This window comes from Topomyia yanbarensis, chromosome 3, assembly GCF_030247195.1.
Source record: "Topomyia yanbarensis strain Yona2022 chromosome 3, ASM3024719v1, whole genome shotgun sequence".
NCBI classification, from domain to species: domain Eukaryota; kingdom Metazoa; phylum Arthropoda; class Insecta; order Diptera; family Culicidae; genus Topomyia; species Topomyia yanbarensis.
The window spans coordinates 82,350,265-82,494,443 of NC_080672.1; the positions used below are offsets into that span (position 1 = coordinate 82,350,265).

General features: G+C 38.7%; 5 protein-coding genes and 2 long non-coding RNA genes across 12 annotated transcripts; 3 read left to right on the top strand and 4 right to left on the bottom strand.

Moving 5' to 3' along the window:
- The first annotated feature begins 18,898 nt into the window (after nucleotides 1-18,898).
- LOC131691811 (ATP synthase membrane subunit K, mitochondrial) lies at nucleotides 18,899-19,391 on the top strand. 2 transcript variants are annotated; one of them, XM_058978475.1, is made up of 3 exons: nucleotides 18,899-19,005; nucleotides 19,050-19,150; nucleotides 19,212-19,391. In XM_058978475.1, exons 2-3 carry the CDS (start codon nucleotides 19,064-19,066, stop codon nucleotides 19,281-19,283), a joined length of 159 nt encoding a protein of 52 aa, XP_058834458.1. In that variant the 5' UTR covers nucleotides 18,899-19,005; nucleotides 19,050-19,063; the 3' UTR covers nucleotides 19,284-19,391. The 2 variants fall into 2 exon arrangements, with proteins under 2 accessions (XP_058834458.1, XP_058834457.1); XM_058978474.1 differs by having other exon boundaries at nucleotides 19,063-19,150.
- An 815-nt stretch (nucleotides 19,392-20,206) lies between these two features.
- On the bottom strand, nucleotides 20,207-21,704 carry LOC131691808 (high mobility group protein 20A). Its single transcript, XM_058978470.1, has 3 exons — nucleotides 21,684-21,704; nucleotides 21,260-21,584; nucleotides 20,207-21,050 (listed from the first exon to the last, which is right to left on the bottom strand). Exons 2-3 carry the CDS (start codon nucleotides 21,444-21,446, stop codon nucleotides 20,329-20,331), a joined length of 909 nt encoding a protein of 302 aa, XP_058834453.1. The 5' UTR covers nucleotides 21,447-21,584; nucleotides 21,684-21,704; the 3' UTR covers nucleotides 20,207-20,328.
- A 10,707-nt stretch (nucleotides 21,705-32,411) lies between these two features.
- Nucleotides 32,412-36,162, top strand: LOC131691807 (stAR-related lipid transfer protein 7, mitochondrial). Of its 2 annotated transcripts, XM_058978468.1 has the most exons (7): nucleotides 32,412-32,892; nucleotides 33,029-33,368; nucleotides 33,437-33,603; nucleotides 33,663-34,010; nucleotides 34,071-34,197; nucleotides 34,445-34,529; nucleotides 35,167-35,304. In XM_058978468.1, the coding sequence occupies exons 1-6, from the start codon at nucleotides 32,674-32,676 to the stop codon at nucleotides 34,495-34,497; spliced, it is 1,254 nt and encodes a 417-aa protein (XP_058834451.1). In that variant the 5' UTR covers nucleotides 32,412-32,673; the 3' UTR covers nucleotides 34,498-34,529; nucleotides 35,167-35,304. The 2 variants fall into 2 exon arrangements, with proteins under 2 accessions (XP_058834451.1, XP_058834450.1); XM_058978467.1 differs by lacking the exon at nucleotides 34,445-34,529 and having other exon boundaries at nucleotides 35,167-36,162.
- Nucleotides 36,163-38,941: 2,779 nt separating this feature from the next.
- On the bottom strand, nucleotides 38,942-40,264 carry LOC131691813 (uncharacterized). Its single transcript, XR_009305858.1, has 3 exons — nucleotides 39,899-40,264; nucleotides 39,411-39,846; nucleotides 38,942-39,269 (listed from the first exon to the last, which is right to left on the bottom strand). It is a non-coding gene; the product is annotated as an uncharacterized LOC131691813 (long non-coding RNA).
- A 13,848-nt stretch (nucleotides 40,265-54,112) lies between these two features.
- LOC131691812 (uncharacterized) lies at nucleotides 54,113-54,830 on the bottom strand. The gene is made up of 3 exons (XR_009305857.1): nucleotides 54,777-54,830; nucleotides 54,654-54,719; nucleotides 54,113-54,598 (listed from the first exon to the last, which is right to left on the bottom strand). It is a non-coding gene; the product is annotated as an uncharacterized LOC131691812 (long non-coding RNA).
- Nucleotides 54,831-66,751: 11,921 nt separating this feature from the next.
- Nucleotides 66,752-103,307, top strand: LOC131691805 (ornithine aminotransferase, mitochondrial). 4 transcript variants are annotated; one of them, XM_058978463.1, is made up of 4 exons: nucleotides 66,752-66,888; nucleotides 67,038-67,697; nucleotides 93,808-94,105; nucleotides 102,225-103,307. In XM_058978463.1, the coding sequence occupies exons 2-4, from the start codon at nucleotides 67,514-67,516 to the stop codon at nucleotides 103,210-103,212; spliced, it is 1,470 nt and encodes a 489-aa protein (XP_058834446.1). In that variant the 5' UTR covers nucleotides 66,752-66,888; nucleotides 67,038-67,513; the 3' UTR covers nucleotides 103,213-103,307. The 4 variants fall into 4 exon arrangements, with proteins under 4 accessions (XP_058834446.1, XP_058834447.1, XP_058834448.1 ...); XM_058978464.1 differs by lacking the exon at nucleotides 66,752-66,888 and having other exon boundaries at nucleotides 67,034-67,697; XM_058978465.1 differs by lacking the exons at nucleotides 66,752-66,888; nucleotides 67,038-67,697 and adding an exon at nucleotides 91,485-91,585.
- Nucleotides 103,229-106,774, bottom strand: LOC131687027 (phospholipase A1-like). Its single transcript, XM_058971061.1, has 3 exons — nucleotides 106,771-106,774; nucleotides 106,312-106,515; nucleotides 103,229-104,658 (listed from the first exon to the last, which is right to left on the bottom strand). Exons 1-3 carry the CDS (start codon nucleotides 106,772-106,774, stop codon nucleotides 103,580-103,582), a joined length of 1,287 nt encoding a protein of 428 aa, XP_058827044.1. The 3' UTR covers nucleotides 103,229-103,579.
- Nucleotides 106,775-144,179: the final 37,405 nt, after the last annotated feature.

A 144,179-nucleotide genomic window follows, 5' to 3' on the forward strand; every position in this document is an offset into this window, starting at 1 on the left:
TTGGGGGCCCGCATTTTTAACTGAATTTAATTTATTTTAATTTAATTGTTGAAGTTTATTGTTTCTGTTGGCACTGCAAATATACCATAATCAACTACGTTCCAATCGTTCCAGTGGTTTTTTGAAGTACGTGAACGTAACCCTATTAGATTCATTTAACAGTGCAATTGAACCATTCTTGTTTCATTTATCGCAAGTGTTTTTAAAAGTGTTCGTAAAAAAAGGTTGAATACGCACAGTACAGTATGAAGTTGTATACAATTTAACATATTCGTAGCTAACTGTTACTGATTAAAGTTGGGTATTTTCGGAATGGGATTGACGAGTAGATGACGAAAATCAATGTATGAAGCCATTTTGAAAACTAAGATGGCGAATTCCAGTTAAGATAGGGTAACCAACCAATTTTGGACCCCTTGAGAAATTGAAATCACGTGAACGTCAAAAAATATTTGCTTGCCTATGTTTTTAAATGCAATACATGCACGAGTCTGCTCCAAAATTACTTCTTGAAAGAAAACTGTCAATGGATGTTTTATACATTGACATAAACTCGAAAATGACATTTCTTCACAGCATGAATTTTTCACATTTCGGACCCTTCCACACTAATTTGGACAGTGTTCCAAGCATACTTTGGACACACTGAATGTGACTGAATATATTTTGGAAACAGTGAAGTTTTTTCTACTAAACTGACCTACTGACTCGTTCTCTTTGCAGTATATTTAATGCATGAAAGAAGAACATAAGCAAATCTGTGACTGCCAATCAAAAATGGTACATTAATCTTTATATGGAAGGCTGACTGCATGAAGTATTTTTTTAGTTCTATCATTTTGAGAAATAGAAAAACTTTCGGTACAATTAGGTTACTGCAAACTTAACAAAGCAGCAATAAATGTTATACAATAGAGTTAACAATAATATATTTCGTGTAACAATTCATCTGTAGCAGTATTATGGAGTAATATCCTCAAGTGAATGATAAATCAAGGTTCAAAGTTCGTCTGGAATCTTCTTGTACAATATATTATTATTTTTAATTCGTTTGTTTACGAGGTGGTTTCTTGTTATTCTTTCTAAGCTCAGTTTTTCTTTATTTCTCTTCCTTTACTTTCCCTTTTTCTTCAGTTTTCGCCTTGTGGTATTCAACTGTTCGGCGCAATGTTAAAACAGCAGGACTACGTCGCTTGAATCGTGATGTTCCTGTTCGTGTGAGTGTTTCAGGCGATTCTAGGAATTTAGCAAGCACACTCTTATTATCATTATTTAGCTGTGATATGTCTCTTAGATTTGTCAACCTATAGCTCGTCGAATTCAACAAATTCGAACTACAAATTTTCTTCAACATGGATTTCAGAAGTCCCCTCTTTGGTCATATTATAGTCTTCAATGAAATGTTCCTCAATCGTTTGATTTTCGACATCCTTTGGTTTGAACATTTCCAAATAATTTGACCAAAAAGAGCAGGCGACCTACCGTTACGAAATTTTTCACTTTGATTATTCTAACTCGATAAACAAATAGCTATCAAGAAAGAAAATCGAGAAGCGTCCAAAATAAGTTGATATAATTTTTTTAAGACATATTGTGGACACCATTTATTTAAGATGTTTTAGATAAAACATTGCGAAAAAACCTTTTCAAACACGTAACATGAATAATACCAAATCAGACAAACTAATTAAATCGATAAAAAATATTATAATTGTACATTTAAATCCAATTTGAAAATGAATCATTTCCACCGGTTCCTCTTGGTTATCGTTGAAACATGAAACGTTTTCGGTGATACTTTTGAAAACTGTGGATTCTGTTTAATTTTAAACAATTAGAGATGAACTAATGATATTGAAACTTAATAGACAACCCAAGGAATGTAATTGCTGCATCAAACCAAACAAATGCAGAGAAACTTGGCAGTGTAGGAGGCAAATACATTAACAGGGTCCAAAATATGTAGGGGTACAAATTAGGTTGGTTACCCTATCTGTATAACCTAAAATATTGACATTTTCGAAATAAAATAATCATAGCATAGACATAGATATAGTGATTTGGGATGCGGATGATATGATTATAGAAAACTTTTCTCAACCAGAAGGAACTATCTTGGCCTCCAAAAGGGCATCGCTCATTTATTCGTCAAACCCGCTTGAAAATACCTCATAGTTTATACAGAAATTGTTCGGAATAGCTCCAAGCTACCATTTCTATCATCTACTCGTCAAGCCCGTTTCAAAAATTCCCAAATTATTAGGGTTATCGAGATTATTGTTCAATCGGAAGTCTCCATCCTGGATTTCAAAAATGTACTAAATATCTATTTTCATCATATACTTGTCAAGCCCGTTTCGGAAATACCAATATTGTTGGGGCTATCGATAATGTCGCTCAACCAATGAATTTTAGTAAGAATGTAAAGCGAACTTTTTTTTGCGATCTAAATCCCAAAAAAACGAACACTTCCTTACGAACTAATTCAATTTACGAACCCTTGGCTTGGTTCGTAAATGGAGGTTCCAGTGTACACATTTGATGAAGAAAAATATGGGAATTTAACTAGATACTTATTCTACCCATTAGTATTCACCAAAAGTTGAAACTCTTTCTCTCACAACTCTCTGTCTCAGTCTTTTTAACAGCAGACTTCGCTGTTGGATCCCAGTCATCGCCTTCGTAATGTTTTTTCTCTGAATGTTAGCGCAAGTGTAACAACTGATTCCAAAACCGATTTTACCATGTTCAGAAACCGATAAAGAACATTCGTTCAGGTCATAGTGACAACTGCAATAGCTGAATCCAGTATCTCAAAATCAACAGTATGTACCAACAACAAGAAACAAGGCAGCATCAGTGGTGCGAAATTTCACATTTAGTTGCTTATTTCTGATAAATTTGCCGAAACAATATTCAGTTTTAACGCTTCCCTCATTCATTCACTTCCAAACCAACTGAAATTTTATGAAGAATCGAATGGTTGAGTGCAGAGGAAATATAAATTCATTCACCAACCAAAGCATTTATTTTTTATTATATGGACAGTTTGAAGGCAGAAGTTTTTTTACATTTTCGAGCATAACTGAACTGCGAGCTAGCATAAAAACAAGATTCAGTTTGCTCCTGAAACCGAACATATGCAAACATGAATGCGTTGTACCGAAAAATCGAAGGACAAGGGAAACAAACCAAACATTCGATTCATTGCGGCGGGCATGAATTGAATTTTGTTTCTCTTTCAAGCTCACGCAGGGATGTCAATTTCTCTAAGCTCTGATTCTGGGCAGCATTAACGATGGTGGCATTAACGTGCGTCAAGGGAGCATGAACGATGGCGATATGGACTGTATGGCAACGCCGCAAAAAAGGATTCCAATTGCAATGGCAAGTTGGACGTAAGCCATTCTGATGGCCAGCCACAAATATTACTTTATTAATTTTTATTTTTTCCATTTATTACATGTTTATAATGCTGACGACTCTGTTAAGCCAACGTATTGAATCGTGTCAAATAAACAATTTTCATAATAAAAAAGTTTAATTGAAACGGTTGCATCCGTATAATTTCTTTAATCGATATTGAAATAAGAAGTCATATATGGTAGGGCCCGTCAGTACTTCAAACCCTGGGGCCCGGCGCGGCTGTCGACGGCCCTGAGTGTACGGTTGCCGTTAGTGTTTCGTCAGGTTTCGTGCTGTCAGTGGAAATGTGATTCGTGACAATACCAGTTTAAATACTGGCTGTTTTACTACGTAAGTAACAATTAGTATTATATAATTGTTTTAAATCCTTTATTCAATTAATTTAATTTTGAAAAGCAAAATATTTCTTATTTTGCTGATTGTTGCGACGATACTTCCTGTTGAGACGACGCGGCGAGAATCTAGTGCCCCGTTTGCGAGACCTTCACTGTCATGGCTGAGCGAAAGACCCGAAACGTCAAATGGTGATGATACAGCAAAATTGAACGTTTGCTCGGACAGTTACGTTGCTAGTTCACAGTGCTTAATCTCAACAATTCTAATATTATCGGTGCAAGTGCCTTACCTTATCATATAAATATCCCCTTTCTATAATTTAAATATTCCCTAATAATTATAAATAAGTGCTTTCTTGAGAGTGAGTAATTTAAAAACTAAATTAATATTACCTACATACGAAACTTAATCTATACGTATTGCTATCTAGATCTACCTAATTCTATACTTAAACTTAAATGCCAATTCTTAAGAATTTGTAACGTAAATTATTGGTAAAATACTGGATTCTACTCTACTGTTAGTATAGCTTATAATACACCATAAACTAAGAATATGTTTGAACTTAACCTAACCGCCAACTTTGTACTAATAGGGATTGAACTTCACCGCAAATTTGGTTGTCTGAAACGACCCAACCTATCGTTCCGGGTTTTCACCAGATTTGTAAGTAAACAATTTCTTTAGCCATAAACCAAAATGTTATCCAAATATATTTGTAGCTTGAAGCATCACAACATAAAATCGCGTGTTTTGCTATTGAGAGTTGGAGAAACCAACAATCACACTGATTGTTATTGTTTATTTTAGGAGTTTTTCAAAACAATGACTCGTAAGAGAAATTTGCGCACAGTGACTGCTGTAACAGTAACGTTGCGTATTACCAATGTATTACTGATCAGAAATATTTTTTTCATTTCAATTTCCACCCCATTTCGTGGAACCTGATTTTTAAAGTTTCACTCTTCCAAATAATTGCACTTTTACAAGAATATCGAAATTCCATTTTATACCGTTTCTAGACCATTCTTTCAACTTTTAGAATCATTTGATTTTTTTTCAAATCGATTGAAAATTCGCAAAGTTATAGTAATTTTTTAAACTTGTGTTTCTTAATGTTAAGGTTAGTAGGTTTAGTATTAATATATATATATATATATATATATATATATATATATATATATATATATATATATATATATATATATATATATATATATATATATATATATATATATATATATATATATATATATATATATATATATATATATATATATATATATATATATATATATATATATATATATATATATATATATATATATATATATATATATATATATATATATATATATATATTTTTATTTTAATACTAAACCTACTAACCTTAACATTAAGAAACACAAGTTTAAAAAAATACAAAAATGCACATAAAAATCATCCGAACTTGTAACGACGATTACAAACTTTTTAAAAAATCACGAAATTAGCTCACTTTTCTGCCACAAGTTTGTATATAACCCCTTCAAGAATTATATTTTCAGCTTTGAACAGTCTTCATCGTAGGATGCTACTAGAACTGTCTTTTCCCGAAATCCGAACAAAAAACTCGAAGCAAAACTGCCGTAGCCCTTAGGGCATGTTCAGGAGCGTTTTATTTTGTATAGAAGTTTCAAAGTAGAATTGAAACTGAAACATTCACATCCTCACAGAGCGTTTTGTTTTATAATTTCGAACAGCTTTGTTTTAAAATTTAAAACTTATACGACGCCGTTCTATTTGTTGCTGATTTTGAAACACGTTTAGAACTGTGTATAAATACATGGAAAGTATTCAGCACAGACACTTAGATCCGATAGACCGGGGAAAAATAAATTTGAATGCAGTAACGCTGAAGGCATGGCGAGACATGAATTTTAAACTGAATAGAACACCCGCTAAAACTGCTGCTGGATACAGCAAGTTCCAGTTTTAGAAATTTTCAGTTTTATATTATAGAACTATCAAAATTATGAATCTAAAACTGAAACACTCCTGAACATGCTCTTAGAGGTTTAGATAATTTGAACCTTGCCATAATATCAAAAAACGAGAGAGGCGTTCAAATGAACCGGTTGTTGCCAAAACACCGGTTCATTTGAACTCCTCTGTTGTTGTTGGGCTGGTCGGTTTTTGGGAAAATTGGTGAGAGTCAAACCATGAATCAATCCCCTCGAATCTGTGAATATTCGAAACACCGCGCCCTTCACGATCTCGTTCGAGAATTTCTAGAAACAGAAACTTTAGGAGTTGGGAATATACCACCACCAGAGCCCGGAAAACAACGATACAGACAACTGACGGCCGTTTCGAATCTGGACCGCTTTGGAAACAGGACATAGTGGAGTTTCCCAACAGTTTTCCTATGGCCGAAAGGAGTCGTCAGTAAACAGATCCTTGAATATCAGGACAAGGGGTGTGCACAAGAAGCTATCGAGAATGAAATACAAACATCGGATTCAAAAAAGGTGTGGTATTTGCCTCTGGGTTTTGTGCTGATTCCCAAAAAGCCCGAAAAGGTGCGTGTCATTTGGGACGCGGCAGCAAAAGTTAATGGAATCTCATTCAACTCGATGATGCTCAAGGGTCCAGACTTATTAACACCACCTACCAAAGTACTCAGTCGGTTCTGGCACCGCCAATTTGCAGTAACAGGGGATAGCAAAGAGATGTCCCATCAAGTCTACACGCAACCATAAAATAACCTACAGAATAAGTTCTTTTAACTTAAATTTAGGTACTTTTGAGCTGTGCGTCGCTTTCGCACTTATTAGTGTTGTCAAAAACAAAACGAGAGATTCGACTCAGTCGAGGTCTTCCGTGCAGTAAGGTACTTTTAAGTTGTTTGGGGTATACTCAAAATTAGGTAAATTCAACTTAAATTTAAGTAAATTAAACTCAAGGTTGAGTTATTATTTTTGCCGTAGTTAAATGGAAACTACCTTCAACACGGTTGACCTAATTTTACCGATACCACGAGATTGAGTCAAAAGTACTGAATTTTAGGTAGTTTTTCGGTGGCGTGTATGTCCGCTCAGCGGATCGACAGTCACAAGGCTGTGAGGCTATTCGATCCGCTTGGGTTTATAGCTGCATTTGTGATTTTGTGGCAAGATTATTATCAAAGAGATTTGGAAGACTGGGATCGGCAGGGTGATCAAATTAACCCTAGAACGTTGCACTTGCGTTTTCCACCCTAGTACGTTGCACTGGGGTACAAATGTGCCCCACGCGTTTGATCGCAATTTTCGCAGGTAAAAATACAAGCAAAAGAAATGTATAATACATCATTTTTTTCGTTTTTTAATTGAGCAAAAAGCTGTTGCTATTGAATCAATGATATAAAAATTGGCGTGCACAAAAAAATTGAAAAATCTCTGTTTTTACTTTTTTTACAAAAATTACTATAACTTTGCGAATTTTCAATCGATTTGAAAAAAAAAATCAAATGATTCTAAAAGTTGAAAGAATGGTCTAGAAACGGTATAAAATTGAATTTCGATATTCTTGAAAAAGTGCAATTATTTGGAAGAGTGAAACTTTAAAAATCAGGTTCCACGAAATGGGGTGGAAATTGAAATGAAAAAAATATTTCTGATCAGTAATACATTGGTAATACGCAACGTTACTGTTACAGCAGTCACTGTGCGCAAATTTCTCTTACGAGTCATTGTTTTGAAAAACTCCTAAAATAAACAATAACAATCAGTGTGATTGTGGGTTTCTCCAACTCTCAATAGCAAAACACGCGATTTTATGTTGTGATGCTTCAAGCTACAAATATATTTGGATAACATTTTGGTTTATGGCTAAAGAAATTGTTTACTTACAAATCTGGTGAAAACCCGGAACGATAGGTTGGGTCGTTTCAGACAACCAAATTTGCGGTGAAGTTCAATCCCTATTAGTACAAAGTTGGCGGTTAGGTTAAGTTCAAACATATTCTTAGTTTATGGTGTATTATAAGCTATGCTAACAGTAGAGTAGAATCCAGTATTTTACCAATGATTTACGTTACAAATTCTTAAGAATTGGCATTTAAGTTTAAGTATAGAATTAGGTAGATCTAGATAGCAATAAGTATAGATTAAGTTTCGTATGTAGGTAATATTAATTTAGTTTTTAAATTACTCACTCTCAAGAAAGCACTTATTTATAATTATTAGGGAATATTTAAATTATAGAAAGGGGATATTTATATGATAAGGTAAGGCACTTGCACCGATAATATTAGAATTGTTGAGATTAAGCACTGTGAACTAGCAACGTAACTGTCCGAGCAAACGTTCAATTTTGCTGTATCATCACCATTTGACGTTTCGGGTCTTTCGCTCAGCCATGACAGTGAAGGTCTCGCAAACGGGGCACTCGATTCTCGCCGCTTTGCTTTTCAAAATTAAATTAATTGAATAAAGGATTAAAAACAATTATATAATACTAATTGTTACTTACGTAGTAAAACAACCAGTATTTAAACTGGTATTGTCACGAATCACATTTCCACTGACAGCACGAAACCTGACGAAACACTAACGGCAACCGTACACTGGGGTACAAATGTACCCCACGCCAACTTTGACATCTGCTTCCGCGAAGCTTATAAGAAACTGACTATACCACCTTATCCTACTTTTACTAGAAACTCTAAATTGAATTATGGTTAGGGTCCCAGGTCACTAAATACCGAATTCTCGTCATCACACGGCTCCAAAGAAGGCGCGGGGTACATTTGTACCCCAGTGCATCGTTCTAGGGTTAAAGAACGCAGATAAATGGTGCCAGTGGATAAGTTTCTTCAGACAAATCCATTTGGTTAAGATTCCTAGGTGCTATTTTCCAAACTACACCCCTGAAAGCTATAAGACGTTGCAACTACACGTTTACGTAGACGCAAGAGAGCCAGCCTAATGTTGTGTCGCATACTTCCGAATCGTGGATGCCAGACATCCTAGGCTGGCATTAGTGGCATCAAAGGCAAAAGTTGCTCCTCTGAAACCACTCACAGTTTCACGAATAGAATTACAAGCGGCTGTGCTGGGAACTCGCTTGGCAAAAACGACTGGTGAGAATCATAATCTACCAGGAGGGTGTCACTCCTGTCATCTGCTATGGAGATATACAGACTTTGACAGTAGTCAACATATGATGGGCCTAGCCTCTTCTAGGCCCTCGTCGACCGTGCAATAGCATTGGGTTGTTTTGATTTTAACAAAGGCAGATGTTGGCTAGTACAAAATGGCTGCCTAGCAGGAGGCTGTAATCTACATATTTCAAGACGTTTCTTCTGGACGGATTCCACAACAGTGTTGGATTGGTTGAGAACGGACCCACGAAGATATCGGCAATATGTTACGTTTAGGACCGGAGAGATTCTTTGTATTTGTGAGTATTTAAAATTTGTGTTCATTTTATCGACAATCTCGAAATATCGACCACGGAAACAAATCAAATAATGTTTAATATCTGTGTATGCTTTATTTTTTTATTATGTAAACGTTTATTGAAGCATCTGGATTAAAGAATTGCCAAAAATGAATTAAAACCGAAGCTTATCTCTCTGACTTTCACTTCGTGAATATATATATATATATATATATATATATATATATATATATATATATATATATATATATATATATATATATATATATATATATATATATATATATATATATATATATATATATATATATATATATATATATATATATATATATATATATATATATATATATATATATATATATATATATATATATAGGTAAGGTGGGGCAAATCCGACCTAGTAAATGGTTTTGGCTGTAAAATGCTCATTTTACATCGGATCAAGTCGTATAATATACCAAATTAAAGGTTATACTCCTGCAACTTTCTGTGTATAGCATTTTATTTAAATCTTCGGAATATCTTGAGATACAAGCGTTTTACAAAAATGTTCATTTTTGCTGTTTTCAAAAATGGTGGGGTAAACCCTTATGTTTTTGGTCGATTTAGTGCAGGTATTACTCAAATTTTATGGTTTTCAATGATAAATCAATGAATGTTGTGTTATTGAATTGTAACATGAAGAAAATGGAGTTCAATATCAATCTTGGAATGCTAAAATTACGAGCAGTAGCACGTAATGATATTCCCATTTCCATCGGAGCAATTGCTCGACGAATACTATAATCATCACGTTTTTGTGTCTTTCGTTTGTAATTATGAATCATTTTGCATAAAAATAATAAATAATAACAATAAAAAGATATTTCAATGTGATAAATAAAAAAATTCTTAGCAAAAAAGCGGTCGGATTTACCCCAATATTTTGAGATCGGATTTGCCCCACCGCGTCATTTTTCATTACGATGCAATTAAAAAATATATGAAAAAGGTTGAACTAAATTCATCTATGCAATTTGTAGGACTTAAATCAAAGAATTTAAATCCACTTACATTTATTATGTAATCACTTTAAGAATCAGAAATATCCTGTAGTCAATGATGCACAAAAGTCAAATCAAAAATTGTAATAACACACTTTTTGTCGTATGAGCATCTTAATGTAGACTAATAAAATGCTGTCATACCACCATTATGATTATTTTCGATGCTCTACACGACAACATTGATATTAGTTCGCGTAGTGCTTCTGATTTTCGGTAACAGAGGGGGGTCGGGTTTACCCAACGGTCGGATTTGCCCCACCTTACCCTATATATATAAATATATATATATATATATATATATATATATATATATATATATATATATATATATATATATATATATATATATATATATATATATATATATATATATATATATATATATATATATATATATATATATATATATATATATATATATATATATATATATATATATATATATATATATATATATATATATATATATATATAATGTAAATAGTAGGGACAAATACACATCACACATAATTGTAAATAAAATCATTGGGCTGGAATGGGTCAAAACTGTAATACAAAGAAATACACCCCCTGAAAGGGGTGGTGATAGGTTACACCTGGAATGCAAAATAGCAATGGTGGGAGGCGGTAGTTTGGGAAGAGAAAATTGAAAGTACACGGTCATTAGTACAACGGTGTTCGTGTGCATCAGAAGTGAGTGGAAAGTATTTCTAAATTGTGAGACTGGACTTAACCGACATCTTGGAGATCCAGAATTATTCTGTTCATTCAGGACCTTTTTTATACCCGATTAATACCCTCATTGCACACGGTTCGGCCTAGGCAGAGGAATCTGCCCACGTCTAACCATCAAGGAGTTGCGAACTCCCGGAGACACACCGCATACGCATCGGCCTAGATGATTTGACGGTCACCTACGTCTAACCGTAAAGAACCAGCTTTTATTTTTTTTTTTTTTTTTTTTTTATTTTGATTATAGAGGTTTTAACCTTAAGGTCATTCGCCTCTTCGGGTTAGAAAAATCTCTTATGAAAAATTTCTAACCCTATGTGCGGGGTCGGGACTCAACCCAGGTGCGCTGCGTACAAGGCAATCGATTTACCAATACGCTACGCCCACCCCTAACCAGCTTTTAGTTCTCTGATCATCAACGAAAACCAGGGACGAAGACTCTCGGGCAAAGGCCCTAATTACCAAGGAGAGCCACCCTTCTCGGTCTGGCAAAAGTCGGTCTCGTCCGTCGCCAACGATGAAAGCGCCTGTTGGACACCTTTCCCAGAACGCCTTTCTGGGACCGCCATTTTACCCACCATCCCAGCATCGAACCATACACCCAAGGAACCAGCCATCGCCATCTTGCACGAGGTCATCCTCGCAACAATTCCGGATCCAAAGACGATCATCGAGCGCTCGCCGGTTCATCTAGCTGCCAACAAACCATAGAGTACGGTATGTACCAGTGAACCCACCAGTGAAACCCATAGCATTACACGAACATCACACAATAAAAGACAGACGTTAAGAAGGTTGAGTGTTTTCATAGCAAAAGATCCGCGAAATCCGTCCAGTTTGCCCAGTAGCGGGCCGACCCTGCGACTAAGTCCGAGTTACGTGCTGCTGAAGCTTGTCGGGTAAACCTTAAGAGTAAAGCCATGTCAAGTGATCCTCGAATTTTTCGCAAAATCACCGATTTTCATGAGATATATTTTATTGTATAGGGATTATGGTAAATAGCTTTTGGTATAAATATTTCGTTAAAACTCCTTTTTTCCTTTGAGATATTAACCCTTAAACTTTATTGCATGATAAAATTGTAAATTTCATATCTCAAAAACTACTGAAGATAATTGAATGAATTTTTGTACACTTGTGGAATGAAATTTATACTATCTCATAAAAATATTTTTTATGTATTATTGTGTGAATAACGGTACTTTACATCTACTTAAAAATTTCAATTGTATTTTTTCGTGTGTTCTTCACGCTAAAAACTTTCAAAAAGTATGTCAAATTACGCGTCAATCTTTCATCTTCAATAATCTGTATTGATAATTTTTCATTTTTGTTTCTATCGAGAGTTATGGATGATTTTGTAACGGTGCGTTCCTTCAACGCACTGCCCATTTTGATGCAGCCTGCGAGAACTTACATATTGGCAACGCCGCATGTCGCAACGTCCTACTGCGCATCGCTTTGGAAGAGCGTATCTTATGTCCAAAATTGCTATCCCTGATATTAGAGCAAAAAGATAAGCTTTTCTGTACGGATTATTAAAGGTGAACGTATTCCGAGTAGGTTGCATGGTTTTTAGCGTTATATTTTTCAGGAGTTATTTAATTTTCTGTCATTCAATCTCTCAAACCGGCGCGCTCGGATGATGACAGTTGCTGTGCAAACTTGAGCAGTGGACATGTTTGAATCTGCATGTATATGACTTTTTTGCAAATTGACATATTTTACCACTATTTATCGTCAGTTGGTTCTGTCTAGATGTTAGCACGGTATTTTGCTCGAAAAAACATTCGTTTGTTTTTTGTTATAAGTATGGTTCGACCAAACGGATACTGTATTGCGCTAAAACAGTAACGATGAGTTTTGAATTAAAAATCGTTGATGATTCACTGAAATTTGATGAAGTAAACAATATCTTACTAGAACTTGGAAAACCACTAATTAACAGAATTAACAGAAGCAATATCGATAAAGAAAACACGCCAATGCAATTGAAAAACGGATTCAAAATAAACTTTTTTCGCAAGACTCTTCGTTGTTTATAAGTAAAATCACTCAGTGGACATAAACATGCGAAGTAAAATGCTGTTTTCATAAAATGTTCCATTTTCCTGTTTAATGTATGCTAATGATGAATGTTTCATACCATTGACTAATAACGTTTTCGTTTGTACCTGACACTACACCAGTTTAGTGCAAAAAATGAGACAGACTGATTTCACCCAAGTTTGAATGAGTATAGCCCCGACTACACTGGTGTAGTGCACTGTCAAAAACGAAAATACCACAACAAAAGTGTCTTTGAAGATGGCAATAACATAAGTGTATTATATAAGTTATGTTTCGGTTCGTTGATATACAGTTTAATTTCTAGTAAGGTTAAATTATAATAAAAAAGTATTCATTAAACAACTATTGTTTTTGTTGTGTCAAAAAAAATTCGGCCTTCGGTCAAAAAAAAATCTAAAAGTATCTCAAAATATCCGGAAAACATTAACCTTTGATAATCCGTATAGAAAAGCTTATTCTTTTTCACCAATCTAGAGATGTGGTTTCATTTAGTCATGCGATGCACACTTCCTACGCGATGCGCATTCTGACGTTGAGACGTGCGGCGTTGCCAATATGTAAGTTCTCGCAGGCTGCATCAAAGTGAGCCGAGCGTTGAAAGAGCACACCGTTACAAAATCATCCATAACTCTCGATAGAAACAAAAATGAAAAATTATCAACACAGATTATTAAAGGTGAAAGATTGACGCGTAATTTGACATACTTTTTGAAAGTTTTTAGCGTGAAGAACAAAAGAAAAAATACAATTGAAATTTTTAAGTAGATGCAAAGTACCGTTATTCACACAATAATAGAGAAGAAATATTTTTATAAGATAGTATAAATACCATTCCACAAGTGTACAAAAATTCATTCAATTATCTTCAGTAGTTTTTGAGATATGAAATTTACAATTTTATCATGCAATAAAGTTTAAGGGTTAATATCTCAAAGAAAAAAAGGAGTTTTAACGAAATATTTATACCAAAAGCTATTTATCATAATCCCTATACAATAAAATATATTTCATGAAAATCGGTGATTTTGCGAAAAATATGAGGATCACTTGACATGGCTTTACTCTTAAGTTACAGCCCTAAGTAAAAAGGAGGGCCCTTCTCGGTGAAGCCGATACGGTATCGTCCAGGGTTGTTAATGCGATACATTTTTCACGATAATTTATCGGCGTTACTCGTTAACGATAATGTATCGTCGCCTTCATCGTCATCGTAGATAATTGTATCGTCGCTTTCATCGTCATCGTCGGTTCATCGGTTATCGCGATACATTTTGCGTTACTTTCCCGTTTATTGCAGTTGAAGTTGATGCGGTTAACTTTCAATTGTTTAGAAATAAATACCTATTGACGGACATGTTGTTGGCAGTTGAAAATCAATAGTTTTGGACATTTTCTATGCACAGCGGGGTCTGACGATGCGTCAAAATGAAATTATTTCAACTTTTCGGGAAAATGTATTATGATGAAGGGAAAGTTGTTGGCAATTGAAAATCAATAATGTTGGACATTTCAATACGCAGAAGGGTCCGACGATGTGTCAAAATTGAATTTTTTCAACTTTTCTAGTAAGTTGGTGCACAGAAGAGTCCCAGGTGCACAGTGTTTCCAAGCGGCAAAAAGGTGACCAAAATTGTTTTGACCATGAAGAAAACAAATTTTGAGCTATTGTGCAATTAGTAATTTTTAGCACGCAAAAACATATATTGAAAAAACTAATAAACCACTATTATTAGGCCATTCACAAATTACACTAATTTAAGTCGTGTGGTGATTAACAGATTTTATTATAATTTTAATTTAAACCAGAAGATTTCGGATTTTAAAAAGGAGAATATACATACATATTTCCAACGTTTGATTTCCTTTTCTAGTTAGGAAGCATTTAGCCCCCTCCTCCGTTTCTTCTCTCCACTATGTAACAAGATGCTTCATGCTTCCTTCTTTTACCCTTAAATATGTAGTGTAATTTATGTACGGCGTCATAATAGAGTTTTATTCGTTTTTTGAATACAGTGAAGACCCGTTTTTATCAGCCCCTTGGCGAATTATAGGCTGATAAAACGATGACATTGACAAAATCGGCACATATTTTTTCTGGTTCTGAAGAGACGAAGTCGAAATGCAAACACCTGGACTAACATTTTTTTCTTTCTTTTTAATAAACCGGAGCGGTTAAAATATTTTTCTTTAGTTCCTCAACAAAGCCTCATAACCCGTTCTGATCATTTAGTAAAAAATTCCCTTAAGGAGGTCTTACAGTACAGTATTATTATTTTTGTATATTTTGCATCTCTAAGATAAGAAAAATATGCTAAAGAAGGAATTTACTCGAATTTGACTTGAACGTAAACTAGAGCCCACCAAACGATTTTGATAGTGTTTGTTTTACAGATTCGTATTGGTATTCGTCTGCGGAAATTTGCGGCTTCCGCACCAAAATATTGCTTTTTGGGCATTAAAAATTAAAAATTTGGGCATTAAAAAATTCTGTATTTTCTTATGCTGAACAACATCTTGGCACATTTTGAAATTCTACAAAATTACCAGGAAAAGTATTCTGAAAAAAGCAATTTTCAGGGGTATATCAAAGAAATCTCCACAAATGTAAATTACAATCGATAGATAGACACATAGTCTCTTCAGCGAAGTTAATACTTAAGATATTCTCAACAACTTTACCAAAGAATTTTTTTTTAATTTTCATAAACATAAGCAAAAAACTTTTTTCTCAGCTTTAGAGGGATTAATCACCCAACTAATACTTTTTAAATGCAAAAAAATATAAATAAACTTTGCTGAAGACACTATAACTAAAAATGTTTTTCGTGGTTCAAAGAATTTCTTTCACCTTTTTGCCAATTTGGATCCTCGAGTGAATTGAAAATGTACAAAACTATCGATTTTCAACTGCCAACAACCTGCCCTTCAATATAAAAAGTTCGCGAAAAGTTGAAAAAAATTCTATTTTGATGCACCGACGGTACATTGAAAATACCCAAAACTATTGATTTTCACTTACCAATAACTTCTTCAATATAACAAACTTTCCTCAAAAGTTGAAAAAATTCATTTTGACACATCGTCGAACCCCCTGTGTATTGAAAATGTCCAAAACTATTGATTGTCAACTGCCAATAACTTGCCCTTCAATATAAAACTCTCCCGAAAAGTTGACAAAAAATTCCATTTTGACACATCGTCGGACACCCCCCCCCCCCCCCCTGTGCATAGAAAATGTCCAAAACTATTGATTTTCAACTGCCAACAACATGTCCTTCAATAGTTATTTATTTCTAAACAATTGAAAGTTAACCGCATCAACTTCAACCCCAATAAACGGGAAAGTAACGCAAAATGTATCGCGATAACCGATGAACCGACGATGACGATGAAAACGACGATACAATTATCGACGATGATGATGAAGGCGCCGATAAATTATCGTTAACGGAGTTTCCGATGACGTTGACGGGTGGTTAACGTTATCGACGATGACGATTATTTATCGATTAACAACCCTGCGTCCGTGGCCCATCGATCGAGCCAAAGAAGGAAGACGCCGTACAGTTCCTTTTCCGCCACGCCACCCATCCGCGCTTACAATCGGCTGGCGTCATCACGAGCCACGGGTATTGAAACGCCATAGCAGTACCACCAGCCCCAACAGCGAACCCAACGAACAGCGAGCATCGTCCGGAATCTTCAGCGAGCGCTCGCCAGCATCGAACACCACGTGCAACGTAGCAGCACTGGTACGTACCGCAGCATAAAGTGAACTCGAGACCCACAATAGCCTAATAAAACACACCCACACCTAGTTTGCTCATTTTTATTTAAATAAATTTCGTTTTTTTACTGTAAATTAGTTTTTCCACTTCCAACCATGAAACATCCCAGAAATACAATAGTTTTGTGCACCACCTTGTTCCGCGAAGCCCCTCCGATTACCCAGTAGCAAGCCGACCCGGAGATCACAGTCAGTATCCACGGTCTCTTGCTCTGTGAGCTTGTTCGGGAGAATCTGTCGCAGAAGAAATATTAAGTTTTACGCAATTTTTTTTTTTTTTTTTGGAAAACCTAAAGACAGCTCATTGGAAGTGCTATCGAAGTTTGCAAAAAACAAGTTGAATTAAAAAAATATTGAAGATTGGAGAAGTTGTGGCACATCCCTCGAAGCGTGCTAAAGAAGAAAAGCGTATTGTGGCGTACTTGAGCGGATCGGTTTCCCAATAAAAAAAATCCTGCAAAAAACATGTTAACCAAAAAATTGAGTTTTGTGGTGTCAACGTAGGGAACGTGCCATTTGGGCCAGTAACTACTGATTCGTGATTCCTGAATGTCAACGGAGCAAATGCGATTTCAATAGTTAAAACAAATTTTCTGATGCCGTGAATTGACTTGACTATTCGCGTTTCTCAAACATGGCAGTTCATGTTTGTTTATTTGTTTATTTATTTATTTATTTATTTATTTATTTATTTATTTATTTATTTATTTATTTATTTATTTATTTATTTATTTATTCATTTATTTATTTATTTATTTATTTATTTATTTATTTATTTGATATTCGGTAGATACCGTACAGATTAAGTGTCAATGACTTTTTGTTATAGTGTTAAAAGTTTATAACCGCTAACTAGATTTAGTAGTATGCTAATCTGTCTATCGGATTGTTCTGGCCGTATACTGTACGGTGCCTAGGGATGCACAGAAGCGGACGGTTCCTTATAGCACGAGGATGAACAAATTAATCCTTAACCTTCCGGAAGTCGCGCTAGTGCACTGAGTGCACGCTGCTCAAAATCTAGCAAAATCGTCTTAGCGCACCAGCGCTCTATCTATCTATCTAGAAATCTAGCAGAGTGGTCTCTGCCAGAAAATTTGGTGACTGGGATTCCACTCAACGAGCACCACTTCCCAATATTTTCTTGGTGTACGGTTGAATCGATTCCCGAAGCAATTGAACGAAAGATTTTCAGATCATCAGCGTAGTTTGCCAGATTTGATGCGAGTGCAGAGATCGTTCATGAATAAGATAAAGGGAAGTGACCCTAGGTGACTTCCTTGAGGGACACCGGTTGGCATTTCAAATACGCTTGAGCATGTGGTGCCAATTTTCAACAAAAGTGAATCGTTCAGAGAGCTAAATTTATAGACATCTGGTTTCCCATAGAGAAAATTCTGGTCGCTGCATTTTTTATTTATTTATTTCACATCGTCTTCGAGCAAGCTTGTACAGACTGGTGGTAACTTATACTAATATTTATATTCTGGTTGCAGTTAAAAATCGAAATATTGAAATATTGAAGCCTTTTTTCTTTTTTCCCTATTTACAGAGTGGGCACCTAATGCGCATCTTGTGCACATGTTAGAGAATCTAGTTGCGCATGATCTACACCAGTTGCACTTTAGTTGCGTACACTGAAAATAGGAGAAAAATCGAAAGGCGCAAGTTCACTATTTTTATTTTCAACTGCAACCAGAATATAACAAATTTACCAAATTTATCAACTTTGCGCTCCCTCGCATTAACGTCTGTCCAACCAGCCAGAATTCCGGCTGAACCTAACTGGGGTTGTTTCCCATTTGGAAAGCCCAATAAATTGTTTCAAAATCATTCAACAATGGGCCAACGATGGACGTCTTTTGAACTGTTACTTCGACGACGCCCAACATTGATCCAAGGAACATCCTTGATTGGACGATTTTGAATCCAACCATTCGTAGGAGGTCGTTGCAATCACTGAAGAGTTTGCTGGATTTATCAATTAAGAGTGAACTTCGAAAAGTGGATTCAAGCTCACCGCTAGATGACGACAGCGTCAGATGCGAGTAGAAATTTTATCCCCAGCTGTCAGTGTTACATAACATAACCTCACATATTGTCACTCTGACTGTATCTCCGTGAAAAACGATCGATCCCTTCTGTTATTCCTCCGGACTCGAGTCAAAACTAATTCTAAACGTAAGTTTTCCAAAGTGCAATCGAATTAGTCTAATTTACTATAGTTCCTTCCCTCAGAATGGCCGGTGGTGACCACGCTGAAGATGCCAAACTGAAGGGATTGTCCCGTATCTTCAACAGCGAAACCGCAAAAGGACGGGCAAATGTGAGCATCGCAAAAAATGGTGAATATGGGAAAGAATAATCAATAAAATATGTTATTTCAGGTCGCAAAGGCCACCTACGCCGGACTCGGTCTGTTGATCCTGTACTTTTCACTGAAACCATCGAAGAAGTGATGTGTTGGATAAACATGTTAGGATAAGAAAAAGTTCTACAAATCTTATCACTCTAGTTTTACGATTGGAAAGTGAAAAATATATTATGCAACAGTGCTACAATTGAAACGGCGATATAAAGTTTTATTGCCATATCAAGCCCTTATTCAATTACAATAACGTCGTATTGAACAAGGCACTAGAACTATCGTCTAGAAATTCGAATTGCCTGTTTAATTAGTGAACCAAACATAATTGTTCGATGTTTCAAAATGAATTTGTCCCTTAAACGTAATTTTATATTAAATTAAGATGCAATAGTCATAGCCGAAACAAATCTTCAATTTGGAACTAACACAACACAAAAAATGTATGTCGAACAAAAAAATTGTTTCCGATGTGCGATGCCAATCATCCTTATTCTTGTGCCCATTTCATTTTGCTGTTGTAAACGGGAATACAAACCACTTTCGAACGAATCTCGCATTCGTGGAAAACAATAATAAGGATGAGTTACAGGATCATGGGAATTTTCGAGTATGCAACCTGTCTTTTTCCCAAAAAATGCAAAATTCCCAAGAGGGAAAAATTTTGGACAAGACCAATTTCTTTGTGCATGAGGGCACATACCTTACATAAAGTATGGTTTTTTTTGTTTGTGTTTCGGATTCTCCTCGTCAGTAACTAGCACCATCTGGGTGTCCAGTTAGACTATGTATCTGAACTAGTACCCTGTATCAAAAGTACGATGTATCAAAACTAACACCACATTGGCGTCAATTAGACACTCAATCCAAACAGTTCGCACATGTATGGACGCCTAAAGCAACTGGATGGTATCGAGTTATGTCTCGGTTAGCAAACCCTTTCGCTGACGAGTAGAAACAAACATGACATGTTTTAGAATAAATGGAAAATTTCGAAGCAATTACAACAATTTTTTATCATAAAATACTTGCGTTTAATGGATTGAACACACAATCATTATAAACAGAAAAAAATAATTAGGTGTGACGATTAAGTATAGATTAAAACTCACATGCACCGCGATCTGCCCAGAACGCATTTACGCGGCCAAACTCTGCAGATCCAGTTTGCGTATGATGTCCTTTGCCTTGTTCAACGTATGACCGTGGGTGCTTGATTTTGCCATCTGATGTAGATCCGACATGTACTTATCGATGTTATCTACGGTGGCACCCTTTTTCTCGTTCCCAATTGGTAACCCAGCCAGAGCAATCGCCAGCACCGATCTTAGCTTCTCCAGATGGGTCTGCAGTATCACATTTCGGTTTTTCAGACCATTCGTCTCATTTTCCAGCTTCTGTATCCCGTTGTCCATGTTTTCTACATGCTTCTCCAGCACCGAATTCTGCTGCTCATAGTCGATGTTGGACTTCCGAAGCATCCTAAGCTCCGAGTCGATCACCTTATTGTGCTCCAGGAAATCGTCGGTAAAAATAGGTATTTCATAATCTCCCACGCGGATTTCCCGCTTATCGTCCTTTCCGTTCAAGTAGGTCCCAGTCGTATCCGAATCGTCACCATTGGTTTTTAGTTTCTTGCTGTTTGCTGTGGCCGGTTCATTGTTGCTCTGCTGCTTGTACTCGGATACCTCCCGGTGATACCGTTCGCGGTCGGCTTCAGCCGCTTCCAGATATGGCCGTTTAACTTCATCCGTTAGCGTTCCCCATTCTTCCGCGAGCAGCTTTGTGATGTCAACGGAGGTCAGCGTTGGATGTTTGGCTCGAAACGAATCGCGCTTTTCGTTCATGTAGCGAACATAGCCTGTTGATTAAAAAATCAAATAATTTACTTGCATTTTTGTAATTTTATTAGTGTTAACGAGAACCTGGTAGTGAAAACTGTTTTTCAGGTCAATGAAAAATAGCATTAAATTTTTACCAAATAGGACACGTTAATAAGTTCTGGTTTTTGATAGCCTTTTCAAATCTCGTTTAGTGATTTTTTGAATATCCTGATATTAAAGCACTCACCTGTTAGCGGATGTTTGGGGGCGTTTGCATCCTTTGCACGCTTCTTTCGCTTACGCTTCGCTACCGGTTTTTGCGGGGGTTGTTGAAGCGCCTGATCGGAGGCTTTGGGTCGTTCCTTACTAGGGCCGTTTTTTGGTTGCTTTCCGGTCGCACTTGGGCTGTTTTCACTTTCGGTAGATTTATCCATATTGGCGGCACAATTTTCAATACTGGGAGGACTTATTTTGATGGATTTTGCGGCAATTTCATGCGTTAGAAGTTTCTCACAAACCAGTGCGATTTTTTTCACCAAAACCCCGGTAGCGCCACCAGACTACTGCGTTCGCTGATAAACAGAAATTTGGAGAGATTTTTGTGTAGAATTTTTGTGCCTTCAGATCACCGGCGTTTCGTGCAGGGATACCAGATATACTTTTATACTTACAAAATGACCACATTTAATGAAAGAAATCACAGATTATATAGAGAACAGTGAAATAAGAAAAGTCTACCTATTCAGGACAATTGGAATCCGTCTTTAATACCTCTGTAGCAAAGCTGGATTCTAATTTTGCTCGATAGGTAGACTTTTTTGGCTTCACTCTCTGCACACTCTTTGCGTACCTACCAAAGGCGTTATTATATACGAATACAAATATGTTAATAGCGGCCCTTAAGCTGACCCAACACGAGCCAAGAATATTATCAATAAAAATATTGACAAAACAACTTCAATATGTCAATCCCATTTGAATTCTACAGAATCAATATTTCCAAAATGTCCTTACACGATCAATATATTGATCAATAATTGATTTATTGTCAATATTTCCGCTAGTGTAGGGTCCGCTTTACGCGTTCAATATTTTTTTCAATACGAGTATTGATATTGCTTCAATACTTCAATCCTATTTGAAATGTACATCGTCAACACAACTTTTTTCCATTACACGTAGAATACTTTAGTCAGTACTGTCTAGTATTCACAAAAATATTGAACGTATAAGGCCTGCTTTACATATTCAATATTGTTATTGAAGCAATATCATCAATACTGTTTATTGACAGAACTATTGAACGTGTATAATAATGCTCTGACGATTTTTCGAGGACACATTTTTGATTTGTACTTGATATGAAGAGCTCGATAAAGAGTGAAGCCGAAAAAGTTCAGCTTCGCTACAGAGGTATCAAAGACGGATTCCAATTGTGCTTGGTAGGTAGACTTTTTGCCTTTCTCATATAAAGAAAGGCTATGCAATCACTGTAAAAATCGACTTTTTAACGGAGGCCCGGAGGGCCGAGTGTCATACACCATTCGATTCAGTTTGTCGAGATCGGCAAATGTCTCTGTGTGTGTATGTATGTGTGTGTGTGTGTGTATGTGTGTGTGTCATTTAAACTCACACAATTTTCTCAGAGATGGCTGAACCGATTTTCGCAAACTTAGTTTCATATGAAAGGTATAACGCTCCCATAAGCTGCTATTGAATTTTTAGTTGATCCGACTTCCGGTTCCGGAGTTACGGGTTGAAGAGTGCGGTCACACAGCAAATTCCCATATAAACTGGTACCACCATGATGTTCAAATGATGTAAAACATATTGAAATTGATGTAACATTACTCTAGTTTGCGGGTCTGGATCACTAATGATCAATTAAAGCAGCTTTGACCACATTGGCCACCTATGACAGTTCATGACGCCCCCGGGGAACCCGCCAAGTTCCTAAGCTAATATCACATCCATTCCCCAACGAATTCTCTACCGATTTTTACAAACTTGATTTCAAATGAAAGATACAGTAATGCCATTGACTGCTGCTGAATTTCATTCGGTTCTGACTCTTGCTTCCGGAGTTACAGGGGTATTAGTAAGGATACACTGGAATTTCCCATATAAATCGGTACAATCGTAATACCTCAGAGGCTAAAAACTATTGAAATGGTCACCAAATTACTTCTAATCGAAGATCTAGATCACTGATTGCCAATCAAACATTCTTTGAATATATTGTCCACTATCGACGATTCCGGAAATCCGGAATTCCGGGCATATTACACAAATAAAGTCCCATCGGTTCTTCGGTGATGACTGAACCGATTTTCTCAAACCAAGTCTCAAATGGAAGGCAAAATATGCAGCTGAGTATTGCATCAGAGCCCCTCCCCCCCCCCCCCCCCCCGCCTTGCCCTTACACCATCCTCCTTCATCACTCCCCTCCCCTTGGACCACCCTCACGCCCGCATTTCCTTCATCCACCCCGTATACCAAAATAAGATGAAGGATTTCTGACGCATCCTCCACTCCCACTCTACTAACCCCCCATTCCCTCCACTTTTAAACCCATTCCACCAACATTTCAAAATATAATCACATGAAGATAACATTGAACTCATGCTGATTAAGCTGATTAAATACTATTTTTTTGCCTTCCTCATATAGAAAGGTTACGCAATTGCTCCAAAAACCGACTTTCTAACCGAGGCCCGGAGGGCCGAGTCTCATATAACATTCGACTCAGTTCGCCGAGATCGCAAAATATCTGTGTGTATGTATGTGTGTATGTGTGTATGTATGTATGTATGTATGTATGTATGTATGTATGTATGTATGTATGTGTGTATGTGCGGATTTGTTAACAAAATGTCTACATCGGTTTTTTGGAGATGGCTAAACCGATTTTTACAAACTAAGATTCAAATGAAAGGTATACTATTCTCATAGGTTGCTATTGAATTTGACATCTTGTCCCAGATTACGAGTTGAAGAGTATGGTTACAAAACAAAATTTGTTGATTTGTCCACATCGGTTTCTGGGAATTTTCTGAACCGATTTTGACAAACTTGATTTTAAATGGAAGGTCCATCAGCTGCTGTTGAATTTTGTGTGGATCCGAGTTCTGGTTCCTGAATTACAGGGTGATACGTACGATCACGCAGCAAATCTCGATTCTAACGAATTCTGCGATGAATGTAAAAAGGTGAAATTTTTGCCTTTCTCAATAGAAAGGTATTGCAATTGCTCTGAAAACCGACTTTTCAACGGAGGCCCAGAGGGCCGAGTGACATATACCATTCAATTCAGTTCGTCGAGTTCGGCAAATGTCTGTGTGTATGTATGTGTGTATGTATGTATGTGTGTGTGTATGTTACCAAAAATGTCACTCATTTTTCTCAGAGATGGCTGAACCGATTTTGACAAACTTAGTCTCAAATGAAAGGCGCAACGTTCCCATAGGCTGCTATCGAATTTTTAATGGATTTCAAAATTTACGAACTCACATCAGTTTCCCGGAAATGCTAGGGCCGATTTTCACAAACTTAGTCCCAAATGATAGCTATAATATCCCCACAGATGTCAATAAAATTTCGTACGGATCGCTTATATGGGACCGGAAATATAGACTAAATCGTCCGGTCACATATGAAATTCCCATATAAGTCGGAACTCAATTTTTTTTTCAAAGGGGGGACCCCATGAAATTTCAGAAATCGAATTCGTATTTTTGATGCCAAACATCTTTAAAATGCATGAAACGTCGAGATTTTATGTTATCTCGAAAAAAATTTTTTTTGTAAAGATTGACTTTTTGGGACTTTGCCGATTTCGCACCTTTTTCAGTTCAATATTACCGTGGCTGTTTTTTCTTCTTCAAAATTTTAGAACTCGAATAATGATTTATGTTCCTGTATATAGTTGTCATGTGATGTACAATAATAAAATGTAATATATGCATTTAAAAGCTTTTAATGAATATAAACAACGCACACATTCTCGTGATTCAGAAAGGCACAATTGCACCGCTAGGTGGATTAAAATAGGTTTTTAACTTCTCTCTTTGCCTAACTGTCTCTACTCTATGAACTGTGCTTTATTCTAACGCCTTTAGAAAAAATGTCATCAATGTAACGAAGCAGGAGTCGGAACCAACAAATCGACGTCAACATTTCATAAGGCATTATATACAATATGCTCATGTTGAGAAAATGGCGTCTGAAAAATTACCTCGTACTTTATACAGTCGTGATTCGCTGGTTGGGCCACAGCCTTGTCCAACTAACGAATTTGATTCGCTAGTTGGACCGACTGACAAATGTCAAAAACTCTCCAAAGAAGATGTTGGCAGTGTAAATGCATCTGTTCTTATCTCTAAATATTGTCAGATTGATTGTCAAAGTAAATATGGCACGAGATTTTGACGTTCAGATGCTTTTTAGTTGGACAATGGTCCAACTAGCGGAGGTCCAACTAAAAAGCGGTCCAGTTAAAAAGTGTCCAACCAGCGAATCACGACTGTATTCCCATTTATGAACAGGAGCTTGATTTAAGTACCAAACAACTCAATGCCGTGTTAAATTAACCATTTTTTCCGAATAATATAACAGATTTATTAAAACAATTGTATTTTGAACGTTTTTTGTAGATAAATGTTTTGATCCCTTTTGAAACATCGCACTGGTTTTGTGCCCTCTCCCATAATCCCTTTTCGGCGAGACGTTAGCTTATAGTGCGTGCGGGTGAGCCCTTTTGTTTACAGCAAATGATTATGTGACGTTTATTTTGATCCCTTTCTTGGTGTTGCGATGTTTTTGTTCCCTTTTCAAGTATAGTCTTTTTCATTAAGAAAAGGGCCCATAAACAAATTTTTCCGTTTTGTTGTTTGGTGTTTATGAGTCGTTAATTTTTGAGGGGAAGTGAAAGGGAACATAAGCAAAACAAGTTATTTTGCTTATGTGCCTTTTCGATAATCCATTATTTCCCCAACAGCCAGGTTTCGGAATCGGCTTATTTAAGGTATGTATAAAGCTTTGTTAGTGTCCATTTGAAGTAAGTATTAACCGGAATTGTTTACGTTTTGTTTATCGGCCCATTTGAAATGTTCTCGTCGAAATATCCGAAAAAAGTTCAGAAAGAATACCTTAAAAATGAAAAAAAAATTCCACAACACATCAAATATCATCATATCTGGCATCCCTGGATCATGTTCAGATTTATATACACGGTTAGCTGAAGTATCCGATAAGTAAAGTAAAATAAGTAAAAAAAGGCTCACTTATACGGAAAAATAACACAACTCAAATAATAAGTTCTTTTAACTTAAATTTCGGTACTTTTGAGTTTTGCGTCGCTTTCGCACTTATTACACACTTATCCTTAGCTACTCATTGCAACTAAAACGCTTTTACTCATAAATGAGTAAAATTTGTTTGATAGTTCAATATGATGTCCGATCGAAGTAGGTCATCTCCATCCGACATCAGTACTACATCATTCCGACTACAGTCGTGATTCGCTGGTTGGGCCACAGCCTTGTCCAACTAACGAATTTGATTCGCTAGTTGGACCGACTGACAAATGTCAAAAACTCTCCAAAGAAGATGTTGGCTGTGTAAATGCATCTGTTCTTATCTCTAAATATTGTCAGATTGATTGTCAAAGTAAATATGGCACGAGATTTTGACGTTCAGATGCTTTTTAGTTGGACAATGGTCCAACTAGCGGAGGTCCAACTAAAAAGCGGTCCAGTTAAAAAGTGTCCAACCAGCGAATCACGACTGTACTTTTACTCATTTTTGATAAGGTACGGTTTTTGTCAGAAACGCGTCAAATTTACTCATTTGTAAAAAATCGTACCTTGTCAAAAATGAGTAAAAGTAGGTGAGGCTATTCGGAATGATGTAGTACCGATTTCGGATGGAGATGACCTACTTCGATCAGACATCATATTGAACTTTCAAACAAATTTTACTCATTTTTGAGAAAAAGCGTTTTAGTTGAAATGAGTAGCTGAGGATAAGCGTGTAGACTATTCTATATGGGCTGTTCTATTTTACATCACCGACTAAAACAGATCGATCGCAATGCTGCTATGCAGTTCTAAAACAGCTTTACTATTCTGTTTTAAATTTTCCAAAATTTAACACACAAATAGAACACTGTTCTATTTTTTTTTCTTTTCATTAGAATGTGTGACGACTGACAGCAGAAAAAAACAATATGGGTCAGGAAAGTGATAAAAAATGACAAAATGAAATAAACAATATTTAGAACAGGTGGCTAATTCATCGCGTTGGGAATACCATGTTCTAGATGTATTTTAACAGATCCAAATTATCCGACGGCTTTTCATTTTGAAACAAATTTACATCACAGCATTGCGAACAGCCAAGGCTGTTTTTTCAACGCTGATGTATTTTGTTACAGATGCCAGATTTACAGACAAATTTTTAGTATTTTACAGAATTTTGATGGTCTCCTACAGACGTAGCCAGACATCTACAGATTTTAAATAGAATAATAGTGTTTTGCGAAATTGCATTATGTCTGTATTCGAATACGAGTGATTCCTTCACAACAGTATTCTAATTTCATTCTACTTTTAAAGTAATATTCTAGCACTGAGAGCTGACACACAAGTAAAGTTTTCAACTTATATAAGAATTAAAACTGTCGCTTTGAAATGACAACAGCAAGTAGCAACTTGCCACTTGGCGGCGCTTCGATCGGCCAGCAATCGCTATACGGAACATGTGTGCGAACTTGGATACAATGGTGACTCATGCATGCGAACCCGTATGCGATGGCGATTTTCAATGTATTTTCATTTAAATGATTACACAGGTTTTTCGGAAAAGTTTGTTCCAGCTTATATGTTTGTTCTCTGTGATTCTAGCGAAACTAGGATTTACACATCCATCTACAGATATTAATTATTCTTCTACAGACATTTAAAAAAAACATGTGGCATCGCTGATTCTGCATGAGATGTTCTATTTTACATCACTGACTAAAACAGATCGATCGTAAGGCTGTTCTATTTTACATCACAGACTAAAACAGATCGATCACAATGCTGAGATGCAGTTCTATTTTTCGAGCACTTCTACAGACATTTAAAAAAAACATGTGGCATCGCTGATTCTGCATGAGATGTTCTATTTTACATCACTGACTAAAACAGATCGATCGTAAGGCTGTTCTATTTTACATCACAGACTAAAACAGATCGATCACAATGCTGAGATGCAGTTCTATTTTTCGAGCACTTTTTTAGATCAGATTTAAAACAGCTCGACTATTCTGTTTTAAATTTTCCACAATTTAAAACACGAATAGAACACTGTTCTAAACATTTTCATTGGTATGTGTTAAAAAACAATATGTATCACATAAGACACAAACAATAACAAAATCAAATAAACAACATTTAGAACAGGTGCCTAAATCATCGCATTGGGAACACCTTGTTCTAGATGTATTTTGACAGATCCAAATTATCCGACGGCTTGTCAGTTTGAAACAAATAGACTTTTCTACGGCTCATGTACGTACACGCCACATGACACAAATACTACATTACAAGCTGGTGGAAAATAATAAACAAAGACGGCAAAAGTAAATGGGATTGTTTTCAACCAGGAAACATCATTAGTGTTCGTGAAACCGGTCGCAAAGAACTCAATTTACATCAGAGCGTTGCAAACAGCCTAAGAGCATGTTCAGGAGAGTTTCAGTTTTAGATTTATAATTTTGACAGTTCTATAATATAAAACTGGAAATTTTAAAACTGGAACTTTCTGTCCCCAGCAGCAGTTTTAGCGGGTGTTCTATTCAGTTTAAAATTCATGTCTCGTCATGCCTTCAGCGTTACTGCATTCAAATTTATTTTTCCCCGGTCTATCTGTTCTAAGTGTCCCTGCTGAAAACTTTACATGTATTTAAAACACAGTTCTGTGATTTTGCTCTTATTCACTATATATGTCGCGACTTCGAAATGTTACGCGAGTTGAGAGACTATAGCCTGCTAATAAAAGAAATTTGGTCTCAACTCAATAACAATTTTCCTGTTTGATATAATGATAAACAAGATTCAGGTTTGATTCAATCAATACTGTTGTTTTAAATTACCAACAAATTCATTTGTTGGCTTTTCAATAGTTTCAACAAATATTTCGTTTGAAACAACAAAATCATGATAAGTTCAAACGAACAAACAAGTTTGAAGCAACAACAAAAATCTTTAGTACAGTCGTGATTCGCTGGTTGGGCCACACCTCTGTCCAAACTAACGAATTTGATTCGTTACTTGGACCGACTGACAGATGTCAACAACTCTCCAAAGGAGACGTTGGTAGTCTATTCATCTATTCACATCTCTAATAATTGTCAAAGTCAATTTGACATAAGATTTTGACATTCAGATGCTTTTTAGTTGGACAATGGTCCAACTAAAAAGCGGTCCAGTTAAAAAATGTTCAACCAGCGAATCACGAGTCACGACTGTATTAACGAAAGATGAGAACAACTCAAATTTAGTTGAAATCAAACAAAGATTCTGTTGGTTTTTAACAAAGGGATCTGTTCGATCAAACAAATTTTATTTTGTTTCAACAATGTTTCTATTTTAAATGCAAACAAAAGTATATGTTGAACTAAACCAAATACATGCTTTCGAAAAACGCTCCTCGAATAGAAATGCACAACAGTATTACACAGAGGTGGGAAAAAACCGGTTTAGTACCGGTGCGGTAAACCAAATTTTCACACGATTTTGTGGTTCCTTTACATCGTGTGCGGTCTTACCGCTGGTTGTGTTTCAACGAGACACGAAAACCAAACCGAGTTTCGTTTACACAGCACCGTGGTTTGGTTTTGATTTTCGTTTACCGGTGCACGAGTATGGAACGAAACACGAGAATACCGAAACCAAACTTCGGCTGTGTTGCGGTTGTGTATTCGGGTTGATGTTTATCGGCTATGCTAGTGCTGCCAGCATTTTTATTAGAAATTCAGTGCATATTTATTTTAGATATAATGTCAGGTATTTTTTCGGTAATTGAAAAATTGTTCTGAGACATCTTCCATGTACAACAAAAATGTTCCTCGTCGTTTTGGAAGAAAATAAATGACTTACCTTAACTCAATATTACGGCATTTTCATGATGATTTATCATCAGGAACTTTGCAATATGGGTATGTTTGGTATGGGGAACTGCCCAAAAATCGAAAGTAAAAGGAAGTTTATTAGCCTTCGCTATTTATATATGAGAGACTGAGAGCAAGAGTGGATTAAAATTTTGTTCAGAGCAAAAGTGGGTTAAAATATTCCCTTAGATCCGAAATGGTATATTTATCAAAACTTCAGGCAAAGCGGGTCAAATATCATTTAGCGCAAAAATTGTTCGACAAAATTTTCAGAGCAAGAATGGTATAGAATATTAACCCATTTTTGTGGTACGAAAATAATACATAGGTTCATAACAGGTGTTCAGAATATTTCTTATTCGGACTTGTGAACAGAAATCGTAAGATTTTGGATCCGTATAGGTCAGCAGACACCGAAAATTGACCATTGGCGCCATTTGGAATCCAAGATGGTGACTTCCGGTTACCACAAAATAGTGAGAACCACCATCAATATGGGTGTCATTTGAAAGGATATGGTCAGCAGACACCGAAAATTGACCATTAGCGCCATTTTGAAATCCAAGATGGCGACTTCCGGTTACCACAAAATAGTGAAAACCACCATCAATATGGGTATCATTTGAAAGAATGTGGTCAGCAGACATCGAAAATTGATGGATTTGATTGATTTGATTGATTTGATTGATTTGATTGATTTGATTGATTTGATTGATTTGATTGATTTGATTGATTTGATTGATTTGATTGATTTGATTGATTTGATTGATTTGATTGATTTGATTGATTTGATTGATTTGATTGATTTGATTGATTTGATTGATTTGATTGATTTGATTGATTTGATTGATTTGATTGATTTGATTGATTTGATTGATTTGATTGATTTGATTGATTTGATTGATTTGATTGATTTGATTGATTTGATTGATTTGATTGATATGATTGATATGATTGATATGATTGATTTGATTGATTTGATTGATTTGATTGATTGTTTTCAATTTGATTGATTTCATAGCTTTCATTGTTTTCATTGATTTAATTGATTGTATTGATTGCATTAATTTCAATGATTTGATTGATCGCATTGATTGCATTGATTTCATTGATTGTATTGATTTCATTGTTTTTATTGATTTCTTTGAAGTCATTAATTTCAATTTCAACATTGTTACATTAGCATCAACGACTTTCCCGAATCAAAAATATCTACATTTATCGGTTTCATACGATTATTCACCAAGAAAGGTAGCCATTTTGAATTTCGTGTCCGTTTCTTGGTTTTTAATATGGTAAAGAACATCAATTGTGAATCGTTAACAATCGCCCAGAACCTGACATTTCGATATTGCCCCATCGACTCTCAACAACTAACCTTATTCAATTCAGTTGTTCAGTTGTTTATTCGGCAGCACTGCACATGAATTTACTGCCTCTTCTTTCAACCGAAGCACCGCGTACAGAAAAAAACCAGGTTCGGTTTTCTAAAGCCGAACCGACACCGCTGTTTAGAATACATTAACACCAGTTGAAAATCGTGCACACATGTAAACGGTGCTGAGTGACTCGGTTTGATTTTCAAAACCGACACTCGGTCGAGGTTGTCATTTCGTTTACCGTGTGAACGAAATCAAAACCGCACACGATGTGGATCGCTCGTTTACACGTGTTGAGACTTTGAGCACCATACCAGTGACTGTACGTACCGGTTGGTTTTCTTACCCACCTCTGGTATTACAGCATTTTTTTTATTGTTACATTACAATGAAAAACAATGTTATTCTGGAAAATTTACAATGGAAATATAATCACATTTGTTGTTTCTACATCCAATTTCATTGTAAACCCGATTTTTACATGGAAAAAGGGGGGTCGTTAAGGGATGTAACAATGAAAAAATTGATCTTTTCCCATACATTCTGAAATCAAAAACATCGATTTACATTGTTTTTCCTCGGTTTTTCCGTTGTAGATTTTGGAGGCATGAAGGACTGTATCATAAGTATATTGATGTTACAACAAAAGTTGTTGTTAACAAATAAAACTGTTGTAAATTCAACGTTTCTACGATCAATTTCGATATTACTTTCTGTTCGGGATTTCAACTAAACGTTTTGTTGTTTCAAAAAGGCCCGATTCTTCTGCGTGTGGGACCTGTAACGAGAAAACTGCTGGGGTCACAAGCATTCATGCAAAATAGATGATTTTTGCAACGCGCCGAATAATGTCATGTCAAATAAAAGTGACAGTTCAAGTTAAAAAAAACTCGCGATTCGTTGCATCACAAAATTTTTTATCGCGATTTTTTTTCGTATCAAGCATTAAAAACTTATTCTATTCTTCCGTGTGAAAGTGTGCGGTGCCGCTAGGCTCAATAATTGAAACAAATTGTGTACAATTTGCTTAACAATACTATCGTCTCTGTGTGTTTTCTATCGCCTAGCTCGTCTCGTTATGCCCAACATTCCAGTGCTGGTCGCTGTCGTCGGTTGATTGTGCACGGGATGAAGTTGTTCACTTACTCGCAAGTGGTGGGTAAAATCAATCTATATCTGCGCAAAAATGTAAGAGATCAATCGCCAAAGATCCTACGTCTGTGGGCTACCCAATGCGAGTTCGTGTTTGCTCAGCAGTTGCGAAGAAGTCAACAGATTTTTGCTCTGTATGCAAAGATCTGGGAGGAGCGAGCTTTGCGGGAGCTACTTCGTCGGTTCCGTGGTCAGGTGGGTTCAGAGTAACCTATTCATATGTCGATTTGATTTGATTCAACACGAATTTGTGGCCTGAAATTAAAAATTGGATAATCTTTGTTTCGCGAGGAACATTTCGATCAACACCCAACGAGTATTCTCTTTTCAGGTCCAACGTCACGCGAAAGGCTTCCTGCTATCGTCAGCTACGCTGCTGTCGTTCGACTGGGAGAGAGAACGCATTGAATATGATGACGTTAAAGATTATTTCGATGATTTCAACTTTCTAGATCGTCTGCAGAAGGAAACAATCTTCTGTCCTCGGTGCCAGAGACGGAAAGAAATCGACGGACAGGTGGAGGGTATTCGTTACTGTAGCTGCCCCAAGAATGTTACCGATATGCTATCAAAGGAACAGAACAAGTTTACCGCCTGGGAGCCGTACATAGAGCAGAAAAGTATGATTACCTGGCGCCAGGAGGTTAAACCGGGACTTTACGCCTATAAAGGTTAGTTGAGAAACTATTTTCAAGCTCACAATTTATTGGATATTTAATTTCGAATTAATGTTTCCTAGTCTATGTCGAGTATCCAGACATTACCGCAGACGATTTTCTTCATGTCCAAACCGACGTTGAGTATAGGAAAAAATGGGACAACACTGCGGTTAGTTTGGAAATTATTGACGAAGATGTTGGCAAAGGATCGAACAGTCACATTATCTACTGGGAAATGCTTTGGCCGGTAAATCATACAAGTTTTACATCTCTATCGAAAACATTCTACAACGAACTATATTTTAGAAATTATTTGCCAACCGCGACTATGTGTACAATCGGCGCTACTTCGTCGATCGTTCTAAGAAAGTTATCGTAATTGTAAATAAAAGCGTCCAGCATCCAAAGTGTCCTGTAAAAGCAAACAATCGGCGTGTTAATGAGTACTGGAGCTTCATGGTCATCAAACCGACCACTACTTTCAACAAACCGGGAGTATCTTTCATCCTAACGTATTTCGATAATCCGGGCTTGTCCATCCCGAGATACATTACCAACTGGGTAGCCAAAAAACAGATGCCCGATTTTCTGCACCAACTTCACCGGGCCACGGTTGAGTATGCAGCTGCGAAAAAACACAGCGAAACGAGAGTGGTATGTTAACTCTGTAGTTTGTTCAGTGACCGATCGATAATTTTGCTTATCTTGCTCTAGGTTGAGTTTTGGGATAGACATCGCGATCCAGGTTTTGAGTATCCACCCGATTGGCTGCCTGGATTTAGCAGCGAGGATTATCAGGAGGCAAAAAGTGAACAAGAAAGCAATATTACTCTTCAAGAAGGTAGATTTTTTCACCATCCCAAACACACATTCCCTTATCACACTGTTTGCCAGTAATAATACGCGTTTACTCCTGTATTCTACATGAGTTCATAATTTTTGTTTTCTTGTTGCTCTTTTTCACGATCATGTTTTCATGCTTACTCATATTCTGGACGGTGCCATCCGTACGTTGTCGGTTACGCGTGGAATGACTCACTATCGACTGTTTTAACTTATCAACTTACCTGTCGACCAAACAATTGTAGCAGTTGAAAAGAAGATGAAATTTTGGCGTTACATTATTTTTAGAATCAAGTGAATCGCCGTAGTTTGATGCGTCTAAGCGAAAAGGTGACTATCCTTAACACTTATCGGTATTTGATATTTCTAATAAGACCAGACGAGACTATTTTAGACAACTGTCAACTTTGCTAAGCGAGCAATTAGAACAAAAGGACAATTATTTACAAATAATTCTATCGGTGCATTATTAGTACCTATTTAAATTGTTGAAAATTTACCATTTATGCCATGAAAATAATTTGAATTATTTCATACAAAACATTTGGAATGAGCTGGTTGGTCCACCTTCCTTTTCTGAACTGTCCCATTCCTGCCGCCACCTTACCATCGAATCGATTCTCACCGTCCTCCTCGCGTTTCTGGTGATTCTCCGATTATAGCACTCGATATTCTCCGCTAGGGTGATGCAAATGGGGACAATCCAAGCAAAAACGCATACTGCGACTCAACTGTGGATTGATCGTTTCTTTCAAAATTCGTTTTGTTTGAACGGTCTACTGTGTACACTAAACGACTTGAACAGGACGAGACACCACTAAAAAGCAATACAACGTCACTAATATCACTGTTCTAATAAAATCCTTAAGCTTGACATACATACCTCACACTCACACAATTAGCATTCATGCGAAATTGTTACTTAAAACATTAAATCAAATATTTGCTTTTTTCTGTTATCATCAAGTCAATCCCAATTTCCAACCTACGGCAAACGAAGCAAACTTGCGCAGTGACCAGTCTGTCGATAACGGGGAGCAGAGCATTAAAACCAATAATCAACCAGCGTCATCCCAAGCAGCAGTTGCCATCACACCAGGAACCACACCAATAACAACAACAACAACAGCAACGGCAGCACAAGACGATTGCGCAGCCCAGAAAACTTCCTGGTGGAGCTATCTCTATTCGTATTTGTATTTTATTTAAAAGTTGAAAGCAGATTACCGCTTCATTGTAACGAGATCATGACTTTGCTGAGTTCCTGTATTTTTTATCTAGTTGTATTCGTTTCGCTGGGCTTGCCACCGAACTTTTCAATTCGTCTGATAGCCCGCGCCCGTACCTGATAGCGAACAATAAGGAACTGAATCAAGCTCTGTTCCAAAGAGACGGGCACCCTTGTATCTTTATCGCATAACAGCTTTAGTTAGTTCGTAACATCGTGAATTAGCGAACAAGAGGCATTAACCAAACGGAAGGAAATGAGGCTTATCGACTGTTGCTGCGCTCAGGTCGGCGTTATTTGATTTCACTGCACACGGTACAATAAGTACTGGCCGACTGACTGATCGAACTATGGCTGAGTAGCGGAAGGCAAATTGTGGTATGAAACGCATCAACATACTTACCAGCAAAGTGCATACCAAAAATTGTGATTACAAAAAAAAAAATACATCTACAACTATACTGTTAGAAAAAAAACATGTAACGAACCAAATACGGAGTCCTGAAAAAAAGCAATGCAATATTTCTCAATTTTAAGAAATTGTGAGTCAACGAGTTATTATTTTTTTTTACTTACAACATACAACTATTACATTGTTTCGAAATTGATTATGTTAAGAATTCTTCTTGTTAAGACTACTTACGATTGTATTTAATACTCAAGAGTTAGGTTGTCTCCGAAGAAACATTGTTGATAACTGAAAGTGCTAAAATTAGAATGATCTGTAGATATGTAGCAATCGTTGGGCGGTTTATGTATTCTAAGCTATATCCGAAGGCATTCGATATTTGTTGCCATTATCATCATCGCGATCGGGTGTTCCGACTCTTCTAGGATCTCTGCTAAACATTTCAGTAATCTGACGTGTTTTATTAGCCTTCCGCTGTACGCATGTTTGTATACATGGTACAGTTCTTGTATGCACCAGTCTACATTTTCTATTGTGCTGTCGAGTATTGAGCGATTCTCCTTTTAAACCCGTCGAGTACACGATAGTTTGCCTCCTTCAACGTACATTCCTCATAACTATACAACGTAAAAGCGCATGTCAGTGATTAATACAGATTAGGTTTTGTGCGTGGCTACAGATTACACTACTATAGCTCATCGCGCAAAGCGTTGAACATCATATTCGCAGCTGCCTGTTTATCGCGCGGCTTTCATCAATATAGCAGGTCACTAATGTTCCAAGTTATATGATCTAGTCAACAATCTCATACTATAAGTCTACCTTCTCATCTCGCTCAGAATAGAAGCTAAAGTGCTCAACAGAGACCGGCAAAGCAATCAAGTGTGTCTCTTTGCAATAGCGATGTCTACTGCACAAACAATATATCGTTGCCCAACCTACTCACAGCGATTTTTCTTGTTGCCAATAACACACGATCTATTAATTACGCATGAATCGTTAAATGTGGGTCAATGACGACTTCAGTTTACTTGCTGCTTCTGCCGCAGTCAGACCTATATTTAGTGAATAACAGGGTTCTCAATCTACACGGAAAAAATCCGTTCATAAATTCATGAACGATGGTCACGATTTCATGAACTGAACGATTTACGAAAACCGTGGCCAAGTTCCTGAAATTATGAATAATAAACCTCGTACTCATGAAACTATTTGTGTTTTCTAAAAACCAGGTCCACCCGGAATATTTACATGGCGTTACATTAGAATGTTTGGTTGGGTTACTGTTGTTTTTCCCTGGACATATTTAGTTTTTGTTGTGATTCTTGTTCATGATTTGGGAATACACAGTCGACAGTCAAATGTTGTCCAGATTTCAAGAGCTTATTCGCGATTCTTGGGAATTCTCATGACGTGATCGGGATTAAAGTTCATGATTTCAAGATCTTAGTCGCGATGTTCGTAATTTTTATTCACGCTATCATGATAGTTTAGTTATGAGTAGAGTGATTCATGTTCATGATTTGAGGATCTTTGTCACGAATTTTTAAAGGTTTCTGTCACGAGTTGTGCAGGCATGGGAAAAATAATTTCACGAAACGATCAATTTGAAATCATTCACCAACATGCTCTTACTGTGAAACCCGATCTCGGCAACCCTTCTTGTGCAGAGTTACGCGTTCGTGCGAAAGCGAGAAGCAAAACACAGAACTGAAAAAAAGTGACAGCGCCCGGCTATGATTCATTCTCCATCGCATATGTAGTGTTTTGAATGAAAGCAGAAAGGATCGCAAATGAATGCATTCATTCATTCACAAAGATTCATTTCAAAACATTCACCGGATCGTTCTAATAAAAAAAAAACTTGTCGTTCTTGTTTATAGACCTATGAAATTTTTACTTGGTGATCTCTTATTGTTAAGTAAGTAGTTTGCAATGTACTGGTGGAAAAAAATAACTTAAAACGATTCCGTGCATATCACAATATCAATTTCAAGTGGATTGTAGTGCAATCTACTTCTCAACATTGATTATAGTGTACACAACGTTGGTGTACATTTGCACTATAAAGTTGACCTAACCCAACCAGAGAATACAATGTCACATTCATTTGTGAACTAAAAGTTGATTCACTTGTGAATGTTTACAGTACAATCTTCCGATTCAATCCGCGAATGAAGAACACGATCTTCTTCATTCAACATAGTACGTGTCATTCCTTTACTTGGCTCACATCTTCGAAAGTTCATCTCTACCTACGTTCAGTTGTGTTCTTTTGGAGAGTTTTAGTCGGATCGTGAATAAACGACTGGCTGCTGTCAAAGCAATGAGCGGATTCGCCAAGAATCATGCGAATGAATGATAATTCCCATCCCTGGTTGTGTGCTTTGTCTTCACGATTTCAGGATTTTAGTCGCGATTTTTGTAACTTCTGTTCCTGTTATCGTGATATTTTAGTCATGAATAGAGCAATTCATGTTCATGATTTCAGGATATTGGTCACGATTTTAGATATTTTTGTCACTAGTTGTGTGATTTGTGTTCATGGTTTCAGGATCTTAGTCACGATTTTCGTAATTTCTGTTCATGTTATTATGATATTTTAGTTTAGAGCTGTAGAGTCATAATCGAACCATATACCCTCACATGCCAACCGTATCAAGATAACGACGAAGAGACTACACGAGCGAGAGAGAGAAAACAACACGCAGAAAAATAATTTTTATTCTCAAATATTATAAAGGTTGAAACAACAAATTTTCCAAGTTGTTCTGTGTTCAATCAAAAAATATGCTGATTTAAATAAAAATTTTTGTTGAAATCGCTCTGAAAAATTTATTAGATCAAACATGGAAAACAGTCAAATCTAAAAGATATTATGTTGATCTCATCAGAATAAAACACCAAAACAAAATATAATTTTGTTGTTTCAATATGTTTGTTTTGTTATTTTAAATACAAACAATATTTGAATCAATGCATATCAAATGTTGAATAAAAAATCATTTTGTTAGTTCAATTTCTACCTTTATTGTTTTAAAAGTATTAATTATTTAAATCAATGCATGTGAAGCGTTGAAGCAAAAGCAATTTTATTGACTCACTAGCATTATTTCAGGGAGTGAATGCAATTTTATTTTTTGCAGGGCATATGCTGCCCATCACCGACCTTTGACCCTTCCGATAAACGTCATATTATTTTGTGTAATGTTTTGAAAGTCCATGGAGTGCCATTTGAGTTTTCGATTCGTCTGCCGACACCATCGATTACAGGGCCAATTTGAGGAACAGAATATGTGGTTTTGGTTTCCTGTTACTTAAGGACGAGGAAATAATCCGCACACGCTTGTACAAAAAGCTGCAAATTGTGACCCATGATATTGAAAGGTTGGCGTGATCTGAATCTACTCGTACGCGCATGTGTTGACTATCGCTGGAAAGAAAAATATGGAGAGAGGTTAACTAAAGTAAAATGGAACAAAGTCCTAGGAACAAACCCACGATTTGCTTTAGTTAATAATCGGTAAGCACTGTGCGGTTTGTTCACGATAGAATTCATGATATCCTACTGTACCTGCGAGACGTTTTTGTACGGCTCGTGCTAAAGATGATTATTAGAAAGCATCGATACCACCATTTTGTCGCGTCAGGATTAAAGGTGTTTTGCCTGGAGAAACAACTTGGAGTTCCGTTTAGAGGGATCCCCCAGTTACATCGTCATTCATCTTTGATTCAATTTTATTCTAGGCGAGTACAGAGATGTATTCGTCACAAATGTCCTTCCCAAGGTCTTTTCTGTTTACAATCACGATCAAATGATTGACGACCGTTTTCTGGTGTTCGGCGACGAAATCACGTCCATTGAAGGCCGCTAATAGTGCAGGAAGATTTAGAATTGTGTCATTCTAACGTCATCAGATCATATAGACGTAGTTTTTCATACATTCAAGCGTTCATATAGATGCTTCCGACGGGAAGGTAGAACTTTGTTTTATGTTAACTTCCGTTTCCTGGAAAAATACTGTGTGAGACAAGACTTCATTGATGCGAGAAGCGACTTACCACTGTGAGATAATAATCTGTGTAGTACCTTCTTGCTGTGGGGTAACAACATGCCTCTCAAAACGTTGCTTTGGAATGAACATTGTGCCAAAGATATGATTAAAGAAGCTTACGTATCGCTGGTAGAAACCCAATTTTTATTGCCACACGTAATACTACGACGGTCTACTCACGGAATAATAGTACCGTTGCTTACTTTCAGTTCGTTGCTTTGTGAAGCACCCAAATGCTCGCTGTATATCGAATTCAATTATAAACTCATCGCACTACGTATCCGACAGTAACTTAGGATGGTTTCGGGTTTTCCGGAATCCAACTCTCCTGATCCAGTATTAATGCGATTAGCCCGTTTTCTTCAGTAGGAGAAGCACATGGGAACAACTTTTTCATTTGTTGGAAGAAACTTTCATTTCTTTGTGTCAATACATCAAGGTTTGTTGAAATTATGCAATGAGTCTTTTCGAATCAATCAGTAGCAGACTTTGCTTCAATCACTATCTTTTTGTGAAATAAATAATAATTTTGTTGACCTTCGAAGATCACAGGTAATAAAACTTGCAAGATTGATTCAATAGATATTTTGGTTATTCTAACCCAAAAATGTAATTTGGTTCAATCAATTCCTTGATTGAACACAACAAAATTTTTAGATTAAAAATAAAGAAATGATTTGTTGTATCAAACATGGACAATTATTTTGCGTGAAGCGAGACAACAGAATCCGAATGAGCGACATAGCGGCAAAGGTATTATGAGTTAGTCAGGTGGTATCAATTGTAAGGAGAGGACGCAATAAAACCACGCGCGTGGCGTTTGCAAATAAAGAGTGGTGTTGGAAGTTTATTTTTAAAACGGTCCGAATAGAACCCCATACTTCAACCCCCAACGGATTCTACAATTGGCGCAGCCGGTAAGTAATAAACCGAATTTCAGCGATAATACATATTGACATTGTGTTTCAAGTGCGACTCCGAATTTGTGTAAAACCTCCCGTATTTTGCCAGGTATAGAAAAGCTTGCGCTTATTTATGTGTTCCTTTTTTTCAAAAAGCAATTAGTGTTGATAAAAGAATGGCTATAATTGAAGCTAAAGAAACTGTGTAAATTGCAAGCACGCTCTTAAAGAAAATGGCGGTCGTAGCACCTAGCATTGCATTCAAAATACAGTCATGTGTTAGTGGAGCAAATTTTGTTTAGTATTGAAACACATTACCATCAAAGACTGCCCGACAATAAAATAGCATTATTTATCAGTTATATTTGTCTACAGTAGAAGTGTATCAATACTAAAGGCGAGTCCGGTTCAAGACCGTAGCGCCGATCGAAAAGTGAAAGCGAGTTCGACTGAGGGTCGCACTACACTAATACTAATGGCGAAGCTATTTGAAAACCATAACACCAGAGTAAAGAAAGAGAAAGAGAGAATGTGAGTCCGACTGAAGGTCGTAGCACACCTATACTAAAGGCGAGACCGGTTGGAGACCGTAGCGCCGATTGAAAAACTAGAGCGAGTTCGACAGAGGGTCGTACCACACCAATACTTAAGGCGAGTCCAGTTGAAGACCGTAGCGCCGATCGAAAAGTAGAGCGAGTTAGTGATGGGCATTATGAAAAATAAAATCGATTTTGCTACATCGATTCTTTTTATTCGAAAAATCGAACTGAAAATATCGATTTCACGAGGTAAAGAAATCGTTTGTCGAAAAATCGCGTCCTTTTCAATGGGAACTTTTGGAAAATCGATTTTATTGAATCAATTACATCAAATATATCAAAACCTGATATTTAAGCCTAAAAAAAGACATTTTTTCACGATTGTAGTATAATCGATTATTGCATTTGTTTGATTTTTGCAGTTGGATTTTGAAAAGCAGTGGCCATTGGAATCGTTCAATGATTCAGTTGATGCGTCTGATTCACGCCGCGAGTGGGAGGAATGGCTGAGAGCTTTCGAGCTCATACTCGAACTGAAAAACGTCGAATCACAACACGACAAGTTGATTTTCATGCTCGCTCGAGGTGGCCGCGGGCTCCAACGGATTTACTATAACTTGAGATCAGTGCCGCATGAAATCCACCCAGAACCAGTAAAAGTGCCCCTTGCCCCACTCGAGACACCGGAATACGACAATGCCGTAAAGCGCCTGAATAATTTCTTTGTCGGGAAACGCAATGAACGAGTTGAACTGGAGGTGTTTCGCTCCATGAAACAAACATCCGACGAGTCGTTCAACCAATTTATATTGAGGCTACGAACACAAGCGGCCCGCTGTGATTTCCACGAACGCGAAGAAAGAGAGATTTTGCAGCAGGTGACGGGACGAACGCGTTCGGGACAAAGGTCTCGAAAGCATCATGAACCTTGATGAACTGGCCAATTATGCAGTCAACAGAGAAATATTAGCTAAACAGAAGGAGAAGCAACACCCGTTCGTGGCAGAACCAATCACGTCCTCCGTTGCTTACGTGAAGCAGGGAATCAGTGCAAATGGAAATTCACAAACGTACCGCAGTAAGGCATTGGTGACGAATAGATCCACTGGTGTTGAGTGTGATCGTTGTGGATCGTGGAAGCATCGTGACTGCTTCGCTCGGAACGCACGGTGCAACAGGTGTGGAAATATGGGTCACTTTGAACGGAAATGTAAAACGTCGCGCCAAACCCGACGAAATGGACCAGTCAAACTTCGTCCGTGGAAACGCACAAATGAAACTAATGCTGTACGCGAGAATAATCATTCCAAGGAGGAACAGGTTCACTACGCCAAGTCAAATGATTCATGGAAGGTACAATAACTTTGATATGTCGTAATCATACTATTATTGAAATTGGCCTTGAGCGTCGTAGAATCCAAGAAACAGAATTGAAATTTGAAATTAACAATAAACATAATGAATTTAAAAAAAATATCATTGATAATATTATTATTCACAACAGGATGACGTCAACAACAATGGTCTCATTACTTGTAAAATCGATCGTACCCCTGTAGTCTTTTTAATAGATTCGGGGGCTGCTATTAATACGGTCACTGAGGATAGTTGGTTTACGCTTGTCGAGGACAAAGCTGTCATATACAAAGGTACCACTGCGATCGTCGCGTTACCGCCTACGCTAGCCAAGCGCCCTTAGAAGTGTCGTTGATCTTTGAGGCATGGATATCGGTGAATGAATACAAACCAACAACTTACGCTGAGTTTTTCGTTGTTAAGGGAGCCAGGAAGTCACTTTTAAGTAAACGAACAGCAGAAGAACTGAAAGTCTTGAAAGTTGGACTGGACGTGTATAATATCGACACGATATGTAAAGCATTCCCTAAATTTCCCAACATTCAAGTTAAACTATCGATCGATAGTAGTGTCCCTCCCAAGAAATTGGCATACTTGCGAATTCCAGCAGCTATGGAAGATAAGGTAGATCTGAAAATAAAACAAATGTTGAATAGCGACATTATTGAACCAGTCGTTGGTCCTCCAGATTGGATTTCCCCTATGGTTGTAGTGCCTAAGGGCAAAGATGATATTCGCTTGTGTATTAACATGAGATATCCTAACCAAGCAATACAGCGTGAACATTACCCCCTTCCAATGATCGATACACTTCTGAACAAACTTAGAAGTTCGACATTCTTTTCCAAACTTGACATTACATCGGCTTTTCACCACATAGAACTGCATCCAGAATCGCGTGGAATCACGACCTTTATGACAAATAGAGGCCTGATGAGATACAAAAGACTGATGTTCGGCATCAATTGTGCACCGGAAATATTCCAGCGAGTGATGTGTGGAATGTTATCTGGCATAGAAGGTGTTATAGTCTACATTGACGATATCGTGGTTGCAGGGAAAACTAAGGAACAACATGACGAAAGGTTAAAAGAAGTGCTATCAGTACTTCGTGAAAATAACGCAACACTTAATAAACAGAAATGCTTGATTGGAGTCCACGTCAGCGCAGCCGGAATTAGTCCATCGGAGGAGAATATATCAGCTATTCGAAATTTCAGAGAACCAGAGACAGTACAGGAGGTTCGCAGTTTCTTGGGCCTGATAAATTTTGTAGGGCAGTTTATTCCCCATTTGTCCATAAAAACCGAACCTTTGCGTGAATTCATGAGAGGCGATGTTGACGTCTTCGGTGAGGTTCAACGAAGAGCATTCAACGACCTTCGAAACGAACTATCCAACACTGTTCGCAGACTAGGATTTTTCGACCCTAACGACAGCACTGAACTATATGTTGATGCATCTGCTGTAGGACTTGGAGCTGTTCTCACTCAGAGAGACAACTTGAACACACCTCGAATAGTAAGCTTTGCATCGAAAGGACTGACAAAAGCAGAGAGAGTTTATCCTCAAACTCAGCGTGAAGCTCTTGCAGTCGTTTGGGCCGTGAAAAAATTTTATCCTTATTTATTTGGAACGAAATTCACCATCTACTCTGACCATAAAACACTGAAATACATTTATGGAGGTAAGCACCGGGATGGCAAGCGCGCTTGCTCAAGAGCAGAAGGCTGGGCACTCCGTCTACAACCATATAATTTTGACATTAAGCAAATACCGGGTTCGAATAGCTGTCACGGTTATGTCCAGTCCAGTCTGAGGTACCGTTTGATGAGGAATCTGAGCATTATCTGTGTACTATTGGAGATGAAATGACAGCAATCACATTGAGTGAAATTCAAACTGCAACAGCCAATGATGAAATGTTAAGCGCCGTCATAGAAGCCATTCACACCCAAAGTTGGCCTTCAAATCTGATCCACTACCAGTCATTTTCGAAAGAACTTGGAATAATTGATGGCGTGGTAGTTCGAGATGATCGAATTGTTCTCTCTGGTAAGCTCAGGCTTAGAGCGCTTAATATCGCACATTGGGGTCATCCAGGAGTTGTCAGTATGCGTCGGATCCTTCGTGAAAAAGTATGGTGGCCTTACATGGATAGAGATATTAGTGATCGAATCCAGGGCTGCGCCGGGTGCGCAGCGGTAGGCAATCAAGGGCCTCCGGAACCAATGATACGTAAGGAAATGCCAGATCGCCCATGGCAGGAAATTGCAATTGATTTTTTTCTCTGCGAAGGTATGCGCAACATTCCTTGTAATCGTTGATTACTATAGTCGCTTCTTGAAGATTATCGAGATGAAAGGTACAACGGCAGCCAAAACTATTGACGCTCTTGAAACCGTATTTGTTGAACAATCATATCCAGAGTCAATTCGTAGTGACAATGGGCCGCCTTTTGCTAGTGAAGAATTTTCAAACTACTGCATTCGGAAGAATATAAGATTGATTCGTACTATTCCTTACTGGCCGCAAATGAATGGTTTAGTCGAGAGACAGAATCAAGGAATTTTGCGTGCTCTGAGAATCGCTAAAGCAATTAACGCTGACTGGCGTGCTGCTGTCAAAGACCATGTTCACATGTACAATACAACTCCTCATACAATGACTGGCAAAGCACCTATGGAAATGTTAACCGGAAGACCGGTCAAGGATTTGTTACCTTCCTTGAGGACTGAACCATATTGGAATCGCGATGAAGGTGCCCGTGACAGTGACGCTAAAAAAAGATGAAAGGGAAGATCTATGCAGACAATCGTAGACATGCAAAAGCATCCGAAATCGTTGAAGGCGATACTGTCTTGCTGAAAAATTTTGAAACCGGGAAGCTGGAGCCAAACTTTAAGATGGAAACATTTAAGGTCATCAAGAAAAATGGGATCGACACAATCGTGGAAAATGAAGAAGGCGTGAGATATCGACGATCTGTATCACATCTGAAGAAGTGGATCAAACCGCAACCAGAAATGAAGCAAACATCCTAGTGAGAAATTTTGGTTTTTACCAAATTTTCCTCCTTAGGGTGAAATATAGCATAGTATCACCACAAAATAATTCGTCAACTAACCCACAGCTACCAAACACTGGCATGACGGATGGGAGAGATTTACCAGAAAAGAGAAGTGGATCTGGGGATGATCAAGTTGGAGATGAAGACGGATTTAATCCAAAGCGTCCAAGAAGGACTAAGAAGTTGCCGGCGCGATATCATTAGTGGGTAATATGTGTTGTTTGTATATTTATATATCCATTTAACTGAACTCCGCTAGCGAATGACGGATCCCAATAGTAGCATGTCTGTAATAACATACGTACATGGAACTATTGAGATCCAGAGCTACAGGTCCAAAGCCCTGGTAAAGGAGGATGGTTGTGATGATCCGGGCCGAGATCACCACGTAAAGCAAGGTAGGGCATAACCCCAATTCCAAGGCGTGAAGCGACCCGTGCCGAGGGATGAGTGATCGAGGGGGTGAAAAAGATGCTCGATCGTTAACGGAGCCTGTGGGGTACCTGGGCAACCCCCACAGTAAGCGTCCCTTACCACGCTAATGCGGAGCTCTGGCGTGGCGGACATATATTTCTCGCGCTACTCGTGGGACTATACATGGAGGCAAACAAAAATAAAAATAAACAGACGGAGGTGCCAAACCCCTTCGCAAGAGGTGGTTTGGCGAGGTCTCCCCCCCGTGGGGAGAGTAGTGGAGCGATGAGTGCTGCACCCGAAAGCACCAGCGACCCCCCAGCAGCGGTAGGCAATACCCCTACCAATGCATCGGAGGGGCCAATAGCTGCGATGCGCAAAGTAGCGAAGCAACTCGATGCTATAATCGACTTCGCTAGCGCAAAGCAGAACATAGCCAAGGAGTTGAAGTTGAGCCTTCTGGAGCTCCGGAAAGCTGTTCGTGTCGCAAGACAGGAACAGCAGGCATATGTTGAGAGGGTGGAATGTCGGGAGAGGCCCGACAGAGAAACCCAGACAGTGGCCTCCAATAGGGAGGAAAGAGAGAAGGTCAATAGAGGTTCACAGACAGTGGCCTTTACCTTCTACGGAGCAGCCACGTCGATCGGAGCGGCGACCGAGTTCCCCTCGAAGGGAAAAGGAAAGGGCAATCGCAAGACGGCATCGAATGCGAAGCGCCCTAGGAAGTCGCCAGGAGAGGGTGCCAAAACCGACACCACTCGGCGTGCAACCGTCAAGGTCAAACGCCGCCTGGGTGAGGTAAGCGAGGGCGAGAGTGACCTCGCTGTGGAGAGCGATGGTACCAGCAACCCGGCACAACCGGGGCAGGGGGGCTCAAACCCCTGGACGCTGGTTACCAAGAAAAAGCCGGCACCGAAACCGGAGGTACCGCGGCCTGCGAGGAAGGCCAAGGACAGAGGCGAAGCCTTGTGGTTAAAAACCGACAAGGACAAATACGCCGATGTCCTTAAATCGATGAAGGCGGCCGAAAGCCTCTCGGCCCTTGGGCAGGATGTGCGTAGCGTAAGACGCACCAACACGGGAGAGATGCTCCTGGTGCTGAAGCGAGGCGCACAATCAAGTGCAATATATAAGGCCTTGGCTCAAGAGGTCCTTGGCGAGGGCGCCCAAATTAGGTCGCTAGGTGCGGAAACAACTCTCCAGTGCAAGCACTTGGACGAGTTCGCGACCGCAGAAGACGTCGTCGCAGCCGTCAAGGAGCACTGCGGCGTCACAATCGAGCGGGCCTCTGTGCGATTGAGGGACGGACCCTCTGGCACCCAAGTAGCCTACCTCAGGCTACTCAATGCGGATGCCAAAAAGGTAACCGAGAAAGGGAAGCTGAAGATCGGCTGGTCGGTATGCCCTATTAGTATACCCCAGCCGCCTTCAGTGGACAGGTGCTATCGGTGCCTAGAATCCGGCCATAAAGCTTACGAATGCAAAGGCCTAGACAGGAGCAAGCTATGTCGTCGATGCGGCGAGGAGGGGCATAAAGAGCGGGGGTGCACTAAGGCATATAAGTGCCTTATCTGCACCGCTAAGAAGCAAGCCCATAAACATGCTATGGGCGGACCTTCGTGTCCCTTCGGCGAGTTAAATAAGAAGAAGCCGTGAGAGTCACACAGCTAAATCTTAACCATTGTGCAGCAGCCCAGCAGCTGCTGTGGCAGTCGGTCTCGGAGTCGAGGACAGATGTCGCCCTCTTATCAGACCCGTACAGCATCCCTGCCGGCAACGGCAATTGGGTGTCGGACGGGTCTGGAATGGTGGCAATCTGTACAACGGGAAGGTTCCCGGTTCAAGAGGTAATACACCCCTCCGCCGAGGGTGTGGCGATTGCCAAGATCAATGGTGTGTTCTATTGCAGCTGCTACGCCCCACCAAGGTGGCCAATAGAACAGTTCTACCAGATGATCGACAGGCTCTCGTCGGACCTCGTGGGCCGGAAACCGGTAGTAATAGCGGGAGACTTCAACGCTTGGGCAGTGGAGTGGGGCAGCCGCTGTACAAATAGCAGGGGTCAAGCGCTAATGGAAGCGTTTGCGAAACTCGATACTGTGCTAGCTAATGATGGCTCCGCTAGTACATTCCGTAGAAACGGAGTGGAGGCGTGGATTGATTTGACCTTTGCCAGCCCGAGTCTGGCTCCAGGCATGGAATGGAGGGTAGACGAAGGCTACACCCATAGCGATCATTTAGCAATCCGCTTTAAGATCAACTATGGTGTGCAGCATCCGAGGACGGGAAATCCCTGTCAGGTAAGCGGGTGGAAGTCCAATCACTTCGACAGCGAAGCTTTCACCGCGGCCCTGGGACTGGAGGCCAACACCGACAGTCTAAGCGGGGATGCGCTGGTAGCTGTTCTATCACGCGCGTGCGACGCCACTATGCCGAGAAAAACACTGCCAAGAAACGGTAGATGCCCGGTATACTGGTGGAGCGCCGAGATTGCAGCTCTACGGTCAGCCTGTCTCAGAGCTAGACGTAGGATGCAAAGAGCTCGCACCGAGGATGCAAGAGAGAACCGCCGTGAAGTGTTTCGAGCTGCGAAATTAGCCCTTAACAAGGCTATTAAAAGCAGCAAGAGAGCGTGTTTCGACAACCTGTGTGAGAGTGCCAACGCAAATCCGTGGGGTGACGCCTACCGGATTGTGATGGCCAAGACCAAAGGGGGCTCCTCACCCCCAGAACGGTCTCCGGACCGGTTGGCAACGATTATCGAAGTACTCTTCCCGTCTCGAGCCACAAGCCCCTGGCCACCTGCACTACGAGACAGTGCGGGCACGGTCGAAATGGTGGCTCCAGTGACGAATGAAGAACTACTCGCAGTGGCTAAATCCCTACCAATGAACAAAGCTCCAGGGCCGGATGGAGTTCCAAACAACGCTCTTAAGGCAGCGATCATAGCGAACCCGAACATGTTCAGGCTAGCTATGCAGAGATGCCTTGATGAGTGCCGTTTCCCCGATAGATGGAAAAGGCAGAAACTGGTGCTGTTGCCGAAGCCCGGGAAGCCGCCAGGCGACCCATCGGCGTACAGACCAATCTGTCTGATAGACACGACTGGCAAACTGCTTGAGAGGATCATCCTCAACAGGCTCACCCCGTACGCGGAAGGTACGGACGGTCTGTCAAGCAACCAGTTTGGCTTTCGGAAGGGTAAGTCCACAGTGGACGCTCTCAACTCAGTGATAAATACTGCTGAGATAGCGATCCAACGAAAAAGGCGAGGTATTCGATACTGCGCGTTAGTGACACTTGACGTGAAGAACGCATTCAACAGCGCAAGCTGGGATGCCATCGCGCTCTCGTTACGCCGGCTTAGCCTACCGGTGGGTCTGTACCGGATCCTGGAAAGTTACTTCCAAAACCGCGTACTGCTATACGAGACCGATGCCGGTCAGAAAAGGGTTCCGATTACCGCCGGAGTTCCGCAGGGCTCGATCCTAGGCCCGGTGCTATGGAACCTCATGTATGACGGGGTTCTGAGACTGAAGTTCCCTCCTGGGGTCAAGATCGTCGGCTTTGCCGACGACGTAACCTTGGAGGTCTACGGGGAGTCAATTCCTGAGGTAGAACTAACCGCAGAACACGCGATTAGCACGGTGGAGGAATGGATGAGCGCGAGAGGCCTGGAGCTCGCTCATCATAAGACGGAGGTAGTTATCGTCAACAACCGCAAGTCGGCACAACATGCAGTTATCCATGTGGGAGAAGTCGCGATCACTTCACAGCGAAGTCTGAAGTCTCTCGGAGTCATTATAGACGACAAGCTGACCTTCGGCAGCCATGTCGATTATACGTGCAAGAGAGCGTCGACTGCTGTTGCGGCACTATCGAGAATGATGTCCAACAGCTCAAAGGTGTGCGCCAGTAGACGTAGGTTACTGGCAGGCGTTGCCGTATCTATCCTCAGGTACGGCGGCCCGTCATGGTCAAGAGCACTGAGGGTAACCAGTTACCTACAGAAACTGGAGAGCACCTACCGCGTGATGTGCCTCAGAGTGATATCTGCCTACCGCACGGTATCACACGATGCATCCTGCGTGATAGCGAGCATGATGCCAGTCGGGCTGCTCATTCGGGAAGATGAGGAGTGCTTTGAGCTACGTGGAAATAGGGGAGCCCGCGAGCGCACCAGGGTGACCTCGGTCGCCAGATGGCAGCGTGAGTGGGACAACTCCTCGAAAGGTAGGTGGACCCACCGGCTGATACCTAGCATATCGAGCTGGGTGGGAAGACCCCATGGGGAAGTTCACTTCCACCTGACACAATTCCTGTCAGGCCATGGCTGTTTCCGTCAGTACCTCCACAGGTTCGGACACGCGGAGGTCCCAGTCTGCCCGGACTGCCCAGGTGTAGATGAAACTGCCGAGCACATACTGTTCGTATGTCATCGGTTCGACGTCGAAAGAAGAGCAATGCTTGACGTCTGTGGCTGGGACACAACCCCGGATACCCTTATTCAGCGGATGTGTCAAACGGTGGAGAAGTGGAACGCAGTCTCGACTGCTACCATCCAGATTGCCAGTAGGCTACAGGTAATCTGGCGAACCGAGCAACAGACGGCGGGCACGGCTAACTAGTGATTGGTTAGTTGGAGCGAAAAAGGCCAAGCGCAAAATAAGAGAGTGAATGGTCTGTTCATGCCGAGGTAGGTTGGCGCAGCGAATGGCAACCGCGTAAGGGGTAAACCCAGCCACCCCGAAGCAAGACAGAAGAGTGAGTGTATAGGCGTATAAGTGGACTGCCTCATGCCAAGACGGGAGGGTCGTAGCGTAGTATGTTGGAACTAAGCTATCGATGCCTCATGGCGTGGCAGAGGAGTGAAAGGGTGAGCATCCAAGTCAGTCTCACACTGCATGTTAAGGGTGAGCATAAAAGTCAGCCTCACAGGTTGGTAGAGGCTAGCACAAAAGTCAGCCTAGCAAGGAATGAAAAAGGTGAGCACAAAAGTCAGCCTCGCATGGTATGTCAGAAGTGGGGCCTAAGAAAAATGTCCCACATGGGATGCCATAGGGAGTGACAAAGGTACAATAGAGTGGCACGATTGAGAGTGAATCAGGTGATAGGGTGAGCACCCAAGTCAGCCTCACATGGTATGGGTAGGGCGAGCACAAAAGTAAGCCTAGCAAGGAATGAGTAAGGTGAGCACACAAGTCAGCCTCGCATGGAACGTAAAAGGTGAGCACAAAAGTCAGCCTCATGTGGGAGTGTTTGAGAGTGAATCAAAGTGCGATTGAGAGAGCACCCAAGTAAGCCTCATACAGGATGTATGATCGCGTGAGTGAGAGTGAATGAGTACATTCAGTACAGCCATCCCCCCAGAAGTAATACCGAGAGGTAGTTCCTGGGAGGAATGATGGCGGAGCCCAATGGAGTTTAGTCGGTATTAATGGCTGGTCACCATTTGAGTCCGACACGCCCCCAGTGCACCCCGTGTGGTAGATTGGACCCTACCGTTAGCACGTGTACTGGGCTAGGACATAAAGGTCTTCTCCATTGTAAAAAAAAAAAAAAAAAAAATATCCATTTAACTGAATACTTGTTCTCTTATCATTCTTTTTTTTCAGAGCAGAAAAGAGATGTAGAGTCATAATCGAACCATATACCCTCACATGCCAACCGTATCAAGCTAACGACGAAGAGACTACACGAGCGAGAGAGAGAAAACAAGCGAGACAACAGAATCCGAATGAGCGACATAGCGGCAAAGGTATTATGAGTTAGTCAGGTGGTATCAATTGTAAGGAGAGGACGCAAAAAAGCCACGCGCGTAGCGTTTGCAAATAAAGAGTGGTGTTGGAAGTTTATTTTTAAAACGGTCCGAATAGAACCCCATACTTCAACCCCCAACGGATTCTACAAGAGCTTACTTTCAAAGAGTAATGTAACTAATGTTCATGATATCAGTAGTTTTATCGTGGTATTCGTAAATTCTCTTCGCCTTATCGTGATCTATTATTTTTTGGTTACTAACGGTTTTTTTACTCGGAGGTCGTGAGGGGGTCTTCCGAACTCCCTTCTCAGGCGAGTATTTTGCTTTAAATGACGATCCGCTCCCTGAAAACCTTTTGGTTTCTAGCGTGCCATCGGGTACATCACGCCCCTTCGGCATGTCGGCACGATTGCCACGTGGCGCTGGCGATTTACGGCTATACTACCAAAACGTCAGAGGGCTAAGGACGAAAATCGAGGACTTGTACTTGGCTGCTCTTGACGGCGACTACGATATTTATGTTCTGACGGAAACTTGGCTTGATGATCGTATTACATCGATGCAGCTCTTCGGGGATTCTTATGCGGTTTATCGCGCGGATCGAAGCGCACATAACAGTGTTCATGGTCGCGGCGGGGAAGTTTTGATCGCTGTTTCTTCCGCACTAGCCTCCTGTAAATTTGGTGTGGATAGTTCATCAAGCATTGAAGTTGTTTGGACGAAGATTACTACGCAGACAAAGAGCTACTTTATTGGAGCTGTTTACATTCCTCCTGAAAAGCGACTTGACTGCACTATTACGCAGCTCCATCTCGACTATATAGAACACGCTTCTTCTCAGGCAGATGCAAACGATGTGATAATAGTTCTTGGTGATTTCAACCAACCAGGACTGATGTGGGTTTCTTCTGGACGTGGATGCGCTTACCCTAACCCGTTATCCTCGACAACAAATCCTGCCAGCCGCTTACTTCTGGACGGGATGGCTTTTCACGGACTAAATCAAGTAAGCACGATTTCCAACCATCAATCCCGTTTTCTTGACCTTGTGTTCGTCAGTGAGAATGCTTTGCCTGAGTGTTTTGTGAGTGAAGCTTCCAGTGTTATCGTTCCTTTGGATAACTATCATCCCGCATTAGAAATATCCATTTCCATCATTAGTTCACCACAATATGAAGAAGATTTAGCTGTGAATCGTCGTAATTTTCTGATTTAGCAGCACTACGTCGCACCCTATCGCTGATTGACTGGAGTGTATTACTTGATCAAGTTGATGTAAATGCTGCAGTCGGTCTCTATAACTGATTACTCATTGACTGTGTTGAAAAATCCGTGCCAGAATATCAACCTCCCAAGAAGCCTCCATGGTCTAACGCCATGCTTCGGAATCTGAAACGCATCCGTGCCAAAGCCCTACGTGCGTACACAAATCGTCGATGCCCTATTCTCAAGCGCTTTTTCGCACTCGCCAGCAATGTGTACCGCTGTTACATAAATTGCTGTACAAAGGATATTGTAGCGCGCACGACGTTGCTACGGATTCAATCTGCCCAATCGTCCCACCTTTCCGAACAAATGGCTTAAGCGCCACCTCTTTCGAGGACCACTTGTCGTGCTTTAGGGTTGCCCGACCAGAAACCCAGCCTCAGGGCGGGTCGATATAGTGAAGGTTTAGAGGAACGACCTAGCAGACGCAACTGAATCGAGAGGTACTCAGTTTCATACATCAAATTACCCGAATAAACCCAGAGAAGTTCGCTTTCCTATCCCAAAACACCTAAGAACACCAACTCGTTAGTCTCATCACTGGAGAATGCCTCAAAACCCAAATAACTAAACCGAAAAGAGACTCGAGTGGTGGGGCTAAGATTCCCAAGTAGCCCAACTTGGAGTAAATATCACCAAAAACTACAAAACTACAACGACGCGAAACATGAGATACCTCTTCAAATTCGTAAACTCTATGGGAACATAACTACCACAACAGTTTTAACCTCAACATGATTTACCGAAACAACAATTAACATAATTAAGGATATTTTAATTCGCTAGCATTTTCATAAACTTAACCTAGGATTTTCTAACATGGTGTTGCCTATATTTTTTCTGTTCCCTACTGTGTGCGGGGGAGCGATCGCTATTTCCTACCGGGCTAACGTGCCATAATGTTGCCGAACTTTTGTTTGCCGGGTGCGTGTATCGGCTAAACTTTAACGAACCATGCGCATGGATTTTATAGTAGGTGTACTTACAGTCTTTTTCGTTGCTTGCCCACTCACATTCGCACTACTGCGAAGACTGTCCCGATGCGGCGATGCGGTGGCGGCGATGTATCTACACCGGCGGTGATGAATCTGCGCAGGCGGCGATTAAGGATGTACCGGACGATTACAGATGTTCCTCTGCATACAGGATGGATAACTGCTGGCAGTGTCGGAACGCCGGACAAGCTGCCAGCAACAAAATACGTGCACACCGGATGGTTGTGACGTGCAGCTCAGTTGAGCAAACGATGTAAAACCGTCGCACTTCTGCCTTATTTGGTTGTAGCGGCAGAATCTTCCAAACTAGCGCGTGGGTCTAGAGCGCGTCGGTGGGCGAAGGGCGGTGTGGCGGGCCGATGAATAGTGCCAATCTAAACGGTAGAATAAAAGCCGTCGCACGGCTATCGACACCGTGAACGCATTGTCTCTTTTTATAAGCACCAATTGTTAATTTACCTTTTTATTCGGTTTTCTAACGCACACAAATTTCCGCACTTCCTACTGCTAACTTCCACGCAACACCTAATAACAGACAATTACTAATCGGCAAGACATCTCACATTTTTAAGCTAGACAAACCTTTCGACACCGCGGGACAAATTTAACTAACACGCACTCTAGCCTCTTTCACAGTCTAGATTGAAATGGATGAGAAGCTATTCCTAAAACCCTCAGATAAACGATTTTTCGGTTATAGATACCCGGAAGTACGTAATTTTACCGAAGTAAAACTCGTATTTCGAAAAACGAACTTCTTGGACAATTGATTCTGAATCGCTATCTCATTCCCTCTCGAAACATTTGCATCATATCATTACGCGCCAATACCCTCACTTGCGTTCAAATAGTTTTTCTGGTCGGGCGGTTGATAAGACAACGACAACGAGGTCCGCTCGGCGACCGAAACTCAACCACTTGCTCTAGTTTGTGCAATCGTGAGACAGATTGGGAAAGAGAAAAACGTGCGTGCGCGAGCGGATAGTACGTTTTAGCCGCCTAGTGTTCATTCTTCCTCCTACAGAATGGAAGAAGTAAACACATATTTGCAACAGGGAACTTGGGTTACTGAATTTGGAAGTTATTTTGACTTCTGATACACGTGATCGCTACAATATGTGAACCGCATCCAACAAAACTTACGACGAAATCCGAAGGGATTCTGGGCTTTTGTTAAAACGAAGAGAAAGGAAACGGGTCTTCCGTCTAGGATGGTCTACAATGGCGAAGTAGCGACTACAACGGCGGAAAAATGCTCCCTATTTGCCAGCTACTTTTCAAGTGTCTTCACGACTGATGTGCCATCTGCCATCGAGCTCGAAAACGCGACCCGTGATGTTCCCATTGGTGCAGTGGATATGGATATATTCACTATTTCAGTACAATCGGTTCTCTCTGCAATACGGAAAACAAAATCGTCTTATGCTCCAGTGCTATGCCGTCTGCTGTTCTGAAACAAAGTTTTCAATGTTTCAAATATTTTCAATGTTCGCTTCAGCAGCAAAAATTTCCCGACGATTGGAAGTTTTCAGTTATGTTTCCGGTTCACAAGAAAAATGACAAAAGCAACATCGTGAACTACCGGGGAATCACTTCGCTGAGAGTTGAGTCGAAAATCTTCGAAGCGCTTATCAACGAGGTGCTGTTTTTTGCTAGTAAACATTACATAAACCCTTGTCAGCACGGATTCTTCCCTGGTCGATCGGTTGAGACGAATTTAGTTAGTTTCACATCGTTTTGCATTGAAAACATATCCAGGAAACTCCAGGTGGACACGGTCTACACAGATCTTAAGGCCGCTTTCGACACAGTTAACCATGAGATACTGCTTGCAAAGCTTGATAAACTAGGATGTACCTCGAGTTTCTGCCACTGGCTTCGATCCTACCTTGTTCACCGCGAGTGCGTCGTGCAAATTGGTGACAACGTGTCTGAATCTTTTTGTAATAATTCCGGAGTTCCCCAAGGTAGTACACTAGGTCCATTACTATTTTCATTATTCGTGAATGATGCGGTCTTTGTTCTAATGCGTGGAGGGAAACTTTTTTTCGCCGATGACTTGAAGATATTTCTTGTGATAAGGAATGAAGCCGATTGCCGTGAGTTACAGTGTCTCATTAATACATTTTACAATTGGTGTCAAAGAAACATGTTGATCCTTTGTGTTACGAAATGTTTTGTCATCAGTTTTCATCGTACAAGAGACATGCTTAATTTTAACTACAACATTGCCGGAACTCAGCTGCAACGCGTTGACCACGTAAAAGATCTAGGTGTTATTCTCGATGAAAGGCTAACTTATACCAATCACCTGTCAGCGACCATTTACAAAGCAAATCGACTTCTAGGTTTTATGTTCAAAATTTCTAGCGAATTCCGGGATCCTCTGTGTTTCAAGGCTTTATATTGTTCACTGGTGCGCTCGCAGTTGGAATTTGCAAACATCGTCTGGTGCCCTTATTATGCAACGTGGAGTGAAAGGATTGAAGCTGTCCAGCGCAAATTTATACGATATGCTTTACGTCAATTGCCTTGGAATGATCCGTTGAACCTGCCACCATATGAGAACCGTTGCAGACTATTAGGACTACATACTTTGCAAGAACGTAGACATACTTCGCAGGCCATTTTCATATCAAAGTTTCTGTTGGCTGAGTATGATGTTCCCGATCTCCTTGGACAAATCAACCTCTACGCCCCAACCCGTGTTCTTCGCCCTCGGACATTACTACAGATCGAAATGCGAAACACCAACTACGCTGCTAATAGTCCGATTTTAGCGATGGTTCGTCGCTTCAACGAGCTTGCCGAGCACTTTGACCTCAATTATAATTCATCACAATTTCGTCACCGTTTGCTGTTACACTAGGTTAATTATTTTTAGTTTAGTTCATTAAGACTTAATGTCAGATGAACACAAATTTTAAATACAAATACAAATACTAACGTGAAGATATGAACTGGATCATTAAAATAAGTCTCATTCGCGATATCTTGTTCTGTGAACTATATCACGCACACTACTGGGGGTTCCCAGTGCAGTTTTCGTTTTCTGTCCGGACATCACAATAGCAGCTGGGTATTTCATGAAAAAATGAATGGAACAAAAATGATTCCACGAATAATACTCCAAATTTTGTGAAAGAGTTCACGTAAAAATTTAATTACCATGTTGCATGAAGTTGTAAATGATTAGGGATATCTTCTAAATGTCACAAGCGCCTAGATAGATCGTAAATCATGTACTAGGAATTATAAACCAGTTCACGAATACACGAATAATATTCACGAATACATGAATAATATTTGTGAATATTTTCACGAAAACGAATAATAAGTTGACTATTATACTAGGTATCATGAACCAGTTCTCGCATACATGAATAATATTTAATGATTTCGTGAACTATTTCACCAGCACGGATATTGGATCGTGACTAATATATTAGGAATCATGAACCAGTTCACGAATACATGAATAATATTTGATGATTTCGTGAGCTATTTTACGAAAACGAATGGTAAGTTGTGACTATTATACTAAGTATAAAGTGATCGGTTCACGAATACATGAATAATATTTCATGATTTCGTGAACTATTTCACCAGCACGGATATTGGATCGTAACTAATATATTAGGAATCATGAACCAGTTCACGAATACATGAATAATATTTGATGATTTTGTAAACCATTTCACGAGCACGGATATCGGATCGTGACCAATATATTTGGGATCATGAATTAGTTCACGAAGATTGAATGGATTCATGAATAAAATTCCGAATTTCGTGAAATAATTCACGAAAAAATAGCCGAAATATTTTCATTTTGTGAACTAATGTTCCTATATATGTTAAAATAATCATGAGATAACCTTTGGTTTTATGAATAATGCTCATAAAGCTGTGAACTAGTTCGCGTACTAGGAAACGAATTAGAAATAACTTGGCGGAAACCGTGACTGAAGTTCACAAAACAAAAACAAATATTTCCACTAATGAAAGTGTTATGCGGGCGTTACTGAAGGGAAATTGAACATAACAATAAAAGCCATGATTTTTGTTCATGGTCCTGTTTTCGTAACGTAAAAACGTGATTGTTCCAGAATTCATGACACTTTATTCACGATTTTGGGAACAATTTTTTTCCGTGTAGTTTGCATTGTCTCGAGAACAAACCCAAGTGCAATCTAAGTTTTAAGGAATGCTTCAAGAGTACCATAAAACCTTAATCACAGATAACAGACGTTTAGGCTAGAGCAAAATTTCTTCAAAAACCTGTGTAAACTTTCAAATTGATAAACGTTGGAAATCCGTGTTTCACTATTGCCATCTTCGCAACTGTTTGCTACACGTGTTTGACAGCTGCACTCTAACTGCATTGTATCGATCACTGCGCCATCTACAAACGTTTGCCAAACGTGTTTCACACGTCTGATTTATTCGGAATTTCAGTAGCGGGTATTTACACACGATTCAAATCGAGCCTAAACGTCTGTTATCTGTGCCTTAATCGTTACTGGGAAATGAAGCATTGGATTATTCTAGTCATCATGAGTAAAGTTGACGAAAAGGCTCCATTCCGACCCGTTGACCCGTTGACGGTCGTTGACTTTAAATTTTGTTCGATATGACCGAGTTTTTGTGAAGTAGAATACCTTCTAAAAGGTGAAAATGGAACTAAGGCTTGCGGAAGTCGCATACCTTCAGTATCACCAATCATCGCAATGCAGTGTTAATATCATTCAACACGTTAGCCCAAGCCAAGAGTTTCGTTTTGCAGAACAACTTAAAACCTGAGATTGAAAGTGACAACGTTGGAATTAGGATTCGCGTGTACATCGAAAATGACTATATAGATGAAAGGCTACATGACCCACCACCTCGTCCAGTCCAGTCAATTGCAAAATGCATGTCGCAATACGAAGAAGTAGGATCCGTTACACCTTATACTTGGAGAAATTTCTTCCCGTATAACGGCGTTTTTGTAGTGAGGATGCGGGTCGAAAGACCTGTTCCCTTATACTTGACAATACAATACTTAAACAAACAACGCTATGCACTAGAGTGGTTCAATTTTTTACTTTTAGCTCCACCAGGCTCTACTGATTCTTTTTATGGCCCTTAGTAATTGTGCAAATTTTGATACCGATCGGTTGTGTCTACGGACCCTCCAAAAATTTCAAAGTTTATATGGAAGTTTGTATGGAAAATCGGTTAACATTGGAAATAAATTCTTAAAAAATCACCTTATCAATCAATTAATCAGAACACTATATATTTCTAAAGGTAAACTTCTACTGAACACATTCGTGGAATATTAAAAGTTTATGAAAATTCGCTGAGAAAAGTTATTAACTAAAGAAGCAGCATGACTTCAAAACAAGAGGATTTTATTATTAATCATAGCAACCCTGTTTGAATAGCTGTATCTGCCATACGTGAGCGGTGGGTGGCAAGTCTAGTTTACACTGGTATAACGATGTAGCTATTCAAACAGGGTTGCTATGGTTACTAATAAAATCCACTTGTTTTGAAGTCATACTGCTTCTTTTGTTAATAACTTTTCTCAACGAATTTTCATAAACTTGCAATGTTCGCCGAATGTGTTCAGTAGAAGAATACCTTTAGAAATATATAATGTATTATGATTAATTGAATGATGAGGTGATTTTTTAAGAATTTATTTTCAATGTTAACAGATTTTCCATACAAACTTCCATATAAACTTTAAATTTTTGGAGGGTCCGTAGACACAACCAATCGGTACCAAAATTTGCACAATTACTAAGAACCATAAAAGGAATCAGAAAAGCCTGGTGGAGCTAAAAGTCAAAAATTGGACCAGTCTACTATGCACCCATGAGGGCATACGCCTGCGTGCAAGTACTGTAATCAGACATTATGGACACTAGGGTGGGACAAAAATTAGATTCCTGCTCCAACTTTTTAGGTTCCATTTCGGTCCTAGAACAACTGTGCAAATTCTTAGCTCGATATCTGAAACTATATTTTCGCGCCCACTGTTTAAAGTTTTCATGGGATTTTGTATGGGAAAGTTAACTTCCACAAAACAATTCCTCCAGAAGTCGCCCATTGCTTCCGAAAAATAAATCAATATGTGGCTTTTACGGAAATTTAACAAAAACACAAAGTCTCGAAGAACAGAAAACGATTTGACGGTTGAGAAAAAAGTTATTAAGCAGAAACCGATTGATGATCTGACGATTGATTAAACGTTCATTTTATCTAGCACCACTGCTGTTGGTTGTCCAATTATATACAATTAGGTTTTACACCAACCGACATAACCCCACAAAACGAGCCGGATGAACTTCTTTTGACAATTCTCGGTGGTTTGTTTACATAGAAGTTACGTGAGTTCGAATGTAACAGATGAGCAACCGTTGCACTCGCACTCACGCATCTGACAAAGTAAACAAACCACCGAGAATTGTCAAACATGAACTTCATTCATTATGAGTTCATTCGTGTCGTCATCTTGTAGAACTCAATTCTGTTTTGATCTTCTCTTTATGTGTCTAAATCAATTATCTGTACCGATTGGTCACTTCACAAGAGTTTTGAACGATAAATAGAGGCCTCTTTTGTACATAATAAGTGAGAGTTAAAAATTTTGTACATAACTCAACCGTCAGTAGCAGTGATGCTATGAAAATTGCAATTTTCAACAATCTTCAGAGCACCAGTCGGTTTTTGCTTAATAACTTTTTTTCACAAACGTCAAATCGTTTCCCAGTCTTCGAGACTTTATTTTCTAGATAAATTTCCTACAAAGATCAGATATCTATTTATTTTTAGGAGGTAGCGGGAGACTCTTGGAAGAATTATTTTGCAAAAGACAATTTCCCCATACGAAATCTCAAACCGTGGGCGCAAAAATATAGTTTCACCGATCGAGCTCAAAATTTGCAGAGTTGTTCTTGGAGCTAAATGGGACCCAAAAAGTTACTCGGAGCAAAATTTTATTTTTTTCGTATAAACGTGTCCCACTCTAATGGACACCATGCGCGGAAAATGCAGAGGAGAATGCATTTCAACCGCATGACAACTCATCTACGGCAAACCATCTCAAAACAGAGTTTTCAATATCAATGCATGTACCACAAACGATGACCAAATTTGTGACAGCTCTTCAAACCATAATAACGCGAAACAAGCATCCAGCACCCCAAAATCAACTGTAAGCAACATCGGCAAGGAAGGTCATAACAATCACGACAGTTTTCAACATCAATGCCTAGTCAACCGTAAGTGCAAGAAGCAGGGAAAAATATCTGGTCGCGGGCACCAAGACAGCTTCAACGAAGATGACCTGGACGTGAAAAATAATAGTGAATTAAAGAACTCCTCTGGATTTCGTGTCTGCTTTACTAATAACTCTCCGAAAAATACGCAAATGACTCACTGAACTGGCTGGTGCCTTGTGACGATTTCCCTAGGTTTTCAGAGCTGCGTGAACTCAATGCACTAGCGGGAGTGACGGACGGTTAATGAAAAAACGCCGAAGCCGTTCGATATGGTCAAAGACGATGTCCATGTTTATTTGTACACATTCAAAACTGTTCATATATCATTACTGATATATCCCATTAGATTCCCGAGCCGTCTGGAGCGGTCAATGTGCCCAAACATTGTTCATACCCACAAATGATTTGATATCTCGTTTAAACTGGATTTTGCCGCCAAATCGTTGAGTTGGATGAAAAATGTTTATTTAAATGACATTTAAGATAGTGTCCCGGCCCATTAAAATTCAATTGTACAGCGCTGTACAGTGAAATATAAAATGAATCCGTCAATCACGTGGAGCAATTCTCTTCATAGGGGTAAAAACAGTCACACTAAAATACATACCTACATCAATTCGCGAGTTGGTGCTTTAATTGGCAAAATTGAAAACTCCCGCGTTTCGTTTCTGGCATTTTTCTCCGAGTGTGGCCTTGCTTACTGATCAATACAAAGAAACTGTCTACATAAGATCGAAGCCATCGTGTTTTTTGTTTTCGTCGTTTTATTAACTACACCCGACAAACTATTCATTTAAATCCAATTTATTTATCCTTGCACTAAATTGACCTTGAAGCTGGAGCTACATCCCGCTGCGGAACTTAACTTTCTATTTTGACAGACTTTGCTGCAGATCCTTAGCCTATGGGACATTATAACGGAGCGTCGATCTTACTAATATTGAGAATTCGTTACATCCGGAATTCAAAAGAATATCGGCTTATAAGGCACTTCACATTGCTTCCACATAACTGGTTCTGATTCAAATTACCGCACTAAACTAGTCAGCCCTAGCCATTAAAGATCGAAAATTAATATCAACATGTGGTTCAAACCAATTTTAATAACAATTTTATTTGTGGTGGGAGAATCATGCAGCATTCAATTTCTCCTTGAAAACACATGGTAGTTTCGATATAAGTTTTTGAGGGCTTTAAAATTGGTTCGCTGCGATAATTTGTTTTAACTTTTATTACTGCTATTATTCGTTCCTAGTTTATTTTTCTAATAATATCAAATTTTTTTTATGGTTGCCCACTGTTTTAACGTCAACTATGGCATTTTTATAGTGAATTTCAACATTTTTTACCACGAACCAAGGAGGAGCGATAGCTATAAGATGTGCAGAAATCAACGCAAGTCACAGCGGGCATTCCTCAGGGCTCCATTCTCGGTTCAACTCTTTGGAAACGGGATGTACGATGGGGTCTTAACACTTCGGCTGCCCAGGAAAGAAAAAATCGTGTGTCGTGGATGAGACACTTTAAGAAGTGCAGGTGTCGGTGACGGAGACAATAGACGCGATCGACGTCGGAGGGCACGTGATTGCATCGAAGCGTACACTGAAGCTATTGGGAGTGATAATCGACAATCGATTGAGCTTCAACAATCTCGTCGACTACGGCTGCGAAAAGTCGCTGAAGACCACGAACGCAATGGCGAGAATAATGCCAAACGTCGGCGGTCGGAGAAGCAAAACGAGACATCTGCTATCTACTGTTTCGTCACCGATACTCCGATATGGGGTCCTGTCTGGGGTGCTGCGCTGAAAACCAAGCGGAACCGTGAAAAACTGAACAGAACACTTCGGCTGATGGCCGTACGAGTCGCGAGTGCTTATAGAACAATATTGTCAGAGGCAGTATGCGTTATCGCCGGGATGATCCCGGCATTACCCTGGCGGAGGATAACGAATGCTACAATCGGAGAAAAGCCAGAAACTTGAGAAAATACTGAGAATCGATTGGATGACGAGGTGGCAGCAAGAATGGGACAGAACAGTCAAAGAAAGGTGGATCTACCGGCTCATCCCAAAACTGTCGACGTGGATCAGTAGAAAGCACGGAGAGGTGAACTTCCACTTGACACAGCTTCTGTCGGGCCACGGCTGCTTCAGGAAGTAGAATATCGAGGAGACACCGGAGCATGTGGTCTTTGAATGTCCGAGGTTCGAAGCGACACGCAGAGAGATGCTCGAAGCGGGAGGGCCGGACATCAACTCGGATGTCCTCTACAGAATGGGGAGAGCAATCACCGCCGGGAAACTTTCCGCCAGAATAGGCTAGATTCACCGCCGGGGCCTAATCGAGTAGACCGCACATCGGGTAAGGGTCGCCTACCGGTTGACCCGAGAGGAATATAATGAAAACCAAGAAGAATCGGATCGGAAGAACTTCTTTCATCGGGTAACTCTCCGTCGGCGTAAGCTAGTCACCGCCGAGTAGACCGCTACGGGAAACCCTACTGAAGGAACTAACTACTAAGTAGAACTTGGATTAGAGCGTGTGTTATGCACATAAAAAGAAAAACACCCCTCCCCGAAGTAATGCCGTAAGGTAGTTCCAGGAGGAATCCGGTTCTGAGTAAGAGCAATGGTTTTAGCGGGTTGGGTGGTAGCACACAACCCGTTTCCTTAGACGTTGGAACCGTCTATGGTGGTCAATGTGGACAACGAGACTTCGGTTGGCCGTCAGTGACCTAGAACTGCAAATGCAATGCAAATTGTTTGACACACATTTTTAAGAAATTTTCACTTTTTGGCGTTCATCGCGATATCAGTTTGAATCGGAATTTGCTATATGACCGCACACTACAGTTGTGGTCACACTTTGTAAAAAAAATCACCTTTTTTCACATTCATCGCATTCGTTAAAATCGGGATTCGCTGCGTGATCGTACTCATCATCCTGTCATTCCGGATCCGGTAATCGGATCCATTAGAAATTATATAGCAGCCGATGGGAACGATGTACCTTTCATTTGAAACTAAGTTTGTGCAAATCGGTCCAGCCATCTCTTAGAAACATGAGTGACATTTTTGACACATACAAACAAACATACAAAAAAAGTTACTTCCAGAACCGACTACTGATCTATGAAACGAACATGGTGCCGAGGTCGATTGGGGTAACAGTTAAAGTACCTCAGAACTCCATACTGTCCCCAAGCTCTGGAATATAATGTACAACAGAACTGCTCAGGAGAGTGGAGATCGTCGGCTTTGCAGATGATGTTGTCCTGACAATTACCCGATAGACCCTTAAGGAGGTGGAGATGTTGACGGCAGAGACAATAGGTATCGTGGGAACCTGGATGGCTGACGTCAAGCTGCAACTGGTTCACCACAAGACCGAGGTAGTTCTGGTCAGCAACCGTTAAAAATCCAGCGTGTCGTGATCAGCGTCGGAGGACAATCCATCCCATCGATGCGTGCGCTGAAGCACCTGGGTGTGATGGTCGACGATCGGTTAAATTACAACAGCTGCGAGGACAACTAACGCATTAGCAAGGATCATGCCGAATCACGGAGGAGCAAGAGGCTGCACGAGACATCTCCTGGCGGATGCCTCCTCCTCAATACTGACGTACCGGCCTGAGCTGGTGCGCTGAACTCAAAGCGGAACCGGATGAAGTTGACAAACACGTTTCACTTAATGACTGTCCTTTTCGCGAGTGCGTACAGAACGATATCGTCGAAGGCGGTATGCGTAATTGCCGGGATGATTCCCATCTACATCACTCTGGCTGAGGAAGTGGAATGCTACCAGCGGAGAAATGCACATAATGCAAGGAGACTGTTCCGAGCGGACTCATTGGCTAAGTGGCAGCAAGAGTGGGACAACGCGGAGAAAGGAAGGTGGACCCACCGACTCATCCCAAATATGTCTGCTTGGGTACATAGGAAGCATGAAGAGATGAACTTCCATTTGACATTGTTTTTGTCCGGGCACGGATGCTTCCGAAAGTACCTGCATCAGTTTAGAGACGCTTCCTAACCGCTTTGCTAGGAGTGTGTCAACGTGCAGAGACACCGGAACACGTGGTCTTCGAATGCCCTAGGTTCGAAGAAGTCCGAAGGGGTATGCCTGGTATGACAGTGGACAATATTGCCTAGACGAGCATATCTGGGACGCTATCAACAGAGTGGTTACGACCATACCCTCCGAGCCGCGAAGGGACTAACAAAGTAGCGCCAATGGCTAGAACACCGCCGTGAAACTACAAATCGGGTTTCGGGAGAAATTCCGCCGCCGGAGAACTATCCGACGGTGTAGACGGGTAGCTCGTGAGTAGGCTAGATCCACTGCCGGGGATCAGACCGAGTAGACCGCGTCGAATGGCTAGCAGTGGGTCGTTGGGGCGCCAGTGAACACGAAGCTACGTTCCACCTGGAATTGCTGGATGGACCTCAGCACCTACTGGCTGGCCCGTTGGGTAAGCTAGGTCCACCGCTGGGAATTAAAGGGACGAAGCGGTTCACGGAAACGAACATCGGTGCCAGGAGCAATATTAGGGTACATTCGCCGCCGTGGACTACCCGACAGAATCGTGACTAAAATGGGAGCTAATTGAATAGAGAAATTTCGTTACCGGGGAACTCCCAGTCGGAATAGGATAATATCCGAGTTGATCCCGACAAAGCTGGCAGCTAAGCGGCTCAAGGAAGCGGATATCGGTGTCGTGAGAAATTCCTCCGTCAGGGAACTATCGGTCGGAGTAGAGTGAGTTCACCGTGGGGGACTATCCAAGTAGATCGTGATAAGGCCGAGAGCTGAATGACTCACGGAAACAGGAGCTAAATGGCTCAAAGAATTGGCATCTAAACGGCGACGTAATAGATGGAGACAAGAAGCAAGAGAAGAGTCGAGAGTTGATTCAAAGTGAAACACGGATTTCCAACGTTTATCAATTTGAAAGTTTACACAGGTTTTTGAAGAAATTTTGCTCTAGCCTAAACGTCTGTTATCTGTGCTACTATGATCAATTTCTTATAAAAGGAATATCGCCAAAAGATGGTGCTTTTTATACACATAAACAATTCGAAAATATGGATACTTTTAGCTCCATCTAATTAGGTTTCTCCAAAACATGTTTTAAACCACTGTGTGTCGTGCAAAATGCATGCAAAACATTTTAGAACTACTACTGCGCAGTAGGTAAATAATTTTTCTTCTTTTATGTGGAGATTAGATGGGGAAAGACAACGCATCCTATGGCATGGAGCAAACAAAATTAGTCGCACTTTTGATTCTGTTTACTACGCACTGATAGCCTGCTTCAAATAGATCCCGACACGTTCTGTCGACAGAAAATCAATGACACAATCTCGTATCACGTCACTTGCGATAATCACCCGTCGTTGAATCAGTTTTGACAGCAGGTAACAATTTTCGCAGCAGGAGGCATTTCTTATCAGTGTAACGGGCTCTTTTGTTTCTTTGCTGTGCCGAAAATATAATATATGGCCCATGGTGATAACTCTTACTGCTTTCTAAGACGCACTTTTCCTTCGTTATTTTTCGTTTGTAGGCATCCTCTTATCGCGATAGAAAGGATACGTACCTCCAATGTGGCGCCATAGAAGAGTGATAAGCAGCTCTTCAAACTATAAACAACAACGTTCCTCAAAGACCTCAGCCTCCAACCTCCCCCCACTTCCCCCTTACCGACATCACAGTTTGGCGAAGAATTAATTTTTTTTTGCACCCGCATCGTTCGAATCAGTTGCTGAGTAAATACCAACAGCAATCCTGCCTGTATATGCTTGCTTACCACTCGTAAATGTGAAAAAGAGGAAAACGCTCTGTCCTGACCAATAAAAGTGACCGGGCAGCCGAGGTCGGGTTTCAGTTTGTGCCGGAGAGTCGCCAGTGTTGGGACACGTCTGATGCCGAAAATATTTCGCTGTGCGAAAAATCTTGTGAATCTTAAACATTAACGTGAAATTTCCGGAAGATATTTTCTCAACTACTGTGAGTGAATTTTTGTTTTACCAATAGAGCAAAATGATCAAGAGTGTGGAAAACGTGCAGCTACTGAAGCAGTTCAGCAAACTGCTGCAGGCGTCGAATGCTGCTGCTAGTATTACACGTGCAAAGCACACCCGAATTGTTGCAAACGCACTGCGAAGTGATGGCGTCGCTGGTGAAGGTCAGCGACGTACGCCGGCCGGTATTGTTGGACAAAACGGTAAGTGGAGCCATGCAAACTACAAGATCTTTTCAATTTTATGGTGGGTGGATACTAACTTTAGTAATGATACAATTCTCGGAACAATATTCAAATATAGATGTGTATCATATTGATTCAACACGGTCTAAAAATATGTGGTTAATTTATAATACGCAACCTTTGCTTACAATTTGACAAGATTTTATAAATTATTGATTTTGTTTATAAGGTGAGTGCTCCAGTTATCGTGATAGTATCAATTGTACCAGTGGGTTACACATCGAGTTTTGATGCGGATAGTCATGAAAATAATAATAATTGTTGCTTAGTGGAGCATACTAAAATCATGAGGCTAAAAAGTAAATTGCACGGTATTTGCTCGAAACAGATTTGAATTAATTATTTTTTCTAAAATTTGAGCTCTCGCAAAATTAGTATAACTAGTGAATGTACCTACACACTGAAAAAAGAATTGTATATTTAATAAAATTATTTGTGTTAATTAAAATTGGTTGATTCAAAGACAATTTATTGACTACACTCAGTAAAATTTATACATTGTTTCGCATAAATATTATTTTTCTGTTTATTGGTAGTAATCATTTTTATTGAAATTAAATGTTTCTATGAAATTAAAAATTTATTGATGATTGAAAAAGAATTGGTTCTATCATTTTTCCATTTGAGGCAATTAACAGTAAATTATTGAATTCAATAAAAACACTTATTTTAAATATACTAAGTTTTGCTTCAATGACTGGTCCATGCGTACCTTTAGTGGATCAAGAGGTTTTAAATTTAAATAAGTTCAAAAGCAATGATATTATACATAACACGGGGATTTGCAATTTCAGATGGATTCATTTAGGTTACCCATTATTATTTTCAATATTCTTTTATACAAAAGTTTTCCTTAGTATATACAGTATAACCCTACTATTGGTACCTCAACCCTACAATTTCTCGCTACATCTCTCGGTTCAAACTCCACCAGTCGTGTGTATGTTGCTGCTGTAAGTCGCGGAAATTTCCACTGAGTCGGTGCACGCAGAATCAGATGTTGCTATCGGTATCAGACGAGCCCCCTCATTTTCGTCACGTTCTGTGCAGTCTCGTTCGCCGATCGATGTCTTGTTTCTGAGCGTCCAGTCAGCGCACCGGTTGTTTTCTTGTTTTTTTTTCGTTTCATTCCCTCGTGCGTAGTCGAAACAGGCGTGTCGCGGTGGCGCCGCCGTAAAGACGTGCTCCATCGTTCTAGTACGTTGATTATGTAATGTTTGTGTTCAGCTTGCGTCGTAATAGGAACGTCTCCGCTAGTCCCAATTATTTATTTTTGCGGTTCATGGCGATGGACTTGGAAATGGCGTTGGTTGCTGAAGCTTTTACTTTATGCATTAAATCGTGTTTTTGGGTATAAATCTGGAGAAAATTTAAATTAGGTCGTAAGTAACTACCTTGGCCTGATTCAAAGTCTGTACTAACAGATTATCATGCTCAATAAAATTACAAATTTCAACAAAGTGACACTGAGAGATTTTCTTTGAGGTCTTTCTTCTCTGTTCATTGGTCCTTTAACCTCTTCATGTCCATGGTGTTTATAAAAAAAACAACGTTTTTAAACAGCTATAACTTTATGTTTAGGCAAGATTTGCACACAAAAATAAGTAAGGCTAATAAATGTGACTATTACCTTTCATTTGAGCACTAATTAGTCTGATTGGATTCCCATGAAGCAGTGCTACCAAGGACAGTTTACGTTGCCGCCGAAAAATGAAATTTTAGTATGTCTTCTTTATTTTGAAATATTATTGAAAACTGCCTAAAGCTATCAATTTAGACTGTCTTTGACTACGTTTTCCACACAATTGGACTACTGTGAAAATTTTAGGAAAACTGTATTTAGCATTGGAATCAGGGGCGGATCCAGAAAAAAATTTCGGAGGGGTCTGAAATTTTGATTTTGAAATGTTCAGTGTATAATACGTAATATCTAATAATCTCAAATAAGTTTTGGTGGTTAAATCAAATTTAGAATGATTTTGAACTTAGAACGAATTTAAAATAGAAATTATTTTAAGATTTCTTAACAAATTAAAAAATTTCGAAGGGGGTCCGGACCCCCAGGACACTCCCCCTGCATACGGCACTGATTGGAATGTTAAAATTGAGCAGATTCTTGCACTACGAGCGAAGCATCTATCCTTATGAAACCCCCGCCCCTCTTTTTTGTAGGAAAAGAGTTCTGGAACCTTATATGCAATGCTGGGTAAATCATAATCAAAAAAAAATCAAACCGCAATCATGGCTGATAATTATCGCTTATGATTTTTTCGAAAATTCTCTGCCGAAAAAATCCTGCCGTGATCACTTTCTTAACTATCAAAACCGATTTTTTCTTTCCCTTTATCAGTGGTGATATTGATCTGTGGTTGAATTTGATAATTGAGAGGGTGATCACGGCATGATTCTATCTGCAGCGAGCAATTCAGAAAAATCACTATTAATTCTTGGATCAATAATCATTATCTATTTTCGCACATTATGGATATGTTAGGGGTGTCAACGAGCCAAACTCAATTTTTTTTTGGGTTTATTATTTTGGGAAAGTGTTTTATAGTGAAGGGCAAGTTGTTGGCAGATGAAAATCAATTGTTGACATTTTAAATGAACTTGGGGTCTGTCAATGTATCACAAACATTAAACAGTAGGGGCTATTGATACATGTTTAAGTACAGGAGACAAACCTCGAACACATTTTCCAAGTAGATTTGTTTTTAAAAGGATGATTTTTTCACTATGTGAAGGGCGAGGTTCTATAATTGGCAAAATAGTAAATCCTTTGTGGAGCATATTTTGCTTGTCTTAGAGACGCAAAATAAGCAAAAACCAAAAAATCATTTTTTTTAATTTTGCACAGGAAGACCCCCTTAAGGGAAATTTTTACGAAATAACCAGAAAGCATTACAAAGCTATGTCTAGGGATGATAGAAGAAAATTTTAATAACTTCGATTTATTAAAAAGAAAGAAAAAAATATGTCCCGATTTTGTGAAAATCCCCATTTTATCAGGCTAAAACAAACCAAGGGTCTGATAAAAACGGGTTTCACTGTATTATTTATATTGGTAACGCGTTAAAGGTATATATCAGTTTTATACAGATATTTGTGCAAGATTTCTAAGACAAACTTTGTAATAAGGTGTTTCTTATGCAATACAGCTTAAACTCGTTTACCCTGGGGCTTTGATTTTCCGGGGTAAATGATTCGATTATTCGTATACTAGAAAAAAGGAAGTAAATGAGTAAGCTGGAGGTTATCAGTTTTTTGGCTCCAGTTTAATTTACGTAGTGGTATCACACATCAAAGCTAAAGTTTAACTTACATTCAAATTGGAAGAGTGAGCGTTGTGCTTTCACAAAGAGATCTTTGTCCTTGTCCTTTTAGCATCATTGCCTTGACCAATATCGTACCGGATTGTCAGGTGGTCATAACGCATGTAGTCTTCGTAAACTCTCCAACCCATGTATACCACCCAGTAAGCATTTTCATAAATATTTTGGAAATGCCGTTACACTAACATATTTACAGCACTATTTAGATGAATAAAATATGCAAATATAGGGTATACAGACAAAAGTGGATGCTATACCTATATAGCAAATGCTAATTTTTGTCGTAATTGATTGTATTTCTGCATTAGTTACGACATAGTGTGGAACTGGCATGATTTACTCTACGCTCGTATACGAGTTTTGTATACGAGTTTTTAAGACGCACTAATGACTACCGAATGTGGTTAACCCTTTTTTGAACAAGCTTTTTCTATCGCATATAAGCTTCCAAACTATTTGTCATGTCCTGTTGGCGTCATGAAACGCGGAAAACCTGTTTTAATCAAGATAGGTACTTCCCTCGTAGTGCTAGAAGTTGCTCAATATTTGCCTTCCGATACTCAATACAATTCTCCAACAGTATTTACAATAATCTAATTGCATGGAAAACGTACAAAAATACAGCAAAAAATACAGCGAATTTCATAGGAATATCGTATAATTTTTAGCCACAAGTAGCACGTTTGTAAATCATAAGCAGAAGTTAAAATATTCGCTCATTCCCACGACAAGCTGTTTATCGCACAGCATTTTCATCCTTAGTAGGCACAGACCCAACTTTTCACCTTTCAAGAAATTGCGAGAATTTGCTGACAATGCACTATGGAAGCGTGATAATTTCGCAGCTTCGAACCTCGTGATGAATTAAGGTCAAGAAAAACCAATAATATATTACGTTATAGAATTTATTTCCCCACATTATGGCAGTATTTTCATTCTAAGGATCTGTATCTACTCATTTTTGTGAATTTTTGCGAAACCATTACTAATTCGGCAGTTTTACATTAGGCGCGAAAATATCATCTCATATTATACCGCGAAAAGATGAGATCCAAAGCTGTCTTGACGAGAAAAGTGGGAGAGCAAATAATGTTACATCGTATGTTTGCTTTTTTATTGCTGGTCAAAGTAGGTGAAATATCGCCTTATTCTGTTCACGAATGCGAAATTTGTAAACTCTGATCATAAGATTATCTTATGAAACGGCATTTATTTTGTTAAATCGGTTTCCTATGATTTCATGTTCCATAAGGTATCTTTGAATTATCATAAGACAATATTATACATTTCTATTATGTTTATGAGAATCATAAGATGCTCGAATAAAATTCGTTCGACTGGAATATGCAATACCTTATAAAATGTTAAGGTAATCATAAAAGTCGTATGTTTTTCATATTAATCTTATGAAAACATAGTTTTGTTACTTTTCTATTCATCATAAGATAAATCTTATGAATTTCGCTATGAGTTTTGCCTTAGTGTAGTCGAAGGCAGAAAGTTTTATCACATTTTAAAATATATTGCCAGACTACAGAGCTTGGAAAACGAATGACCTAAAAAAGAACGAACACTCTTCATTCGCTCTGCCCTTCACGAATATGCTACCCATTGAACCATTCGCAACCTAGCTGCTGAGTTCACGGTGTTGGTTCTTGACAGTTCACTAGTACTGGTTACATGGGCTTAGAAAAAATTTGTGGACGACTAGATTCGCTCGAAGCAAACCGCAAAGTCTATGTAAGTCTATGTAAACAGTACAAGCGAACTGTTAAAAATGAACACTGGAGTTCGTTATGAGCATAGCGTAATAGTACCCGTTGCTCATTCTCCTTCCCATTCGAAGAGATAGCTACAGCTGAGCACCGTTGGTTTTTGTGGCAAGCTGTACATAGGTACTCTGATTCACTTTCCCTGCTTAGTGCGACTCGGGGTGCGAACTATGGTGACGTCCTCCAGTTGTTTCGGAGAACAGCGCACATAACGAAGAGTGGAATGTACATATCCTGTGCGCTTCTCTTGGTTTTATTTTTTTTAGCTGCAAAAACCTAACAAATGTGTGATGTAGTCAACAATTATGTATGACCGCTATTTTTGTATATGACTTGAATGTTAGTAATAAGTTTATTATTAAGACCAACACCATTGGGGCTTTGGTATACCTGTTGGTGTATAAGACTTATAAAACAGAAAACAATTTTGGGGACTCAAACCCAAGTACATTCAGTGAATCTACACATCTAGATAAATACTGGCATACGGGTGCCTTATTTGGCGGTAGAAGGGAGACGTCATGACAATCCAATCAAGGTTAAACCATATTCAGAGGATAGTCATGATGGCGATGACTGGTACGTCATCGGCAACACCGACTGCTACTCTAAAACAACTATATGTGTTTCTGAAACAAGAAGCACTTTTTTGTGCATACCGTCTTAAGGTTACTGGGCTCTGGAACAGTAACCCAATAGATCGTGCAACTAGTTACATAAGCCTGTGGTCCCAAATGGTTACTTGTGATGAGCATACACTTGCTCCCAGTGACCTTACACTCACATGTAGTTTTTCTTTTAGAACTTTCAATGAGAGAATTCCTCTTCGCGAGGAATGGCTGTCTGGCTGGATGGAGCGACAAATTGAAGAATACGTAGTTTGTTATACTGACGGTTCTTTGTTGGATGTCCGAGCCGGTGCTGGTGTCTATTGTCATGAAATGAGATTAAACCAATCCCATTCGCTTGGTAGATACTGTACCGTATTCCAAGCAGAAATCTTTGCGATTCTGTGTAGCGTACAATCAACACTTCAGCAGGGAATTCTGCTCTGACAGTCAGGCTGCCCTGGAAGCACGTAGTTCGGCAGATTCAAGATAGATCGAAATTAGTAATCTCATATCGAGCTCAAGTCGAAGAACTTAGCATTTCAAATGGTATCTACCTTCTATGGGTCACTCCGGTATTACTGGAAAGGAATAGGCGGACGAATTGACTAGAGTGGCGCTGCAACTGACTTTGTTGGTTCAGAACCAATTCTACCACTGTCGATAAGTTAGATAGAACACCAATGATTAGATGCTTGTGGCATAGCTTGCAAACTTGCGTACAAAGACTTTTCTGCCGGGTGTGAGTCCGAAAATGTTGAAGAATTTTCTGCCATTATCCAAGCACAACTGCAGTATTTCAATCAGGGCACTGACTGGACTTTGACAACTCAATTATCACATGGCTACTATTCAGCGTGCTGAGTATTATTCGTGTGATTTTTGTGAATCCGATTACGGAACTGCATAGCATTTGATATGTAACTGCTCTGCAGTAATGCAATTACTAGTGTACTACTACTAACTAGTGCTAATTTGGGTACTAGTTTAGATACATCGTCTAACTAGACACCCAGATGGTGCTAGTTACTGACGAGATGAATTCGAAACACAAAAAAAACAAAACTTAATTAAAATTAGGTCTTGTGCCCTTAACGCGCAAAACGGTTTAGTCCAATTTTATTGCATAATACCAGGCGTTTGGTTTCTTGAACCAAAAGACAAGAGTTCGTCTTCACTTTCTCGTCAGCAAACCAGAGCTATATTTGCTTCCCGGGACATCACTTGGGACATGTGGCTTTAGGCGTTCACATATGTCCTGTGAACTGTTTGGAATTTTTTGTGTCTAACTAGTGCTAATTTGGGTACTAGTTTAGATACATCGTCTAACTAGACACCCAGATGGTGCTAGTTACTGACGAGATGAATTCGAAACACAAAAAAAAAACAAAACTTAATTAAAATTAGGTCTTGTGCCCTTAACGCGCAAAACGGTTTAGTCCAATTTTATTGAGTAATGCAATTGCTTAGCGGGATTTTTGGTTCTCCAAAACCTATTTACAGAAAGCTGCAACTCAAGGATATGCAATTGTTTCTAGCCCACTGTGGTAATGAATTTGAATGATAAGATATCATCAGGGGTGTAGTCGTTCTGTTATCTCAATATCGCCTCGGGGGTATAGATATATCCGCTCAACGAAAAGTGTCTTATTCCCTTGTTAGTGGAAAATACTTCCATATTGTCTATGTTCTCATCAAGAAATGATGAAAAGACAAATCACGGCAAGGCACAAATATCCCATCAACAGGGCGAACGTGTCATTTGAGCCAGTCGCTACTAATTCCTGATTTCTTCGTGCTGTCTGCCTGCAAGCCAGAAGACGCGTTCAGATAGCAAGATCAGGGGCAGTTAGAGAAGAGCGTAAGTTGATATTACGGGCGGCCTGGGTCGCTTTTAAACGTAAAACAGTGTTGAGCAAGTACACCGGCTACAAGAAGCTGTGCAGAGAAATTGACGCCAACCCCTGGGACAATGCTTACCGTATCGTGTTGACCAAGATCAGATGGTGGAAATGTTGGTGATAATAGGGTATCCAACGACCGGTTCTTTACAGTGGAAAGAATACTTAAAGCGAAGAAAGCTCCCGGTCCGGACGGTATCCTCAACGTAGCACTGATAACCGCGATTCTGGTGTTTTCGGACATGTTGAGGACAACACTATAGAAATGCCTGGACGAATGCTACCTACCAGGTGGATGGAAGATCCAGAAGGTTCCGCTTGTTATGCTTACAAAACCGGGAGAACCCTTGCAACGTACCTTCTGGATACCCTTGGTAAACTTTTAGAAAGGGTCATCCTCAACAGGCTAGTGAACTATGCTGAAAGTGAGTACGAGCTATCACAGGTACAATTTGAGTTCCGAAATGGGATTTCAACGGTAGATCGAGGTGGAGAATGTATTCAACAGCGCCAGCTGAGTGGCTATGGCCGTAGTGCCGCTGACTCACCATAAGACGGAGGTGGTGTTGGTAAGCATCACAAAAAAAATCCAACGTGCCGTGATTACAAAATCACCGGATATCCGAGTGAGTGACAGATGATTCTAACAGTCGCTTTACTCTTTCCATGAAGTAACTGATTAATTGTAATTAACCCACTTAAAACAAATATCTTCCATTTAATTGCACTAAATTTTGTTTAAAGAGAGAGTCTTAGTCCCAAATTACTATTGGCAATCATAAAACCAAATGAATCCCAAATCTGGTTTATCAATAACTATCATTTAATTAATCGAACTTAATTAATTTAAATGATTGTCAAATAGTTAGGAATCTTTCAAGAATACGACTTTGGTTTGTTTTTGTACCGAAACAAATAGACAAAATAGTAAAACATTAACCTTGTCCATGCTGTTTCTAAAGGCTGTGGATGAAATATTCCTAATTTTTTAATAAATAATTAGTCCAACTAATAAATACTGAGTCCTATATTTTCGTCTGACACTTTCTCGCTGAAAAAATAGAGCAGTAAAGCATTATATTCAAATTGTAACTGTGACAAAACTGTGCCATTGTACTGATTTTGCATTTGTCTTAAACATTACATGCACCTGAAATAAAAGTGTTTAAAATGGAATTCGAAAAAGAAAACACTTCATATCTCCAAAAAAAATTTAAATAGTGAGCTAGAAATTACTGAGTAGAAAAAGTTTTGTAAATTTAGAGCCATACTACTCAAGAGAGAGCAAGGATGTGAAATATACAGATCGGAAAACTAGAAGTGGCAGGGTTATTAGAAACAGGTTTAAAACCTGACGGGTTTTGTCTTCTGTTGACAGGAGTCGAGCTTAGGCAGTATAACTACGAATCAATCTACTAACATGTCTCACGGCAAAGACAGACTTGTCTCTCTTTACCGCGAGAACCGACGAGGGACAAGTTTGTCTTTGCCGTGAGACATGTTAGTAGACTTGACTGATTCGTATTTATACTGCCTAAGCTCGACTCCTGTCAACAGAAGACAGAACCCGTAAGATTTTAAACCTGTTTCTAATTACCCTGCCACTTCTAGTTTTCCGATCTGTATATTTCATATCCTTGCTCTCACTTGAGTACTATGGCTCTAAAGTTTCATAATATTCCCTACTCAGTAATCTCTAGCTAATTAAATGTCGTTAAAACGTAAAAAAGAAAATGTGACTACATATTAGTCGAAATAAAAAAGGAAAAAAAATAAAAAAATGTTTTTTTTTAATAATGTTTTTGATTTGGTCAGCGCTAAAACTTTGCGGAAGCAACTATTCTTCTATTAAATCGACCAGGAAAGAGGTAGTCCGAGGGCATCAAAGACTTTGATATTCCATTAGGATCCTGAAAAAGATACACTCAGAATCCCAACAAAAAAATCCGAACAGTATTCTGTCACAACCTTGAGAAGAAGAGTATAGCATTCTACCAAAATTCTGAGAAAGATATCATCACAATCCTAAGAAGCATGTAATTAGAATCATAATAGGTTACCAGAAACCAATTTTAAAGTGGTCGAACGAGGTCAACATTAGATGTACATTAGATGTATCGAAACAGCGCGCAATTTTCAAATTTTTGCTAATCCTTTAATCTTTTACCTATCTTTAAAAGTTTAAAACCCTCAATTTTTCTGATATGACAATGCCAGCAGTTCGATTTATGATTTACGCTACAGTTCCCCAATTGAAACTTTCTCTTGTTTCATCATACATGACTCATATGGTTATTAGTTCCGATTAAACACTGAAAGTTCGCAAATAATTTTCAAAGCAACCGAAAGATTTACATTTATTCACACAAATAAAAGAACAACAATTGAACGAAACCGCAGATTACAGATACCTATTTCTACAAAATTCCCTACTGTTATTGTAGATAAGAAGTGTGTCGTGCAAGCACGTGCCTGGAATGCCTGATCAGATAAGCTAAGCCATTTCGTACGCACTTGACGCGATTATATTAATAGATGTCACGCGAAGGCGTGAATCAGATTATCACCAATTGGCATGAAATACCTATAACTCCTTGACAACCGAATCGATATGCTACTAGGTTCCAATAAATTCCGGAATTGGTCGGATACAGCTTGATCAAAATATTCAGTTTCTACTTTATACAACGTCAACACAGCGTCTCCATCAGATATCGTGGTGGTGGAGATGTGTTGTACATTTTGAGGAATATCTTTAACTGCAATAGTTTGTCTTCCGAGCATTATCCCTACTACATGTTTTTTCTGAATGTTCACTCGCCAAATTACGAATGTAATCGTAATCAGTTATGTTCGTATTACTCTATAAACTCGGCTGTGCCAAAAAATCATCGCTGCGTAACAGCAGCAAAAATTCCATTCATTCATTCATTCATTCACGGGGCACTTGAAGCAATAATCGAATTAATCGCTATCAGCTACACGTGATTTTTGACTGCGCCAGCTCAACCAATATATTGCCCAATATTTTTCCCACTTCCCGGATTCTGTTGTTAGATACCGTACACTGTCAAATCAATCTCACATCTGAGCAGTTCGATGGCAACACAAAGTCAAGGTTTATTTATACATTTTTTGCCGAAACTTTCCATTCACAATGAAGTGGTGGTTCTGTGATTAGCTGACACCGTCCAAGACAAAGCTATCTATGGGAAAGTTAAGTACTCCGTACACTGTTATCAGATATCCCCTGGTGGCATGAGCGGCTGACGAATAACTTGTTTTTTAAGTTCAGTTGTGTAGCAGAGCATTTTACCGGTATTATTTGCGATTTGTACAATCATCCTCGTTTTGAAGATTGACATTACATCAAGCCTATTCTGTAAAGTTAACTAAAGCAAAGCGTGATTCAAAATACTGGTCGAAGTTTTTTGATGGAATACTACAAGTGCCTCTAATTCATTAGACCCTGAAAAGTGTTCCTATGACGAAATCAACCAACATATCTTAATCAATCAATTAGTTTTATTTACAAGTTCATTGCATCAATTCTACAAAAGAGACAAAAGGCTGTCAAGGACTAAAGTTCCATTTAGAAACATCGATAGCCGTGAACATGAACGATGGAGAAGCCGTAGGAAGATGTCGAACGGAAATCGCTACTAGAATTTTCACATTATATTTTGTATCGTGATAAAGGTAATGTCACAAACATAACCGAAGAGAGGTGGTGTGTTTGAACTCGGTACTTTTATTGCTAGCCGAACTCTCAAAGAGAAGATTAGAATTAGCAATTAGTAGTACACATACATAGCGATACACGAGGGTGTGCAGGAAGAAAAACACAACTAAAGAATATCGGATTTATGGACGGACCGTTTTGATGGAATAAATAACGTTATCCGATTGATTAGTTTTTCCTTTTTTTCGGTATTTTCAGTTGGGATATTGAACATTATATAGGAAAATGTTTTGCGTGCCATATCCCTCCAATAGCTAGAAAGCACTGTACATATTCCTGTTCTAAAATTAAAAAGGTGATGTCCATTGTGGTATTAAAAAATATCTACACAATTCAAGCATTCACCACATGTTGATACTTTTTTCCTAATTTGCGCGATAATGATAGAAATGTAGTTGATAAACTGAAAAATTTAATAGTCAATTATAATTATATGGCTTGAACGGTTTCATAATTAAAGAAAGTCTGTAAAAACCTCAGGATGTGAATCAGAAGCTTGAAAAAGATAACAAAAAATCTACATTCAAAGTTTTGAGCAAACATCTGAGTTCATCCGTTCATAAATTCAAGAAAAAATATCACGATTTCGTGAACTGGACGATTTACGAAAACCGTGACCAAATTCCTGAGATTATGAATAAGAAACCTCGTATCAATGAAACTATTTATGTTAAAAAAAAACCTATTTTAATCCACCTAGCGGTGCAATTGTGCCTTTCTCAATCATGAATCACGAGAATGTGTGCGTTGTTTATATTCATTAAAAGCTTTTAAATGCATATTTTACATTTTATTATTATACATCACATGACAACTATATACAGGAAAATAAATCATTATTCGAGTTCTAAAATTTTGAAAAAGAAAAAACAGCCACGGTAATATTGAACTGAAAAAAGGTGCAAAATCGGCAAAATCCCAAAAAGTCGATCTTTATAAAAAAAATTTTTCGAGATAACATAAAATCTCGACGTTTCATGCATTTTAAAGATGTTTGGCATCAAAAATACGAATTCGATTTCTGAAATTTCATGGGGTCCCCCCTTTGAAAAAAAAATTGAGTTCCGGCTTATATGGGAATTTCATATGTGACCGGACGATTTAGTCTATATTTCCGGACCCATATAAGCGATCCGTACGAAATTTTATAGACATCTGTGGGGGTATTATAGCTATCATTTGGGACTAAGTTTGTGAAAATCGGCCTAACCATTTCCGAGAAACTGATGCGAGTTCGTAAATTTTGAAAGATGGCCGCTTTTCCCGGGCACTTCCGGAACCGTCTATGGTGGTCAATGTAGTCAACGAAAGTTTGGTTGGCCGTCAGTGACCTAGAACAGCAAAATGAAGTTGTTTGAGAGACATTTTAGCGAAATTTTTACCTTTTTTGCTTTCATCGGAGTATCGGTTTGAATCACAATTTGCTATGTGATCGCACGCCACAACATGCAACTCCGGAACCGGAAGTCGGATCGGGATGAAATTAAATAGCCATTTACGGGGACGCAATACCTTTCATTTGAGGCCAAGTTTAGTCGAATCGGTCTAGCCATCTCCGAGAAACCGATGTGACTGTTATTCTGAATTTAGATACTTCCGCCGGGGCTTCCGGAACCGATGATGGTGGCCAATGTGGCCAAATAGACTTTGAATGGATGTTAGTGACCTAATACTACAAATCGAAGCAGTTGTGGTCATATTTTGGAAAATTTTTCACCTTTATACATTCATTGCAGGATTTATTAAAATCGACATTTTCTGCGTGTTCGTACTTATCACCCTGTAATTCCGGAACCGGAAGTCGGATCCATTAGAAATTCAATAGCAGCCTATGGGAACGTTGCACCTTTCATTTGAGACTAAGTTTGTCAAAATCGGTTCAGCCATTTCTGAGAAAAATGAGTGACATTTTTGGTCACATACACACACACATACACACACACATACATACATACACACATACATACACACACACAGACATTTGCCGAACTCGACGAACTGAATCGAATGGTATATGTCACTCGGCCCTCCGGGCCTCCGTTAAAAAGTCGGTTTTCAGAGCAATTGCAATACCTTTCTATTGAGAAAGGCAAAAAGGTGCGAAATCGGCAAAGCCCCAAAAAGTCGATTATTATAAAAAAAACCTGTTTTAATCCACCTAGAGGTGCAATTGTGCCTTTCTCATTTCTCCAAACTATGATTTAGTAGCTGGTTCGTACAATATAACATTATGGTAATGTTTTTCATTCTTATTACACTTGGTAAGTATATATAAGAGCACCTTTTTGCATTCATCGCGGTATCGGTTAGAATCGGAGTTTTCTATGTGATCGCACTCCACAACCCGTAACTCCGGAACCGGAAGTCGGATGGAGATGGAATTTAATATCGGTTTCCGGGGACGCAACACCTTTCAGTTGAGACTAAGTTGATCAAATCGGTCTAGCCATTTTTGAGAAACCGTTATTCTGAATTTGGATGCTTCCGGATCCGTCGATGGTGGCCAGTGTGGCCAAAGAGACTTTGAATGACTGTTGGTGACCTAGATCTACAAATTCAACAAATGTGTTTACATTTTGGAAAAAAATTCACCTTTTTACATTCATCGCAGAATTCGTTAGAATCGGGATTTGCTGCGTGATCGTACGTATCACCCTGTAATTCAGGAACCAGAACTCGTATCCACACAAAATTCAACAGCAGCTGATGGACCTTTCATTTAAAATCAAGTTTGTCAAAATCGGTTCAGAAAATTCCGAGAAACCGATGTGGACAAATCAACAAATTTTGTTTTGTAACCATACTCTTCAACTCGTAATCCGGAACAAGATGTCGGTTGAAAATGAAATTCAATAGCAACCTATGGGAATATTATACCTTTCATTTGAATCTTAGTTTGTAAAAATCGGTTCAGTCATCTCCGAGAAACCGATGTGGACATTTTGTTAACAAATCCGCACATACATACATACATACATACATACATACATACATACATACACACATACATACACACATACATACACACAGATATTTTGCGATCTCGGCGAACTGAGTCGAATGTTATGAGTCGGTTAGAAAGTCGGTTTTTGGAGCAATTGCATAACCTTTCTATATGCGAAAGGCAAAAGAATAATATTTAGCTTAATCAGCATGAGTTCAATAGTATTTTCATGTCATTATATTTTGAAATGATGGTGGAATGGGTTTGAAAGTGGAGGGAATGGGGGGTTAGTAGAGTGGGAGTGGAGGATGCGTCAGAAATCCTTCATCTTATTTCGGTATACAGGATGGATGCAGGAAATGCGGGCGTGAGGGTGGTCCAAGGGGAGGGGAGTGATGAAGGATGGAGGTGTAAGGGCAAGACGGAGGGGGGGAGGGGGGCGGCGACGCAATACTCAACTGCATATTTTGTCTTCCATTTGAGACTTGGTTTGAGAAAATCGGTTCAGTCATCACCGAAGAACCGATTTGACTTTAATTGTGGAATATGCCCGGAATTCCGGACTTCCGGAATCGTCGATAGTAGGCAATATATTCAAAGAATGTTTGATTGGCAATCAGTGATCTAGATCTGCGATTAGAAGTTATTTGGTGACCATTTCAATAGTTTTTAGCCTCTGAGGTATTACGATTGTACCGATTTATATGGGAAATTCCAGTGTATCCTTACTAACACCCCTGTAACTCCGGAAGCAAGAGTCAGAACCGAATGAAATTCAGCAGCAGTCAATGGCATTACTGTATCTTTCATTTGAAATCAAGTTTGTAAAAATCGGTAGAGAATTCGTTGGGGAATGGGTGTGATATTAGCTTAGGAACTTGGCGAGTTCCCCGGGGGCGTCATGACCTGTCATAGGTGGCCAATTTGGTCAAAGCTGCTTTGATTGATCATTAGTGATCCAGACCCGCAAACTAGAGTAATGTTACATCAATTTTAATATGTTTTACATCATTTGAACATCATGGTGGTACCAGTTTATATGGGAATTTGCTGTGTGACCGCACTCTTCAACCCGTAACTCCGGAACCGGAAGTCGGATCAACTAAAAATTCAATAGCAGCTTATGGGAGCGTTATACCTTTCAGATAAAACTAAGTTTGCGAAAATCGGTTCAGCCATCTCTGAGAAAATTGTGTGAGTTTAAATGACACACACACACATACACACACACACATACACACACACATACATACACACACACAGACATTTGCCGATTTCGACGAACTGAATCGAATGGTGTATGACACTCGGCCCTCCGGGCCTCGGTTAAAAAGTCGATTTTTACAGTGATTGCATAGCCTTTCTTTATATGAGAAAGGCAAAAAAATTTTCGAGATAACATAAAATCTCGACGTTTCATGCATTTTAAAGATGTATGGCATCAAAAATACGAATTCGATTTCTGAAATTTCATGTGGTCCCCCCTTTGAAAAAAAATTTGAGTTCCGGCTTATATGGGAATTTCATATGTGACCGGACGGTTTAGTCTATATTTCCGGAACCATATAAGCGATCCGTACGAAATTTTATAGACATCTATGGGGATATTATAGCTATCATTTGGGACTAAGTTTGTGAAAATTGTCCCAACCATTTCCGGGAAACTGATGTGAGTTCGTAAATTTTGAAAGATGGCCGCTTTTCCCGGGCACTTCCGGAACCGTCTATGGTGGTTAATGTAGTCAACGAAAGTTTGGTTGGCCGTCGGTGACCTAGAACAGCAAATTTAAGTTGTTTGAGAGACATTTTAGCGAAATTTTTACTTTTTTTGCTTTCATCGGAGTATCGGTTTGAATCACAATTTGCTATGTGATCGCACGCCACAACCTGTAACTCCGGAACCGGAAGTCGGATCGGGATGAAATTAAATAGCCATTTACGGGGACGCAATACCTTTCATTTGAGGCCAAGTTTAGTCGAATCGGTCTAGCCATCTCCGAGAAACCGATGTGACTGTTATTCTGAATTTAGATACTTCCGCCGGGGCTTCCGGAACCGAGGATGGTGGCCAATGTGGCCAAATAGACTTTGAATGGATGTTAGTGACCTAATACTACAAATCGAAGCAGTTGTGGTCATATTTTGGAAAATTTTTCACCTTTATACATTCATTGCAGAATTTATTAAAATCGACATTTTCTGCGTGTTCGTACTCATCACCCTGTAATTCCGGAACCGGAAGTCGGATCCATTAGAAATTCAATAGCAGCCTATGGGAACGTTGCACCTTTCATTTGAGACTAAGTTTGTCAAAATCGGTTCAGCCATCTCTGAGAAAAATGAGTGACATTTTTGGTCACATACACACACACATACACACACACATACATACATACACACATACATACACACACACAGACATTTGCCGAACTCGACGAACTGAATCGAATGGTATATGTCACTCGGCCCCCCGGGCCTCCGTTAAAAAGTCGGTTTTCAGAGCAATTGCAATACCTTTCTATTGAGAAAGGCAAAAATGCTTGCTCCCACCGAATATATACCTGGCGCTACATTCGATTGTTTGGTAGGGTTACTGTGGTTGTTCTCTGGACTTAGAGATGGTCGGGTTCGGGTTTTTGGACCCGAAACCCGGACCCGACCCGAACCCGACGGGTTTCGGGTCGGGTTCGGGTTCTATAAATTTAAGCTTCTCGGGTTCGGGTCGGGTTCCGGATTTTCAAATTTGAAATTCTCGGGTTCGGGTCGGGTCCGGGTTTTTGAAATTTTGAACTTTTGGGCTCGGGTCGGGTTCGGGTTTTTCAAATTACAAATTATCGGGGTCGGGTCGGGTTCGGGTTTTGAACAAAACAACCCAACCATTTCATGACAGTCTTTTTTGTAGTAACGAATTATACTTCGTGATACGAATGGATGACACATATAACCGTACCAAATGTTAGCACCTCTGAATCGCTAGAATTCGTCGTATTTTCTGGTGCTCAAATATTGTATTTTTTTCATTTTTGCATAAAATTCCGTCTCTTCAGATTCGCAAGCTGCCTGAAGTATTTAATTTTTTAAACGAACATTCATGAGAGAGCATTCAACAATATGTGTTTCACATCTAAAATCTCTTTGCGATTTATTTTTCATGATAATTAGTAATAAACCAAGTCAACGGGAATTTATCGGACAATATCGGTTCAACTTTCTATAATGGAATATAAATTTCGACAGGTACTTTAAAACCGATACTTAGGCCGTGGCGACTTTTTCTCTACGTAAACGGTTTTGTGGGGTACATTCGTACCCCAGAACTAAAATCGCTCTAATATGTCTAACTTTTATTAAATTTATAAGTAAGTTGGGTAGTTTTATTCTAAAATCATTCGTAAAGGAACCTGTTTAAAAATATTCGTGTTTTGACTATTTAATTATGTAATATTTAATTTTGTATAGAACATGTCTTTAAAATACGTCAAAATTTCCTTTTTTCTTCATATTGCTATAACTCCGGTAGTTTCAAATCGATTTTGACCATTTATACGTCGTTGTAAAGCTTATTAAATTTCCTTTTGAACAATTTTTTTTCAAAAACCGGTCAAAAAGTGTATTTATTCCGATGCTTTTTTGAAAACCAAATGTCAAAAGTACAGCAATATGCAATAACGGAGATGAAACAGGAAGGCGTTGAAGAAACAGGTAGAGCCGGTGCATTGTACGTGCAGATAACGAATCGAATGATGCGTCTTGCATACTACATACAAATCATATTCACGTATGTGTTTTGACTCTTTCATCCGCAAAAGCAAAAATTACGATTACCGATCCAAACGCATTTTCTAGTTTCTTTGCTATAGTGCTTTGTTAAATCAATTAACAGATACTATTATTCGGCAGAGTTGGAACTTATACAATTTTACACAAGTTTCTCGCTTACTATGTAGCAATATTTTGCTTTTAAAAAAAGATATAATTTTTTTTAATTATGTACACATGACAAAACACTCACGCAAACGGTTTTTTGGGGTACATTTATACCCCAAACAAACTTTAAGCGAGCACTGTTAAGTTGGTCAAATGAAACAAATAGGTTGTACCTGCTTTAACGGAAGTTGAATAATCAAATAAGTTTATGATAAAGGTTGCTTGCAATTAAAATAAACTGTAACGGAAAAATAAGAATTTGAACTCACAAATTTGGTGGTACTTTGGTGTGATAATGGCGGCTCAAATTTAAAAAGGGCGCATTAGTTTTTTAAAAGCAGATAGTTTGATCGTTCCAACCAGTAACGTGGGTGACGTCATGTAAACTGTCGAATACGAATTGCCAATTACCATAGCTCAATTTAATACCTGTAACAAATTATATGAAACTGCCTTGCAGGAATGGTTTCTGATAAAAAATTAGAAATTTTGGTTAAGTACGACGGGCAAGGTTGTTGGAAACTGTGACCATTAAGCTTTCTGTTTCCCCATGAGTTGGCCGCTGATTTAACTTAATTTCCGGTTAAGATATCGACGATTTATAACTTTTTCAGAACATTACAAATTCGACGTTCAATAATAGTAAATATAAATGCGGATTCTACTCGGCAGTGATTTGTTTTGCCATATGCAGATATAACTCAATGTGTATGGTGCTACTTCAGATTCGAGTGATTCTACTATTCTTAGATGAGTCTAGGGTCCAGCTCGGGTGCCAGGAATTAAAAATCTTCGAGATCTTTGGTTGATTCTCCGTATTAGCAAGTTGGATTCGGTTCGGGCTTCTGAAATTTTAAATTTTCGGGTTCGGGTAGGGTTCGGGTATTCAAATTTTAAAATTCTCGGGTCGGGTCGGGTTCGGGTTTTACAAAATTTTTATTCTCGGGTACGGGTCGGGCTCGGGTTTTTAAGTTTTGAAATGTTCGGGCTCGGGTCGGGTTCGGGTTTTTCAAATTTTATAATTTCGGGCTCGGGTCGGGTTCGGGTTTTTAAATTTTCATGCTCTCGGGTTCGGGTCGGGTTCGGGTTCGAAAAAATTGAAACCCGACCATCTCTACGTGGACATGTTTAGTTTTTGTTAAGATCCTTGTCCATGATTTGGAAATACACAACCGACACTTAAACGATGTTTATGATTGCAGGAGCCTTTTTGTGATTTCTCTCCACGTTACCGTGATATTTTATTCATGAGTTTACTATTGGATTTTTCTGCCAGAATAGCGTGATTTATGTTCATGAATGCAGGATCTTAGTCGTGATTTTCATAATTTCTATTCACTTATCCTGATATTTTAGTCATGAGTAGAGCGATTTAGGTTCTTGATTTAAGATCCTGGTCACAATTTCGTAATTTATTTGTGCGTAATCTTGAATTTTTTCCAGAGCTTTCTTTCGAATTTGACACGTAGAGTCATCGGACTCATGTTCATGACATGCGAAGTTTTATTATTACATTCGTAATTTCTCTTTACCTTATCGCGATCTGCTATATTTAGGTTATTATCGGGTTTTTTACTCGAAGTAACGTGACATAAAAGTGAGACTGTATCACGGTATCCTGTTCTGTGAACTATATAACGAACACGATTTATGGCTCTTTAATGTATTTTTGATGCTCAGCACAATTTTCTTTTTCTGTCCAGACATCACACTGAACGTTATTAAATGAATAGCGCTGTTCTAAGTGCTAATAGCTTTCTTATAACTACTGCTCGTACCTATTACCGGTCACTATCTTCTAAATATCACAATCACGCAAGATAGATAGTAAGTCATGTACTAGGGATCACTATTTCACGATTCCATGAATATTTCATGATTTTGTGAACTATTTCTCGAGCACGAATGGTAAGTCTTGACTATTATACTAGGAATCATGAACCAGTTCACGAATACATGAATAATATTTGATGATTTTGTTAATTATTTCTCTAGCACGGATATTGGATAGTGATACTAGATACTAGGAATCATGAATTAGCTTACGAAGAATAACGGGTTCTAATTAAAATCTGAGTTTCGTGAAATAGACCACGAGAAAGTATCCAGACTGTTTTGATTTTGTGAACTAATGTTTCTAAATCTATGAATAACATCTTAAGTCAACCTTTAGTTTCATGAATCATGATAATGACGTGGCTTAAACTGTGACTAAAGTTCACAAACAAAAACAAATATTTTCACCAATAAAAGCATTACGTGGGCGTTGCTGAAGGGAAATGGAACGTAATTATAAAACACACCTTTTTTGTTGATGGTCTAGTTTTCGTAACGAAAAAAAGGCGATTGTTCCAGAATGCGTGGCACTTTATTCATGATTTTGGGAACAACTTGTTCTCTATGTGCAATTTACACCTGTTGTAACACATTTCCCTTGTAGCACCTGAGTGGCTCAATCAAACACAAAACGTTAAATAGTGACCGCTTAAATCAGTTGTTGGTTTTATCCCAAACGAGCAACATCATGACTATATTGTCCGAACGGTACAATAAGCGCTATGGATTTTCGGCAACGTTAGCATTTGTGCACTCTCGCAACTAAGTGACTAAATCAAATACTAAATCAAATCATTCGTCGCTCGCTTGCCAAACGAGCAACCTGATGACTATATCGCCCGGACGGTACAATCGTTCGTGTACATGCTCATTTTGAAATCGAGCGTGATGAAGAGTGCACAATAAACTTTGCACACAGCAAGGAAACGGATGCAAGTTTTACACGGTTTAACTGTGTGCGAGTTAATGCCATCACTGCCGAAAATCCTGAGTAGACGCTATGGATTTTCGGCAGTGGTTGTATTAACTCGCACACAGTGTCGCAATAATTTGGCCTAACCCAAAACAGACAAAGCATGCATAATATAATCCCAAAGTATATATTTAATAGCAAGGGCTAATAAGGGGAGGTGTTAATGTCAAAGATGTGCACGCTTACCCGATAATGCTGACGTCATCAATTGTCCGGGTCGCCTGAGCCATCCCTTAGCACGTTTTCCGGTTTCAGATCCCGATGGACTGTGCCACTGTCGTGCAAATGCCCCAGTGCTAGGATGATTTCACACCGGTAAGAGCAAGTGGTGTCCTCCGGGAAGATTCCTTCACGCTCTAGATGCGGGAACAGCTTGCCGCCGCCAAGATACAGGATCAAACACAGTTTTCCCACCGCGCGACCGAGGTGGAAAAGGACGATCGCGTTTACGAACGAGCACTGCAAGACGGATGACCACGACCCGCCTCTTGTCGGGCCAGATTTTTCAGCTTTATTTCCACACCGTACACCGATTTCTCGCTTTCCCCACTTTTCTCTGTTACCAATGACGACCCGACACACCTCAACGCGCTCGAGCGGAACTCCAGCAAACTCCGTTGCGAACCATAAGTTGGGTATCCCGTTATTCTGCCCTTTGCTGCAAAGCAATTTTCTCCCCACGGCGACGTCGCGAGCACAACTCCTATTTTGGCAAGCACAAAACGCAATTCTCCACGATTGAGCGTGCTGTCTTTCGGATAGCGCTGTTGACTCCACTCCGGCGAACTTTTGCACCGGCTCCACCAGAAAAGATTGCCAAAAGTTGCTCCTTTTTCACGTTGGACTTCCACCCGTCCACACACTCGTGGTTTTTATTTTATTTTTATTTTTTCCTCCTCCAGCGGGGAGAAACAACCGCTCCCGACCGTGCTCGGTCAACCCTTTTTTCCGACTACCCATTTTTATTTGCTGTCACCCGTTCTTCCGGGATTTGTTTTCAAGCAAATTTTACTGCGACGTTTTGCTTTCAAGCGAGCCGTCAGATGTGCATCTCTTGCAGTACACACTAATCTCTTATTCCTCCCTTTAAACATTTAAATTACATATTTTACTGTAACAACGGTTAAACCGTGTGTCCGCTTCCTTGCTGTGTGCAAAGATTATCGCGCGTTCTTCACCCTGCGCGTATGGAAATTAGATTAGTTCGAGTCGTGTACACTAGAGTTCCCAGAAAAGTTATGAATTTTTGAAAACTCAATCGGCCCACCCCTGAGTTGATTCCTAGTCCCCCTACTTGCTCCAAATTTGAAGCAAATCGGACAAATCTAGCTACCGGACCAACGTGCCTGAAGTTTGTATGGGATTTTTCGACAATTTACATGGAGAAAACCCACTAACTCGCATTTTCGCCGCTAGGTGGCACTATATGCATCATATTACCACTCTATGTGAAAATAAGAAAGATAATTTAATTGCCTACAACTTAGTTGAAGACTGCTAGTAAATCCGGCTTTGGCAAAAGAAGTTATTAAACTTTTAACGGTGGATCGGTTACCACCAACTATACATTTTGAATGTGGCTAACCTGGAAGTCGCCATCTTGGAATTCAAAATGGCATTAAACATCGACCTTTGTGTCCTACTCGTCAAGACCATACCGACAATACCCATATTGATTGGGTTATAGCGAATTTCGATAAACCGGAAGTCGCCACCTTAGATTCCAAAATGGCGTCAAACATAAATTTCTGGCACCTACCATTCCAAAAATACCCATATTGATTGGGTTATAGCGAATTTCACTAAACCGGAATTCGCCATCTTTGATTTCAAAATGGCGTCAAAAATCATTTTCTGGCACCTACTCTTCAAGACCATTCCTAAAATACCCATATTGTTGGGGTGCAGGCCATAAGGAGTCTTCCAGACCCGTCTCTTCCATCTTTCCGAAAATCTTCCAAGTCTTTTGCATTCAAAAGGACTTTTTTTTTGCAAAAACCGTATTAATTGCGAAATCCGCGTAAAAAAACCACGCAAAAAAACCTGCGTGTACTATTTCCAATGGAACAGAATCTCCTAAAAAGAAAAATGCAAGTATTTTTATAATGAATTTGATGATTTTGAGCATACGCAACGAAACATGCAAATAAAGTCGTACTTTGGAACGATTTTGTCAAAAATATTGAACAAATACTAACTATGCTATGGAGGCGTATAAACTTTTTTTTACATACTGTATTTACAAAATACCCACAACTTTGTTAAGCTATTGCTATAAGCCCTGCAATTCCTAGTTTTTGAAGTAGAAGTGGAACAGTATGATTTCCTAGCGATAATGGTACTAAATTATCTTAAAACGTCTGGGACAATTTAATTTCTCAAAAATCCAGGAAATACCTCTGAGAGCATAGAAACAGTAGACTAAAAACTTCATTTCCTATCATGAGACTTGCAGCCTACAAAACAAAACCCGTATGAACCTACCCTGGTCTCCCCTACTCAAACGATGTCCTGTTGTGAAAAGGAGAAATTGTTTTCGAACAAGCGAAGAACAACTAGCAACCTACGCTCAGTTTTATGTTTTCATTTCTGAGGCTCAATTGAATCGACAAACTGATACGTTTCCTGGTGAACTCATCATTGAACTAATTAGTTGTGACACCCTTGAAGTAAGAGCTGGGATCCGTATAATAAAAGATTTGCAACTATCAGTGCACATCTCAGTCAGTTGTTAAAAGTGGATTAGGTCGCTTCTATCATTTTTTAATCAACATTATTGTTGCAGTTTAAATAGTTCATTTATTGTTCTAGGTTAGAAACATTTAAGAAGATAAGGAAAAGTCCTCGGGTACCTCTTCCTATGATTATGATTTGTTTAGTAATCTTTTGTTATAAGAATTTCAAGCCTATAAGTATTTTTCCGAGCGAAAGGAAGCGGTCATTAACTTTAATCTACCAAAATGGTTAAAACTTCGTGAACACAACCAAAACGCACATTTCAGAGCTGGGTGCACCTTGGTGTGCACTTTTGTTTCTTTTGCGCATTGTCGATCAGATCAGATATTTTCTTCAACAAGGCAGGCGGAGAAAGTGATAACCACGCGAATCGGTGCAGTGTGTCGAGTGTGTGTCAGTAATGTGCGATTTAAAAATAACTTCACTTCTTTTTTTTTGCACAGTCCGGTTGATTAAATTTTGCTGACCGTGACTGCTGACGTTCGCTCTGCTGGGGAACTGATCGTAAACATGCCGCGTCGCTGTCGACGCAGAACGTTGCAAACTCGTGCGAGAAGAGTGTGTTGTTGTGTGTCATTCCAATCATCGATAGTCTGCGGAATCTTCCATTCATAAACCTCTTTAGGGCATGTTTTTATTTCGCTGATAGTGTGGCGTTGGTTTCTTTGGCAATGACTCGCCTGTTTTTGTTTGTATTTGCTTTGTTCTATATTGTGCATGTTAATCTGTACTGATCGCGAGTTCAACATACTCTATTTAGCAGTCTGAAATTAGGTATTCCGCATAATTTCTATTCGTGCACTGAAATTCCATTATTCGCACTAGTACCGTTTCTAGATTTTTAAGCCAATTTATTTTTCACATATTCTGAATCTACTGGATGCTAGAATTTTTTCAGAGATCTGGGGGTAATCCAGACCAATTCGGTGTAAACCTTTTACTGGAAACGAATGGTCACCTAAAATTTGCGAACCGACGTTCCTCTTTAGTTGTCAAAACATTGAGCATGTGCCAGTGATAATAAACAAAATTGCTGTCAATGTTTAAATCTCCGAAGTAAGACATTCGTCACAGAGATAAGCTGTTTCAAGCGCAGACTACTTAGAAATGATTTATTCGCCTTTGTATGATCACTAACAAATTGGCGCAAGAGAGCACAAGACCTAAATTAGAAAAGTTGGATTTTAATGTTTCGTGTTCCCCTCGTCAGTAACTGACACCAACTTGCTGCCATTTATATCCAAACTAACACCAAAATTGTCACCAGTTAAACACTAAATCTAAACAGTTCACATAACACCTGGTAAACGCCTAAAGCAATTCACTGGTACCGGGTGATGTCTCGGGTAGCCAAACACAGAAGCTCTGAGTTGCTGACGAGTATAAACCAACGAACAGTATTTGGAATGAGAGCCAAACGCCTACGAGTATGCAACATTTTTTTCCGAAAAAAATCGATAAACCCACTATTCTAAGATTGGTGTGAGGGCCTCATGCGCAAATTGGTTTGGTTGGGCTCTCATTCCAAAATACTTCGTTTTCCTACACAGCAAAAAAAATCATGTAACTTTACGCCTTGCCAGATGCACATAAAAGGAGCGTCCCAATTCACATAAATTTACATTTTATTACATGTAAAAATGTGAGATGTTCGGCTTTTTCTAGGTCATTCAGTCTGAGTTTTACATCTGAAGAGTCACAATATTCAATTTTACATTTCATAGCATGTAAAATTCTATTATCTGATAGAAAAATGCGTCGCTGCGTTATTTACGTCAAATGTAATTTTCATTTTTTCTAAGAGTGTATACTCGTCAACGACCCAGAGCTTCCGGGTTCGGCTAATCGAGACATCACTCGATACTAGCCAGTTACTTTAGGCGTTTACACGTATTGTGTGAACTGTTTGGATTTATAGTCTAATTGGCGCAAATTTTAGTGTTAGTTTGGATGTATCATCTAACTGGCAGCAAGCTTGAGCCAGTTACTGACGAGTGGAACACGAAACATTCAAATAATCATTATGCTAACCGTTCAATAGTACCAATAAGCTATGTTTTGTTTATGGTATTTTCCTATGAAATTAATTTAAAGATATGCAGTCGAACGTAGTTGAAATTGTGAGAAGTCTATCAAAGTTCCGTAAGGGAATAAAGTACCAAGTCTATCGAAGTTCCGTAAGGGAATAAAGTACCAATGCATTCAAGTTGTTTCCTCTACCCTGTAGCTTAGTATTTCTTTCACCGGCAGTACCGATAAAAACAGTCTAATAACTTCATTCCCTCTCCCCTCCACAGCCAAAATGTCCAGCACCATGACAGTAGCGAAGACAAAGCTGTCGGTCGGGCTGAAAAACTCCCCTCACGGACTGGCATCGCAGGCCGTATTCGATAGGGAGGACAAATTTGGAGCACACAACTATCACCCGATTCCGGTTGCGCTGTCACGTGCTGACGGCGTGTACGTGTGGGACGTCGAGGGAAAGCGGTACTACGATTTTCTCAGTGCCTACTCGGCAGTCAATCAGGGCCACTGCCATCCGAAGATCGTGCAGGCACTAACGGAACAGGCACAGGTGCTGGCGTTGACATCGAGGTAAGAAGTCTAGATAAACTTTTTTAAAGTTTTTGCTTGAAATCGTGTTTTATAATGGAACTTGTTGAGATTTTGGCCGCTTGGTGTAACTTTGGACATTCGAAACGAAATAAAGCGAAAATCTGATGAACAATTTGATTGCCTACAACATTGTAAAAAATTCGAAATCGATTTAGATTTGAGAAATTTTGTAAAATTTTAACAAGATAATGCCAGAGTTAGTTTTGCACGGCCTCCGATAGCATAGCGCGGCCGTGACTGATACAGTGAAATCTTATTATACAATAGTATAGTTCACCACACACCTGGCCATATCCTTACGATTAACATCGATTACAGAGCAGTGGGATCAAGGCGGCGAAGTTCACAAGCGCAAAAATTGAGAAAAAATTACGGCGCATCCAAAGGAAATTGTGATGTTACCACCAGAGGTGGTGTAAAAAATTCTTTATTCCCCCCTTCACTCCCCTATTACGTAACAAATTCGTTAAATATTTTTTTCTTCAGTGAAAATATGATACGTAACGTTCTGGTTTACTCCCCCTTTCCTCCGACATGTCATTTTGTTATGCCCCCTCACCCTAAAAGCGAAATAGACCCAATTAGTCGAAAACATATTAGCTATAGGATTCCTTTTTCACGCCTCCAGTTATTCGCGTAGTAGGAGACCCGACTCTGCAACGGTATACTACAGAAACTGCAAGTTCCTGTCATCCTTCTACTGTAAAATAAGTGAAGAGGATGAAGTGTGCCTATTGCCAACACAATCGTGATTGACTTATACCCATCTTAGACCTACAGAGCGCGAAGTAGAACAGTTGATAAAAGTGAAGTTTGAGCTTACGAAAGTGTCACACATACAACTACATCGTACGCCTAACGTTGTAGTAATAACGTCCAATAGTTTAACCAGGGCAGAAAGTTTCGTAGTGAAGAACATGATAAAACACGATGTCCAATATGACGATATTAAAACCAAAATCTCTGTGTATATGGACAATAATTTGGCTGAAATTCATCTGCACGATTTGGCATCGCGCAGTAGCATAGATTGAAGGGTGTCACGATCCAAAATTGGCCAAACAAAAATTTGTAAATTTATCAAACTTTTTATTAAAAAATCAACTCATTTTGCTTTTGCCAGTTCAATTCAAACAAATGCTAGTTGCCTTTCGTTTGACTTCTTCCATCAAGTTTTGCACAGTCTCTTTGATCATTTCCCTCCACGCAGCACGCCAGTTTGCCTTGAACTGCATCCCGCTGACGTGTCTTCTTTCGTGTCTTCTTGAAGGTCCATCTGACAATTGCCCCATATTTTTCTATTGGGCGGAGTTCTGGCGTGTTGGGAGGGTTCACTACCAGGACGTTGGCATACCTTTCCATGGCCTTTTTTTTAGTAATGGCAAGATGCCAAATCCGGCTAAAAGCGAACGGAACAATTGTGCTGCTTTGGGAATGGCAACAGACGTTTTTCTAGGCACCCCTACATATAAATTTCCTGGTTGATGATCACGGTTGCGATGTAAATGTCGCTCTTCAAGCCACAGAAACAGGTGGCCTGCCACACGAAATATTTCTTTGAGAACTTTTATAGCTTAATGTATTCTGCCTTCCCTCTCTAAGTCGATGTATAATATTACTGTTTAAAGTCTACCCTGGCATAGGTTTCAACATCCTGTACCACGCAATCAAACTTGGTTGACTTGTTTTTCTTATCGTCACAATGTGAAACCACCACCTTCTTGTAAGTCTGGCTTGTTTTTTAGCTCGATGCGCAATACTTGCAACATTTCAAACGGAGAGGTTAGGGTTCAGCTTGAAACAGCTGGCCACTCGTTTCGATGCTCTTGCGACCTTCGGCTTGCGATTTCCCCCGATTCGGTCTTCCTGGAGGTCGACATCCGTTTTCCGAACACTTTTATTACGTTGGTAATAGTTCATTTGCTGTATCGATTTTGTTGGTTATTTTCGGCAAATTCAAGACTAATGCTGATTTCGGTTTTAGATCAGAGTCGCCCTAGGTTCGCTCTAATATTTACAAAACCCATACAAAAGTGACAGCTCAGAGCGAACCTAAAGCGACTCGATTCTAAAAACGAAATCAGCATAAGAGCCGATTACTTCACCCTCACTTAACTTTTAAACCAGGTTCACCAGTACGTTTAAACCTGGCTTAAGCGCTAAGCGAGGGCGAAGAAATCGTCCCTAAGAGAAACGAAAGCAATGAAATTGAAAGATGGATAGGTATTCTAGAGCGAATCAGTTATAAACTTAGAACGGAATAACTGATTCGCTCTAGAATACCTATCCGTTTTTCAATTTTATTGCATTCTTTAGTCTTAAATTTGCCGAAAGTAGCCTACAAAATCGATACAGTAGAACCTTGCGGCAATTAAAACTTAGTGACAGTAGTTGATTTGGCCACATACAGGGTGTTTTATTCATGGTTAAGAATCTCTCGAGGAGTGATAGACTGCCATATTTGGAGAAAAAAATTGTTCTACACATACCATCAAATCTCAACCGTTACAGAGTTATTGAACTTTTTGTGTAAAAAACTTATTTGTCTTAAAATATCTCTAATTTTAAAAGTATACTTTGTATTTTAAATGTTTCAGTTCCATTCGAAAGGTGAGAAAATTACATATTGAATGGTGTTCTCATATCTTTTAAGTAATTAGTTTTAATTACCTTTTAGCTGTAAAGTAGTTAAAAGTTAGTGTTTTTGAGGAGGTTTTTGCTAAGTTTCTCGAAATAATGAAGTATGATTATAGCAATATCCATTATCTAAAAGTTGGGTTTTAGGACGATTCATAATTTGTTCTTGGACGTCATATTTCTATCTCTTCTCATTTCTTTGTAATTTCATTACTATACTTTTCCTGTAACCGACTTGCAAGTGCTTAAACGACTCTAATCTAAAAAATATGCTTTATATCGTTATTTACAAGATTTCATTGGAAAGCTGAGAAAATGTCCTATCAGTGTATGTACAAATATCTTTTAGTTAAGTGTACTAAATGAATTTTTACTAACGAAATAACTCAAAATTTGTGTTTTTTGGAGAGTTTTTTAATTATTCTAATTATTAATCAACAAAATTTATCGTTACTATTGTTCATTTGATGCCCCTTAATGTTCTCTATAACTTTTTATTACACACTTTGTCTATATCTCTTTTCATTTTGCTGCTATTTGATAGTTAACACAGCATGAGCTCGCCACAAATGTAGTGGGTTCGAAATCGCTATTTTTGCATATGAAACGATGTGTTAAAAACGATTTTGCGTCGAAACCAAAAGAGATAATTGAATGGAGTCAAAAAAAGAACTGTAGAACTTGCTGAGATGCATTATTTCCATGATAATAATAGTGATGTTTATTATTTACTATTTTAAGAAAATTAACGAAAATGCTAATAATAGCACTAACTTTAAACTAATTTACTTTTAAAAATATACTAAATTCACTTAACTTAAAGGTATTAATACATTTTTCACTGTAAAATTTTCCTGGCTTTCGAATAAAAAGAAAAAAAAAGTACAATAAGTGCCATAATTTTTCAATTACAGCTGGTACTAGTGAAAATGAGATAAAAATATCCAAGTTGAGTAACCCAAAATCATGAAAATAAGAAAAGGTAAACGTATCATGTCAAAGAACGAATTAAGCAGCTCATCAAGACTAACAATCTGAATTATTAAAATGATGAGCTTAACTATTAGGATTTTCAAGAAATGAACGAAAAATCGTTTAAAATTGTTTAATTTTCAATAAATTACTTTTAAAAGGCTACTTAAACTCATTGGCTGAAACATGTGAGGGCATCACTCAATGCGAAATTTTCTCACATTTCTCAATGAAACTAAAACATTTAAAATACAAAATATACTTTTCAAGTTAGAGGTATTTTAAGACAAATAAGCTTTTTACACTAAAAGTCCAATAAATATGTAACGGTTGAGATTTGATGGTATGTGTAGAACAATTTTTTTCTCCAAATATGGCAGTCTATCACCCCCCGAGAGATTCTTAACCATGAACCAAACACCCTGTATAACAATTTCGTCAATTCGGCGTGCCACTACTTCGGATTATCGCGAAACGCGAGCAAGACTTTGCTGTTGCTCCTCTTGCTTCAATGCCATTTTCACAACTGATGACCGAATGTCAAAATCAAATAGTAGGCTTGATACTACACAAATACAAATTTAATATGAGGAGTGTGTAGGTTTTTTTCAAAGCACAACGACAAAAAAGCGCTAAGATGTAGAGAACTCTAGTTAGAGTGTGGCCATGAGAAAGAAGAAGACATATGACGTATCCAAACAAGCATGAAATTTGACATATACACAATAGAAATGTCAAATTTCATGCTCGTTTGGATACGTCATGTCTCTTCTTCTTCCTCATGGACACACTAGAGTCCTCTACTAAGATGAAGTTAATCTACTTTTGGTCGTTACACCCTTTAAGCTTGCAGTATCGCCTACGACCATAAAACAATCTAAAAAACGAACCGGCTGTCAACTTGTAATAAGGTTGATCCAAACCGCGACGACGAAGAAACCAGGTCGGACAAAGTGCAATCCTGGAAGCTGCATCCGACAATGCTGACGAAGTTCGTGGCGACGAAACCACTACCGAGACAGACATATGGGAGGAATTTTATACAGCATACGGAAGAGAAAACTGGCACAAACATTCTCAAATTTCTGAAACTGTCAAAAGATTTTATCACTTAGAAATTTCTAGTTTGGCAGGCTCCCTAAACCTGTAGCTTTTATAGCGATATTTTTCTTGCAACCTTGACCGTGAACTACGAAATTTTCGTGAAAGAAACGAACCAGAACGGAACCCGAAGAAGACTCAAAAATGTTGGAAACAAGAAGCAGCTTACTGCAAGCTGGCATTTTGAGACAGTAAATTGGACGAGGTAACAGTAGAGTATCTAAAGACAGGAAGTAAGCGAAAGGCCCGACAATTCAGATTTGGTCAACCGGAAGCTCAACTGAATATTTTTTTGTATTTTATGCTAATACTCACCGATATTGGTAATTGATCTTGGAAATCAATAATCTGCGATGAATTGTTCGTGCAAATATTATCAAAGTTATACTAAAAACTTTGTATAAGCAGTGTATTTCGAATTATTAACGAAAATTGGGAACTTCGCTGCAAACCGTAGACATCATATCTAGCCTTAATTTTCTTCACACACCAAAGATTTTAGACATCGGGTTAGCTTCCTTGTGATCTACTGGCTACGTGCATATCATGCATTATCAGCAAAACAAATATGAATTTCTTTCAGTTATTTATACTGACGATATATCAAGCAACCTAACATCTCCGTGCATTTTGTGTACACAATAGACACATCGGAATTTGATGTTCGTAGGTACAAAGCGTAGTCTGAACATAACTATGGGCAGTGCTAAACAGTGTAGTTATCAGAATCATTTCGTTTACGGTCGTTGTGAAGAGAAACATCAGTAAGTAGTTTTTGGAACACAGCTAGAACAATACGAAATTGTAACATCTGTAATTAAATTAGTGGATTTAACCAGGAAAGGGCACAGATTATGTCCCTACGCAGATAGTCATTCGTGATACTCCCACATGCAACGACTCTATCAATTCGCCATTGACAATGATGGAAATTTCGTTTACACTTCCGTCTGAAGCAATATTCCTCCCTAAGGAGAAAATTGGTTGTGCGTAAAGGGCAAAAACTCTGACTGACCTTGCGACAAGACGCTTGTTTATGTGATTCGACGGGTTTCTTGAGTAGAATATTGTCTTGTGAGACACGTGAAAGTAATTGCCATCCCGAGCAAACGAAAAGCCCATAATACCCCCATGGTCATGGTATAATTTCACTGCATGGTGGTTTGATACTGTTTTAAGCGGGGTCAATCCATGTAAACGCCATCGCCATGGTTCAGTAAATCCCATATAAAAACCATATTTTGGTGTATTTATGGAATATTGAGCACATTTGATGGTTGTGGAACTTGGCACGGACCATATTCATGGTCCTTCCAAGGGGTTGTATGGTGTCTGAATCCATGAGAATTTGCTCGGGATTGTAAAACCGAGAAGTCTCAGATCACAACTCGTATCGTCTGATTCCAATGCTAGCCTGCTAGTCCGACTCTATTTCCAATGCTGTTCTCTCAAAAAATCTTTCTTAATGTAGGACTCACATTACTGGAAACGTATTTATTATTTATACATCGCATTCGGTAACTAAATCCTAAATTAAATGGGAGATCTTGAATCAATTTCGGGATCTTTTGGTTCATTTACCCCTTCCATATGAAGTTATGAATTCATTGATAATTTAAAATTTGGAATGGCTTGTCCAGCTTCAATCACAAACCAGATTAATGGCGGAGTATTTTAAATACATGTCTTAAAAAGTCATATATAATAAAATCCTCAGGGCGGCATGACTGAATCCTCTAGTGATATGGAGGAACTAGAACTAGAAACCTTCTAGAACTGACCTATACACTCAAAATTGCGGATCGCGCAACGTAAATATGCAATCGGTTACACGACTATAAAAACGAATTTATACACGCGGTACACACATACCCACGCGATCAAACCTGTTAGCATACAAATGCTCAAGCTCTGCGTGATAATACAATATTGGTCACAAACAAGAATGTGATCTCGCAAGCATAACATCGCCACTGTGCATAGGTGAACTTTTTTGACACCTACTAAGTAATAAACGCGATCTCAAGTAGGATTATACAAACGCGCGTTCTCAAGCGATCATGAATCCGTCATGGTCGTAGGTCCTAGCAGCATAGGTTCATTTCAGTACAACTATTCTCAAAAAAATCGCTATATACACTAGGCTACAAGTTTCAGGCCGACATGACATGATCTGGAACTTTTTTGATATGAGGGAGATATGAGAGCATCAAATTCACGGTCAGCGCAATCATTCAAGAAGTCACGCGAATGTGCGAATAGCTACACTGTTATTAAATAACATTAATACATGCGAAGTTAAGTACACTCTAACACATGTGACATACAAACGCTCACTTGATGAAATGCATTAACATGCAAACACTCGAGACCTTTGCGATCATCCATGCACACCTACGCCCATGATCTCGAAAACCCCTCGGTGATTAAGTGAACGTTGTGGCACTTATAAATCTACAAACTCCAACGGTGATTCTGACAGAGAGCCCTTCCGATAACCAAGCTCTACAGTTCCAGTCGGATCAATCTGTAAAAAAATAGTTTGTTATTTTCACAACACCAACACCTGCATCTTTTTGGACTCTGCATCCTTTTAGCTGTTTCAGATCTGCTTATTGTTGATCTGTCACTGTGACGGTACACCGAATTCATCAAGTGGTTGTATTTTAATGGTACATGGGAAACCTATTATCCCTCTATCTTGAATTTATCTTCGATAACACTAGAAAAGGTGTACTGATTGATCCCCAGTGCAATGCAGTGAAAAACGCAGCTTCACCGCCAAGAAAGATGGTTTCAACACGCAGCAGTGAAATGTGTCAATTAGATCATTCGTCCCGTGGGAGTGGATACAAGTAAAGTTTATTGTCATTTTAAAACCAGGAAACCGGCCTCCGATCATAACCCGTATCGTCCGCTTGCAATACTATCCTGCATCGAAGCATCGTGCAACTTGGTCCCACATGCATAGAAGCAATGAAGACAACTAAAAATATGTTAAAACCAAATCATCCGATCAAATCTGAATCAATCAATCTTTATCTGAGTTTTAGTGTGATTCGCCTGTCTCCCTGTTTGACAATAAGGGGAGGCACAAAAAGTCGCTCTTCAAGGTGCATCTCTTCGGGCTTTGATCTGGAACTTTTCCATTTGCAATCATTGTGTGGATGATCTGTAAATTGCAGTGCTTGTGCGCTGGTCTAAAGACCCCTAAAATATTCGCAAGTAAATACCGTCACGTTGATTGATATAAAAGCTATCAAAGTCTAATTCTGTCAGATCCAAGATACATCAGAGCGACAAGTATAATTTCAACAAAGTTTATTGCCTATTTCATCCCATTACAAGTGAAGTCACTGACAGCACTAAAAACTATATATCTTTTCAGAGCATTCTACTCCAACATCCTGGGTGAGTACGAGGAGTACATCACCGGCCTGTTCGGCTACGACAAAGTGTTGCCCATGAACACCGGTGTCGAAGGGGGTGAAACTGCGTGCAAACTTGCACGCAAGTGGGCATACAAGGTGAAGAAAGTGCGCAACAACCAAGCGAAGATCGTTTTCGCCGAAGGAAATTTCTGGGGACGCACACTGGCGGCCGTTTCCTCCTCGAGTGATCCTAGCAGCTACGACGGGTTCGGACCATTCATGCCGGGTTTCGAACTGGTTCCATATAACGATACCGATGCACTGGAGAAAGCCTTGCAGGATCCGAACGTTTGTGCCTTCATGGTAGAACCGATTCAAGGTGAGGCCGGTGTCGTCGTGCCAGATGATGGTTATCTCAGGAAGGTCCGTGAACTGTGCACCAAATACAACGTGCTGTTCATCGCCGATGAGGTTCAAACAGGATTAGCCAGAACTGGCCGCTTACTGGCAGTAGACCACGAAGATGTCAAACCGGATATCTTGATTCTGGGAAAAGCACTTTCCGGTGGAATGTATCCAGTCTCGGCAGTGTTGGCCAATGATGAGGTAATGCTGTGCATTAAACCTGGCGAGCATGGTTCGACCTACGGGGGAAACCCGCTCGGTTGCAAAGTGGCAATGGCCGCGCTTCAAGTTCTGATCGACGAGAAACTGGCGGAAAATGCCGAAAGAATGGGCCACAAACTACGTGCCTCCCTTGCTGACCTTCCAAAGGACGTCGTTTCGACCGTACGAGGAAAAGGTCTACTAAATGCTATCGTAATCAGCTCCGGCGTCGACGCGTGGGACGTCTGTCTCCGATTGAAAGACAATGGACTGATAGCGAAGCCCACCCACGGTGACATAATCCGTTTTGCGCCTCCACTGACCATCAATGAGCAACAGTTGGAGGAATGTTTGAATATTATCAAGAGTACGCTTATGTCATTCGCCCATGGAGAGTGAGTAGTGAGCGGTGTCGTAAAAGTAAGTGTATTTTATTTTTTAACTGTGTATCACGCTATCTCAATACATTTTTCTATTTATCTTTTTGTCATAAACATTGATGGATATAATTTTGGTTCGTTGATGACTTCCTTCTATCGTATATAAAATAAGTTATCGATGGTGGTTAGTAATGAACAAGGAACTAACGAGTTCGAAAAAACAACGCCAAAACAATATGAACGGCTATCCTAGCATGTATTCTAGTCTTTCGTGACTACTTTCTAAACGCCATTGTTTCAAATTATCTAACTTTACCAGTTAAACCGGAGACATTACAATGATGGTCCTGATATATTTTGGCAATTTCACAAGTAACTCATAAAACCTAACTTCCACTATTTCGCAAAAATGGTGCCGTATCCGCCGTCAGCACATAATAGACTCCACCAGGTTTCTTATTTAGCCTCCTCAGTTCGACTCCCCCAAGCGTTGCTTGACCCAGCGAGCATTCAGCATGCAAATTGTCCACGTCCGCGCATCGATTGGCGGAATAGTTCTTCGCTCTCAACGATTCCTTGAAGTAGATAACCGATCTTTCGTGGCTACAAGTAAGACTCCAACCACATCCTGGCTGCGATGTCCCTCCATTTGGATAAAAGTCCGCTTTTCCGATATTTTTGAAAAATCCTAGTGCTTTGCCGTTCGTATGAATTACTTCGACATACTCAGCATCATTCGCGGAGAGGCGTTCCATAGGCTTTTTAAAGCGGAACAAGGGCGATGCCGGGTCAAGTCCAATAATGAAAGCAACTTTACGATTGGTTTGTTTTCCCGCCAATCCAGCAACGTGCGCTCCCAAACTATGCCCAATTATTCCGATCTGTTCCGGGCCTTGTCCGAACTCCATCAACTTATTTATCACGGCAGCGACTAATTCAGCGACTTTCGGTACTCGATACCTTGCCACCGGATACAGCAAGGTTTTGGCACCCTTTTCCCAATCGACCGCAATCACATTGAAATTTCCTTGCTCCAGAAACTCCGTCGCCAGCGGTTCAATCACCTCCGATTCAGCACTACCCAACCAACCATGAATGAGAATTTTCGTCGGCAGAGCCATCTTGAAACCGTGATGATCTGGCAAAAACTGAATCTCGTCGAAACTCAACTCCACCGACTGGTAGTTATTTGACCGAGCGTAGAACCGGAACTTGACATACTCGGCTGCATCGTATTTGTTGCTTTCCTTGCGACTGTCGTGAACCCACATCCGCGATACGACTTCAAATTCCCCCGTTTTGCTCGGCAACCGAACATAGTCCTGGTACTCGTTCCGCGGTATAGCGAGCTGTGGTACGTGCGAATCGCCATCGCTATCCCGCTCGTATTCCATGTCGTCCGTGTCCAGCTCGAACCGGCTGGTCAGCGAGTTATCATCCTCCGGGAAGACAATCGGGGCGTCTCCTGAAATGAAAGGCCTCATATTAATTTAATCTGCTGGATTCTCTCGTTGTCCTAAACGAGAGATTTTGTGATATTATCCACCCATTTTTTTCATTCTGAACGATTGAAAAAAATTAATTTCGTTGTTCTTCTGGGGTCCCATCCCGAAATTTTTTAGTTAATGAAGAAGTTTTGAATTAGTTTCAAACTCAAAATCATTGCAATCCAAATTTAACCTCCAAAACTGATTTTAATTGAATCAGTCTCTTACATATTACGAATTGTACATCGTTCCTTTCAAAATCGAAATTTCAGACCCCCTCCGCAATTTTTTTCTGGATCCGCCCCTGCATGATATTAATGGACATACACATACACACAGAAATTGTTCAAATTTGTCGAGCTGAGTCGATCAGTATAAAAGATTCGGCCATCCTAAAAAAAACTCTAGAAAGAGAACTGCGGAGACTCCATTTTGGATCAATTGGATTCGGGTTTAGCTGCCAAAAAACGAATCCAATCGAACACTTCTCGACAAACATATGATTACGGCCTAAAAGCCAACTGTCAAAATCCACTTTGAATGGAAATTCCGGACAAACCGTTACTAGCCGAACACAGTTCATAACAGTTTATGAAAGAAAAAATATTTTTCTTTTGGTTACTATAAACGTCTCTGATTGGCGCGTAACGGTTTGTCCGGAATTTCCATTCAAAGTGGATTTTGACAGTTGGCTTTTAGGCCGTAATCATATGTTTATCGAGACTTCTATCCTTATAACATTGGACGTGTTGCCATACAATGCCGGGGCACACGTTGCCAAAAACGCTGTTTTTCTTTCCGCAGATCTCTTCTAGAATTTTTCTAGGCTATCCTCGAATTCTTGATCGTTTTTTACATATTTCTTATATAAGAAACGTAAATCAATAAGTGATATTCCGGCGTTCACCAATCTCCTTTCCTCACCATTACTGAATGCATAATAAATCGTAGAAAGACGTCACAACGTAAATAACTTATACAAGCTTTGATGTGGAGTTTCCACAGTTTCAATCCCCCGTTAAATGCACAACTTCCATCGCATTGAGGCAGTTTTGAAAAAGATTACCCTTGACATGTGACCCCTGATTGTGATTGGTGCAACGCAACGCTCAATCAAGTGCTCAATTGAAACTCAATTGACAGATAGACCGACATGTTTTTTTTCAAACACTCATATTGAAACATTTTTTTTTTCAATATGTGAGGGTCCCTGCAATCGATTAGTGGTAAGAAAGTGGGTAATTCAGTTAATAAAAAAAATGTAGCTTCGCCAAAAATCCTTATATAGGAAGGTCCTAGCATGCGTCAAAATGAAAACTGCCTCTATGCTAATATGTGTGATAGTTGTTTCGGTGAATGGTGCCGTCTTCGTCATTAATACCACGTTTTATAGGCTGCCTCTGCTCACTACCACTAAGAGTGTTGACGCCTGCTATGACCTGGGACTTTGAGGTACGTCTATGAATTTAAAAAGGCAGATAGTGATGAAAGGCTTACGTTTATATATAGAGTGAACAAAGCACTCTTTTGTTTACAAAAAGTTACGCTTATGTGCGAATATCCGTTGTTAAGTTTAGTGAGACACGCAGATGCAGATTATTTGAAATTCGTATTACCCTAAACATTCTTACCTGCGGTCACAAGTAACGTTAGTGCTGAAAAGACTACACACTTGATAATGAACGTAGCATCCATTCCAAGCAGTACGAAGCACATAGATCCAGCCAACACGATGCTCCTGAGTAAACTAGAGCTGCTGCGCTGCGATTGGACAATGTTTACATTGCGAGGATCAACTAGTCGCCTCACTTCCCGAGCGATTACGTTAGGGCGAACTGCAGTGGAAAAAGTACTAGAATTTTTCAATTTAGGCATGTATTTTGATTAAGCTTTTTGTATTGTTTAGAAATTAGGTCATTAAGCCATATGCTGTTTTTATTTTTTTCCGATGCAGCTTAAGTTTCGCTTTTTAGCACGCAAAATAACAAATAAAAAATATTTTATTAAATTGTATTATTACGACCACACCTTCCATTGAATTACCATGATCCCTATCCCTTTGCTCGAATAACATTGTCAAAAATACTAACCCATGTGGCTAAATTCACCGTCAAGGAAGATCGATAGTGTGATAGTAATAAAGGAGGTGTTTACATTTTCTTAAAAAATCAATTGAAAATTATTCAATTGATCGATAAATGTATTTAACAGCGCCAGGTGGGGAGCCATCGCCGCAACGCTGTCCAGAATGAGGATCCTCCAACTAGATGATGTTTGCATGTATGCCGCCTCATTGATAAACCACTCTTTAATGTTCGCCATGAAATGGTTTGAATATCTCCTTCTTTTCAGATTCGCTGAGGGGGGTTGGCGTTCTTGGGGTTTACTGGGATCTTCAAACGCTCCATGTCCATCATTGTCCTTTGGATTGACCGCAAGTTGCGAATTCTGGGGAAGCTTCTATCAATACTGAACAGAAATCCGACATAATCATGAGCAGGATATTGTAAAACAACTGGAAAGGATTTTGTCAGTGTTTTAAGAGAGACCCGTATAAATAAATATCATACCAGAAATCTTTGGAACCATTCCCAAACCATTCATATAATACTCACCATATTGGAAATACTACTGATATATTCCACCATTTTAATTCAACTATTATACAGCCATACTTATTTAGTTACCATTTCCAATATCTTCCACGTATCCTATATTGGAGATTTGTACTTTTGCGCAGGAAGTTAATATTGCTCTTTGATATACGTATATCTGTTTACGCTGCTCCAAAAACCTGTAGCTTAACATGATCAAAAATCCTCGTTTTATAATATTGCGGTAGTAGCTCAATTGGATAAAGCGACAGTCCATTTAGTGTCAACGAAGCTCTCTTCAGAAGATAACGTGTAAAAAAATAAAACTAAATCAATCTATAGAATTGAAAAGATGAAAGGGAAGTTTTTTTTTCTCCACATAATAATTTATGCATCGCTAGATCTAAAATATGCATGTCACCATAATCTGTATAGTTCTTGAATTGTATGTTGTCCAAATGTATATTGAAAACAGTACATTTTGCTATGGTGACTGTTCTTAACGACCCGTTGTTTGTATGGTCGAGTATGGAAAAACGATACTGGTTAAGTTTGATATTGTACCAGGCAATGGTAACTCTATTGTTGAACGAACCATATTGAAAACGGGTTTGAGATGTTTAATGCAATGGTTGGCATATGGTACACATTTATGCGGGGAATCTATCAGTATCCCGAAAAAGATTTCACCAAAGTCCAGGGACCATGTCATTAGAATCCTAAAGGGTGTATGGAATAAAATAGCATTACAAGAAAAGGTTCGTCAAAATTCAATCATTCAACTGATTTTTGTATAACTTTCCCGATTTTTAATAAAAGTATCAGAAACCGACTCCAGAATTAGTCTAAATTCTTGTTGGAAGAAAGAAGGGAGGTTGAATAGCCCACACCTCCTTCCTACCAACTGAAGTCTAAGCAGACCTGGAATATAAAGAAAGTCCTTAAAGTTGTATAACCTGCACTGATAAAAATGTAAATGTTATATCTATTAAGGGTGGGGGGGTGTGTTAAGGATTTCACCGCAAATAAATCAGTTTTTTTTGTCATTTTTTTTAGAAAGATGGGTGAAGTGAATTGATCGAAACTTTTGTACATTATACTACATCATTTCAATAACATTCTATGATTTTTTCATGCAAAAATATCTACAAGCGACTTGGTGATAAAGCTTTTTGTGGAGCGTCTCTGGAAAAACAGGATTTGCGGTGTTCATTCAAAAACTACTTGACCGATTTATTTCAAACTTTGCATACCCATTCTATGTAAAAAATGCCTAACCCCTACGTTGAGTTTTCGAGAAAATTTTTCAATTAAGGGTTTTTTTACTAATAAAATGGCGGAATCGCTGTTTTTCAAGAAAAATTTCAGCGTCTAGGCCTGCGTTGATGATTTTTTTACTTTTGGTGCATTCTCAACAGAAACATCAAACAGAAGCGCCATCCAGTGGTGAGAGCGGTCAAATCTGAAGGAGTCACTCATTCTAAAAGTGTAAAATAAACCACATATTTTCGGGATTTTCTTCGTGCGTTTCAGGTCTTTATTATTTGTCTTTGCCTTGACCTTCAATGAAATGACACATGTTGTTGCTGGAGACAAAGTGAAAGTGAAACACTAGCACTGAACTGCACCAATACCACATTGCGAACATGATGAAATTGAACGAGTGTATCATCATATCTGCCAATATCAAGCGGTTAGTCGCTTAGAACAATGCGCCATACATACTATTTCAGATACGATAACATGATATAAGTAAACAATCCACAGTAACACGCAATCATTTCACACACTACCACAATGTGTGTGAACACACTTCATAGGCGATCACGCTGTTTCGTGTAGAGGAACAAACCTATTTTCTCCTGTAACAAATCCCTGTCAAAAAAATGCGGACGAACATGGTCAGGCGATTTAAAAAGTTTGACGTTTGACTCAACTCGCCTGTGCTAATTGCCCCTCGGAACAAATGCAATTTGCGAATGTGATTTAAAGGCAATTTCAATACTTAGACAAATTTTCTGGCGGGTGAAATGGACTTTGTTGTTTTTCGCGTTTTTCAAACATGGCGGTTCATGTTTGGCTTAAGCTTAAAATTGTTTTTTGAACAATTGGTGTGTTCTCCCTTGTACTTTGTTTGTCTAGTGCACTTCATTTAGCCAAAGAATGTGGGAAATTGTGGAATCGTGTGTAAGAATAGTGGAACAAGATCTTTGACCTAAAGTCTTAATGAACGTCAGATTGTGGTAAGTTTTGGAGTGCAATACCAATTTCACCATTGATTCTTCCTATAATTTGGTGGTAATTGCTAGATACTGGTAAGTATATGTGAGTAGATAATGAATCCGAAAATAAGTATTATTTTTAATTTTCATAGAAGGCAATTAAGAGCGATTAAAAGGCGCGTTCCGTGGGCGATTTAAGGGCGGGTTGGGCGTCAAAAAAATGACGGCGGCAAATCGCCCAAATGTTGCATTTGAAATAGCCTCCTAATTGTCAGCAATTTACTGGCTAATTGAAGGGTAATTAGCGCATCCGAGTTGGCAAATAGCCCCCTGTTAGCCAGCAACTTGCCCTTTTTGACTGGGATGTTCCACTTCCCGCACAGGCGGGCGTAATCCATGGGCCCTATTCTCACAGTCACGTCACCTAGTGACGGGACGCGTCACCGAAAAAAGCGATTCTCAAAGTCACTTAAGTGACTGAAGTCTCCCAAAGTGACAATTGTCACGCAACAGTAGCGATTCTTAGTCACTTTTTGTGACGCTAGTCACCGTGACTCGCAAAAAAGTGACGTGATTTTTTTTTTGCGAATATCGGAAATGCTGTCGGAAAAATGCGGATTAGGCAGTTGATACTTGTAGAACATATTATAATACCCATATTGATTGGGTTATAGCGAATTTCGCTGAATTCAAAATGGCGTCAAAAATCAATTTCTGGCACCTACTCGTCAAGTCCACTCCGAAAATACCCATATTGTTTAGGTGCAGGCTATAAGGAATTGTCCAGACCCGTCTCTTCCATCTTTCCGAAAATCTAAGTCTTTTGCATTTAAAAGGACTTAGAATATTTTTGTAAAAACCGCGTTAATTGGAAAATCGCGTAAAAAAAGCTCATCAAAAAACCGCGTAAAAAACCTGAGTGTACTTGTATTCAGTGGAGCAAATTTTCATTTTCAACTGCCAACTTTCAGTTCCTTCAAACCCAACCATGATTCAAATTCAAAGCCCTCCCTCAATCATTCACTTTCAGGTTGGCGGGATTTTCATGACTGCATCGTACGTCGTCATTTCAAATTGATGCTTTTTTCATTCACCGACCAAAACTATCCACTTTAGGTTAAATATTTACATGTTTTGCGTTTTCAAGCTTACATGAACAGTAAGAAGTATGTTCAGAGTAGTTTTGCTTGATAAACCTTGTCAATACCTCAGTAGAGAGATATTCACAGGGTTGAAATTGAAAATGAATGGAAACTGATTGAGCAGGTCGGCTGTTTGAATGAACGATGCGCACCAATAACTGCGAATTGAATATAGTACGGTATGATTTGAGATTTGTTCCTCCTTCAAGTTCAAAACAACCCGTTGAAAATTTGCAGCTCTGTTTGTATTTATGATATTTATGAACGTAATGGTTGAGTTTGACATTTCGAGTTCCCGTGAGTTACTTATTGGCGAATCCATAATGAACCAAAAAATAAACGTTAGAGGCAAGGCCCTAGTCAAGGTCCCAGTCTATATGAAAGACAATGCAGTCAACGTTAAACTACACGATTTGTCTTCTGGTACACCCGGTAGTGCAATTCGCACATTCATGTCGAAATATAGCGAAGTGTTTTCCATTCAAAATAACGTTTGGCGGAATTTCTTTCCCGGCATTTCCAACGGCATTCGGATGGTGAGAATGCAACTAAAACGCCCTATACCATGAACCCTGGAACATGGCACCCTCTATGCACAGACAACACTGTGCAAATAACCACCACCAAACTGCCACGTGTCAGTTCTGTGAACATGGATAAAAAACCGTGCGGGGAAACCCCTAAGGCCGATGACATGCTGAAGCGGAAAGCGAAGCGTTCGCGAACGCATCTGAGCACTTTACATAGTGTTTTGCCGCGTTCGCCGACGCACAGTTTCTAAGCTTTTTTATACGATAACAAATGATGAAAGATGGTTTTTCATGGTTTTATACAATTTATGACCAAAATATGAAAATATTAAACCTCTTTGCAGTGTGATGCAAAGCTGAAAATAAACAAATTCCACGAGCATTATTATTTTTCAATGTAAACGTGTTTTTTAGAGTAATCTAGTTTGAGGAAACCTCGCATTGAGATTTAGTCTGTTTCAACTGTTTTCATAAATTAAACATTTTATTTCAAGTTCCTATGTTTATTTTGCTTTTCTGGTTTTCTTATACTAGAAAAAAATATTCAAGTTCGGTAATTTCGGTAATAGATCTCTATCCAAGTGATTATCGTATTCCATCTGGATTATTCACGTTAGCACTTGCAATCCGGAGACAAGGAACTGGAATGAGAAGATTGCATAATTTGTTTGATGCTTAGCTTACGTTTCCAAGGCAACTGTGTACGATACGTTTCATATAACAAGGTTAATGGAAGTTATATTTCACACTCTTTTATATGGCTATCGTGGTCATAATAGCTCAATTTGGTTAATGGACGCAATCTAGCAAAAAATAATGTGGGGGACTCAATCAAATTATTCTTGTCATATACGCTTGAGCTTGTGCGACCACCCTTGGCTGGTACTCCGTTATCAATCTGGACTAACTGAAGTTGCACAGGGAATAAGTAGATAATTATGCATGGGAGTAGCGAAACATCTTTCAATGTGCAACTCCTGGTAATCCTAAATTGTTTATTGATCAATACTGGCGCCGTCCAGGCCCTAACGTAGATCGCGGGAGGAAAGTGAATGAATGATTAGTCCGATACTTGCTTTTGCTAGAGACCGCACTACTGCGCACTCCACAAGTATCACGGGAGGAGGATATTTGTTAGTAAGAAAAGAAGTTGGATACTACTTCTTCTTTACCGACGCCAGAGAGGTCACTTCACTTCTGGACTAGATATCGATCCATCAACTCATGGACCGGGGACCAACCGCTTTACTTCCCTTCCGAAGGAAGACGTCACCACAGATTTTTTCACTTCAGAAAAATCGCAATGACCTTGGCTAGAATTGAACTCAGGCCGACAGAAATGAGTGGCGGTCACGCTTACCACTCAACCACCGGCGCCGTCTCAAATTATTCTTTTCATATAAGATCATTTAAATAGCCCCAACACTGATTTTTTGATTGTATTCTCTTAAGTTTGAGCAAAAAACACGACATTTTCAAACAGCTGTAAAAAACCGAATGGGATTATTGGGAATATTTTCTTCGTGGAACAATGAGAGGATACTCCAAATAATCTTCTCCTTTTAACAGATTTACCCGACATTGCCCGACAAGGTACTTTTTTTACTAACGAATATGTGGAAAATTGATAAATGTGAGCCCTTTTATAAAACCTACCCAAAAATGACAAGGTAAAATTGACCCCAATTGGTTGTAGTTACTGGAGTTTGCTATGAAAAGCACGTCTTTGATTTATATATTGACTTTGGGTAATTAGTTTTTGAGCAATCTGAAAAAATTAGGGATAATGGCTTTCAAGCTAATAAAATGTGTAAAAAAATCACTAATTTCAAATAATTGCATACAAAAATTATCAAACGAAAACGCTTTTTTTAAGGCAAAACGTTAGAGTATGTTTCGAAGAACAATTTAAGCTGAAAATATGGACAACTAAACAAAAGCGATATTTTTTCCATTTTGGCCAGGATTTGAATTTTGTTACGCCTCTGTGCGACGCCTTGCTCCGTTTTTGCTATGACCGGATTATGCGTACTACACGCACACTGTATAGGGACAGTTCAAACGTATTGGCTTCGCTTACCGCTACCGTATCGTACACCGCGTACGCATGTCATCGGTCTAAGAAAAAAAAATATCACCTACAACCAACAAAACCATCCCTACTTCAATGCCCATAGCCAAAACACAAACAATGGTCCAACCAGTAGCGACGGTTAAACAACAAACATGTATTGAATCCACAACGCCTATATCTAGTACTCCGGTAGCAACAAACATTACCACCGAACAAAATACAGACAACAAGGAGGAAAGCTTCACGACCATAGCCAGCAAAACGAAGAAGTATAACAAAACTATCGACCGTAACCTTCAAGACAACAGCAGCGATTATACTATGGACGAAAGCGACGATCAAGGTATGAGATTGAATGACCCTCAAGCGTTGCCTGGCGACGCCGCTAGTGCTCCACCACTTAGGAAAATAATCTCTACTCGTAAATTGCGCGCGAAGGATTCAATGAAAACATTTAATATTTGTTTTCAAGTAAATATGTAAAAGACCCATGGCTCCGTCAAGCTCACGCAATGAGCCGTGTCAATACACAGTTTATAATGCTGACACATATAGGGTATGTGTGCGCGTGATAACATTAGAATTTCTTCATTACATAGATTTTAAATATTTGAAGCAAATATAATTGAAGTTCGGATTTTTATCAGTGTAGGACTACCACGGATACATTCCGAAAAACTATGTGTGGGGGATTACCATTACGAATACCTAATATCCACACGGAAAATCAATTCCGTAATTGGTCACTGCACAGAGACTTCATGCATTCAATGTGACAGGTGGTGGTCTTGTTGATTACATTTTGAACTTAGAAATTATTCGTATTTTCAAAATGATATATTGGGAAGCATTTGAAATATATTGGGAATAATGTTTTTAGAAGTATAAATGTTCTCTAGAACGCCTTACAATTAAATTGTGCCTTTCTCTACTGTGGGAAAATGTATATGAAAGATTACTATTTGTTTGTTATTGATTATTATTATTTGTTTATCAATTACTTCTAGTGTTCTCTAAATCGGTAAGTAGTTTTGCGGCAAAATTTGTTGGGAATTAATTATTAGCACTAAGCTTATTTTAATGGAAGTCCAAACTGTAAACAACAGGACCAGAACTTGTCAAATTTGTGAGGTTAAGGCATTTCATACAAGGGTCAATGGCGATGATGAAGCGCTCAAACAATCTTTACAACTCCGTGGGTAGATTATTCCCTCGCTAGTAGTTCTCGTTGATAACGGGTGAAATGAAGTGTATTATCGTTACAGTTGAAACCTGTAAAATCCAGCCAGCGACAATGGTTTTTTTTCTCTTGCTCAGTGCTGATCCATGACGTCGGAAGTAGTGCGCTTTATAGCGCATCATTGTACGAATAAAAAGCGCACTACTTCCGTCGTGATTCCATTGTTTAGAAGCCGAGAAAATATAATTGTGGCTGGCTGGATTTTCCAGTTTTGAACTGCAACAAGAATATATTATCAATGCGCAAAGCATATGTGTACCTCTGTGTACTTGACTCGTTTCGTTTCTATTGGACCTAGACTAGAAGAGACCGTTTCAAACAAGTGGTACAGTCAATTTCTATCACTATCACTTACCTTTGTTTACAAACACTACGGACTAAGCAGGCAGCAGGGTTGTAGACGAAATTCGCGCCAACTCGAACAACACTATCAGATTTTAATTAAACTTTCTGTACATGAGAACTTTGTCACATAAAGCCACTTTCCATACTTCGTTTTTTACAAAAATGATCTGGACTGTCTTTTGAAAAGGGTCAAACTTTTTTTACCAATTTTTTTTTCAAATCGCTATAATCTAAAAATGACAAATCCTACAAAAAATGTTGTAGGAGTGATTTTTACAAAATTATTCAAATTTTTCAATAAAAATATAGAAAAAATTCATCATCGACTCCTACACTGAAAAAAATCGATTTTAAAAATTTTAAGTCGATTACCAAAAAACATTCATTGATCATTCATCATCATTGATTTGGATGAAATTTTGTTCTAAGATTGGTAATTATGTTCCCGAACTACCGTCAAAAATTCAAGTCTGGCACATTCAAGGAAAAAAAGTTATTTGAAAGAAACTTTAAGGTTATCTGTTATGATTTTTCAGATAAAGTACTCAAAAGCTCCCATATTTTCTCCAGAAAATACAAAAAGTGCTTTCCATGCTCTATCAAACGGAAAGCCTCCTGTAACTGTAACGATATGGGTATGGTCATTGATAGGTAAATATAAAACCATCAGTTTTGTGGCGAGAATGTTGGCAGCACAGCCTCTTTTATGATTGCACTCACCACTACTGTCATAATAATTAGCATAAAAGCGATGCATAGCTGTCATCAAATGACGAACGTTCCGTGTATTCCAATCACAGGATGAATCGAATACACAACGTAGGCCCTAGGCACCAGACGAAAAATTGTTTCTCTGATGATCCGTCCGTTAATCCGTCAATAGACTGGTGCCAATAATCGCGTTTTTCAGCTTTCATCAAGTTGTTAATTTTCATTTGTAGCGTTGCGTATATTGGGAAAAAATCGGGTGATCCGACGTTCAAAAGTCCCTTTCGCGCACAATTCTAAGCCATCTCTGCCCACCACTTAGTAGGAAACTGTTCACGGTTGTTCGCATCGGGTACTCGTTTCGTCTGACCTTTAATCATAGTGCAAATGCATTGTGTAAAACCTGGGGGAAAATGTAGGAACTGAAATATAGGGACACTTGGGGTTTTTGATGTCTCATGTGGATATTCATGCTAGTTTCTAAGATTACCGAGACCTGAAACCACTTACTTCGGTTTTGTAACAGCACCCTTCAAGAGACACTCTCTGGCCTTTAAATGAAAGCATAGGAGAGAAAACTGATATTCCTCTTTCGGAAATTTATAGGCACATTAGAAGATGCTTCCACAATGGGATGGTCAGACTCTTGCTCATTAGTGTACAAGGAAAAGTAGAAATTAGTCGTTGTCGGTGGCGTAGCGCTCTTTTGTATTTCGGAGCGTTTTTTAAAAGAATGTTTCATTTTGTCCCCACATAATATGTATGCGGGATATGTCGAGAGATCATGCGGAGTCTCTCCACAGTAGGAAAACTTTTCATGATTCTCTCCGCATTTTCCACAGCGTGCCCTATTTCTACAATACGTCGCTGTAGGCCCAATTGTTTGCATGATGGCAGTTCATGCCTCACGGCACAAAAAGGCGAACAGGTAGACTAGCCCCGTACAAAAGATGAAAGTTTGGAAGAGCAAACTCGGTGAAAGGTTCGAAATTGAGGCTTATGAAAAACGCAATTGCTTGCGAGCCAGAATTTTCACTGGCCGAAGCAAAGGGTTCTCATACTTCGCAATTAAGGTCCCTGTTGGAGACTACACCATCAATCTCTACTTCCCGGGTGGGTACATAGAAAAGATACTTCTTCGTCCACGGCCAAGTGCTATTTAGTTAAATCTAGCATTTATCGATGATATTAAATTGCTTATCTTCGCCCTCATTCAAGTTTGTTATGAATATGTACCAAATTCTTTACTGATACTTTTTGCATGTTTCAGGCAACTAGCAGTTGGGAAATTGGATTCTGAGATGGTTATGATTTTCATTGGTTTAGTTTTCGATAAAAATACACCGAAAAAAAATTCAGCTTGGACAACAAAGTTTTTTTTCAAATAACTTTTTTTCCTCCTTTTTGCTCAACTTGAGTTTTTTACGGTAGGTAGGGAACATAATTACCTATCCTGGAACAAAATTTCATCCAAATCAAAGATGTTTTTTTTGTGAATCGACTTTATTTTTTTTAAATCGAATTTTTCAATATTTTTATTTAAAAATTTAACTAATTTTGTGAAAATCACTCCTACAATATTTTTTGTAGGATTTGTCATTTTTAGACTACACCCATTTTAAAAAAATTGGTAAAAAAAAGTTTGACCCTTTTCAAAAGACAGTCCAGATCATTTTTGGAAAAAACAATGTATGAAAAGTGGCTTTTTGCGACAAAGTTCTCATGTACAGAAAGTTTCATTAAAATCTGAGAGGGTGCTGCCAGCTCTGAACACAATTTAGCACGAATTTCGTCTAAAGTATTCGCAATTTTTTTTTAATAGAATACAAGAACTGATTCTTCATAGGGAGCCAATTAGGGCTAACCCTAATTTATGCATAAAGATACGCATACGTAACTAAGTAAAGTTGAATTTACATATTTCGGATTCTCCTCTCTGCGCAAGATATTAATGTACTTTAGGAAAAGGATTAATGCTTTGTTCACAGCTCTTTTTAAATTGAGTATAGATTTAACTAGGATTTCTATGAGGCATCATTGGCATTTCGGATACATTTGAATGTAGTGCGAAACAAGGTTGTTTATATTTTTTATGCTGCATGATATATAACAAAAAGTTTTTTTTATTATTTTTCAAATTTTACATAATATGTATGTATAATATGTATATATAATATTTATATAATATCAATTACACCAAAAATATGCACAATTCTTTTTATTCTTATTCATTTAATTACTTTTAATCATCATCATTTTTTTATTTCATTTTTCTTGTATGCTCATTCTATGTCTCGTAATATTTAAGGTTTATTCCTTAGCTTTTTTTGTGTATTTTCTTCGTTAAATTATGTTCATTTTGCGATTACTTTACGCTAAACTAAAGTATTCATTAAATATCCAAACCTTTCATTCGCGGCCCGTCGCTCTGCCACCCAACGGCAACGGTCGGTCAATCAGTGGCGCTAACTCTTGCGATGATCCTTTTCGATCGTGCGGTAGTCACGGTACGTGGGAGGATGAGTCACAGGAAAACACTCTTTGCTTGCGAGTCGCATACACTCTCTCTCTCAGCTACCCTCACTCATTCGGTCACTCTCACTCGCTACAGATAGCCCCGTTTGAAGTGTCAATCGATCTTAAAATTGTATGTGTGTGTGTGGATGTGACTGGGACGTTGCTGTATCATTCCTCCTCGCATAAACCGATTGGCTAACTACCGTCACCAGAATATGGCTATGAAGCGTGCGATCATCATCCAAGCAGTCGACGACTGATACCGTACCGAGGGGAGACTGGCTGTCGGGATAAATACCGACGAATAAATGGTCGAATGGGGGGAGGGGGCTTGCGGGTGCGAACTTGCGTGCGGGCGAAGTAGACATCGACGGTGAATCGAAACCAAAACAAAAAAGGCGAATGCCAACGTTGGAACCGGGCGGACCCGAGCTTCTGTCTCTTCTCTCTTTCTCTCTCTGGAGAGAGAGAGACAGCTTTGTCTAGGTTTAACGGAGTAGTAACGCGTATCCGTTTCGTGTTGTGTCGGACATTTTAGGCGCATCGTTTGGTAAGCTTTACCAGAAGAGGCCTTTTCTTTGTGTGGTTGTTGGACAGTGTGGCTTTTCCAGTACCGGTTGCCAACCCTGTTTCGTCGCTTTCTTCGGTAGTAAGTTTTAGTCATTATATTGACTTTTTGTTTCGATTATATTTCTACATTTTTTTTCTTTCTATCAGTCTTGTTTTGCGTTTTCTTCTTCTCGTTTGATAGGAACCTGGCAAAAAGTGATTTAGTGCTGTCCGGGTTGCCATCAATTTTATTGAAACTTGTAGTGTTTAGATTCTTTCGTTTTATCCACAGATCGCATAATTCAGAAACTATTTGATTTGAAATAAAAATAAGTCTTTAGTGGGCAAGTCACGGCACTTTGTTTAATACCTCAGCAAATTTCAAACTAAAGTAGTTTTTTGTTTATTGTTTCTGTTTGCTAGGAAATGAATTTAGCCAGTTTTTTTTATTTCACGAAATCAACAATTCGTCGATTGATATCTGAATGACTTCGGTTTGGCGTGCTTTGATTGAGGGTAAGTATCTCACGCCTGAATTTTTTTAAGTAATTGTAACTTTAAACAATTCTGCTTGCTGAGAAGTCCCTGCCGAACTCAGGACAACGATCAGGTTCCCAGCTAAGTACATGAACATTAATGATTTCAAAAAATTTCATCCTTTCTGCCCCTTCACGATGGTCCCCTTGTACCCCCTTCGTTATGATTCGTCGCCAGATCTCGCGTATTTACATGACATATCTGCCCATTTTTAAATAGGCACTCTTATGCTATATACACACAGAAAAAAAACATCAAACGCCTACTACGATCTATGTACTTGGAAAACTGTGACTAATTAGGTAGGAAAAAGAAGAAAAAAAACATAACCGTTGGTTTCAGGGAATGCTTTTGCTTCGCTTCAGCCTGCTCCAGTTAGTTTACCACAACCCGCGCAAAAGCAAAGAAGGCTTTGCCTGAAATTCGTTTCCCTTGGCACACTAGTTTCGTTTGTTTATTATTTATAACCTCTATCTGTTCTGTTCACCATCGTACAACTTACTCACTCTCTCTTTCTCTCTCTCGTTCGTTTTATTGCAATCTCAGAAGCTCATGATATTGCACTTTTACGCACTCTTCTGCGCCACCCGCTTTGTAAGATTAGAGACGGGGGACAGGCGGAGGGGCATCCGAATAGTATGGCCATCATGAAAGGGGGGGGGGGGGTACGCCCCTGTCACTAAATCCGGCAGATTACTTTAGGAACAATCACCAAAAACATGTCCAAATTGGTTAACATTTTTCTCTCTTACACAAGTACTCGAGTAAATGCACTGCAAAAAAATTGGCTCGGGTTCCGCCCATGAGTTTCTTCTTTCGCCAGGTTGATCGGTTATTAGTGAGTTTGTGTGTGTGTGTTTCGGATGTTAGTACAATCGCCTACTGAGGATACCCACACGGAAGTCGCACCTTTCGCGATTCAGTTTTGATAATTCATTGCATAGAGTCGTCATCAAGTATTCTCGAGGGTTTCAGTTTTCCATTTTCTCTCTCTCTCTCTCTCTCACTCACTTTCTACTCTCTGGTTCACATATCAGAGCGCACTGTACGTGTGCGCCGTGGGTGTGTGTGTCTGCGTGTTGGTTTGTTTGTAATTCTCTCTTCTTTTTTCTGTTTTGCGGGTTTTTTTCTAACCCCAACTTATTTGATTTTTTTGTCGTTTTTCTTTAAATAAACCATTTTGGTTTGCTTGCAGTTCAATTTGTTTTTTTTTGCGTTTTAGTGTAGTGACATTTGCTTGTCGTAATTAATTGTTACCTAATAATCAATCAATATAAACATATTTACAAGTGAAAAAAATCTTAACAAACATATATTTATAAATATGTGTGATTTCTAGTTTTTTAATGATTTCCTTCATTTCCGTCCTACTTCTTGGCTGATGATGATATATACTGCACTGTGACGTTTATTTCCCTTCCGTTTTCTTCTTTCTCAAAGGTAAATTTTGCATAACTTTCATCCCAACCCAACTGTTTCGATCCGATTTGATTCAAGTTGTTAATTTTTGATGGTTTTCATTTGATTTTTCCTCCTAGATTTCGTCTAATTTTCGCTGCTTGTTGAAAACTAATGTCTAACTATAAAACAGTCGTTTAAAGAAAAACATTCGATCCTATTCACGCTTCCCACAGAGGAAGAGTCAAAGATTCTACATTATCACTCTCGTTTTGTTTTATTTACAAGAGTTTTCTTTTTTCACTTCCACAGATCAGTACCTTGAAAAAATCTATTAAATTAGGACAAAAAACTTCTACTATAAAAGCGAATATTTTGAGTTTTTTTTGTTGTTTTCACCGCTTCCTCTCTTTTAGTTGTTTGCTGTTTTTTGAAATTAACACAACCTTTCGTTATAGTGTGCTCCTTTTGATGCTCGCAACATACATAGGTTAAATTTTGTTACTTTTAAAAACTGCAACTGCGTTGGGTATCGTAAAACGTTACGCCTCCAAAATATACCTTCCTCTTGATTTATCTAAAATTATGTTTCTTTCTGCTTCAGAATAATGGATTGGATTATGAATTTTACGCACACATATTCTAAGTCAGTTGTTTTTTTTTATTTGTTGATGTTGTGATTTCCGCTTCCAACTATTTATAGTTTCGATCACTGTGACAAGTACACTTCTTATGTTTGTTGTTCCGTTTTGTTTGACTTTACTTTCTTAGAAAGAGAATCGATTGGTTCGCCTTTCCCGAGATCCGAAATGGCTTCAAACAGGTGGTTGTCGCCTTCGCGCATGCGCCCAGATTTTTTATTCCTAGCTATTCAACTATTCTGCCATCAAAGTAGGCCGCGAGTAATTGTTTGACATTTTAAATTTTCCAACATTTCGGAAATGGAGCCTGCTCCAACCTAGGAAGTTGATTCAAAACAAAAACTCAAGCCTGCTTCCAGGTGTGCAAAAAAATCTAACTTAGCTGTTGTAAACGCCAATTGTTGGTCCCTAATTCCTCCCTCTTTTTGTTGTTGTTTTTTTTTTTTAGTTTTTTATCAATGTACACCGTGTACTAATTATTATCCAATATAACACGATAGAGAGAGGAATCTGATTGTATTGCTATTTTTTTAAATTGCTGCTGCACATCCAGCTAGCTAGCAAGAGCTAGAGTAAAGACAAAAACAGAATGCTCCGTCGTCACTGACGGAGCATCGAAGCCCTGCTTGATAAGCCGTCCAAATCATGGATTGCTTTCTGTAGCGAGCGACCTCGATTTCGTTATGACAACTTTGCAACATTACAAGGCCTGCTTCGGCAACTACCATCTACCTGGAACCAGCGATCAGGGGTACTTCATATACAACTCCTCGCTAATTTCGTTTTAAACCATTCTCGGTCTGAATTTTTCATCTATTTACATATGTGCTTTTACATGTATCTGTATTTTTTTTGTTCGGCTTTTGTCTTTTAAGTTAAATATATACGCATATCTTTGTTTTGTTTTTGTTTGTTGGTTTAATGTATTTCATTCACAAGGCAATCAATTTGTTTTTTATTCTCTTCCTCTCTAATCATGTTTTTTTTCTGCTATGCATAACTTACACACGAGACCGTCTAGGATCAAGTTTAACTAAATTTGCTTCGTTCTGCTACCGTGTGTGATTTGTATGTTTGTTTGTGAGTGTGTTTGTAATAGTTTGTGTGTGTGTGTGTGGGTGATTCCAATCGATGTGCTTAGTAATACTGCTCACAACTAAACAGCTAGAACATACATTTGAAACCAATGGGAAAAAGGAACAACACGGTGTTTAAGGCACAAATCAAAGGATTGCTTGTATTTGTTTTTCTCTTCATCTAAGCAATTGCGGACGCTTAAAGTACGTTGAACAGGGGTCAAAGAAATGGGCGAATAAAACTAGTCAACAATTGATGGAACGATGGTGGAAGAGAAAAAAGAATAACTCGCGTTTTGATAGTTTTTGAATAGATATGGTTATAGGAGCAATATTTTTTTTCCAACTCGCGACTTTGCGTTGTTGAGAAAATTGTGACGTACTAGAACAACATACTGAATTAGTATGACCTTTGAATAATATTTCAAAAATTTAGAAAAAAAAACGTGCTGGTCTCGCAGACCCGGCTAAAACAAATTTAACCCCTTCATGTTCACGGCGGGCGGGCACTGGACATGTAGTGCGAATGCGGGAAAAGAGGCCCAATATCAAGCAATCTGGAAATCTATAATACTTTCGCTCATGATGAGGAGCACCCGGATTTTTCGGCCACGATGATTATAATGATGACGATTGTCCATGTTATTTATAAAAAAAATATTAAATAATAGCAATAAATTTTGAATTATCCCAGTTTACTCACACAAACTAGTAAGGTTAATAATTGGCAATACGAATTCTTTGTCTCAAAATATTTTTTTTTTGTTTCGATTGTAGAGGCTTTAACCTTAACCACAGATAACAGACATGTAGGCTAGAACAAGCTTTATTTAAAAACCTATGTAAACTTTCAAGTTGATAAGCGCTGAAAATCAGCGTTTTACTATTGGCATCTACGCAACTCATTGCTACGCGTGTTTGATAGTGGCACTCCAGCTGCATTGCATCGATCACTGCGCCACCTACAAACGTTTTCCAAACGTGTTTCAGACAGTTGATTGATACTGAATTGCAGTAGCGGCTATTTACACACATGTCGAATCAACCCTAAACCGGCTCTGGTCTTGAGCTTATAGGGACCCATCCATAAATGACGTAGCATTATATGGGGGAGGGGGGAGTTTTGTATTTTGTGATGATGTGATCTTCATTTTTTTTAAATTTACTGGGCAAGGAGGGGGATGGGAGAATTGCCGTGAAGCTACGTAATTACCAGGGGGGTATTTGGAGGTTTGTGACGAAATGCTACGATTGGGGAGGGGTGTTAAAAATCTCTCAAAAATGCTACGTCATTTATGGTCATCCCTAATTGAACAGGTATAAACTGTAGTAAGAGGATGATCAGAAAAAAATTCCTAGCTTTACGGTACCGTTTCCACTCCATACCACCCTGAGACTCTTTTCCAAATTTACGCCAAATCAATCAACCGTGTGAACATTGCTTTAAAAATAAAGTGGGATTTAGATTATACTGATAACATAGACGAGTTAATATTTCCAAAACCAGGCGTCGTTGCTGATGCCAAAATATCGTCATGGACTTATTAACTACGCTATAGTATCCCCAGACGGTGTAATCTGATCTTCATGGTTGGAAGACGTTGTTTGAGGATGAAGGGTGCATCAATCAAGAAGAAGGAATGCTGGGGTAGGCTGTGTTGAACGTCAATTATTGGAACGTTATCCAGTGTAGCAAAAATTTCATCATACATACTCCATAATGTGCAACCATAATGCAGCACACTGCTGTTAATAATTTCTGAAACACTTTATGTAGCTTGCACACGTTCAGTTGCGTTGATTCGTTTAGGGACCATCCATGAATGACGTAGCATTATATGGGGGAGGGGGAAGTTTTGTATTTTGTGATGATGTGTGACGACAGGGGGGTAGGGGGTCATGTCATGCTACGTAACCATTTTAAAGGGGAGTAACTAACATCGTTTTTTATTTAAAAAAAAAATACGGTGGCAAGGAGGGGGAGAGTTACCGTCAAGCTACGTAATTACCAGGGGGTATTTAGAGGTTTGTGACGAAATGCTACGCTGGGGGAGGGGGGTATTAAAATCGCTCAAAAATGCTATGTCATTTATGGATGGGTATGATAGCTTCTTGATGTTCCTGATATAATGAAACAAAGCGGAGTCGACTTTAGATTTTGAAAAAAGCCACATTTTTTCTTTCAATGAATATTCCACTTCGCTTTCAGATGACCGAATTTGTAAACCGCGCGAATCGTCTCGAGATTGGTTCATTTTGTTCGCATTCCTTTCTGTTGAAAAATAAATAACGGTTCTTTGAAAAATTATCTCTTTTCGCAGCAATTCATGCTTTCAAAACGACTCAAAAGATTACTCGAATCTATCGATATGATCGGTACAATTCGTTTCAATATCAGAAAGGTGAAGCGGTCAGCATATAAAATATGCCGAGTGCACGTAGCTGCAACGGCTTTTGTTCAAAAACTGAGGTTTTGAATTTAGCTAGGAGAACTGCTTGTCTGAGGCACACATACAAGAATATTTATAAAAAAATTTACGCTACCAAATGTCCTCAAACGCACGCACACTTGCCCTGACTCATTTAATCAAATCTAAGGGAAAGCCAAGGTTGGTTGATATGTGTAAACACTTCCAAAAGAGTATTTTCAAACTTTTTTTTTGGGGGGGGATTTCATGACGTTTGTTTTCATGATGGTTTAAATGTTTTTAGATAAAATGGATGACTACAGAACATCATTACTGGTATTGTGTCAGGCAAAATGAAACATACCAAATCCGTCCAAAAAGTGTTGAGTCTTCGTCACTTTTGGACATTTCCATGTGAATTTGTCCATTTACAGACTCAAAGGTAAAGAATATTTTTCCACATCCGCAGATCGCTTGCCAAACAAAATTTTCTAGCTCGGTTCGGTGCCTTCAAAATTTTGTATACGTGGTGTACCAAATGTTTAATTGCAGTAGTTAAAAATAAATTGAAACTTGAATCGAAATGTTGGATTGACGTTTTAACTGGTTCAACAGTCATGCAATGCCTCGTTTTCTACCGCTCTGATGCCCTTTAAACAGCTTGATCACATGGGATACGGTGCAATTCCAAGCTGGTACAGATCTATAGTTACCCCCACGCTGAAAAATTACGATCAAACTTTTTTTTTTGAAAATTAGTCTCTTGAATGGTTTTATATTTATCCTAAGTGCGGGTCCCTCAAAACCCCGGGGCCCATGGCCCTGGCCCAGTGTGCCCATGCGTAAAGACGGTACCGTTATGTGTACAACAGACGTTTAGGCTCGATTGGAAATGTGTGTAAATACTCGCTACTGAAATTCAGCATTAATCAACTGTCTGAAACACGCTTGGCAAACGTTTGAAGGTGGCGCAGTGATCGATGCAATGCAGTTGGAGTGCAACTGTCAATCGCTTGTAGCAGTTGCGTATATGGCAATAGTGAAACACGGATTTCCAACGTTCATCAATTTAAAAGTTTGCACAGGTTTTTAAGGAAATTTTGTTCTAGCCTAAATGTCTGTTATCTGTGATGTACCTTAAGACCATTTGCCTCTTTTTCCAGTTGGGGAAAATTCTACGTGCAAGGCCTACATACCAACCACGCTATCTGCGTCCATGATATATTGATGAAAACGGATAAAACATACCAATTTACAGTGGTTTTGATGACTGGCTGGGAAGGAAGCTCTTAGAGGCGGGTCATATAACACGTAATCAGAAAAACTTTTAGTACCCTTGACCCCCTTTCCAAAATATCTAGGAGGACATTTACAATTTCTTTCCTGTCAAGTAATTACTCCAGAGCTGCTAATCGCTGTTAATATTTAACCTGAATAGGCCGCTACAAAGCGAATGACGACTTTGGTTAGTAAATGTACAAGTACCGATTTTAAATGAAGGCGTTCGCTTTTACATGAAAATTCCGCCAGGAAGGCTTAGAAACTTGTTTTCAAAACGAATTGTTATAAAAATCCGAGCGAAATGCGCGTAATTCACCCAATTCGTCGGAACTTCTCGCCCACAATTCGGGAGTGTAAAAAACAGATGCATTAATACTCCCGATGATTCGGCCACATTTTGATGAATGTTAAGTAACGGAACCCTTCTTAAATTCAAGTAACGTCTCACGAAACCACAAAGGCAGTTGCTTGCTATAGATGTTCAGTAGCGTCTGGCTCAAATGGCACGTTCCCCATGTTGATCGGAGATTTGTGTCAGTTGTTTGTTATAGATGCTAGTTTCACCACTATTTCAGAACTGTTCCAATCCTCAAAGTTCCAAAACGACACTGAAATATTCCACTGCTTTTTGAAACTTCAGACATTTTTCGAATTTTTCTAGTCTTCAGAGCTCGCCTTATGTAAACTCGTTAAAGCCCTCCGACACTGTATTATTAATTCTTTAACTTCAAAGATGACACGCGAACTGTGAATGTTATTGACACTCTCAAATTTTACGAATTTTGCAAAAATTGTTCGAAATGTTCTGGCGCTTCGCTGAATTTCATCACCATAATTGTCAGAGCATATCTCAGTCACTGAGAACTGACATACAAGTAAAGTTTTAAACTTGTGTAAGAAATTAAACTGTCGCTTTGAAAAGACAACAGCAAGTAGCAACTTGCCACTAATCGGCGCTTTGATCGGCCAGCAATCGCTATATGAGACTTGTTTGCAAACTTGGATACAATGGTGACTCACGCATGCAAACCTGTATGCGATGTTGATTTTCAACGCATTTTCATTTAAATGTTTACACAGGTTTTTCGGGAAAGTTTGTTCTAGCTTATATGTCTGTTCTCTGTGTCTCAGTATTGTAATTACCGAGAAGTTCACAAAACTGTCCAGAAATACTTAAGCTTATCAGAAGCTATCAGAAGTTTCGAAATCTTATCAAAGTCTTTTACATTTATACACAGTTTGTATACTTTTCAACCGTCCTAGGAAATTTTCAGAACTTTAAACTTGTCATTAGATGCATTTTCATGTAATTTAAATTTTGAAATGTAGGTTTGTCCGCGTCTTTCTGGAATACCGGAAGCTTTGCGGATGGAAAACGGCTCAATTTTACAATCCTTTCATATTCGTGTTGTTTCTAAGTAACTTTTGCAGGCAGCTCTAGCTTCAGAGAGCCAAGGACCGGGAGGATCTGCATACGAACAATGTTCAGAAGGACTGTAAACGGGCAGATCTACCTCAAGGAGTGTCTGCAGAAGCGTCTGCTTCCTCTGTTCAAGATACACGGGGGCCCTACGATCTACTAGCCGGATTTAGCTTCGTGCCACTATTCAAATGTTGTCCTGTAGTCATACGAAGCCAACGGGTTCGCTTTCGTACCGAAGACCATGAATCCCCAACGCACAGGAGCTAAAGCCCATCGAAAAATACTGGGAAATTATGAAGCATCCTAAGAAGGTCCAATCCGAGGAAGATCTGTAGAAAAAAGTGTGTTTCCGTACAGAAAAAGCTGCAGCCAGATGTTGTACATTACCTAATGATTGGAATTAAGCGTAAGGTGCGAGCGTAGGCTATGGTATTGAAGTTGAATAAAAAAATATGCCAGAAGCTTAGTAAATGGATTACGTTTTATTGTCCGAAAGTTTGAAAAGAATCGGTCCACTAGGTAATTTTCTACCGCGTTTTATCCGTGATGAAACTCGATGTTGGACACCCTTTACATCTCGAAATTCTGCTTATCTGCAAAGCTACTCTCTTCAGCAAAGTTGTTCTAAAGGCTTCGGTAGGTGAACTGTTTGCATCAGAATTCTGTCACTACGTGGCACCACTGTGCATGGGAAGTTATGCATTTTAACTTGCTTTATCTCGTTTTCCTAACAGCCTACACAGTTCGCATCTTTAGCAAAGTTGTTCAAAAAGGAATGGCTGGTCCTTAGGATAGTCATTTTAGTTCGATACAGTGGTGCCACACGGCGCTAGTGTACATGTCGAATTAGACATTGTCAATTTTTTCGAACAGTGTTTCTGATTACCTAGAAAGATCGTCGCTTCAGATAAGGTAACATTAAAAATGCCATGGGGATCACTATCTCCATGGCATTGTGTTTAATTCGGAACTCTGTCTCCACGAGGTGCTAGTATACATATGAAAAATGATTTTTTTAAATTGAAATTTTACTTGTTTCAAAAACCATTCCTATCAGACAGGGGCTATGCAAAGGACCTCAAGTGGAAGGGAAAGCTGGTCAATATGATTTTTTTTTCAATTTTCAAAATCCTCTCTCCTTTAACTGTGACAAATGCCAAAGTAATCCAGCACCCCAAAACCACTGTAAGCAACATCGGTGAAGAAGATAATAACAATGACGACGGATTTACTTTGGTCACCCGTAAGTGCAAGAAGCAGGAAAGAAAAACATCTGGTCGCGAGCACCAAGGCACTTTTAACGATGATGACCTTGATGTGGAGGACAGAAGAGAATTAAGTGGTCCCCATGACGCAGTAGGCGAGCCGCGAAAGAAGGTCTCCGCTCGCAATAAAAAAATGCGCGTACGAGATCCAACGGACAATCAATAATATTTGTTTTTATTTTTATTTTTTTCATATTGTAAACACATAAAAGATCCACGGCTCCGTTAAGCTATCGCTATGAGCCGTGTCAAATAAAAGAAATAAAAAAATGTCAAAGTAAGCTCGGATGCCAAATTTCACATTAGTTGGAAAATGTTGGACCCCCACCCACTCCACTTCAGTTTTGATTAAGGGGGTTCTCTTATATAATTGTGGCAAATAGTACCTAACGTTTAATAATTTTTTTGAAGTAGTAAAATGACAATGACATGTGCGCTATTCTGCAAAATGTTTATTAAGGGTTCATCTATAAAATCAAAATTGTCGAGTGTAAGGTGCCAAAAATGGCCTTCAAAAATGGCGGCTTTCTCAAAATTTTTAAATCTGCGGGCATTCTCGTTTTTGAACCATTCAACCAATCAACTTCGGGTTTTGCCCGCCTAAAAGAAGACAACATTCTCGGGTGCTGTAACCTTCAAAATCGCAATATTTTGATTATTAGCGATTTTTAACAGCAGGCCAAAGTGGAAAAAATCATGCAAAAAACGATACTTTATTTTCAAGTGGACGCCATTTTGTTTTCATAACGATTTTTTTCATGTTTTTTTATGTTGCGGCGCCTCTACGGAATGTAATCTTCAAGATCGTTTTGGTTTGCTGCAGGTAGACGACGAATTTCGACCTGTATCGTGCCCGCAGATGAGGTCGGTTTTCAAAACACCTTTTGATGGACGCCATTTTTGACATCTACACTCGAAAAATTTTATTTTGTAGATGAAACCTTAATAAACATTTTGCAGAATAGCGCACATGTCTAAGTCATGTTACTGCTTCAAAAAAAATTATCAAACATTAGGTACTTTTTGCACAATTATATAAGAACACTATGGAAAAATATGAGAAAAAATATATGAAATACAATAACGTTTGAAGTAACACTCGATAAACGAAAGTTTATACCTTTTTAGAGGCAATAATTTTAGTATTAAAATAGATATTTTTGACTCTAGGAAGATACGGAAGCTTGGGGTTTCAAGACCCTTTGTTCCCAAAATGCATCATTTTTAATCATTTTTCTGCTCTATGCTATACATCATACATATTTTGCAGTTTTTCTAATGTGAAAAAAATCTCAGGAATTGAACGAAGCCTTTGCGATTTTTGTCAGAATACGAAAAGTTGTGATTCTAGGGAATTTTGTCATTCGTATCACAGTTTATCATTTTCTTGTGCATATCACTATTATTTTTCAATCAATTTTAACACTCCCACCACCATGCCTCAAAAAAAGTCGGTACGGTATTTTCAAATCGCTGTATCTCAGCAGTCGCTTGACTAATTTGGACAATTTTGGTATCAATGGATTTTTTGGACTCTTTAGATTACTTTGAATTAGTTTAAAATTAAATTTGACCACAATTGATCTTTTTACGACAAAAAAAGTCGGAGCAAGTACTACAAAAATCGGAAATTTTCAATATTTGCGAAGAACATAAAATCTAGCGCGATGACCTACGCATATTATTATGTTAAATTCTTTGGATTGATGTAGGCAAGCAATTTCTAGCAGATTGTTCATAATTTCTTATGAAAGGAACTACAATATCTTCACGAAATTGCATACAATACAGAAAATGACAATTTTCGGAAATAATTCAAATTCCATAGCGATGACATGCATATATTATATTGTCAAAATGTCAAATTCATAGTTTTTAATTCAATGAACTACAAAATCTTCACAAAATCACGTATTTTACAGAACATTTCTTTATTTTCCATTGTAACTTGAAATTTTGACAATAAATATCGCATTTTATAATGCTAAAATATTCTCATGTATTCAGTAGACAAGTCTCGAGAACATTGTTTATAGTTTTTAATTCAATGAACTACAATATCTTCACAAAATCACGTATTTTACGGAACATTTCTTTATTTTCCATTGTAACTTGAAATTATCACAATGAATATCGCATTTCATTATATCAAAATGGTCGCATTTATGTGTTAGACGTGTTTTCAGAACATTATTCATAGTTTGAAAATCACTGAACTACAATAGCTTCACAAAATCACGTATTCCATAGAACATTTCTTTATTTTCCATTGTAACTTGAAATTTTCACAATAAATATCGCATTTTATGATGCTAAAATATTTGCATTTACGAAATAGACAAGTTTCGAGAAGATTGTTCATACGTTTTAATTCAATGAACTACAATATCTTCACAAAATCACGTATTTTACGGAACATTTTTATATTTTCCATTGTAACTTGAAATTTTCACAATAAATATCGCATTTTATGACGCCAAAATATTTGCATGTACGAAATAGACAAGTTTATGGAACATTGTTTATAGTTTTAAATTCAATGAACAACAATATCTTCACAAAATCACGTATTTTACAGAACATTTCTGTATTTTCCATTGTAACTTGAAATTTTTACAAAAAATATCTCATTTTATGATGCTTAAATATTCGCGTTTACGAAATAGACAAGTTTCTAGAACATTGTTTATAGTTTTTAATTCAATGAACTACAAAATCTTCAGAAAATCACGTATTTAAAGGGACCTTTTATATTTTCCTTTGTAACTTGAAATTTTCACAATGAATATCGCATATTATAACGCTTAAATATTCGCATTTACGAAATAGACAAGTTTTAAGAGCATTGTTTATAGTTTTTAATTCAATGAACTACAATATCTTCACAAAATCACGTATTTTACGGAACATTTCTTTATTTTCCATTCTAACTTGAAATTTTTACAATTTTATGATGCTAAAATTTTCGCATTTATGAAGTAGACAAGTTTCTAGAACATTGATAATAGTTTTTATTTCAATGAACTACATTATCTTCAGGAAATCGAGTATTTTACAGAACATTTCTTTATTTTTCATTGCAACTTGAAATTTACGCCATCTATATGATATCAAAATGTTCGAATTTATGTGATGGACAAGTTCCTGGAATATTATTCAGTTCTTTATTCAATTAACTACAATATCTTCACATATTTGCGTATCATACAGAATTTTCCTTTATTTTTCATTGTAACTTTAAATTTTCACAGGGAACATTGCAAACTCTAATACAAATGGTTCACATTCACATGTCCTAGAGAACATTTCTTTATTTTCTATTGTAATTTAAAATTTTCACAATGAATATCGCATTTTTTATGCTAAAATATTCTTATTTACGAAACAGACAAGTTTCCAAAACATTGTTTTTAGTTTTAAATTCAATGAACTACACAATCTTTACAAAATCACGTCTTTTACAGAATTTTTTTTCTCCATTGTAACTTGAAATTTATTTAATCAATATCGCAACATTTTTATATCTAAATGTTCGAATTTATGTGATACTCAAGTTTGTGGAACATTGTCCGTATATTTGAATTCAATAAAATACACAATCTGCACAACATCACGTATTTTACAGAACATTTTTTTCATGGGTAGCTTGAAATTTTTACAATGAATAATGCTACGACACCAAAATGTTTGTACATATATGGTAGCCAAGTTTGTAGAACATTGTTGATTGAATTTAATTTAATTTGAACTACAATGTTTTCAAAATAATGAAATGTTCTGTAAAATACGTGATTTTGTGAAGATATTGTAGTTCATTGAATTAAAACCTATGAACAATCTTCTCGTAACTTGTCTATTTCGTAAATGCGAATATTTTAGCATTATAAAAAGAGATAATTATTGTGAAAATTTAAAGTTACAATGGAAAATAAAGAAATGTTCCGTAAAATACGTGAATTTGTGAAGATATTGTAGTTCATTGAATTTAAAACTACAAGCAATGTTTTGGAAACTTGTCTGTTTCGTAAATAAGATTATTTTAGCATCATAAAATGCGATATTCATTGTGAAAATTTCAAGTTACAATGAAAAATAAAAAAATATTCCGTAAAATATGTGATTTTGTGAAGATATTGTAGTTCATTGAATTAAAAACTATAACAATGTTCTAGAAACTTGTCTATTTCGTAAACGCGAATATTTAAGCATCATAAAATAAGATAATTATTGTGAAAATTTCAAGTTACAATGGAAAATAAAGAAATGTTCTGTAAAATACGTGATTTTGTGAAGATATTGTTGTTCATTGAGTTTAAAACTATAAACAATGTTCCAAAAACTTGTCTATTTCGTAAATGAGAATATTTTAGCATCAAAAAGTGCGATATTTATTGTGAAAATTTCAAATTACAATGGAAAATAAAGAAATGTTCTATGGAATACGTGATTTTGTGAAGATATTGTAGTTCAGTGATTTTAAAACCATGAATAATGTTCTGAAAACACGTCTAACACATAAATGCGAACATTTTGATATAATGAAATGCGATATTCATTGTGAAAATTTAAAGTTACAATGGAAAATAAAGAAATGTTCTGTAAAATACGTGATTTTGTGAAGATTTTGTAGTTCATGGAATTAAAATCTATGAACAATGCTCTTGAAAATTGTCACTCGCATATATACGAACATTTTGACAATATAATATATGCGTGTCATCGCTATGAAATTTGAATTATTTCCGAAAATTGTCATTTTCTGTATTGTATGCAATTTTGTGAAGATATTGTAGTTCCTTTCATAAGAAATTATGAACAATTTGCTAGAAATTGGTTGCCTACATCAATCCAAAGAATTTAACATAATAATATGCGTAGGTCATCGCGCTAGATTTTAAGTTCTTCACAAATATTGGAAATTTTGTCGTACTTGCTCCGACTTTTTTTGTCGTAAAAAGATCAATTGTGGTCAAATTTAAATTTAGTCTAATTCAAAGTAATCTAAAGAGTCCAAAAAATCCATTGATACCAAAACTGTCCAAATTGGTCAAGCGACTGCTGAGATACAGCGATTTGAAAATGCCGTACCGACTTTTTTTGAGGCATGGTTGTTCGTGTAAATAAAACTGGCACGGTTGGAGGAGTGTTAATAAAATGTCCATTTTTATCATTAAATTGTACATATCAATGCCATTCAATAATCAAATATTTTTTCAATTTACTAGTTCTAGTGTAGATAATGGAATTATGGTGAGTTTTATTTCAGGAAAACTGCGGGAAATTGGGGTATTTGGGCATTCACCGAAAAAATGTGGTTTCCAGATTAAAAATGTTAAAATCTGATGTTTCTGAATTTTACCGGTAACAAATCTATTTCAGTTTTTTTTCTAAGACTGTCCACGTTCAATAGAGCTATATGCGCGAGAAAATGGTAAAATTTAATATGAATCACAAAATGCCCTACAGAACCGCAACCTGTCGTATTCGGATAAAGATCGCATAGGTTTGGTTCGATGAGATTTTAGAAAAACTACAAAATACGTTTAATTTGAATAGAAAAAACATTAAAAATAGGGGATCTCGAGAACTAAATGACCCAAAGCGAAGACTACATATGAAGAAGATTGATATCTCTTTCCTTCCCCCATACAAACGAGAAGCGACAGAGGTTACAGCGCCTCTATTGGAAGAAGGGAGGAAGCTTAATGTAAAAATGTATATGTGTGTGTGCATCACTATGGAAAGTACCACCTTTACCAGCAAGTGGCGTTGCTGTTACTGTCTCCGGATTCTGGACAGAGTTGCCAGTCTTCATGATATGGAGTCTTCGCCCAAAGCCTTGATTTCCCATATTTTTGATGAACAAAAATATCCTTATTCAAATACCAAGGTCGCTTCTTTAAAAAAATATAAACTGTAATTTTTAAAGTGCTACTTCTAAAGTTATAGCATTTAAAAAATGTTTTCCTCATATTTTCCCATAGTCCCAATGCCAAAAACTTTAAGCGAAGTGGATCTAAAATTGTCCAAATTTAGCATCTGAGCTTACTTTGACATTTGTCATAACTTAAAGAGGGGAGCCAAGACTTTGAGAATACACAACTGACTGCTATTTTTGCAATACCATACTGGCCAGCTCAATCACCTGATTTAAATCCCATCGAGCTTCTTTGGGATGTATCAGATTGTGAATCATGAAAAATGCGAGCAATCAACCATAAGCACTTTCCGCAGGATATACAAGAATGACGGAACCATATAAATAAAGAAACTTATGAAAAGCACATCAATCGTATGCCAAGGGTGTGCAAGGCTGTGCTGATGTAGTAAATTTTGATGAAACTAAAATATAAATATGCTACGGAGAAAACAAGTCTCTGCCAATTCAGCCAGCCAGCCATTGACAATCAAGTTGAGAAATGAAAATAATATCAGCTTGTTTTCACTACATTTTCAAGTTATTCCAGCCTATTCACGTAACATACATTGGATGTACAAATTATTCCAAAAATTTTAAGTTTGGTGCACTTTATTTTCTGGGAAAAAATATTTTACGATCGGTATTTTTCACAAACACATACGAATCCTGTTGTGCCAGAGTCTGACTTAAAAGACAATCCATTGTCATATTTAATTATGTTATTTGCACACTAAAACAACATCTTTCCATTCTATCTCACTGAAGGCACGAGTTTTACTAGTTAAGTCGAGTTGTAATGCATTATTATATGTGCATACTAACGAACGCCACAGCAATGATAAAGATCAAAATCAAAGTGATTGTCACGGTGCCTTTGGTTGAGTGTATGCGTGACCGTCACTCACACCAGTGGGTCTGGGTTCAATCCCAGCCGAGGTCGTTGAGACTTTCTGAGGTGAAAATTCTGTGGCCACGTCGGAAGTAAAGCCGTTGGTTCCGGTCCGTGTGTTGTTGTTGATAGGCCAATAATTAGGGTCCAGATGGTGGAGTCACCTCTCTGGCATCAGTGATTAAGACAGGCGAACGAAAAAAAAAATCGAGAACAGAATAATTTGCCCCTGCAATGACAGAGTTTGCTATCCACACTGCCTTGGTGTTATAATGAACTTCGCTGAGCAAGCCGACTTACTAGGTAGTCAGGATCAATTAATAATACAAGTCCATTATTTCGTATGTATGGTACACTAGACACATGTATGCGCTGCGCAATGCAAGAGTTGCGAATTAAACAGATCTTGTCCTTTTGCACAACTTCGCTGAAGGCGCGAATTTTCTAGAATATCAGGATCATCAGATAAAACATGCCCAAAAATGTATTCTTTCACATATACACTAGCGCCACGTGGTGGCAGAGTTCCAAATTGAAACGATTGTTATGCGCACGGTCATGACCATTTGAACGACTTTTCAGAAAACACGAACCTTCTAGACCGTTAGAAAACGAGAAGAAACAATTTGAAGTGCATAACTGCACATTAGGGCATTGCAAAAAAAAATTTTTTTTGAATTCTCAAAGGCCCCCCCTCTCATATTGTGACAAATGTCAAAATAAGCTCAGATGCCAAATTTCACATCATTTGGACAATTTTAGACCCCCGCCCACTTCGCTTGAAATTTTTTGAAATTGGTACTATGGGAAAATATGGAGGAAAAACACATTAAATGCAATAACTTTGGAAGTAGCAATCAGAAAATTACAATTTATACCTCTTTTGAAAGGAAATAATTTTTGTATTTGAGTAAAGATATATTTGTTTCTAGAAAAATACGGGAAAGTGGGGTACTGGGTCATTTTGGCCCCAAAATCCCCTATTTTTAATGATTTTTCTGCTCCGTGATGCAAATCATACATATTTTGTAGTTTTTCTAATGTGAAAAAATCTCAGAAATCGAACGGAACCCTTTTGACCTTACTCCGAATACGAGAAGTCAGGGTTATAGGGCTTTTTGTCAGTCATATTAAATTTTATCATTTTCTCATGCATATATCTCTATTATTCTTCAATCAATTTTCATAAAATGTAACTTATTGAACGTGTAAAATTCTGAGGAATAAAACAAAAATAAAAACGTTAAAGGTAAAATTCAGAAACATCAAACTTTTTGATATTTACTCTACAAATCTCATTTTTTTCATTATTTGTCCTAATACCTCAACTTCCCCTATTTTTCCAGGAATAAAACTTTTCTCATGTGATCCCTAAGCATATTTTACACTAAAAGTAGTAAATTAAATAAGAATTTTGTTGTTAAATGGAGTTAATATGTGCGATTTTATGATAAAAATGTGAAATCGACACTATATGTCAGATAATTTGATGTTCCTGAATTTTACCGGTAACGAATCTATTTTTGTTATAATCCTAAGGATTTTCCACGTTCAACAAGGTATAGTTTATGAAAATTGAGTGAAGAGTAGTAGAGATCTATTCACGAGAAAATGGTGAAGTTTAATATGAATGACAAAAGGCCATTTAACCCCAACTTCTCGTATTCGGACTAAGGTCAAAAGGGTTCCGTTCGATTTCTGAGATTTTTTCACATTAGAAAAACTCAAGATATGTATGATTTGCATCACGGAGCAGAAAAATCATTAAAAATAGGGGATTTTGGGGCCAAAATGACCCAGTACCCAACTTTCTCGTATTTTTTCTAGAAACAAGTATATCTTTATTCAAATACTAAAATTATTTCCTTTCAAAAGAGGTATAAATTGTAATTTTCTGATTGCTACTTCCAAAGTTATTGCATTTAATGTGTTTTTCCTCAATATTTTCCCATAGTACCAATTTCAAAAAATTTCAAGCGAAGTGGGCGGGGGTCTAAAATTGTCCAAATGATGTGAAATTTGGCATCTGAGCTTACTTTGACATTTGTCACAATATGAGAGGGGGGGCCTTCGAGAATTCAAAAAAAAATATTTTTTTGCAATGCCCTACTGCACATCTACACTAGCGCTATGATAGGACAGAATTCCAAACAAAAATCTTTATCTGCCGGATCCGCTTGGCTTAATGAACAACTTTACTGAAAAGAGCAAATATGTAGATAATGGTGATGCTAAACTTTTCGTTTTTTTTTTTATTTTGATTGTAAGGGTTTCAACTTTAGGGTCGCCTCTTCGGGTTAGAAAAATCTCTTATGAAAAATTTCTAACCCTGTGTGCGGGGTCGGGACTCGAACCCAGATGCGCTGCGTACAACGCAATCGATTTACCAACTACACTACGCTCACCCCCACTTTTCGGGGGTGTTGCAATATTCAATATGGGTGTTGCAACACTTATTGAAGCGATCCCATGTAGTTATAATTACTCGACCTACAACTTCGTCGTAGACACCATTTTTTCTATCCAGTTCCGTTAAAAAGCCGATAACAAATTTTAACAAGTCATCGAAATTAGCTATTCGTGCATATCTCGACAAACATGATTGCGTATAAGCCAACTGTCAAAATTCACCTTGAGGGGGAATTCCGGGCAAGCCATTTCTAACTTGTGGTGACAACAAAAATTGGTTCAATTTCAGATCAAATAACTATATAAACAACTAGATGGAAAAAATGACGGACTGCGATCTTCGCAAAGTCGGTATAAAAAAAATAAAAGAACCTGAGAGCTTAAACAATATCGTTATGAAAACAGCATCTTCGATGGTGTCAATTTATAGCCATCGAAAATGCTCTTCAAATTGATTGCTTCTACGGAATACTGAAACTTATTCTTCAATACCACTCTAGTACGAAACGGTATTCCCTCTCACTCTAGTACGTCACATTTAATCACTCAAATCAAAAGTCACAAGCAAATCTTACATCATGTTTCTGTAGAATGATATCTATTGGTTGGTAATGTGTTTTTTAATATAATAAATGTATAGGCTTTTAGTTTACCTTGTTTAGTTTTGTTTTCGCTTTAAAAAAAATCTTTCGTGTTGCTGTTTTTGGCTGTATTCTGTGGTCCTCAGTGAACTTCAACTTCGACTTCCTGTTTATGTTTTCCCCGTGTTATTGTTGTGTTACTTTCGTTTCCGGTCTTTGTAGTTTGATACTCTTGTTTTGGCAGACACCTTACTGGTAATTTCTGTGTGACCTCATTCCCTACAGCGTATCTTCTACTATTGTGTATTTACTGTAGTTAGAAATGTATGCTAGTGTGATAATAAATTTTAGTAGTAAAAAAGGAGCAGATATATTTTTCTTTTCTTTTTGTTACTCTAGCAACTTGTATTTTTATTGTATACTTTTGTTTCTTCTCATTAGTTGTGTGAGTGTGTTCATAAAGTTTGGTTATAGGTATTAGCTATGTTTTCTGGATCACAAAAGCATTATATACAGGCGCACTTAGCTTGTTTTGTATAGATTTTACTCGCAGAGAAAACGGTGTAAGGTCGAAGAAGTTGTATCATTGGTTCATCTCCGTGTTATACGTGTCACTTTCGATTGGTGAGTGTCTTTTGTGGATTTTGTAGTAATTTTTAAAAGTGAAAATATAACCTTCAATTTCATTTTTTTTAAGGTGGCATGTCGAAAAACATTAAGGAATTGTTATAATTGTTGGTTTCCTCTCAAACAACATCTAGTTTAATTTCGACGACATGGTACTAAGCTTCACTTTTGTCATGATCGCAGTTTGGTGGGGAATTTAATTTTTTTGTTTGTTGGTTTGTCACTCTTCTCAAACATGAGTTTAAAAACTGTACACTCCGTTAGCTCGCCCATGTTAAAAATTTGCATTTTGTTTTGTGTATAAGAGCATGTGATTGGTTGTTGATTTTTCCCCACAGGGAAGTGTTCGCTTTAAACGCCCACAAGCAGCTTTTAATTTGTATTATTTATAATAGTTATTTAAGAGAACTCCCTAGTTAAATGACACATATTTCATTCGTTTAACCTTTACAGTACCAAGCTAAAATTTTTCTGAAAATTTTGTTTAAATTTTGCTCTCATTTCGTCAATTTTTGACCGAATTGGATGGAACCGGCTTTAAAAGATCTGGAATTTAGTCCAGTTTCTATATACCGAGTAGTGTTCAAATCCGTGGACCGGTTCCGGAATTAATCCGAATTCCCTTGGGGTATATCCGGCATCCCAGTGGGGTGACGGACGAGTTTTGAAGAAACATCCCATAAATTTAAGTAATTGTATTTTGAAATGTGCTACATATGACTATTTCCCATTGATCCTTCACAATAGACATGAATTGGACCAATCTTGGCCACCGGAGAACTGTTCCGGGAGAACCTAAGAAAATGTATATATTTTTCTATCATTCCAGCGATTTGGGTTCATAGCTTTATACGAAATGCGAAGTTCTTCCAATCATACGGTTCTACAGCTCCCTCAAGGCCATTCCGGCACCGGTTCCGTACGGATGGACATTTGACGCCATTTTGAAAACCAAGATGGCGGCTTCCGGTTACCACAAAACAGTGAAAACCACCATCAATATGGGTGTTATTTGAAAGAGAACGGTCAACAAAAGCCGAAAATTGATAATTGACGCCATTTTGAAAAGAAATGGGGATTTCCGGTTACCACAAAACAGTGAAAAGCATCATCAATATGGGTGTCATTCGAAAGGGAGTGGTCAATAGAAGACAGAAATTGATTTTTGACGCCATTTTCAAAACCAAGATGGCGGTTTCCGATTATCACAGTGCAGTGCAAACCACCACCAATAATGGCGTCATTGTAAAGCGCTAGCGATCAACAAAAGCCGGAAATTGGTTTTTGACGCCAATTCGAAAACCAAAATGGCGGGTTCATGTTCCAAAGAAACAGTGAAAACCGTCATCAATATGGGTGTCATTTGAAAGGAGTGTGTCAGCAGGAGACGGAAATTGATGATTGACGCCATTTTGAAAACCAAGATGGCGGCTGCCGGTTACCAAAAAGCAGTGAAAACTACCATCAATATAGGTGTTATTTGAAAGGGATTGGTGAGAAGAAGTACGAAATTGATTGTTTATGCAGTTTTGAAAACCAAGTTTGCGGTTTCCTGTTACTGCAAAACAGCGAAAACTATCATCAGTATAGGTATCAGAAAGGGGTAGTCATAAAGTTATTTTTGACGCCATTTTGAAAACCAATATGGTGGCTTCCGGTTACTACAAACAACAGTGAAAACCATAAGTATGGGTGTCATTTGAAAGGGGTGGTCAGTAGATGTAGTGGTGGCGGTGGTACTACCACCTTTGTAACAGGAACACTCTCCATAGCACTGAGCAATATTTACACGACAAGCATGACGTGTTCAAGCATTACTCTCTGACCATACTCAGCATGCTACTGTACAAAGGGCCAAAAAGGAATTGCGTGGTCGGAAAGTGACTTCGTTTACATGTACTACGGAAGCTTTTGCTTCCAATAACAAGACCATATAAGCCAATTACAATGCAAGCCATTGTTATAAAAAGTAGCCTCAATAGGTGGGGAATAAATTCTGCGCAATGTTCACGAAATGTTAGCAACAAGAATCTGGCTACTTCACTCTTCCTGCCCAAATCGTTTCAATCAGGTGGCTTGATGGTCCCTCTCAATTCCCATGTATTCTATGTAAGGGTCATTCCACGCGCAGTGATCAAGGCACGTGTAATCGACCTTCACGGATTTGAATCAAATTTGGAGGAATTGCTCATCTAGGGCCAATATATAAAAACCCAAATTTTTGTGTCAATCACTCCAATGGGCAATGGGAGCACCCCCCACCCGTTTTGGTAAATTGTCAAAACCCTTGATTTCCTTTTGAACATATTTCCGGTTCTATTTACTCTAGAGCCAAACCGTAAGATGGGTTTTGAAGAAAATTGTTCAAGGAGTTTAGAAGATATATTAGTTATTGGCGGCAGTGCTGCCAACTATCCAATTTTTTCAGCCAAAGAGCAAATCAGCGATATTTTGAAGCAAAAAAACGCTATTTCCCATATAAAATCTCAGGCGCAACAATAAAAAAAACTAACTTGAGTATTCTAAGTTCATACATAATTTATCGTGAAGTAGACGAGAAATTATGAAAAATTACGTTTTTGGTTGCTTTTTAGCAGATCAGGGTCAATTTTTATGACTGTTTGAAGATTTTCTCAATTTTGGCCAATAAAAATGGATTTTTATATGAGAAAATTCGAATTCTTCCCTTCAAAACAGTGCATCTCAGGATGCGCTCAAATTATATTGAGATTATAAGTGTTTTTTATGTAAAAATATCTACAGAACACGATGGCATTAGAATCTTCAAAATTAAAATATTTGTAATAAGAAAAAAAACTTAATATTTAACTGAAACAAATCGCATAGTTGGCATCACTGCCGCGAAAAGTTAAGCTCCTTGAGCAATTTTCTTCAAAAACCATTTTTCGAATGGATTCTATAGTAAATAGAACCGGTGATATTTGTAGAAGACACCTAATTTCTATCTCTCTCCGTTGAAAAGTTAGTGTTGGCGCCATCTATGCGGTCACAGGTGGCACTAAAATTTTCTAATCAAGACATAACTCGCATTATGTAGTGCAATTCTTCCGAACATACTATTCAGCTAAATCTAACCATTATTCTACAAAAATGTTTAGTTTGTTAGAACCTAGTACCGATACACTACCACGCACTGCTAGGCCCCATGCAAAACTGACTCAGACACCACTTCGCTAAAAGTTTAATAACTTCTTTTAACAAAGCCGAATTGACTAGCAGTCTTCGACAAAGTTGTACACAATTAAATTATATTTCTTATTTTCATTTACAGTGATAATTCGATGCATACTGTGCCACCTAGCGGTGAAAATGCGAGCTAGTGGGTTATCTCCATATAAATTGTCGAAAAATCCCATACAAACTTCAGGCACGTTGATCCGGTAGCTAGACTTGTCCGATTTGCTTCAAATTTAGAGCAAGTACTCCTGGTGGGACTAGGAATCGACTCAGGGGTAGGCCGATAGGGGTCACGTCCTTACAATCGTCGAACGGTTTTGTGTAATCAGATAGGTGTACTAATTTTTGTTTTAAGTTTGTATACAAGAAACAAAGGGGTTGGATAGGGAACCGCTCTCCTCTTGCTGCAATAAGTGTGCTGGATATGCTACACATAGCTATGCGGCGGCACGGTTTTTTGGTGTTGGTGTTTGTTTTTTCGTGTCGTGGAGAAGGCGGCCATCGAGGTTTTTAGATAGTGACGGACCACGGCATCGAACAGACGCCCCGAGTTTTTTTGTTTTTCCGGAACAGTTTCCAGCCACAGTAACCAGTGCGGTGAAGTGCGCGTGACAATCCCGTTCGAAAAGTGCCGACCCGTGGTTCGGGTACTCAAGTGTTTTGGTGTCGGGTCGCCGGAAAAGGAAGCTAAGCGCCAAGGAGCAACTCGCTTCCCCGGCTAAGTATAAAGGACCCAGAAGACGCCTTTCCGCTCTCGCTGTGAAGGATCAGCCGAACGAGCCTAGCTCTCCTTCACAGCTAAGCTTCAAGGAGAGCGAAGCAGGGTGGCCAAAGGTGCTCCCTGGGAAGTACACTGCGGTGACTTCTGGGATCTCTCGCGGGGAGCGAGTAGATCCGGCGATAATTCGCCATCGTCGCCAGGGAGGTTCCAACAAAGGAGCCAAGCTCACCTCCCTAGCTAAAAGTCAAGGACCGCTGCCGGCGCAGCCAACGACACCAGCAGGAGAACGCGGCCGTTGTATTCCCGGCCGGTCGGAAGAAACCGCCCGCCTTCCCGCCATCGTCAGAAGCAGCTGATCAACTTCATCGACAGAGTGCAGCAAAGAGGAGATTTGGTGGAATAAAAGGTAAATCTATTAGTTTATTTACCTTTTTTTTGTTGTGAAACGAAAATCCGTAATTCTGTAGAAACACCTAGGCCGCCCTGAAAAGAAGGGTACGCCGGGCAAACAAGAACCCGAGTAGTGGAAAACCCTTACTTACAAAGTAAAGAAAAAAGTAGGCAACCGCGGCATCCCAGTCGCCGTCGTTCCCCCAGCACATTATTCGGCAGCGGTTCACGAGTCAAAACTTCTTGATATCATCCACTGCTTTAATTGAGGCCAGCAATCACTCCATAAACGATGAAGTCATCGAAAAAGCCCCACGCACCTGCACGTATACCACACTATGAAGCCGACACCGACACCAACCACGAACGCGTGAATCAACAAATACATCTCCAATGCAACGCACGATCACGATCCGCAGTATTGAACGAGGAAAAATACACATGTCCAAATCGAAAATTATTATTATAATAATATTGCCGATTGATAGCCCAAGTGAACATCGGCAAGAATGAACTAATCTTGTTGAGATCTGCGTTCAACATATTGACAACAATATGATTTAATTCGGTTATTATCGCATAGTAATGACTACGAAACCGGAGCAAGTTTTAAAAGTTTCGCTGAACTATATTGAAAATTAGTCTAAATCTGTACCTTTTGAGTCACGAAGAAACTTAGTTGTCTGTCACAACAGCACATACTTATTGTTGGTGTGAAAAATTGCTACTTGGGTGACCGTTCATTTCTAAATAAAACCCATACCGATGATGATTTTGACTATTTTGTGGTACCACCATCTTGCTTTCCAAAATG

Coding starts and splice junctions, on each gene's coding strand:
- LOC131691811 (XM_058978475.1), top strand. CDS start 19,064: ATGGCCGGTGGTGACCACGCTGAAGATGCCAAACTGAAGGGATTGTCC. Junction 19,151..19,211: donor CCGCAAAAGGACGGGCAAAT/GTGAGCATCGCA, acceptor ATGTTATTTCAG/GTCGCAAAGGCCACCTACGC.
- LOC131691808 (XM_058978470.1), bottom strand. CDS start 21,446: ATGGATAAATCTACCGAAAGTGAAAACAGCCCAAGTGCGACCGGAAAG. Junction 21,051..21,259: donor CCCCAAACATCCGCTAACAG/GTGAGTGCTTTA, acceptor TTTAATCAACAG/GCTATGTTCGCTACATGAAC.
- LOC131691807 (XM_058978467.1), top strand. CDS start 32,674: ATGAAGTTGTTCACTTACTCGCAAGTGGTGGGTAAAATCAATCTATAT. Junction 33,369..33,436: donor GGGACTTTACGCCTATAAAG/GTTAGTTGAGAA, acceptor AATGTTTCCTAG/TCTATGTCGAGTATCCAGAC. Junction 34,011..34,070: donor AACACAGCGAAACGAGAGTG/GTATGTTAACTC, acceptor ATCTTGCTCTAG/GTTGAGTTTTGGGATAGACA.
- LOC131691805 (XM_058978463.1), top strand. CDS start 67,514: ATGATCAAGAGTGTGGAAAACGTGCAGCTACTGAAGCAGTTCAGCAAA. Junction 67,698..93,807: donor CGGTATTGTTGGACAAAACG/GTAAGTGGAGCC, acceptor TCCCCTCCACAG/CCAAAATGTCCAGCACCATG. Junction 94,106..102,224: donor GTGCTGGCGTTGACATCGAG/GTAAGAAGTCTA, acceptor ATATCTTTTCAG/AGCATTCTACTCCAACATCC.
- LOC131687027 (XM_058971061.1), bottom strand. Junction 104,659..106,311: donor AACGTTACTTGTGACCGCAG/GTAAGAATGTTT, acceptor CTTTCATTTCAG/GAGACGCCCCGATTGTCTTC.